Raw genomic sequence first — 143,447 nt, forward strand, 5'->3', positions numbered from 1 at the left:
GCTGAGTAGTTTGTCTGCCTGCTTCTTGATATACGGGATGTGTATGCCCGATGTGGACACCTCGGTTTCGTCGCTCCGGTGGTGCTCTGCGAACGCGTAGCCTAGCAACCGTAAGGCAATGTGGGCATTGAGATGCACAATGAGCATAATGATCTTGGGGGCCACAACAGCGTCGGCGTAGAGGGCTAGTACGAAGCCGAAGTAATTACAAAGGAACATGGTCCGTGCGTAAGGTCACATCAAGCAAGCGTGTCCAATCAAATGAGTAGTAGTATAGCATGAGGGAGAGCCACCAAACGATGAGACGTGGATGGCCAAGTGAGCACCACACCATGATTCGCATATCCACCATGAGCAGCAAAGAGAGAAGGACGATCGTGTTACGACTGGCCCTCTTTGGGTCAAATGACTCACTGCCACATAGGCCCCTCTTGTCTTTGGTGGTCTTGGGTTTGTGGATGTTCTTTTCCTTGTCCTCTTCCTGGTCTATCTTGGTACCCTTGTTCTTGATCTTGGTGTGGCTCCTGTTCTAGATCTTGATGGCACTGTGTTTGGGGTGTCCTTGTCCTTGGTGGTTAGAGAGGTCATTGAGGTAGCTCTTGGAGGTGGTGATGGGCACATAGTACCTACTTTGATATAAGTTAAAGTTTTGCAATCCTAGGGCTACATGCAATAATTCAATTTCTAGAAATGTGAATAGCAAGAATGAAAATTACTCAAATATAAATTGAGCTTAAGAGATACACACAAATGAGGCAACAATTTTTTCCCGTGGTATCGATGACTTGCCGGTCACCCGTAATCCACATTGAGATGGGTTGAAGTCTCTAACTGCTCCTATACCAAGCCACTGATTCTCACAAAGAGATGGACTTGATCTTTGAGCCGAATTAGTAAAATGAACCACTCAACACCTCGTCTTCCTCTCACAATCACAACCGAGGCACTTCATAAGCTTCTTGAAGGGCTCACCGATTCCACCACCTCTAAGTTATCTAGAAGGTGATAACCTCCAAGAGTAATAAGTCGATGACGCTTGCTTGAAAGATCACTAGTCTAACAAATATCAAACTCTTGAATCAAAGCAATAGAATGCTCTCACTCGCACAAAGAATACACAAATAAGCAATGAGAGAGACAAAGGGACTTAAGGTTATCAAGTATGCAATCCAAATGGTCAACAGAGACCTCTTGCACTTGGTTATGGACTATTTATAGGCTACACCTTGAAAAGCAGCCGTTGCGCAAAGATTCACGACCCCTTGTGTTCCTGGGGATCAAACCGTCACTAAGCACAATAGCTCGTAAGTGCATTAAATGCACTTGTTTTTAAACATTGCACATGATAACAGTCAAACTGTGAGCCAGTCCAGAGACCATCCTTGCTATGGATTTATTGACGGTCAGATCAGCACCTTTGACGATTAGACCACTAGACTTTTCAACTGAAGAAAACATCATGCTCAAGCTTTAGGAGTCAGACCGCCCACTTTGATAGTGAGGCCGCCCATGGATCCAGTGACCTTCTACCTTTGTGCACGTGTGGTGGTTAGATTGGTCACCTTGGTGGTCAGACTGCCCATTGGTCTAGAGATCCTTTGCCCTTCTATATATGAGCACTGTTTGATAGAGCTTCAGCTTTTAGCTTCATATTGGATTTTAATATTGTAGACTAAAATAAAATAATTTAAGTATATGTTTTTAATCTAAAATAGGAACATGATGGCTCAACACAATATCCTCAATGTACTCACAACTACAGCTTTACGAATTTAAAACTGGAGCTCTGCCAAACGTGTCCTATATTGTAGTCAAACCGCCAAGCGCTAACAACTTAAGTTTTTTCTAAAGACAGACTTTTTACTCTCTTAAACTAATGTTTCATCTAGAATGCAATGCAAGTTTGAAAAAGTCAACTTAAGAATCATGGACATTCTTTCACTCTCTCAAATAAAAATACAGGAGAAGTCAACTTAAGAAGCATGGAGTTTTTTTTTCACTCTCCTAAATAAATACACGGGGAGTCAACTAAAGAAGTACGGAAACTTTGTCAGGGCATAATCCTATTTCGAGCTGCATACATTTATTTAACCTCATTTCACAAAAGTATTGAAAAAGTCAACTTATTAAGCTTGGTTTTTATTTTTATTTTTATTTTCTTTTGTCAATGCATTGTCCAGCGCCGAAAGGGTTTTCTTCCCCCTTTTCCCCAACGCCGTATGCAATCAACCCAATTCTTCTTCTTCTTTTCTTTTCTGTCCGCTCCTCCGAGGCCCCCCTGCCTCTCCTGCATCCACCGTCTCGTCTCAAATCAAACCACCTCTCGCTCGGATCCTCCCTTCCGTCCTCCCCCAATCCGTCCTCAACCCTACCTCTCGGCGGCGACGGCGGCGGGGGCATGAGGCGGTGACCGTGCACGCGGCCTCATCTGTCTGCGCGCGGGCGGCGAGCATTGCGGCCGGAGGCGATCGCGAGGGGGGCGCGGAGCATGGCGTCCGCAGCGTCGGGCGGCGGGGCGGGCGGTCTGAAGACCCACTTCAAGACCCCCGAGGGGCGGCACAAGCTGCAGTACGAGAAGACGCACTCCCCCGCCGTGGTGCACTACAGCCACGGCGGAAAGACCGTCTCCCAGGTATCGGCGCCGTGGGGTTTCCGGTTGGGGTAGTAGCGAGGGGGGATGACGCGCCGGCTGGGGATCTCGATGGGTCATTGTGTGCTGGATGGGGAATTGGGATGGGTGTTGACTGGTTTGGGTGGGTCATTGTAGATGTGCTGGGATTTGGATTGGTTACGCGCAGGCTATTCTCTGTAGTCTGCTGATGTTTTAGTGTCTGTGATGTTTCATGTTTGGATGGTACTTGCGTACATTACGAGCCATTCTGGAAACCTTCAATATTAATGGCATACGGGGTTCTGTTTGGGAATTCCAATAGTGTAGATAAAATATTTGGTTAACTGCTTGCAGAGCTTTGTGATGACCGGTTTTATCATGTTAAGTTTATTATACTTCCTTTATGCAAAATTAAGATCGACGATTGGTTGTGATGGTGGCAGATGACGGTGGCATATTTGAAGGAGAAGCCGGCCGGTCAGGGCTCCACGCCTTCAACACCAAGTGCCGGCAGTGGGATGCGATCTGCAGCTGCAAGGCTGTTAGGTACTGGGAATGGGAGCCGGGCGCTTAGCTTTGGGAACAATGGTGCCAGCAGGGCTGTCTCAGGAAGCAGCCGCATGGGTGGAGGCATTGGCGCATCAACCAGTGCAAGTGAATCACAAGGCATGGTGAATTATGATGGCAAAGGCACATACATCATATTCAATACTGCTGATACGCTCTTCGTCAGCGATCTCAACTCACATGACAAGGTATTTCCTTTTTCTCTTGCTGAATGCATTGCTATTGCTAAGTTACTTACAAGTTTGTCATTGTGTGGTTCTCTGATCAACTTATTAATTTTATCAGGATCCAATAAAGTCCGTCCACTTCAGCAGCTCGAACCCGCTTTGCCATGCATTTGACTCGGAAGCCAAGGATGGGCATGACCTGCTCGTTGGCGTGTTTTCAGGAGATGGTCTGTTGAATGCTTCTTATTTGGAATACTTTGGCCCTACAAGTTATAACTGGCTGAATTAAGTAGATATAATGTATTTTTGTTCATTGCGCAGTCTATTCAATGTCATTGAGGCAGCAGTTGCAAGATCCTGGAAAGAAGCCCGTTGCATATCAGCATTTCATTAATAAAGACAAAGACAAAGATAAAGATACAACTGCAGGTGGCGCCACCAGCAGGCATGCTTTTCATTTTGACTATTTACTTGAAATATGGAGGTGTCAAATTTGACTATAATGATCTCGGCAAATTTGTCTCGGCATTACCTCTCGAGTATTCCAAATTGCTTGATTTTTTTTCTTGATATGATAATTGTCCTCCAAGTTATACTAGTTGGTGAAAACTTAATCCGGGTAACATCGATATAATATACTCTCTCCTGTCATAAATACTTGTCGTTTTTGACTTTTCATGGTCTTCGATGTGTAACTTTGACCATTATTTTTTATTAGAATATAGTTATAATATCTAATAAAAATATAATATTATGAAAGTATTTTTCAAGACAAATCTATGCATATGATTTTTATGTTTCCAAACTAAGTATTTTGGAAGCTATTGACGGTCAAAGTTTTAAAAGTTTGACCGGATCTCAGTCAAAACAAAAAGTATTTATGATCGGAGAGAGTATATGATGAGGTATGACTGACATGCAATACACTTTAATCCAATACAATTTGAAGAAATACTGGGAAAGTAATGATGGCCTCTATGTACAGAAGATACTAATGTCTTTTCTCAACTTATAACTCACAAGTAACCACATGAACGAAGACAGACATAAACATGCTAGCAGCGTGTGACAAGTTCACGGTATTTTTGTCTAGTTCCATACCATCACAAGATGATACCAGCACATTGTCAGATCCTAACTTGATAAAAATTTCAACCTGGCCAATCAATGTTGTAGAAAAATATATGACATAATTCAGAAAGGCGTTTTTTAAACCAGTGGCGATGATTCACTTCTATGCGTAAGGGTGCTGTGGTGGTATGATACTTGGCCGGGCATGCTGCCATCGCATGTAAAATCTTTGTTTTTTTCTTGTGAAATCTTATCCCAGAAAGCTACAAAATTGATTGCTGAACCGTCCATTGTCATAGAACATGACCTATAGAAGTGGAATGCCGAGCATGTGTGCATACAGTGCAATGTGTCAGTAGCCTCAGCTTACTGGTTATGATTTTCCCTTCCGCTAAAGTGAAAAACAGCAAGCCATCACATTCGGTCATAATCTTGTTTCATGGCACTATGATTGGTTTGAACCAGTCATTTTTGTTTGTGCTATCTTTAGTTGTAAGATACTGTGGCTATTATTACTTTATTAGTGGATAAGGAAAAAATATTTGCAACTCTATTTAGCCAGCTCATTTTTATGAAACCTCAATGAGTAACAGCGGCTGTTTTTCCTTGACATCTATGTAAATACTACTAATATGCCTGTAAGTGGCCTTCACATTGCGTGAATTTTCACGCTGCTTGCTTCCAATTGGCAAGGGAAAGCTGCGTCTCAGGATATCCCTATTCCTTTCATCGATTTTGGCAATGTTCCAAAAGTTGCTAAGCACTAGGTGGGTGGCAGGACGGCACCTAATCGCCGATTAGTCACTAGCAGGAGGGTGGCACTTACCGCCTAGGCACTGCCTAGATGGGTTATGCAGCCACCTTTTGAAACAGTGATAGGGATGTCCTTTCACACTACCATGAGGGATTGGGGGTTCCAACTGTTGATCCTATTCGCGTCAACCCTGGATTTGCTGACAAGCTTTTAGAACATCAGGTTACCACCCTATGGTTCAGTAAGTAGTCTTGATGTTTTGTCATTTCTCTGGATAGCTATTTTTTTTTTATTGCACGAAGAGCTGAAGCTGCAAAGTGTTAGTCCTTCCTTGCCTAGTTAAGATCTAAAGTGACGCATTTTAGTTAGCATGCATGTTTATGGCCTGCTTAATGTGAAACATCTATGGAAACTGAACTCCTGAAGGATAATGTCAAATAGGTTAATGTGCTGGGCCTTCTGGATACCGGGATACTTCATTGGGTTTTTGTAAATAAGCCTTTTTTTAAGAGAATTTGATTGAACTCATTTCCTTAGCTTTGAGGTTGTGCAGCTTAGAACATAAGATTTACTATTCCTGTGGTGTCTATGGATGCATATCTTTTTACACCTTTTCTTCTTCTTTTGAGATGATATCTTTGCACAGTTACTAAATTATAATTTATTTTTTGATTTTCGGATTCCAATCTATTGCAGCCGGTGCACTTGTGTTGCATGGGTGCCAGAGCGTGACGGCATTTTTGTTGTTAGCCACGCTGATGGAAATTTGTATGTGTATGACAAAGTGAGTCCTCATTGCTCATATAAATTTATCATGAAGATACTCATACTATATTAAGCTGAGTTCGAGCTGATAAATTTCCTTTTATACTCTCAGTCCAAGGATGGAAACACTGATTGGACATTTCCAACTGTGAAGGATCAAAGTCAGCTGATGATTTCACATGCAAAGTCGAGTAAGGTATCTTAAGCCACATGATATATTTTACTGAAAAATTGCTTGGCTTATGTTGGATGTTTCAATATGTGGTATTAGTAAAATGTTTGTTCTAGGATTTTATTAATCAAAGAACTAGTGCCTGGACACTCGTTTCATCGGACACTCCATATGGATTCCAGGCAATTATACCCTGCAAGCATAATGTGAATTGCTTGCATGTTAAGCCTAACATAGTTTACCCTTCTCCATTTCCAAGTTTACAAAGGAAAGCATGTTCTCCACTAGAAGACATCTCTGCTACGAACTATGGATAACCAATGTTTATTCTAATATTATGTATCTTGGGACTCCAGTTATAGCAGATTGCCAAACTACTCTAGAAGAGGGCGTAACCAGTGCCAAACTATTTTGACACAAGTGCACGACCCGTATGTGCTGGTGTGGCTTCTTTCTTGCCTCTTGGTAGTTGACAATAGAGCAGAAACTGTGTGTCTGCTTGTGTTGCCTTTATCTGTCACTGGTTTTTACTTCTATGACATCATCATATGCCAACTGCCATGTAATAGTTCCACTGTTCCATCAGTTCATTCTGGAACCAGTACAATGAACCGGGAAAACAGTTCTCGTTGTTGATTTATTACAATAGTGCAAATTATTAATTCAAGGAATGCTTATAAAAATGCCTTGAAGATGATGAGTTTTGAAACTGTATCTGCTTTGATTGATTATGGGATTATAATAACACTGCAGGGCAATCCAGTTGCAAGATGGCACATCTGTCAAGGTGCAATCAATGCCATATCGTTTTCCCCGGATGGAGCTTACTTGGCAACTGTTGGGCGAGATGGTAATTTTCTGTCTAAGAATGAGAATTGACAGTTCTACCTACTAAAGCTTTATATGCTGGAGAAGTTGTATATTGAACTAAAATTATTCAATCATATGCAGGTTATTTAAGAGTATTTGACTTTGCGAAAGAACAGCTAATCTTTGGTGGAAAAAGTTACTATGGTGCACTGTTGTGTTGCTCTTGGAGGTAAGCTGCCAATGGCATGTTTTGCTTCTGGCATATGGGCTATGGCACCTATTTTATCACACCTATTTCCAGAATTTGAACATTTGCCATGTCCAACTACATTTGTAAAAAAAAAGAACCTTATGGTTCCATTATATTTCTGCACAATTGCATCAATTCTGCTAGTATCCACTTTCTTTTGATATTGTTTATGGGTTTAATCCCTGTAGTCCTATTGATTAATCTGTGAATCAAACAAACCCATTTCAATATAGTAAATGACCTCTTTCACCTTGTGAAACTTTATGGTTTTAAGGTTTATGTCAAAACTCTTACTCTTAGCTAATTTTAATATATATGGAATAGCGGAAGCATAGTGCATGGCAAAGTGATTTTGTAATGAATTGAGTATATCAGATTAGCAGCAAGACAGTAGCTACAGGACCACAACTGCTGTTGCAGCTGATCTGCAATGGCCATGGCCCGTGCCTGTCAATCTATGGCTTGTGCTGCTTGGCTGTGACCCCAGCTCTTGAAATGTTATGCAATCAACCATTAAAGAACTTGTCGTTCATTTATACATTACTCCAGTGTTCCAATAAGTGGCCCAAGCTACTGCCTAGGCGCTCCAAGGTGCCCGACTGCTGCAGTTGGGGCATGGGAGGAGATCTAGATGGTTAGCCCTAAACGGTCAGATGAGGGCTACACGGTCAAATGCAAACCTCAGCGCGGCAGACATGGAGGTGGGCTGGCAGCCGCCAAATCTACCTCCTCCCTGTCCACCCCACCATTTCCAGGCCGAATCTCATGGTGGGAGGCTTTGGTGTGTGGTCGAGTGTAGGGGGAAGGGGCTGTGGGGTGGGTTAGGAGGCATGGAGATGGGATGGGATCGAGGGGGAGGATGGAGTGGTGCCTGGGTTCTGGGTGCAGAATACAGTTACTTTTTATGTTTGGGCCATTCGAGCAGTAGGCTACTGCACCAGTTTCTTAATCTGTAGGAGAAATTCCTTGTATATCACTGATTTTTTTTTTCAAAATTCTCGTTGTGTCATTAACAAGGTGGGTCCGGACCCACATGTCAATGGCAATGTATAGTATACAAGGGATAGGGCAAATATTTAATAGCATGTAAGGAATTATTATAAAAAACTATAGGCTCTAGCAGCCCTCATGCCTCTTGGCCTGATATCACTTGTCACTTCTCTATTTTAAGGATCAAAAGCAAATTTGACCAGTTCTGTGTAATATTCAATGTAGTCATAACATAGCTTAGTGCGGAATGTAGAATTTTCCTACACAGCATGGTTATGCGATTTGACAACATTTGCTATATATCCTATAACAACATGCTCATTTGTTCAGCGAGTTACATACTCAGACCTGTCCTGCTGTGATCTAAGATTTCTGGTGGATGGACTTATTTATGAATATAACCATTGCATCTTCAATTTTTGCCTTGCGTGCATTTTTTCTTTTGCCAAATAAATCCTGGAAGATGTTAATTAATTTGATTATGTTGTCCTTTACAGTGCGGATGGCAAATATTTGTTATCAGGTGGTGAAGATGATCTTGTGCAAGTATGGAGCATGGATTACAGAAAGATAGTTGCGTGGGGCGAGGGGCATAATTCATGGGTGATATTATCATTACAGTTATCTTTGTTTAGCATCATATTGACGTTTTTTTTGTTAAAACATGCATTTTGAGGCAGATCACTTTACTGGCTTGCAGGTTAGTGCAGTTGCTTTTGATCCGTATTGGTCCCCACCAAATTCTGATGAAACAGGAGAAAATGTCATGTATCGCTTTGGTTCTGTTGGTCAGGTACCAAGGAGTTTATATATGATATAAATATTTGTTAATCTGGAGTAATAATGAGGTTCTTGTGGGTTATACTATACTTGATTTTCTTTCATGAAGTTCTGATTTCTGAAGATTCTAAAAGCTACTGATTTTTTAAATTCTTATTGGTTGCTCGCTACGGCAGCAACAGGAGTGCCTCTGCAGTCCATTGCTTTTGTCCTTGAGTCCATGATTCATAGGTCTCAGTCTCACTAGCTTTTAACGATTTGTTACAGTGTGTGCCACTAAGAGCATGCTTATGCTGTTCCTTTTGTCCTCTACTGTTCATTCCTACTTTATGTCTGTGTGTTGATGTTGGGTGTCATACTTTTTCTTGGCCAAGTAATTTTTGGTATATCTTGAATTCTTGATATTTTGTGATTATTTCTTGTAGGATGTGTTTCCTGCACGTGATGTATGCTTTGCCTACCATTTGGCACTGCTTGTCCTACATGTTTAATGCTGGCAATAATACGTTTTCACTTTGCATGCTTTTAGGACACCCAACTGCTTCTCTGGGATCTGGCATTGGACGAGATTGCTGTCCCTCTGCGCCATCCTTCTGGTGGCTCACCTACATTCAGCAGTGGAAGCCCTTCTACACACTGGGATAATGCATGCACTCCAACAGGTGTTCTTCAGCCTTCTCCACGGATGCGAGACGTACCAAAGCTCTCACCCCTTATTGCACACCGGGTACATGTAGATCCCCTCTCTGGCCTGGAATTCACCAGTGAATCAATCCTCACCATATGCCGTGAGGGGCTAATCAAAATCTGGGCCAGACCCAGCAATAGTGAGAACCAGCAGCCGGATTCTTCCGAGAAGGTCGTAGGCAGCACTTCGAAGGATAAGATGATAACATCGTCAAACAAAGCAGGCTCCTCCAGCTCCAGCTTCAAGCAACCATCATCGGTTGTTTTCACATGATTGAAGGCTTTGCTAGCATTTTTATCATGCTCGCATCTTTTGTCACTAAGGTGGGGATTAATGGAGCGGGAGTAGCTTGGGAGGCTGCCAGCAAAGGAGGCCTTTTTTTTTTCCTGCTTTGTCGAGGGTTACAGAAGTGTCATTATTGCCATCTATGTGGCGAAAGAAAATAACGGAACTTGCTCCTGTACATATACAGATATTGTCGTAAGATGAATATTACCAGCTTGCTGGTTATGTTTGATATTATTTGATTGTTCTTTTGTAACATTTCGGTAGACTAGAGTGTGTTCCCATTTTTTTGTGTAGTCATGTTGCTCTTAAGGCTGCAGATCATGGTGCTCAATGGATTCCATTGGCCTGATGATAATTTTTCCTCCCTAAAAACAATCTTTGGTTTTCCATAGGGAACATTGTAAACTGCTGTAAGCGCTACTTTTATACAGCACTTGTGAACACGGTTCACATTTTTTTCTTGAGAGAGAATGTGGTTCACATTGTGTAGGGGTGAAACCCGTGTCTTCTTTCTTCAATTTCTTCATCGTTGCGTGAGTTCTTTTCTTTTTTCCTGTTTACCTCGGGATTAGAACAACTCTAACACTCTTTAAATTTCACTCCCTATTTTTTATACAGAGAACCTCTCCAAAAGATGCCCTCTCTATTTCTTCACACGCTCCAACCGATTTTCTAAATCTCACTCTTTAAATTTCACTCACCTATATTTTATTAGTCCTATAAATAAAAAAATATTTGCAATGGTTATATTTTCAATGGCTAAATTTTGTATATGTTTGAATTCAAATTGAATTAAAAGAAGAATATCACATGAAATGATAAAAATGCATATAAATAGAGTATTATAAAGGAACTCACTTTTTCACCATATAACCTAGGGCTAGAAATAATTTTAGAAATTAGTCCATCACATAAAAAGAATATTAGTAAATTTTTTCATATTTTTTAGAATTTATTTGAGACCCTAACAATTGTTACAAGTTATAAAAGTAGCATTTTTTGAAGAATTTTAATTTAAATTCTACATAGGCTATTCAGGTGAATACAATTAAATGGGTTGCACATGGATTATGGAACACATATAAAAAATTCATGGATTTTGGAGCAATAGAAGTCCAATATTTTGAATAGAGCATATGAGAAGGAATAGTAGAGCCGACGAGTACTGTACACACGGGTCCACAGCTCATCCGCTTAGTTCGAGAGATAGCAAGTCTCTCCTGGCTCCCTAACGGTGGCGAGTGAACCGGGCCAGATAGCGAGCATCAAAATAGCGAGATTCGTTTAGAGAGTCGGTTGGAGGTGGATTTTTTTGCCAACTCGCCAAATGTGACGATGCTGAGCTGGATAGCAACTCGGTTGGAGTTGCTCTTAGGCAATTACCAGGTTGAGAGTGGTTCAAATTGGATACAGGAAAACCCAGAACCCGATCAAATCTTGACGTTTGGAACTGGAAATTTATCTAGACTCTTGAAATGTTCTTCGTGAAATTCTCGTGTTTCAAACTTATGTCAAATTTGCGCCCCCCAATGTTTACTTAAAAAAGTTTGCTACACGCTCCGTAAAAAAATTGTTGAACTTGTAGAGTCCAAATTAGTCGGCACTAACAAAACATTCAAACCATATGTGAACGAATGCGCCGAACCCTAACAAAATATCGAAAGCGAAGAAATGCAATTATTTATTAGAATCCTTACTAATCGAAGCAAATCAAGACAACAAATTCAGCTGAAATTCAGTTTAAAATGTGGCAAGTGAGAAACCCAAAGAGTCCCCAAAATGACACACCTGCCTATAGTATATTTATAAATCCATTGAATTTATGATATTATAAAAGTATTTTTCAAAATAAGTTCTAAATTAAATATTTTAAAAGCTACTGTTAGTCAAAGTTTAAAGTTTTAAAAGTTCAACCGATTTTTTTCCAAAACCACCTGTAAAATGTATTCATGAGCGGAGTGCTAAACGAACACCGCACCCCGGTACAACCGTGAGACATATCCACCGGCACCCCTCGACGGAAATAGCGAGCGCCACCCGCCGCGCCCCGCCGCGCCGCGCTGCCCCTCGCCTCCGCTCCCCACTCCCCGACGCCGGCGCCGCCTGCAGCCGATGCTTCACCGCCCTGCCGCCGGCGACCTCTGCTGAGCATGGCCGCCGCTCCAGCGGGCGCCCAGAACCGCTGCGTCTTCGGTACGCCCCCGCCCCCGCCCCCGCCTCCCCTCACCCTCCTCGATCCTTCTAGGACCTTCCTTGACCGATGCGATCCGGAAGCTCGGAGCTTGTGATTCGATTCGGTGGCCGTCCGGCACGGCTGCACAGGCGAGGGCGGTCCCTTTCCGTTCCGGCGATTTGGTTTCGGTTGCTACCTTGTTCATTGATTCGGCTCGGATTTTCCTTTAGTCAACGCGATTCTCGAGGGACGGAATCTTTGGTTGGCTGTGGTGTTGGATTTGGAGTTCAATTTCGTTCCGTTCGAGTTTTAGTTTGGTTAGGGTTTACCGCTCATACGCTTCAATTGGGCGCGCGATTTTTTGTTGTTTTTTTGTTGCTAAGGTGGTGCGTTTGGGGGTTTACAACTTATGATTATATTCGTCCTTGAATCTTATTGCAGTCGGCAACATACCGTACGATGCGACGGAGGAGCAGCTTGTGCAGATTTGCGAAGAAGTTGGCCCAGTCGTATCCTTCAGGTGTAGTTCTCTCACCCACATAAACAAGATAAAGTTGTGTGTGTGCGGGGTTAGTATGCAGGATGGTTAGCTAAGTTCACATGCTTATGCAAATACAGGAACTGAAATTAGGTATATATATGCCTGTTGGATTGTAGAAAACTAGAAAATCATCGGTTACTGTCAAATTGCTCGGTTGCCTCATTTTAAATGCCACACAACAATAAGAAGACTGACCAAGATAATAACTTACAGAGTTTGATGGCTAAACTGTGCGCTTTTAGCGAATAGTAATACAGAAAACCCTTCACGTTGTGTTCTTGGTTAAGGGCTGAAGTCCGGAAGAACAGGGAAGGCTAGAGAAGAACAGGAGGGGAATAGATATATTCCCCTTTACATTTTATTTGCTCGCCTTCAATTATCGCAATCTCCCTCCTTATGTGGAGGCTCTCTTAATGAGACATGGAAATTAGCCCTAGGAGGATCTCCTAATGAGGCATGGAAATTAACTCTAGGAATCCTAACAATATTGAAAATCAATTTAGAACTAATTGAGCCAACAATATGGAACATGTCAAGCTTCCTTCTAGTTTGCATCATTTCGTCTTGTCATGCACGCCTGACCTCATATGCATAACATTTAGAACTGCAATTTCTTATAAAACTATTTCTGGAGATATTGTCCACTATACATTTAGACTAATGCCTGATCACAGATATTGGAAACCCTAAACTCCTAATCCATAATATGTTTGGTGGCACATACATGATGCTTCTTCTTTACCACCTTTTCTCATATGTGGATTTTTACTGAACCTGGTTTTAATTTGGTAACGCTGATTTGTGTATATTTACTATTGTTAAATTTTTTGACATGTTAACTTGATATTATGCTGCTGACAACTTTGTTGCATACTGACTGGTTCAAATTTCCTGTAGATTGGTTATTGATAAAGAAACTGGAAAACCAAAGGGTTATGGCTTTTGCGAGTACAAGGATGAGGAGACTGCTCTAAGTGCACGCCGCAACCTTCAGGGTTATGAGATTAATGGCCGCCAGTTGCGTGTTGATTTTGCTGAAAATGGGAGGAATACTGACAGAAATAGAGAAAAGGTCGAAGATCCTCTTTTTACTGTAGAAGAACCTTTTCTACCACCTTTAGAGTTCTCTGTTAAGATGAAAAGCTGTATAGTTTTGGTTCCTATGAATGAGAATAGTTGCGCTTTCTCCAACCACCCTGTGTCTCATGTTTCACTTTCTTACATAGCATGTTTGTGGTATGTACAGCTGCCTGACTGTACATACACATGCCTGCTATAACCACCCAATTCCCTTATTGAATTATTGTTTTGGTGTGGTGCACCATGTTTGATATTGCGGTTCCAAAATGTCTCTGTTATCTCAATTTTTTCCCCTTCATGGAAATAGCACGCCAAAGCTGTTGGATTATAGCGTGACAAAGCTGTTGACTTAACGAAAATGTATATTATGATTGGAAGAGCTTCAGAAGTGTGCTGAGTGCTGAATATACGAGGTTTACTTTCTGCAAATAGCATAAGAAGGGCTATAATTTTATGGAAGATGTATAAATGGTCTTTGGATATGCTCAAGCTGTCGAGCAAGAGGATTGCCACTGTTGGTAAATTGATTGCTGAAAAAATATATCCAATCGACCTTTATGTATGTGCATAAGGACTCGCAGTTTTTTCTGGGCTTGCTCTTATGTTAATAGTTGCTCTCTCTGTAGCTTCTACCAACAGGTTTTGTATCTATCTACACCAGTGACTGGCTGATGCTGATACATATTTGCCGGTTTTTGTTGCCAAAATGTCAGAGTGCACACAAGAAAATACTGTCGCAATTTCACAATTAAAGACAGTTGGTTTACACAAGGACACTTTTTTTATGCTAAATTATCTTCGAGACTAGTGCAATAATCTTGCATAATGTAACTGTACACAGAACATTTATTTGACCATCATGATGTATGAACTTTGCATGTTGGAAATTAAGTAGCTTCAGTATGGGAATGGAGTTGGTGCATGTTCATTACATGAATGAAAAAATATAGAATATCTCAACCAACTGAAGTTGATTTAGCTTCAATAAGAGCAACCATTCACTTATGCTGGATACATTTTTGCATTGCAGGGTCGTGGAGGACCAGGAATGGCTTCTACTGTTGGTTGGTCTCATTTTTCTATTTATCATTCAGTTTATGTATATGCTTTCAAATTTCTAATATGCATATTTTATGTTCATGGATGCTAACACTGGTCTCTTGATGGAACGGCACAGATAATCAGAAACAATTAACTGGGACTTCTGTTGTTGGAGATTCAAGCCTTCATCAGCCTGTTGGTCTTCCACCGGCAATACATGCCGCATCTGTGATGGCTGGTGTTCTTGGAGGAGCTCAAACTGCAAATGTTCAAAACGGTTTACCTGTCCAGTATGGACTTGGAAACGACCCTCTTACTCATTATTTGGCCAGAATGTCAAGGCATCAGTTGCATGAAATCATGGCTGAATTGAAGGTTAACTTGTAGGCTTATGCACTTTGATTCCTTGATGTTTACAGATGACACCCAGTGCTGATTGTAGTTTCTTAATGTCTCCCCTTTTTCACCACAGTCCCTAACTACTCAAAATAAGGAACTTTCCAAAAATTTGCTGCAAGGAATTCCACAGCTGCCAAAGGCCCTATTTCAGGTTAGCTTTTGCTAATAGTGATTGTGCTTTAGGTGATTGCTTATTCTTTGTTACTGTCATTGTGTACTTGATTCAACCTTTTATTTTAGAGTACGTAGGTCATAAACTCTCTATGGGTTCTTTGGAATAAATGTTTCGTCTGTTTACAGAATCTATCCACTTCCATTTAGAAATTTAATCAACTCACATGGGTGCTACTAATCTACATTGAGATTTTCTTGTTACAAGACCAAATACTTTGCTTTGTACAACCTGATTCTGGTACATGGAAGTTTGATATCTTCCATGTACTGTCTTGTGATCCTGGAAGGCACCAAAAAAAAAAAATTCCCTTTATCTTATTGAACACTGAACAGTTTAGCTTATGTGTATGTCTGATATAAGAAAATTGACATATTTGCTTGTGGCTCCGTTGTTGAAAAAGATGTGAGTTGACTCCCTATTTATTTATTTTATTTTATGTATGCAGTGAAATAAGCCTGTTTCTTTTTTAAAAAATGTTTATCTTTAAGCCATTGTCTATCATAAGAATTAAAGATTAGAACCTAATGACTTCAATTTCTGCCTTATTGTAATGCAGGTGCAAATAATGCTCGGGATGGTGACGCCACAGATGGTTTGCTTTTCTCTTTTGAGCTTGAGGCACCCATCGTTTTCTTTGGCTTTACATAATGAAACTATACTTTGTACAAATTGCAGATGCAGATGGCAAAGGGCCAACAGCCCTCTAGCTCCTTGGCACAATCTTCATCTCACCTCAATGAACCACAGCCAGATGCTATGATTCCAGTTGTCTCGAGACCGTCGAGTTTGCCAGCTAACATACCACCAAACCCTCTTGTCCTGCAGGAACCAACTGTAACACTACATAATTTTCCTCAGTATCAACATGCATCTCAGCCTCCAGTCAAAATCTTTCGACATGGACATCAGTCTGGGGTGGCCACACATCCTCCAATGCTATCACAGCCCCTCGGCGGTTCTTCCAATGTTCCTACTCAACCCCTTGTGACATCAGTAGGCTTAATTTCACAAATGCAGCCCCCATTTATGCCACAGCAATCTAGACCACCAGTTATGCCGACAAATGTACAACAGCTACAGTTGAGCCACCCTCATCTCCCTCAGGTATCTTTCTTCATTTGTAAAGGAGCTTATTTAGTTCACTAATGCTCTTAATTTTATGTACCAAATCAATGTTCATGATGAGTCATCATGCTGGGTACTGCCGTACTGGCAATGCACTAATGCCCACTGATGAACTGAACTGTTCCTTTTCATTTTCCTAGTCACATAAATCAACTCTGTCCTACTGCAGGTAGCTGCTGCACCTGAGACACTACCAAATGAAATAAGAGTGGTTGATCAATCAAGTCACATGGCGGAGTTTGCTCATCCTTCAAAGTTGAGAAAATTGGAGGATGGAACCTCTGTGCCTGGAATGGTAAACAACAGCCCTCCTGTTTGTACTGCTCCATCGCAAGCAGTGGCTCCTAGTGGACTATCAGGGAGCTATAGTGCTGGTTCTGCTAGCTTTCAGCAACCAGAGAATGAAGTGACACAGGTACTCCCATTTAATTGACTTTACAGGATTTGTTATGTTCTTCTACCTGTTTAGATTTGAATTTTCAAATTTAAGATATTTGACCAATCTGAACATTTGTTCATTTCTGTTGAATTGAATTGAATTGAATTGAATCAGTGTACAAAGTTTCTGAAGAACTATCATAATTTTTCTGCACTCAAATATCTGCTGGCTCTGCTGCAGCTCACACCCGACGTGGAATCAGCTCTTCTGCAGCAAGTATTGCAGCTGACACCTGAGCAGCTGAGTTCATTGCCACTAGAGCAGCAGCAGCAGGTGATTCAGCTCCAGAAGATGCTATCAGCTGGTAGATAGTGCGAACTGAACTGGCATAGCAAAGTTGCCGGTTAAGCTACTTGCACAGCACAACATGGCAACAGGTGGAAACTGGACATGACTGTCGATTTATTTGTCAGCCACAACACCTGTAGCTTGTCAACATTGTTGGCATCTCTACGCCATCAGTTTTGCTGATGATTGTTCATGTGGCATTCTTTCCTCTGATCAGGATAAAAATGTGATGGGAGAAGATAGTGTGAAGAAAGGTGTTCATTATCCATCACTTCTGTATCATTATAGAAAAAAGAATAATCTGTATCCCCAAATGGGTTGTAGCATCAGATGTTTTTTGAACATCAAATTTTCTCAAAAAAAATCAAGGATAGGCAATGGACTTTATGTATGCACGATGAGGTGGAGATTTGTTATTTTATTTCCATAGTAAACTCCTTTAATTGTTTTAGCATGTTTGGAAGCTCTCAGCTCGTACGTTCTTGCGTTACTCTTGTTTCGATCTATTGTGCTTTCACTTATCGCATGTGTACAGTACAGGATATGCTAAGCGCATTACAATCTCAACACGGTTGAATCTTACTACTGAAATAGTTTAACTAGCTATTGAGGTGCAGGATGCTCCGGTTTGCTGTGAACAAATCTACACTCTACAATGGAGAGGATGAAACGTTCATAAGGTTTATTCGTCCAGTCACGCACCTGGCAGTGATCATACAGCCTACCTGGCAAAATTATACAGCTTAGGCGACTGTTATTTTGTAGGGAAAATATGTAACTGGTAGGGGCACCCGTTCCTTCAATACGACCTTATAGATCGTTTGGGAACACAATGTTGTTTCAAGCAATTGAAATGATGCAACACTGCTCATCAGGTCATTGTGGTATTTGAAGCTGATCTTAAAACCGAGACTGGAATGAGAGTTTTTGCATCACTCCCATTGCTCACAACAACATTGCTCCTATCTTGATTTGATGTATACATGATAATAAATACTCCATTTGATTACAAATATAGGTTATTTTAGTCTCATCAACTATTATCTAAATATAAGTTATTCTCGAACTTATATGCACTTTTTTCTCTTTTGTTCTCTTTTTACCTTTGTTTAATAAATGTTATCACTCTCACAAATGAATACGTTATCTTTTTCAATACAGAATAAATAAAGGGCAACAAGGTCATTTGATCTGCTTTCTTAATCTCTGTGCACAAGCCTAAAACGACTTGTATTTGCAATCGGAGGGAGTATTCATCTACCCTAGGGCTACTAGGTTGGAGGCTACGTCCTACTCCTGACAGGGATACATTTCCTTTGCCTTGGATCCAAAATAGCACTAGCATTTGTTTGCTAACGTATGGTACAACTGCTGCTCATTACAGATACAATGAGCTGGCAAACATGATAACCCTACTTAAGCTCTCACTCGCATTTCTAAACTTCTCCTCAAGGTTAGCCTCCCCAACGGCTTCAGCAGCTGCTTTCAACTGAGAACGAGTTCAGAGTTAGTTGGTTTAAATAGGGAACAGAAGGAAATGTGCTTTGGAAAAAGTTGCAAGTAAAAAGTGCGCATCATTTACAAATATCGAATTGATACCATTGAACACAAGTGGAAGGAAATAGGTGGAAAGTTGTTGGAGAGCAGGGGGGAAGCACGGGTGATGGTCTACCTGTTTCAGAAATTCATCCAACCTTCTAGCAAGCCTTACAATGCTTCCTTCGAAAATGTCGGTCATTTCAATCACCTCTCCGAAGGTGGCCCCCTGTATGCAGACAATAAGACAACACTAATGAAATCACAGCTGCCGTACCAATATAGGAGATTAGGCATGATAAGAGCCAAAAAAAAAAAACTGCACTAGATATTATGATACTTCCATGGCTGGCAAATTTCCAAAAGGAAAAAAGAAGAAAATAATTTTGTTTCTAACATCAGGAATTGTATACGGCCTCACTGACCTTTGACCAGAAGTATATGACATCCATCAGGTAGGGTCTGCAGGTTGATTCCACATATGGATGGATAGATGGAAGACCCTCTACCGCTGGAAGTTATCTTAGTATTTTCTTTAAGACATACGGGTCTTTTTATACTGAATCTTATCGTTATGTTATCACTTATGAAGTCACTGCATGTATGAAATTTGATCCTGACATACATGTGGAATGCATTTGATTTGTTCTTTTGGAACCGGGTGTGACACATGTTAAGTCAACAAAGATAAACTAAACCCCCTGTTGTGAACACCTTGACATGCTACTTAAAATACAAACATAATAACAACATATAACTGTGGGACCTTACCTTCTCATCTATCATTATAACACAAATGCCACGTTCATCCTTGCCACGCCGGCCAACTCTTCCACTCATCTAAGAATGCAGTGCATGTGAAATTAAAGTAAGAAGGGCTTGTATGTCCCCACTACAGACTTGTATGAATGTATGGCTGACTTGCATTTCATATATAAAAGATTTACCTGTATATATTCTCCAGAACCAATATAGCGGTTAGTATCACCATCCCATTTTTTGACAGATGTGAAAACGACCGTTTTGCAGGCATATTAAGACCTATGGCAAACTGAGGCAGAAAGATAACAAGATCAAGACTGTTATTGATCAAATGGTGCAACTAAGAGTGGAAGATGTACTCTTACTTAAAGCGTGAAATAGTAATTCTCTTACTTACCAATTTGAAATCTAAAGAAAATTCCATATACATGTGAAGGGGTAAAAACAAGTATAAGGTTAAGTGGAATAATCAGGACAAAGATCATACTGTCTCAGTAGCAAAGAGAGCTTTCACAAGACCTTCTTGAAAGAGCAATTCCACCAGCTCCTTAATTATTGGAAGTAGTCCAGAATGGTGTACTGCAATACCTTGTTTAAGAAGAGGCAACATCAACTCTTTAGGAGGTAAACTTCTATCTTCCACTTTTAAACAACTAATAGCATTACTGAGAACCTGCTCGATGCAATCCTTTTCCTCTTCAGTGTTGAAGTCAAGTTTTGACATAGACATAGCATGGTGTTCGCATTCTCTTCTACTAAAGCTGAAAATTATGACTGGTTGAAACTTGTGCTCCATAATCATTTGAAGATTAACAGTCACCCAAAATTAAGCAAGGATATGAGCTGCCGAGTTTCAAATAAGATATCAACAACTGAACAGTAGTGAGATGCCAACTGTGGCCTAGTCCTTTAACAGAGTAGATTTTAGATTAGGTAATCATCTGAAGATTAGGACTCAAAATTAATCAAGTATATGAGCAGCAGAATTCAAATAATATAGCAACAACTGAACAATACATATCTACAGGTGAGATGTCAACTGTGGCCTATTCCTTTAACACAGCGCATTTTAGATAAGAAAGCTCATTTTAGATAAGAAAAAATCATGCATGCTCAAACTGGTAAATTCAGAACGGGCATTAAGCCAAAGAATAGAGTGCATCTTGCACTAAAATATGGCAGTGGCTGCCTACCTTGACGATTCTGTATATGTCAGAATTCCCAGAAGCACTTCCACCTTTTGCAATTCGAACACTGGCTTTAGGTCCACCTCCCTTCCATCTAGTTGATTATTTAGCTTAGTAAACGTGTCCTGCAGCTTCACAAAGTTATCCTCTCTGAACTGACCATTTTCATCTACTACAAGGTAGAGACCAGAACCACCTATTGGGAACACATAGTGCTACAATGGTGTCGGCCTGAAGTCCGTATACACAACGTGGCAAGGCTGCTTGTGCAGATTGCATATCCACTCAGCAAACTCGGTCGCATTCGACATGGTAGCAGAAAGAAAGACCATCTTGATGGCAGGGGGCAGGAAAATTATACTCTCCTCCCACACGACTCTTCATGTAATGTATCTCGTCGAATATAACCCAGGCAACCTCCTTGAGCACCTCAGAACCCCTGTAGAGCATCGCCCTGGGGATCTCCGTCGTCATGACCAGGCATGTGTCGTTCGGCTGGAGCGTGACGTCGCCGGTCATCAGTCCGAGATCGGAGAACTCCTGGCTGAGCTCCCTGTACTTCTGGTTGCTCAGTGCCTTGATCGTGGATGTGTAGATGACCCTCAGCTTGTCCCTGAACGACATGGCGATAGCGTACTCGGCGATGGCCGTCTTCCCCGCGGAGGTGTGCGCCGACACCAGGACGGACTTGTTCCGCTCCAGGCACCCGAAGAGACTCTCTGGAAGGGGTCGAGCTGGAACGCGTACTCCTTGGCCATCTTCCCGTGGAACACCGGGCTCGCAAGCGTCCCGTGCACGGCCTCGTCCTTGGCGGGCGCGTAGCCGTTCGGGACGGCGACCTCCTGGACGCATGGCCGGGAGAGGTTCCGCCGCTTGGCGGCCGGATCCGCCTCCAGCTGCGCCAGCTCCGGAGCCGTCGACCGCGCTTCCTCCCTCGAGTCCGGCGCCTTGAGCTTGCTGGTGTTCAGAGGTGGGACTTGGGCCGGGTCGGGCCGGCCAGACCCGACCCCTTCGGGCTTTGGGCCTTTTGGGCCATGCTAGGATGACCCGATAAACTGTTCGGGTTGGATCGGGCTGGCCTAATCCACCTTCAGCTAAGTCCAGACCCGACCCGAATGCACGATGGGCCTTATCGGGCTGGGCTGGCACGGATCTAGCACCACCACACTCCACCGTACGTGAGGACGCGAACCCATTTTTTACCGGGCCAGACCGCCCATTGGGCCCCATATCAAGGCCCAGCCCGGCCTATAAATCGGGCCGGGCTGACCCGACCCATCAGTGCTCGGGTCGGGTCGGGCTTAAGCTGCACCGAGCCGTGCTGAGCTCGGACCGGCCCAAAAAATACGGCCCAAAGTCCCAGCTCTAGTGTTCTCCGCCTCTTCCTCCATCCTCTCCGCTCCAAAACTTCGTATTTTATCTTCTGACTTCTGACGGTAATAGAATAAAAACAAAAAACAAACAGAACCTTACTGCTGCACCGAACAACTACCAGAAAACTAAAAGGCCCAATAGCATGTAGGACCAGGGTTGGAGAAGAGAAGGGGGACTGAGAAGTGTGGTTGAAAAGGATTTTGTCTCTACTAGTTGAGTACCCGTGCGTTGCAGCGGAAACAAAAATTACACAAACTGACTTCAAACATATGCAAAAGCTAATACTTATATCTGTACTACTTAAAAGATATGTAAAGCGTCGTCGTTCCGCTCACGGTTACGTTCCACTCCCGGATTTCCTGCACCCACGATTCGCCGCCGCAAACTAATCCCCGCTTTCCGTTCTTCCGTCCCTCTTCACTGCGCTGCCCTGCCTCCCCTCTGCGCCACCTCATCGCGGAGGCGCCGGGTCACGGCCACCGCGTCCACGCCGTTCGTCGGCTTCTAGCTCACGCTCTGGGCCATTGGATCTGAGAGTATTGTGCGCGTCGCCGGCGTGGTGTGGAAGGGGAGGGAAGGGAAAAGGAGGTGGTGGGGGATGGCAGCGGCGACGCTCCGGTGGGTGCTGCAGCGACCCCGGGACGTGCCGCGGGCGGCGCGATTCTACACGGAGGGGCACGACTTCAGCGTCAACGTGTGCACGCTTTGCTGGGCCAAGCTCCCGTCGGGGCCACTCAAGCTCGCGCTCGTGCACACCAACGACAGGTGCGGCTGCTGATACTGCCTTCTCCTTGTCGTGTTCTCTGGTTCGTAGGCCTTCGAGTGGTTGTAGGGGATGCGTATTGAGAGGGGTTTGACGGAATGAGGCGGAGGGGGTTCGGCTGCTTGCTGCCGCGGTGGTGCTCCGTGCTGTGAGGTTCATGTGTTTGATGAAATGCATGTGTGGTGCACTTGTCAGACTCTGAAAACACATTGGTGATGGCATGCCTGACTGCACATTGCTAGATGTTCTGGATAGTACGTTCCTACCGAAATATAGCCAACTTTGGATTCAGTCGTGAAAATCTGGGCTCCAGGAACAGAAAGAACTTAGTCCTGAAATTTTTCCTGTGCATATGAAATGGGTGATGAAAAATCCTTCCTTTTCCAATTTCCTTATTTGCCATGAGCACCTAGCACAGCTTAGATGAGTAGCTGTGCAGGTAAGATGGAGTCACGACTAAGTAATTGTTCTCTTGCACGCTTTACAGCTTACTGGTGGCCTGATGGGCTTCAGGCTTTTGAGCAAAAGGTTCTTTTTTTGATGTGCCTGGTTGGACTTACCATAGGTCGTGTGCCCGACACCAATACATGTCAAACATGCATCGCGGCCATAGCAATGCTCCAACGTATGGTACGGCCGAATGAGTGTTGGATCTGCGAGGTTGCAGATTGCTCATTATTCTTGAGAAAACAATGACCAAGATAAGGGATAACCCTAGATTTAATATTGCATGAAAAATACACTTCATATGTTTTCATGATGCTTCTTGCAAGCTTAGATCAAGAACAGCTGTGGTACTCGGTGTATGAAAATATTTCATCAACTATTGGATTAATTTGTCCTCCTTAGCTTTTGTCACTTGTCAGTTCTTCTCATGGACTCTGAAGATCATCATTATATGAATATAAGATAGTGAAACATCATGTTCGTGTGGAGTATGGGGATAGTTGTATGTTAAGAAAGATATATAAATTTCCAGTTGCAAAATGTATGTTCGTGAGGCATTTTAGCATGTTTTTGCAATGGGCCAACGCATGGAATTGTAAATGTTGTCTATTTCATACATATTTACAGTAATCTTGCATCGCAGAGAGTCTATTCTTCAATGCTGTCCTTCACTATACCAGATATCAACAGTACAGTTTCGAAATTAATGGCGCTGGGAGCTGTGTTGGATGGGTCAATCAAATACGAGATCCATGGAAAAGTATTGTGTCTATATGCACATAATTTCCATACATGATTGTATTCACGAGTCTTTCGGAAACAATTTTATGACATTATTATATTTCTCTAGAATTCCTATTTCTTTCATTGCAGGTTGCAGCCTTACGATGCATCGACATGCTAGGTCTTTACAAGCCAGCTTGAAGAACTCATGGTACAAGAAATGAAAAGCTCCTTTAATTGCTCAGAAATGACTGGTGCATGCTTATACTTCCGGATAAAATAACTTTTAACATAAGTCAACTGGCTGGGACTCTTGTATTTAAAGTGCCAGAGCAGACTACAATTCTTGCTACGATCAGTGATGGGTATGTGGAGATATAGAGTCTAAGCAAGGTTAATTTTTAAGTGCCTTTGTGAGTTACAAAGTATGATGTGCTTGTTTTCTTATTATTTATTTTACTTGTTAATATAAGTATTAGCTTTTGCATATGTTTGAAGTCAGTTTGTGTAATTTTTATTTTCGCTGCAACGCATGGGTACTCAACTAGTTAACAAGTAAAATAAATAATAAGAAAACAAGCACATCATACTTTGTAACTCACAAAGGCACTTAAAAATTAACCTTGCTTAGACTCTATATCTCCACATACCCATCACTGATCGTAGCAAGAATTGTAGTCTGCTCTGGCACTTTAAATACAAGAGTCCCAGCCAGTTGACTTATGTTAAAAGTTATTTTATCCGGAAGTATAAGCATGCACCAGTCATTTCTGAGCAATTAAAGGAGCTTTTCATTTCTTGTACCATGAGTTCTTCAAGCTGGCTTGTAAAGACCTAGCATGTCGATGCATCGTAAGGCTGCAACCTGCAATGAAAGAAATAGGAATTCTAGAGAAATATAATAATGTCATAAAATTGTTTCCGAAAGACTCGTGAATACAATCATGTATGGAAATTATGTGCATATAGACACAATACTTTTCCATGGATCTCGTATTTGATTGACCCATCCAACACAGCTCCCAGCGCCATTAATTTCGAAACTGTACTGTTGATATCTGGTATAGTGAAGGACAGCATTGAAGAATAGACTCTCTGCGATGCAAGATTACTGTAAATATGTATGAAATAGACAACATTTACAATTCCATGCGTTGGCCCATTGCAAAAACATGCTAAAATGCCTCACGAACATACATTTTGCAACTGGAAATTTATATATCTTTCTTAACATACAACTATCCCCATACTCCACACGAACATGATGTTTCACTATCTTATATTCATATAATGATGATCTTCAGAGTCCATGAGAAGAACTGACAAGTGACAAAAGCTAAGGAGGACAAATTAATCCAATAGTTGATGAAATATTTTCATACACCGAGTACCACAGCTGTTCTTGATCTAAGCTTGCAAGAAGCATCATGAAAACATATGAAGTGTATTTTTCATGCAATATTAAATCTAGGGTTATCCCTTATCTTGGTCATTGTTTTCTCAAGAATAATGAGCAATCTGCAACCTCGCAGATCCAACACTCATTCGGCCGTACCATACGTTGGAGCATTGCTATGGCCGCGATGCATGTTTGACATGTATTGGTGTCGGGCACACGACCTATGGTAAGTCCAACCAGGCACATCAAAAAAAGAACCTTTTGCTCAAAAGCCTGAAGCCCATCAGGCCACCAGTAAGCTGTAAAGCGTGCAAGAGAACAATTACTTAGTCGTGACTCCATCTTACCTGCACAGCTACTCATCTAAGCTGTGCTAGGTGCTCATGGCAAATAAGGAAATTGGAAAAGGAAGGATTTTTCATCACCCATTTCATATGCACAGGAAAAATTTCAGGACTAAGTTCTTTCTGTTCCTGGAGCCCAGATTTTCACGACTGAATCCAAAGTTGGCTATATTTCGGTAGGAACGTACTATCCAGAACATCTAGCAATGTGCAGTCAGGCATGCCATCACCAATGTGTTTTCAGAGTCTGACAAGTGCACCACACACGCATTTCATCAAACACATGAACCTCACAGCACGGAGCACCACCGCGGCAGCAAGCAGCCGAACCCCCTCCGCCTCATTCCGTCAAACCCCTCTCAATACGCATCCCCTACAACCACTCGAAGGCCTACGAACCAGAGAACACGACAAGGAGAAGGCAGTATCAACAGCCGCACTTGTCGTTGGTGTGCACGAGCGTGAGCTTGAGTGGCCCTGACGGGAGCTCGGCCCAGCGGAGCGTGCACACGTTGACGCTGAAGTCGTGCCCCTCCGCGTAGAACCGCGCCGCCCGCGGCACGTCCCGGGGTCGCTGCAGCACCCACCGGAGCGTCGCCGCTGCCATCCCCCACCACCTCCTTTTCCCTTCCCTCCCCTTCCACACCACGCCGGCGACGCGCACAATACTCTCAGATCCAATGGCCCAGAGCGTGAGCTAGAAGCCGACGAACGACGTGGACGCGGTGGCCGTGACCCGGCGCCTCCGCGATGAGGTGGCGCAGAGGGGAGGCAGGGCAGCGCGGTGAAGAGGGACGGAAGAACGGAAAGCGGGGATTAGTTTGCAGCGGCGAATCGTGGGTGCAGGAAATCCGGGAGCGGAACGTAACCGTGAGCGGAACGACGACGCTTTACATATCTTTTAAGTAGTACAGATGTGAATGCACCCCATGACCCGCACATAACGCACGTGGATGTTTCAACTTTCTCTAATCACGCGGATGACTATACACATCTGGCAGCTGAAAAATATAATTAGTATTTATAGTTTTATTTTAATATTTTTTTAAAAAATACAAATATATGTTTATTTTAAAAAATTGCAGATCTAGATTTGGTCGAACGGATGAGAAGTTTAGAAATAAAAAATATTGTATTTCAATTCTCTCAAAATATGAAACATTATCAAAATAATCATGATGAAAGAATTCCTTCATGTACAGGTTGCTGTTATATATCTCTCCAAAAATTCTGTGGAGGGGTGTGAGGCTAGATGAGTAATTTTTCAAAATGAACATATATATTTGTAATTCTTTGATTTAAAAAATATTAAAAAATCTAACTTTGAAGCCGGGTGATCTCTGCTGCTCCGAATCGGAGACGAAAATCCGAATTCGTCGCGGCTTCCTCCGTCTCCTGGTCTGCCTACATAAATCAGAAAGCGTTGGGGATCGCATCGATTCAGAGCTCTTTGGAAGCTATTCGACCCGGCCAAGAAACCAAGAAAGGAGAGAAAGATTGGTTCGAACTCGATCCGATCAAGAACCCAAGAAAGGGAAGGTTTTGACGGTGAGCAGAGCAATGGATGCACGGCGGTTCGGCTTCGACGCCTCGTTGCCGCCGGCGTTCAAGTTCAACCCCACCGACGCCGACATCGTGGCCCACTACCTCCTCCCACGCGCCGTCAACTGCCCCAACCCACACGCACACGCCGTCATCGACGACGACACCTGCAGCTGCCCGCCCTGGGAGCTCATGCGTCGCCACGGCCACGCCGACAGCGACCACGCCTTCTTCTTCGGCCCCGCTTGCCCCCCGGGCAAGGAAGCGGGGTTCACGAACCGCACCATCCCCAACGGGGAATACGGCGTCGGCGGCAAATGGCGCGGGCAGAAGGGCGAAGAGCAGGACCTCTTCCTCGTGCGCGGCGGGGCCGGTGGCGCCGAGATCCACCTCAAGTTCAAAAGGTACAACCTGACGTACTATCGCCATGGGCAGGAGGGGAGCACCGGGTGGGTCATGCACGAGTACCATATCACCAAGCCGCCGTGGCTGCTCCCCGGCGCCGTGCTCTCGCGCGTCAGGATCACCGACGCGGCCAAGAAGGAGCGCCAGGAGCAGCAGAACAATGCCGCCGCCGCCCAACAGGTTGTTCCGTGCCAAGAGCAGCAGGCCCCCCCGAGCAACTACCTCATCGATGGCCATGCCGCCGGAAATGCCGTCGCGTCGAGCGATGGCGCAGGAACAAGCGGCGGCGCGCAGTCTAAGGTTGTCCACCAAGGCGGTGACAATGGCGTTGTCATGGGAGAGACGCCCGGCTACTACACTGATTTACTCAACTACGCCGGGAAGGGCGACGGCTACTACGTCGACAACAGCAACGAGCACCTCAACGAGGACATCAACAACTACCTCAACCTGGGCCACGGTGACGGCGGCGGCGGCGACTATTTCACCTTCGCAGACTCCAGTGATTTTGATCACCGTGACGGCGGTAACGGTGATTGAAAAGCAGAGAAGAGAACAGGCAATGCTAGCTACAATAGTGTACACAAGACATGTTTGTTGGTACAAGACATGTTTGTTAAGAAGTAGATTAGTACGGTTGGATAGTGATGGCATCCTTATGGGTTCGCATCCCCGTGAATTCTGCGCCTGATGGGGGCAGGTGCGAGTTCTACTTTGCGCCCCATGGGCGTTGGGAACGAAGGCAAGGTGAGAGACAGATGGAGGAGAAACGACCATGACTAATCGAATGTGCTTGGGTGGTATTTTCAATCGATTGAAACGAAACGTTCGGACGGTTGGTCTCAATAGTCGATGTAATCTTCATACTACGATCGATATCATACCTTCGTGGAGCTCGGTGACAACGTTTCGGATGGAGCCGAGCCGATGGGGTTCGAGCCTCCGTCCTGCACCCCTTAGCTCTCTAATGAAGATCGCGCCGTGGGAAACGCCGTTAAAAACAATCGTACCTTCATTAAAATAGGCGCACTACTTGGGAAATAGTCGTGAAGAACTACAAACCTTTAGAGGCACAATTGGTTGGCTGATCATACTGCTAATTTGGATCAAGAGATCATACTGCTGCTACATGATATGTTAGGCTTCAATGGCACATGAGAGACAGGAGGATCTCGCGTTTCAGTGAAGTTACAGTTGAATCCATTCATTCATCTGCCTGAAACACCCGATGACCTGATCAGTTATCAGGAGATGAGATGATCTCACACACACAAACACTGTCCACATCCAAAGCTACACAACAAGAGAATCAAGAAAAGAAGAAACAAATTCCCCCAAGAAAACAGAATGGCACGACAAGGCAAAAGACCTCAAATTAACCTTGATCCGATGACCTCTAAGCTTAACTAAGCTCTGTTTCTCGTGCCCAATCAGTAACTCCGTTTCTTGCCCTACGTTGTCTCTGCCGATGGCTTTCTTGGAGGCTCGGCCGCCGATTCATGGCACCGCCCTCACCAGCTCCATCTGGTCCTCCAGGTACTTGTGCAGCAGCGCCGCCCGGTACCCCTCACCCTCCGTCTCCAGCGTCGACCGGTGCCCCTCACCCTCCGTCTCCAGCGTCGATCGCTCTCGGCCACCGAGGCAGCACCTCCCCCTCTCCACCACCATCGTCATCCTCCGGTGACGGAGGAAGCGGAGGACGGCGACGGCGACGCAGAGCAGCGGCAGCCAGAGGAGCACCAGCGGCAGGACGACCGGGAGGAGGCACAGCGACAGGCACGCCGACCGCCACGACGGCGCTGCGCGGCAGGCAGACCCCATGCATCTAGCGGAAGGCTCCGGCCGGGCTAGCACGACGGCTCTTGGGGGGAGCCGGCGAGGGCGCCACGGAGACTGAGTTGCGGCCTTGCGGCGGGCAGGTTGCCGTCCGGACAAGTAGACCGTCTCTTTCCCGGCTGCTCTGCTTTAAAAGGAAGCCTTTTTTTTTTCTAATTTACTTTGATGTAAAGAGTCCTCTGCCTCTTGTTTATGATCTCCCCCCTCTGATATTTTCCCTTTCTTATTTACGTGTCGCTTTCTAATGATTTTGTTTTTCTTTTCTGATATCGGAGTTCACTATTTTTTTAAATGAATTAATATAAGAGCTGTCAATTATATTAATAAAGGAAGATGATGCTTCAAATACAAAAGTACAAAACACCTTAAGAGGATGTCGAGAGGAAACAATAGTCTATTATCTCCGAATGAGACGGCCTAAACGTGAAGATTCCGGCCTTGCCTAGTAGGATTTCCCCCCTCTGTTCCTAGCAAGGTATTTAGGCTGTCTGATTCTCAGAGAGTAAGCTTTTGTTTCCTCTCAACATCCTGCTAGGGTGTTCTAAACTTTCGGACGAGGTCAATTTTGGGCCGTTGCCTAAAACTCTATTCTCTCCAAATCAGATGGCCTAAACTCGACTCCCGCTCCCTTATGCAGAGAGGACAACGGTGCTCACTATTTTCTTAAACTCGTTAGATTTTTTTCTAGGAACTCTTCAGATTAGAGCACACAAATTGAGACACGGACACAAATTGAGACTTGGAAATCAAAACAAATGAAAAAAAGAAAATGAGGGAGGGTAGGAATTAGGAATCCTTTGACCCGTGGTTTGGACGGCTTGGATTGATCGTAGTAGGTTGATCACATGCTTTCTACGCTGATCCGACTTGGATTAAGCGTGCAAGGCTGATCACACGTTTTACATGAGTATGATTTCTGAAGAAACATAAACCTCACTAATAGGAGATACTAGGCTCATCAGCGCGCCTACGTGTGTCCGTAGGACTTTAGTACTTGATCAGAGCAGAGGAGATAATATCTAAGCAGTATGTGTACGGTAATGTTGTTTGAAATTAAGTGGATGAGTTATAAAGTAATCAATATAATTTTTCGTAGCTGTTACCGAGTGAAGTAAAAATATATGAGTGGTGCAAAAATAGTATGTGTTAGTATATATTAAAGTAGCACGGGTATCTGGCCAGCTAAGGCATCCACGTCGGCTGAATCCTTTCCCTCCGTCCGATCCAAGATCGTGTGATCCGGCTGCCCTCGGGAAAGATTCTCAAAATATTCCCGCTGTCCATTTCGCTAGCTGGTGCATCCACCACAGTGAAATTTCTGGAAGCAGCTAGTGGATGCTACGTGTACCTTGATGTATAGCTCGGTGAAAAAAAAAATCCCTCCTGAGACCCACGTCGTGCTTGCCTCTGTGCCAAGTGCGCCGGCCAGTCGCCAGCTCATCCTCCTCTACCTCCTCTCCGTCCCGCTTCACCAGCAACCTCGGCGTCCCGTGTAGACCATCCTCATCTACCGCTGCTTTGCCCTGCTTCTCCCTCGCGCCTGAAGCCCCCCACCTCGACGCCGGTCCGCACCATACTTCACCCTCGCTAGTCCGCACAGCCCCGCTGCCTCCACCTCGCATTGCCTCGATGCTAGCCAGGATCCACAACGCGGAGGCTGCAACCCGTCGCCCACAAGCCGTCCCGCCAACGGCGGTGTGTCGTGGTCACACACAATCTGTGTCGCCGTTGCGTCACGTCCGTCCTCCTCGTGCCGTCGTTCTCCTTCCTCCTATTTCTACTGTTGTCACCACTGGCCCGCCCTCTCGGCAACATTCCTCCAACCGCTGCTGCTGCCGCCCCGCCTTCTCTCCCATCGCCACCCCGCCTGGCCACTCCCTCCCCGCGACACCTCGCCTCTCCCGGCCGGCGCTATTCCCCGCCTCCCAAGCTAGCCGCGGCCCTCATTGCCCCTTCATCTCCCCTTCCTCAGATACGGCCAACAGCCCTACCCCACGCCCCTCTCCACCAGATCCGGACGGTGCGGCTAGGAAGGTGACCGAGACTGGGGTGGTGCCCGGCGGTCGCTAAGGCGCGAGGGACAGGTAGAGAGCCGGAGAAGTGCACACAGCGAGGAGGATGGTGAGGAGAGGCCGGGCTGCTGGTGCAGTACAGCCGTGCTTGTGCAGGCGCGGAGTTGGGTCTGAGGCTCCCTTGCTATGTGCCTGCTCCACCGTGTTGATGGGCAAGGCTGAGCTCCTAAGTTGGTGTGACACCCGTTTTCTCTCCGCAGCCCAGCCCAGCGCCATCTGCTTCCAGCCCAGCCCACCCCGTCCGCGCGCCGCTGCCCAGAGGGGCCCGCCCGTCAGCTCTATCGTCTCCGCCGCGCCCCGCAGCCCTGCGTGCCGTATCCGAACCGAACCCGCAGCTGCCGCGCGCCGAATCCGATTTCGCCGCGCCGTCCGCCCTACGCGCTGCGCCCCGCAACAACCCGCGCCTGCCTCGCCTATATAACCCCAGCAGCGCCGCCTTTTCCCCTGCACGCGCACAAGAACACCCGAGAAGCCGAGCGCCATAGCCGCCGTCGCCGAGCCATTCGCCGCGCCAAGTCCTCCCCGCCGCGTCCAAGCTCGCCGACAGCTTCGCAGTAGCGGGAGGAACTCGTTTTGCTGCTCGCCGACGCCTCTCCACCGCCGGACCGAGCTCTCTCCGCTCGCCGGTAAGCGCCGCCGCCCTTCACCGTCGCTAGCAGCGCCCGAAGCTTCCCGCGGCCAACTAACCCCCCCTCCGGCACTGCATGCCCCCCAGGAAGCTTCCCCGCCCGTCGGATTCGCCTCTCCGCCGTCGCAGCCGGATCTCCGTCGACTTCCGAGCACCGCCGCCCGCCATTGTCGTCGCCGACCACCGCCAGAAGCTCCCCGGCCGTCGACAAACTCTCGGTGAGATTCCCCGTGCGCTCCCCGTCCGTTTGCGCCTTTCCCCGTAGAGTTTGGTAGCCCGTAGCGTAGTTTAGCGTGTCTCCGGTGATCCTCCGGCGAGATCCGAGGCGGCGCCGCCGTGTTCCGATCGCCGCCGGTCTGTTTTTCCCCCAATCAATCTCAGCCGTCGGATCCCCTTTGAACGCTCCTGATTAGATCGCAAGATACCCCTTCGCTAGCCGTCCAGATTGCGCCACGTGTCCTCTTTAATCCAGTCAGCAGTCAAGACACCTCAGCGCGCCACGTGGATGTCCCTGTCCTACGTGGCAGAGCCCAGTCAGCAGTGGATGCCCAGTCAGCAGCCCAGTCAGCCTGTGACGTCAGCATTGCGCATTAATTAGGATTTTCAGTATAAAAAGAATTCCACCCATTCTCGGAAAATAGGGAGATTTGCAAGGAGACCCTAGGCTTCACTGTTTTTGCATTTAGGCCCTTAGATAGTTCTGGATAATTGCAATTAGGCCCCTGGATTTTAGGGTAATTATGTTTAGGTCCCTGAACTTTGCACTTAAGCCCCTAGAACTATCTGTTTTACAATTTAGACCCTGCAAACTTTCAGAAAAGCCCCTGTAGAGTAGAATTAGTGTAACTTTTCCATACGACCTCCGATTTAGGTGATTTTCGCGCTCCCGAGATCGTAGCAGCGTGTACTTTCCGTTCTTAGCCTTTTTAGAGTTAGTTTCTCCTGTTTAGTGTGTTGTACTTAGCTGTTTTGTTATTTCTTTCCGGTGTGTTCTTCGGCTTAGGAGGAGAGCAGAGTGCCAGCTTTCAAGACCAAGTTTTCGAAGATTCTGAGCAGCCAACTTACGAAGGCAAGTGTCCTTGATCACCTTGATTTAACCATAGATCATTATAGTTTACTTTTCCTTAGTTGCATGCTTGTCTAATTTTGAATCCCATGAATAGGGTTTACTAGAATTTGTATGGCCATTCCTTGTAGCCTTTTTGGGGTTTTGGGTCTTGTAAAAGGGTAGTCATGCTAGTGCAGTCATGGATTAGAATCATTATGAACTTTGATTAATAACTATGGAACAAGTTCTTGGGAGAATTGATAATCTTGTAGTAACTTGAATTTAGGGATCCCAACTGGATGGCTAGTATGTGGTGGAGCTTTACAGCAGGGTTTGTGTATGTTCTTGTGTGGGATCCTAAGGACCGGTTCTTGGAGCCTGTAACCTGGCAAAACAGCACAACCACGAGGCCTATATGGGTACGGCCTGGCTAAGTAATTAGTGTTCTTCGCATTCTGTACGCACCAATGGTTGGTTCGGTGGCACAAGAGGGGGCCTCTGCAGTGGATGGGATCCCTGTTAGCGGTGGAACCTTAGTGGGTGCTTATAGATGTGGAGATACTTTGTAACAGCCTTGTAGTGAGACCCCGGCCATACACCCCGGAAGTGTAAGGCAAAAAGGGAATCACGACTCGTGGGTAAAGTGTGCAAACTCTGCAGAGTAAATAACTGATCGATCAGCCGTGCTCACGGTCAAGAGCGGCTTGGACTTCTTCAGGATTAGATGGGAACTGTACGGGTTGGTTTGGGTAGTCGGGAGGTGGTACTCCCGATGAGTCGGTAGCCGGATATGGGATATCTGGTGAGTCTGGTAGTCGGATGGAATCCGATGAGTTATGTTCTTATATTGTTGAAATAAAATCTAGTAAATAGGATTGCTAGGTTGTTTGAGTCTGTTTTAGCTGAGCATAGTCGCAGTAAATCCTCAAGTTGAACTTTCCTTGTCAATAGCCTGCATGTCATATATTTTTTTTCCTCCACTTGCTGAGTACTTTATGTACTCACGCTTGCCTTTTTCCTACCCTCGGATGCTGCTCAGAAGGTGAAGTCTTCGAGGAAGTCCCGGGCGAGGACGCTGATTTCTAGAAGGAAGAAGGCGTTGATTGAAGACCATGTCCTAGGCTGGTGTTTCCCCCGGACAACGCCTGTGGATGGATGGGTGTTCCGCTGCCAATTGAAGATTTATTAGTATTTTCTTTCAGACCTACGGGTCCTTTTGTAAGGATTGTTTACGTTATTTAAGACACAGTTTATGTTATCACTAATGACGTCGCTGCATGTATGTAAACTTGATCCTGGCATACATGTGGAATACATCTGGTTGTTTCCTTTTAAAACCGGGTGTGACAGCTGGAGGGGAGACACAAGTGGGGATATCCACCACAGTGACGCAGCGGAGTGCCACATCTTGAGCAGAGGAGGAAAGGGAGCAATGGGGCTGGGAACTTGGAAGTTATAAAGTGTTTTATGCTTCTTTTAGATTGTGATTTGTATCAGTTGATGCACTGCTCCAACAATACTCTCGCCATATATGCATTTTCTATTCGAGTTCTTTCATTCATTGTTTCCACGTGATGCAAGCCTTGTTTCAGGCTTTGTTTGATGGCCCGCAAGCTCTCATGATTCAACCGTCAGCTCCCATGGATACTTACATAGATTTAGAAAGTCACACCTAGAAGAATATCAGTTCATGCATCACAATGTTTGCTTTGTTATTGCAGGTGGATGTGAACTCTTGCTACACCCAAATGACGTCCTTAGTTATAATCGGCCTGGCTTCACATCTTTCACCTTGGCGCTAATTTATTAGTCTAAATGATTAGGTTGTTTTGTTTCTTCCTCTCATTCAGATGTTTCCTCGCGAACTGTTTCCTTGACCTTGATGTGGGGGGTGCACCAGCGAGCGACGTGGACCATGGGGGTGTTTATTTTTATAAGGTGTTGTCTATTTTTTTTCTTGCACTCTTTAATTACGCCAGATTTAATGTGTACCTATGCTATCCTATATCCTCATTGATGATTCTAATTGCATGGTATTATAATGCTAAACAGAGCCCACCATCGGTTTTATGATTCTATAGGCAGAATCATCACAGTAATTAATTGAAAGTTTCGCCAACTTTTGTTAATGAGCTTCTCTTTGCTAATTTTCAATACTTCAGCAATTTCTCCAGATTACAACTTAAGGTATTATACTAAGAACCAGAAACTTATTGTTGTTACGTTACGGTCTTAGTCCAAGGAAAAAGATATGTTACTTGACTGGATGATCGTGCACAATGCACATGAGCAACACGGTGTAGAAATGACTAGATGATCCTTTACTTAGGGCTGGGCATTCGGTTTTTTCGGTTTTAGAAAATGCGAACCGAAGTTTGTATCAAAATTAGGAAAACCGACTATTTCGGTTTCGGTTTTCGCCGATCGGTTTTCGGTGTTCGCCGTTCGGTTTCGGGCCTTATCCCCTCCCCTCGCAGCACTCGCTCCCTCTCTCCCTCACTCTTTCCTCAGACCACATCGCATCCAAATCCACCCTAAATCCTGCTGCCTCCTAGAGTCCCAGCACAAATCCGGGCGCTGCCAAGCGATGCGCCCTCCGGCGAGCTCCCTCCGCCCCTCCGGCGGTCCTTCTCCCCTGTTTGCAGCGGCGCGCCGCAGCCGTAGCAGGACGCGAGGCCGGAGGGAGAGGTACAGGGAGTGGAGCGAGGACGCGTTGGAGAGCGCGGCGGGGATGGCCTCGGCGAGGTGGTTCCCGTGGAGGTTGAGCTGGCGGAGGAAGAGCAGGGACCCCAGCTCCGAGGGGATGTACCCGGAGATGTTCTTGCCCGCCACGGCCACGCCGACCACGCGTAGCGCTGCTCCGGGAGACGACGTTCATTCACGCAGGACACCCCCGGCCACCGGCACGGGTCGGCGTCGGACCACCTCGAGAGCACCGAGTAGGGGTCGTCGGTCACCGCCGCCTTGAACGCCAGCAGCACCAGGCCCTCGGCGGTGAGCGCCAGCGCGGCGCAGGTCCTCCTCCGACGCGAGCGCGGAAGCTCAGCGCGGAGCCGCCGCCGCCTGAGTCCTGACCGTGTGTGGTGGGTAGGGTTTGTTTGTTGTGGGATCCTGGGATGGGGGATTTTATTGCTGCGCGAGTGGGCTAGGGTGCACGAGTGTGTGCACGAGTGGGCCGCTTGCTGGCTTGGCTGGACGAGGTTGTTCGGTGCTTTGGTTTGTTCGGTTTATCCAACCTGAAAACCGACCCGAAGACCGAACCCCGAATAGTGCAAAATCAACAACCGAACCGAACACCAAAATAATCGCAAAATTTGGTTTTTTTCGGTTCGGTTCGGTGTTTGGTGTTCGGTTCGGTGTTTTTTTGCCCAGGCCTATCCTTTACGGAGATGGATGATGAAGCACCTGATCACTTCAGTGCATCATGCTCTACAGGAAGGAAAATAGGACAGTGTCACCTCTAGGAACGTGCTACTCTCATAAATCAGTTCTCGAAGGCACCATTGGCTGGCGATGTTGAAGTTTGCAGCAAGCCATGTCACCCTCATAGCCAAACGTCGGCTGATGTGCACATGATCACTACTTGGCATGGGCTGTTGCACTCATGACCTCTAGTTGCCAGATGGTACCAGCTTAGTATATGCAAGAAGTGGTCCCTCCATACCTCACCTTGCATCATGTTGGTTTGAAGTGAACATAATTAGAGGTGTTGGGATGAACTAACTGTGACTACGAGTATTCCAAAATTTCAACGGAAGGTAATCATAGACTATGATTTCAAGTAAATAGCTTCTGTTTGCTATATTGCATAGCTTGTTGTCCTCAACTCTTGGTACATTTCAAATCCTGTGGAGCATAATACTAACTGTCCTCTTTTGGGTGGTCGGTGATGGTACCTCCCTGTTGGATGGACACACAATATGTGGCCACAAAATGTAGATGTTGCAGCTTAGTAAAGAACAATCAATGTTTCCATCATTTTTGTTTTGTTCTTTAATCTTTTGAAGCGTGTGAATATTCTCTTTGGGTAATATCTTACCTCACAACATTCATCTGTCTGAAGCAAATACTATACCAATGAAAGACTACACGACACCTCATAACATAGCTATGTTTGTCAATGGATATGCATGAGGCTGCAAGGAAGTGTTGTATTCTTGGTCTAAAACTCTGGTAGTTCACTGATTATGCGCGATTATGTATAGACATCATCACAATTGAGTTACTACAAACATTGATCCTTTTTTTTCCATTTATGCAATATGAACAATCTAATGTTCTTTGACGACCGGAACACACAAATACACACAAAAGTAACAATCATGTTAGTAGATTCATAATACAACCTTTGACCACTAATACATACAAAAGTATCGACATTGAAATTATATTAGTAGATTCATAATAGAAAATACTTTTAAGTTATTACATTTTCATTAACTTTTGATAGCAAATACTTAAAAAACAAATGTCAAAGGTATACATTGGATATCGTGTCCTAAACGACAAGTAACAAAAGAATAGAGGTAGTAGCATTAAGCTTTGATGTGAAGGCCCATTATACGAGGAATCTATTGTAACAATCATGTTGCAGCGCACTAATCAAACAAGAACAATAAACGAGAAGTACACAGGAGACACAAATATGTAGTGTAGCACTTCTCAACTTATTGATCAACAATGTTGTATGTACGGTTGTGGCCCTTTGCCTCCACTCAAATAGGGGCTTTGGGTGGGTCCTTACTTGAGAGGCTAGTTGCCTTGGAGATAGATCTGGACTAAAACTATTTCTTCCTTTAGGCAATTGCCTTTTCATTTAGGCAACCGTCCACATATATGGAGAATCATCCCCATATTACAACACTCATTGGGCACTTGACAACGTTATTCTCATGCCTCATTAGTATCTTCTTCCGAAAACCCAGTGAGAAAAAGGGCAAGAAGAAAAGAGTACATAGATCATGTGTCTCACAATTGCACGTATTGCTCATTATGAACCTTATGTTGAGAAAACCTAATGGGACAAAACTTAATCAAAGGAAAAGGAATACAACACTTGACTTCATTCTAAGAATGAATTAGTTTGATGAAGACCTCAAGTCTCCCCCTGACGCAAGCAAGTCTCCAAGCTTTCTCATCCTAGTACCTCGGATATGCTTCTCGAATAGGAGAGCAAGTAATCACTTTGTAAAAAGAAGAACTGCAAGGTTCTCACTTGACTTGATCCTTTCTATTTCTATCTCCTTCACTTCCTGTGGCTCAAGAGGATAGAAATATTCGGCAGCATATGCTTTATCATGTTACTTTTGACATGCACATTCGTCATCTGTGCAATGCAAGCATAATTATCCTAATAAAATATAATTGGGATTCCGAGATATGATGTATCAACCTTCTTAGCCAAACACATGCCTTCATAGTCTCGTACAGGAGTAAGATCGCATAATGATTTGGCTAGGAAGTGACAAATGTTTGCTTAACAGATCTCTACGAGATAGTTGCTTGCAACTGAGAAACATATCCATTTGACATGATATTATCATATTATGGGGGTCAGATAGATAGCCAGCATCCGAGTAACCTGACAACATTATATCTTATCTATTGGGATAATAGAAACCAAGATCAGTTCTCCCATTGAGTTACCTTAGTTCCAATGTTTCTTAGTAGCATGTGAATTATGTATCGCCAAACAACTAAATGCAAAAGTAAAATCAAGCCTGATGTAGTGATGTTGTTTGCGAGGTACAAGCAAGGTTAACGATACCGTTTTAGCAACAAAAACCGCTCGCCGGCGGTTACCGACCAAACCATGGTTATCGCGATAACCGGAGAATATTCGGTGAGAGTTCGCTTAAAATTCACTCGGCAAAATTTGAAATTCGGCGAGAATTCGAAAACGGTAACCGCTCGGTTTTGGTTGGTTACCGAGCAGTTTTGGTCGGTTACCGAGAGATTTTCTCGCATTTTTTGAATTGTCGGTAACCGCTCTGTTTTCTCGATTTATCGAGCGGTTTTCTCGAATTTCAGCGAAGTTCAACAAAAAAAACCAAAAAAGGGCTCAACCTTGTAAAATTAATAACTAATTCATCTGAGCTTCAAATCAAGTAAAACACATTTTGTTGGTTTCCTTGTAACATTATCTACATGATAAAAGTATTTATATTCATAAAAAAGTTGAATATTTTCTGTGAGAAAATGTATTTGCTAAACCAAGTTAAATGCATAGTTTACTCTTTGCTAATCCAAAAATCATGAAACCAATTTTGTTAGTCTTTTTACATGATCCTATATCTTTTAAAAATACATGAACTCATGAATTAGTTATTGTAACATGCGTGATTGTGTAAATGTGTTGCAAATAGATTAATTCATAACTAACCCATGACACCTCCAAAATTAGTGAAACCACTTTTATTAGTTTACTTATACTATGCTTTATGTAGGAAAAATAATGGTAGACATGAAAAAGTTTATTACAGTGTTGTTTCTAACATATTCATTTTATGCTTGTGAACTTTGTAAAAATCATGGAGAAATTAATAAAACTCTAAATGAAGTGAAACTAATTTTAAAGATCCTCTTAAGATACGCCCTACACAAGAAAAATATGTGTTTGCATGTTAAGCTTTTTCTTAATGTGGGTTAATAACTGAGCGGCACGCTTCAACTTTATCATTAAAAAAAAAAACTTTCTCCCTATAGAATATAATGTAAATGATATTTTTTTTTAAAAAAATTCATAGAAGGTCTTGTCTCTAGTTTTTTTAGGAATATTTTTGAATTTGTTGAATTTAAATTCGAAACCGTTTGGTTTCTGAAACCGAACCGTAGCGGTAAGGTAGGTAACCGCGATTATCAAGTCGGTTACCGTGTATTTGTGAACCCTGGGTACAAGTGAGCTCCAATAGCACCCTAGTATGGAGTTTCGGGGCCAATACATCCTCGTTATCTTTTCGGTCTAAAGGGATCGGGACGTACTCGTGATGGCTCCTTGCGTCGCCTCCTGTGCATGTATTGGCTTGTACACTTGTATATGCATCTGCACACATCTTATGTAAAGGTAAAAAGGTCGATATAGTATTCTGCTAATTGTACGTTTCCGTGTTGTATAACCATTATTTAGAGAAAGAGGTTTGTTGTATGTCAACTATCTAAGCATTGAAGCATGAGATCTGGTGCTCAATTAAGCATTACGGAGACTATCATGTTTGGAATAAACAAAGCTACAATCACATCTCAGATTCAAAATGGCTCCCATGGCTCACGTGTCTCATATATTCTCGAAATATTCTCAAAATTTATATTTAGAGATAAAATCTTATTGCAAATTTCATGGTCTTATCAATAACCATTTGCTCAGGATAATTGTTCTTATATTCCTAAAAATCATGATGTGCGGTTCTCAAACTTTCGATCCCCGTTGCTAGTTTACGCTATCGATCAGATACTATCAAGTTAATGGAAAAAGCTTGCACCCAGTTCGGAAAGGAAAGCTCGAACACACAATCACAGGGTTAACATATATAACAGACAGTGCAAATGTCACCATGGCAACTGTCGGTGTATCAAGAACCGGGGGTCTCTGAGTCCCAAGGCCAGGCCAGCCATCCGCCACATGACGTCATCCCGCGAGGTCCCTCCTGCTGGGTGAGGAAAGTTCAAGTCCCGGGAGAAGGTATAGTCCGTGGTTCCCAGGCACCCCCCGTTCCCCAATGATCCGCGGAGTTTAAGTACCGGGAAGAAAGTGCTCGGGGAGGTGCCCGGTCACCCCCGAGCGCCCTAGCCCCCCGACAATCAGAAGAGCCAAGTTCTGGGAGAGAGTGCTCGAGACTGCGTGTGGTAGCTCCCGAGCGCTCCGTTCCCCGAGGATCCGCGTAAGAGTGCTCGGGGCTGCACGTGGCAGCCCCCGAGCACGCAGTTCCCCGAAGGGCCGGGCAAGAGTGCTCGGGAGAGAGTGCTCAGGGTTGCACGTGGCAGCCCCCGAGCACTCGGTTCCCCGAAGGTTAGTGCAAGAGTGCTCGGGAGAGAGTGCTCGGGGAGGTGAATAGTACCCCCGAGCACTCGGTACCCCGAGGACAAGGATAGGCATTCTCGGGAGAGAGTGCTCATGGAGGTGAACAGTACCCCCGAGCACTCGGTGCCCTGACGACCCAGAAAGACCCCCAAGGCACCCGCCGATGAGGTGTCAATCAGTCAGAGGTCCGAAGCCGCATTTAATGAACGTGCGTGGCCTGACATCCCCAACTGCCCCCGCCGCAGTGTCAGTTCCTGCCATGTTTTGGCAGAGAGGCGTGGGGCTATTAATTGCACGGGTCCCGTCCCGTATTATCCGGCGTGTCTCGGGATAACATCGTCAGGATCAAGGCGTTCCGTCTGCCACCCTACTGTGGGAGAGGAACAAGACAGGGCGGGCACGCCGTGTTGCTCTGAGGCTGCCCGGTGGGTCCTCTCTACGGCGCCCGTTGCCAGGGCGTTTATGGTGACAGGTGACCAGGCGTGCGCCGCGTTTTTCACCCCCCGGTCACTTCACCCAGAAGGAATGATGACGCCTTTCCCAGTTATGGCATCTTGGAACTTGTGCCCCCCTCCTTCCCGTTCGGGGTATGTCACAGCCGGCGAGTGCATAAAAGAGTCGGCACACAGAAGATAGGAGGGAGACGGAGGGAAAAAGAGAACCCAACCTAATCCGAAGGTCCAGAGATCGATAGGGAGTTCGAGCAAGCCAACAATCCAAGCATCGACACAGAAGCACCAAGAACCGAACCATAGACCAACCCAAGGCACAGTCCCTGCCCAAGAACAAGGAGCCTCAAGCTCTTAGTTAGACAAATATTCTTGTAACCAGCAACATTCTTGAGGGACTTCCTCAGGACAGTTATTACATCCATACAGGAGTAGGGTATTACGCCCCCGTGCGGCCCGAACCTGTCTAAATTCCGGTGCATTTACTTCTCTTTGCACCAGATCATCACCCCCCCCACCGGCCGTTGCATTTACTCTCATTCATTCCTCCGACGAACTTATTCAGGATCATTCCCCCGACCGAATCTCTAAAAAGGGGTCTCTCGGGATCCCTGCGTCAGGAGTTAATCCTCCAACAGCAACCCCTTAACATAATACGTGACTACTAACTAAGTGCAATACTACATAGGGCAGGTAATTAGTTTATGAGGTCATTTAACTTATCTAACCGACACTCAACACGGGTTAAAGAGGATCGCATCTCCCCCCAGACACACACACGCTTGGTGCTGGCCAGCAAGCCCGTCGAGTAGCAGGGGCAAACTGGGCTGTTGCACAGGGCCTCCAAATAAATGGGGCCCCAAATCTTAATTAAGTATTGAGTATACACTTAAGCAATAATCATTGGAGAAAAGAAAAGCCCAGCAAGAGTATCCGGTGCATGTGCACGTCTGCTTCCTGTGGCCTGTTCGACTCCCAGTTGAGGGCTGTTCCGATCGTGTTTGCTGGGTGCTAGCCTATTCGTCTCTCCGTCGAGGGCTTGTGGTTCTGGGTGCCGAGTGCCGACGCCCGACGGCCGACGCCGACCGGCCAATGCGACACGTGAGTATGCGACGTAGTATGCACACGCATGTCGTAGCCGCTGGGGCCTGGGCGCTGGCAATTGCATCATTAGGTTAGGTATTCAGTTCAGCCGTTCAGATCGACTCGACGACGCCACATGCCAGGACGATTGACGGGAATCGATTCACAGGAATCACAATTCACAGGCAGTTAGACACCACACAATCGTCAATCGATCACTTGGCAATTGGTATGCATCAATGCATGTTTAAAAAAAATTAGATCTTGACTGTGATGTGAGCTTACGTACGCGTGCAATGACGATCGTTCAGTGCAGGTGGTGTCCGTCGCCGTCGAGAACGGCATCGACCACCTCGGTGCGCCGGCGGACGAACTAGTGTTGGGCGACACGTTCCACGCAGGTTCGATCTTCTTCTCTTTTGATCTTTTTCTTATCTTTCTAAGCTTAGAATTTATGTACTATTTAAATCATTAGTGTTATTTGATTTATAAAATAGGAAGATGTTTATTTCCTTAATCGTCATCATGTCTTCTAGAAATAGTAAGTATGATTCTGGTTATGAAAAGCGTAAGAAGAAACAAAGACTAGAAGCAGCAGCTCATACTCAAAAGGGTGCTCTTGATAGATTTGTTGTCAAAAAATCTCACTTTAATTCTGAATATCAAACTCCAGCTGATAATATTGATGAGGGTCATAGTGATGATGCTAAAATTGCAGTAGAAGTTGAGGTGCACGCTGTAGAAATTGTTCAAGGTGATGATGCTAATATTGCCGATGAAGTTAGTGAACATACTGATGAAGTTGATCCCAGCTTGGATAGATCACCAAGTACTGAAAGTAACAATAACATCAATACTTCTTTTCAGCCTGATTTATTTGATCCAAGAATTTGGAATGCACTTGATCCTAAAATGATTGATATTTTGGTGCAAAAAGGTCCTAAAAGAGATTTGTCTATTGAGAAACGTCCTAAAGACAAATTCTTTAGAAGGTTTTCTGCAGTATCATACACTAGAGTTCTCTCAAATGGAGAAAAGTGTGATAGAGAATGGCTTGTATACATCAAAGAGCTTGACAGAGTATTTTGTTTTTGTTGCAAATTATTGAGAAAGGGGTATGGGAAAGGTCAGCTAGGAAATGAGGGTTTCAATGACTGGCATCATCTTGGCACTAGACTTAAAGAGCATGAAACTAGTGCAGAACATGTTATGAATATGGCTACTTGGTATGACTTGCGTCTCAGGTTGCAAAAGATTCAAACAATTGATAAAGTTGCTCAGCGAGAACTTCAAAAAGAAAGGGACCATTGGAGGAAAGTTTTGTTTAGAATTATCTTGATTGTAAATTTTTTTGCAGAACATAATCTAGCATTTCGTGGCACTAATAGCAGGTTGTACCAAGACAACAATGGTAATTTCTTAGGATTGGTTCAAATGTTAGCTGAATTTGATCCAGTTATCCAACAGCATGTTCAACGCATCACGAATGATGAAATTCATATTCATTATCTTGGTCCTGGCATCCAGAATGAGTTAATAAATTTGATTGCTGCTACAATCAGGTCTAAAATCATTGGAAAGGTAAATGAAGTAAAGTACTTCTCAGTTATCCTTGATTGTACTCCTGATGCAAGCCACCAAGAACAGATGTCTTTGATTATAAGGTATGTTGATGCATCTTCAGATTCTGTTTGCATTGAAGAATCCTTTTTAGATTTTTTAGATGTAAATGATACAACTGAGCAAGGATTGTTTGATGTTTTACAAAATGAATTGAAGAATCTTGACATTGATGTAGACAATGTGAGAGGACAGGGATATGATAATGGGTCAAATATGAAAGGAAAATATCAAGGGGTACAAAAGAAACTATTGGATATAAATCCTAGAGCTTTTTATTCAGTTTGTGGTTGTCATAGTCTGAATTTAACACTATGTGATATGGCAAAGTCTTGTGGTAAAGCAAAAGATTTTTTGAAGTTATACAACGTATCTATGCAATATTTGCTAATTCTACTAAGAAATGGAAAATTCTTAAAGATAACATAACAGGATTGACTCTCAAGTCATTGTCATCTACTCGTTGGGAGAATCGTGTTGATAGTGTTAAGGCTATAAGGTTTCAGATTCAGGAAATAAGGGAGACTTTACTACAAGTGGCTGAAAGTGACAATGATCCATTGATAAGTAGTGAAGCTAAATCCTTGGCGGATAATGAACTCGGTGGCTTTGAATTTTTAGTGGCAATAATCATCTGGTATGAAATATTATCTGCTATTAATTTGGTCAGCAAGCAATTACAAGCAAAGGATATGCTTATTGATATTGCAATTGAGAAAGTACAGAGGCTGATTTCCTTTTTCAATAAATATAGAGAAACCTGCTTTTTAAATGCATTAGAAGCTGCAAAAAAAAATTACACTTGAGATGGATATTGCTTCAGAATTCTGCACCAAGCGTAAAATCAAAAGAAAACGACAATTCGATGAGAGCACTGATGATGCATCTATTGCTTCACAATCTGCACATGAGTTATTTAGGGTCAATTATTTTATAGCTGTTGTTGATCAAGCTATAACCTCACTTACTAGGCTATTTGAACAATATCAGGGGTAAAAAATACTTTTGGTTTCTTATTTAATTCAGATAAGCTACGCTCCTTGAATGATAAGAATTTATTTTCTTCTTCTGTTAATCTTAAGACTACACTTAAGAGTAGAGAACATTCAGATATTGATGGAAAAGAATTGTATGTGGAGTTAAAGTTCATCTAGGATCTTATTAAGGAATCTATAGGCCCTCTTGATATTCTGAAGTATTTGAAACATCTATGCTGTTTCCCTAATGCCATTATTGCATACAAAAATTTGTTAACCATTCCCGTAACTGTTGCATCTGTGGAAAGAAGCTTTTCTAAACTCAAGTTGTTAAAATCCTACTTACGTTCTATTATAACCAAAGAAAGACTTAATGGATTGACGACAATAACACTTGAAAATGATATTTTGGAGAAAATTAAGTATGAAGATATAATTGAAGATTTCATTTCAAGAAATACTAAAAGAATGATGCTTTTTAGTAGAACATGAGATCAGTTTATTGCCCGAGTACTACTTTACTCTTTTACCATTAATATTTGATATATTCCTAAATATTGTAAGAAATAATATGTATTGAAGTTATATAATTAAGTAAAAGTATGTTTTAGTTATATAAATTTTTCAATTTTAGAGCCTCATTTTGTATTTCGCACCAGGTCCTCAAATTCATAGAGACGGCCCTGCTGGCCAGTGGCACAGCTTCTGCAATCTTCGTCTTTCAATCGGACTCCTGCGGCAGTCCACCCTTGTTTGTGGGAGGTGAAGCTGTAGCTGATGATGGCGTCGATGCCGGGGGCGAAATCTCGGTGCCGTGATCGTTTTTCTCCAGCAGCAATCTTCGGGCCAACTCCTCTTGGCTTTCAACCTGCTTCACTGGCAGCTCCTCTAGCTTCTGGTGCGACTCCTTGCTTTCATCCGGCTTCACTGGCAGCTCCTCTAGCTTCTGGGTCGACTCCTTGCTGTCATCCGGTTTCACTGGCAGCTGCTCTAGCTTCACCCTGTGGATAGCAAGAAGAGCAGACCAAAATCATATATAAGTTGTGGTTTGTGACAGAAAAGGCAACAAGCAATTCTAAATTTGGAGCAACCTAAGATGAAGGATCTACAGGATTCATCTTAATTTACTAACCAGGTTACTTGAAAGAACAGTTTGAGCGGTCATAAGATACAACTATCACTAATGCAGGGTGTACATGACTACATGAAACTATCACTTGGTTTGCACGGCGTTGTTATTTAATTTTGGCAAACCATAAAACCCCTATGACTACTATGTATGCAAGACCAGACAAACTAGTGCAATTAAACAGAAATGGCAAGCCACACCTTGGTGCGTACCTCAGCTTGAATGAAGCATATATTCACAGACAGTAACCAAAGAACCCAGAGAGGCCGAGAGTAGCAAGCCAGGCGATTATCATCGCCCAGATGTCCCCAAGCGTCACAGAGGTCAATGCGAAGAGCAAAACGGTGAAAAACAGGTATATGATCAGTAATATGTGCTCTGTCTCCGCCATGAGTGCACCCTGCAGCAACATCGAGGCCACGAAGGGAATCCAGAACAGGAGCAAGCCGGAGAGTGGGAAGAAGACGTGCATCACGAGTTGCTCTGTAGGGTAGTCGGCCATGTGGCACAGCACCCACGCCACGTAAGCCGCGACCCCCAGCGTGAGCAGAACGTGGTAGGCGCCACCGAGCATCTGGAGGTGGAGCAGTCTCTCCGCCTGCTCGTCGGACAGGATGGGGACGGCGGCGGCGGACACCTCGGTGCCGTCACGCTGCCGGCGCTCGGCGAGTGCGTAGCCCATCATGCCCACGGCGATGTGAGAGTTGAGATACGCGATGAGCATCCCGATCCTGGGGTCCTTCGCGGCGTCGGCGTATAGGGCCAGCACGAAGCCAAAGGAGGAGCAGAAGAACACGGTCCGCGCGCGCATGTTGACATCAAGCAAGCGGGTCCAGATGGAAAAGCAGAAGCATACCAGGAGGGAGAGCCGCCAAACAAGGAGCAGCGGCTGGCCGAGTGAACGCCACGCCACGACCGGCATGGCCACCACGAGCAACACGGAGAGGAGGAGGAGGGCGTTGCGATTGGCCCTCTCCGGGTCAAACGGCTCGCGGACACGGTTGTCCTTGAGGTCATCCGGGGATCTCTCAGAGGCGATGGCGACCCCATCGTCTGTCATTTGGATCTTACCCTCCACGACCTCATCCCGGACGTTGCTACCGCTGCCCTTGACTTGGCCGGCGGTAGCGGGGGAGGAGCTCCTGGATTTGGCGACGGCGACCTTAGGGTTTTCCATCACCTTGGCGTGGCTCTCGTCTTGGATCTTGACGGTGGGGTGGGCGTGGGAGCTTCTGGAGTGGTCGCGCATGGGCTTGACGATGCCTCCAGGGATCCGGCCCCCTCCGACGCCGTCTCCACAGATCAGGACCCCTTCAGCGCCGTCTCCATGGATCCCGGCCGTGGAGGAGCTCCCCGCCATGGATCCGGCGCGGGAGGGGAAGAGAAGGGCAGAGTAGGACGAACGAGAGAGAGATAGAGAGAGAGGAACCGGGTTTTAGGAGCTCCTCGCCATGGATCCGGCGCGGGAGGGGAAGAGAAGGGCAGAGTAGGACGGACGCGAGAGAGAGGGGATCCGTCTGATCGGGATTTATATATTTGGGGGAATAGCTCACGTACCACACCGCTGGTCCCATATGTCATAGATACAGCACGTGCTATTTTAGCAAAGTGCTACAGCACCATGCTATGTGAGCAATTAATCCTAGATATTTTAGGAGGAACCGGGTTGGTTCACTCCCAATTCTCGAAAGAACCTGTCATAAGGAACCGCGTTGTTTTTTCCAAGAACCTGCCGGTTCATGCCTAAGAGAGGACTATCATTATCGGGTTTTTTCTGTGAATCGGAAGTTATGTATTATTATTGTCAGTTTTAAATAAATCGGTAGTGATACATGGATAAAGATGAGGTATTATGTAGTAGTGTCACCTTCTAGTCTTGGACACACTAATAAGTTCTCCATATGATCAGGTTCTTAGCAATTTTGATATGTTTTTTTAAAGAAACACACCTTAAGGACACTTCATTCAAACACAAGAAATTTTACAAAATTTAGCCCAAGAAGACCATGTACAAAGTGCACTTGTTAAAGGACAACCATTCAAATGGTTGATATTATAACATAAAACAACTTGATTGCTAGTTCTAACATGTATAGCACTCCTAGCTAAAGCATCAGTAATATAATTGTCATTCCTAGGAAATATATTTGTCATTCCTAGAAATGTGCAGGAACTTCATATCGATGGAAGATCTATTGTCAACAATCTCTTTGATTATTTGCCTAATTCTTCAATCCTAAATAGAATTAAGCTCTTGTAGTCCATCAAGAAATCACATTCTTTAAGCTGCAGTTTATCAACAACCTAGAATCCAAGAGCAAGACTTAGTGCCTCAACCATTAATGGGGACTCTGCTCTTTCTGTTTTAGCTTGAGCAAAGCCCATGGAGAACAGACTCCCTGCTGAGTGATGAAGACTCCAAACCCTGCATCTTCCCCTGCAATAAAAGAGGCATATGACCTGCAACAGACACAAGAGCTTGACGAAAATTGTAGACCCAGCTGGTCTACTTTTGAAGGTTGCAAACTATGCCCATCTGAAAATTGCTCAACCTCAAAAGCTTCATATTGTGCCATTTGAGCGGCTTTAGCCTGGAAAATAGTAGAGTGTACAGTAACATCTTTTTTTTTCTTCTGAAATCTATGAGAGTTTCTTGCCTTCCATATGAACCAGAGGATATAACAGATTAGATCAAAGTCTTTTGAGTCTTGAAGGCAAGAAAAAACATAAGAAATCATAACCGGGCAAGAACCAGAGAGGTTATCTGTCTTTATAGCAAAAGGTGAAGCAAACCAAACCGCTCTGGCATAGGGGCAATGAAAAAAGATGTGTTCCTCATTTTCTGTCTGCAAATAATGAGTGCAATAAGGAGAGATATCTTTGATTCTTCTGTGAACTTGTTGAGCACTTGCAATATTTTTGGTCATGAGTCTCCATATGAATATTTGAACCCTTGGAAGAATTTTCTTATTCTTCCAATTTAGATTGATAATATAGTTGACTTGACTAGATCTATTCAGCTTACCTACCATTTTCTCAATATTTTCTTGATGAAGAAACTTGTAAGCACTTTGAGCTGTCCAAACACCTCTTCTATTTGGCTTCCAAATCAACAAATCTTAACCATCAGCCTGTGATAAAGGTACCTGCATAATTTGATCAACAAAATCTGAAACAAAAATGTGAGGAACCGTCCAAACGGTATTCTAATTAATTATTAAGTCGATCATTTACATAATTATGACTTCAACGATTAACCAGAATACCGCTCCAGTAGTCCCGGCACGTATTTTGTGCCTAAGATCGGAACACATGCCTTTCCAACATAACACATCACAACATAGCTTAATAAAGAGCGAGTAATTAAAGTTATATTACAAGTCTTTAGTTATGCAACCAATTACATCAATTTACAACAAAAGATAACAACAACTACGCAGCGGAAGATTAAAACCTAACAACAACAAGAACTAGGTGAAGCCATATGCCCTTAGGCTTCACCCATAACCTCGCCACACGAGAAGACGACGCTACTCTTGCCCGCTGCTGGTATCGGCGGACGTGAAGTAGCTGAAAGCTAAACCATCCTCGCCTGCAAATCTGAAAGAGCAGCGTGAGTACGAAGGTACTCGCAAGATTTAATTCATATAGAGCATATATAAATAGCTCGACTCCAAGGACTATACATTGAGCCATTAGCAAGGAATAAGTCACAAGGTTAAGTACAACATATGCGGTAAGCAACCTAGACACATATGTGTTAGCAACTAAACTTAACCAAACTACAGTAGCAACCTGCAAACCCCACATGAACAAGTATGTATTGGAACCATAGTAAACATAACTGTAAAGAGGACCATCTCAACCAACCCCAACATACCCAAACCACCATCCACAACTCGTGACTCTACAACCGATACAGATGGACAGAAGCTTGCTCGATAACCGAGAGCACGACAATTTGAATTGATTTTACACCCTGTAGGGGAGTACTCCTGGACCCACACGACACGAGACCACCGCCCACACGACCTGTCAGTCGCGAGTGATGATTCACGTATCAACCGTTCACGTACCCACCTCGAACTTTTGTGCCCCGGTCGAGTTAATGTGGAGGCCACCTAGATCCCGTGCGTATGACGACTTACCAGCACAATCTCAGGCACCCCTAACAGCATTCTCGCTCACACCTCGACCACGGAGTCAAATGAATGCGGCAACTTACGGTACTAGTCTTATCGTTCCCATATGCGACATGTGGTGAGTACGGAAAAGTGATAAAGCCAACAACACCGATGGACGGTGCTTAAACGATGCAAGCGGTCTACGGCATCCGAGCTCCTCTCCCGAACTACACCGAGGAACTCCTCCGGTGCAGAAGATACCCCTAGCACCGCCCATATCTTGTCTTATTCTCACATATCAACCATCTTGATATCAACATTGTATTTGTAATAATAATAAAACCCTAAGCTCGTGAACAACGGTAGCACAGTCGCTCGACTTCTACCGATGACCTAGGCATTGCTAAGCATATCGAATAGACTTGTAATTAGACATCAACAACATACTCAAGTGACAAGAATGAGAATTAACATCAACTCAAGGTAGGGGATATGCAATTCAACATAGGTTCTACCCGATTAAGCCCAACATCGACTCGTTAAACATGCAAACATACATAAGCACAGCTTATCAATTTTAGACCTCATTCAATTCACATCAAAGGGGTTCAATATGCTTAGATGCTTGCCTTGCTGCTCCAGGTGCTTCGCTCATGTTCAGAACTAGTTCGGCGTCAACCTCAACCACGAAGAACGGTGACGCAACACTCTCTAAACAAAAAAAAAAAAAACGAATGCAATGCATAAATAAGCGAGCAATGGAAAAGTAGTGCAAATGAGGCACGCTCAAGTAGTAATAGAGTGCCGAGACTCGAAAACATTTGTTACGGAACACTAATGGGTTAGGGTTTCGAAGTTTGAAACTCCGGATGACTTAACCTGAGTTTACCCTAGCTTTCACAGGTAGGCGGTCAGACCGACCGTGAAGTGGCGGTCAGACCGCCAGACCTTACCTGCAGCGCGGTTGCCGGCGAGGACTCCAGCGACACCTTCGGCAATGAAGGGCGCCAATGTACTCCTAAGACCTAAGTGAATGTTTTATGTGGACGTTCGGACGCCATTCACGGCCCAAACACATAAAATCCTAAAAGGAGATCTAGATCTCTAGGGGGTTAGGGTTTCACGGCAAAAATCGAAACGGTGACCTCCACGACCTAGGAAATGATAGAAGAAGGGTACTGGGAGGTTCACCTTGGCGTGGGTGAACTTTGTATTGGACAGGTTCGCCTCGGGAATGCCTCAATCTTCGAATTTGGCTTCTGGAAGGTGAACGTGCTCTCGGAGGAAGAAACGACTGAGATCCACTTTCCGATGAGGGGAAAGGGGAAAATCTCGGTGAAACCCTTCGGGAACCTCGGGGAAGTCCCCATCTCCGATCTCCAGCCTTCGATCACAACGAACGGGGCTCTCCTCGAATTCTAGGGTTTGAGAGCAGAGGGAGTGAGAGAGAGCTAAAGAGAGAAGAGAGTGAGGGAGAGAGGGGCGATCTCCCCTTGAGTGCCTCTGCTGGGAACTGGCGATCAGACCGCCGAAGGGGTCGGTCAGACAGCCGGAGCCCATGTGGCAAAACCCACGTGGCTGGACACCTGGCCGTCAGGCCGCGGGTTGCCCTGGTCAGACCGCGGTTAGGGTTTCATGCTGAAACCCTTCTAAGTGTCCCCCTTTGCGTACTTCACCACCTCTGAGGCGCCTAGGGTTTTCCGAGAGGACTCTAGACCACTTCTAAGTATTTTTGGAATGCATTTCCACTAGGTTTAACAAACGACCACACATAAACACATGCAATGACGTGACAAAAAATAGATGAAAGGAGAGGTTGATTCCATCTCCTAGGATTAGTTAACCACAACTCATTAACTTTAACAGGAAGATTAAAACTTAAAGCCTCATCATTTATATACTCATGGATAGTTTCCCAATTTGGACACCAAGGCTGATTCCAGATTGATATATTACCATCAAAAAGTTGCAAATGGATAGCCTTTATTAAGATATTCCTTACCTTTAGAATAGAATCCCAGGTCCAAGATTTTGAACCATAATTGCCTGCCTTCCAATACGAGGTATTAGGAAAATACTTACCTTTTAAGATTCTTGCCCAAAGAGCATCAGGAGTAGAAAGCATTCTCCAGGCTAAACCAGTTATAAGAGCTATATTTAAAATAGAAAGATCTCTAAAACCAAGCCCACCTGCACCTTTAGGAATGCAGAACTCATCCCAAGCTGTCAAACAGAGAGGTTTCTTATTATGATTAGGATTATTTCCTCTTCGCCAAAAATGTCTAATAATAGAAGTAAGCTCATGTGTTAAGGATTTAGGAAAGAGAACATGAGATATCGTATATGCTTTCCAGTCACTAAATTTAGATTTGAATTTATTTCTTAGGAAAGCATAAACCTTAGATCTGGGAATGTGTGCTGTAAAAAGAGGGTGCCCAAGGTGAGTGGAGTTTTGATGCATCTCTGTGACCTGAAAAAGACTTTTGATAGTTTCCTACATATCATAAGGTGTGTTAGCACTGAAAAGGATGGAGGATTTATTCCAATTCAGAGTTTGACCTGATTCTGCACAAAAGGGTTCTAAAATATTTTTAATGTATTGAGCTTCATGCAAGTTAGCCTGACCACATATAATGACATCATCTGCAAACAACAAAGAGTGGATAGGAGGCGCATTGTCACGTCCCAAATTCCATAATCGCATGATTAAGCTTAATCATGCATCATTAGCATCATAATTAATTTTGAGGTAAATTATTTTGGCGTACTAGAGCACTTCGTTTGAAAACAATTGAATGAGAGAAAGAAATTCGGGAGAGAAAAGAATTGAATTCGCAGTTAAAACGGACTCTTTCTCTAACACGTGGGCCCCATCGGAGTGGGCCAACCACCCCACTCTCTCTCCCTCTAGAGTGGCAGCTCACTCTCTCTCCTCCTCACTCTCCCCCATGCCACCCCACCGTGCTCCCCTTCCCTCTCTCTCTCTCTCTCTCTCTCTCTCTCTCTCACTTCCTCTCTGTTTTCTTCCAAAATTCGAGCTCAAGAGAGGGATTTGAGGTGAGTATGTAGTACCATTGCGATCACAAGCTCATGAGCTATCCATCCCCCCCAATTCATTTTCGTTTTCCCGGAGGATTTGTGTGAGGAACCGTCCAAATAGTATTCTAATTAATCATCAGGAGTATCATTATTCATAATCACAACCTCGACGATTAACCAAAATACCATTCCGGTAGTCCCGGCACGTGTTTTGTGCCCAGGATCGGAACACATGCCTTCCAACTCAAATATCACAACACAGTTTAATAGAGAGCAAATAATTAAACTGGATTACAATTATTAAACATGCAACTGCTTCCACAATTTACAACAAAAGAGGAACAACAACAACTATGCAGCGGAAGAAAAACCTATACAACAAAAGAGTATGGAGCCGTATGCCCTTAGGCTCCATACCAAAAGCGCCGGAGTTTGGAGTAGAAGGTGATACTCCTGCCCGCCACCCTGATCGGCAGGCACAAAGTAGCCGAACACAGCCTCTTCCTCGCCAACCTGAGAACCTGAAAATAACTTAAGGGCAGCACCCCTTAGTACGAAGGTACTAGCAAGTCTTACACAGTATGAGTATATATATTCTCGACTCCAAGGATCATGCATTTAAAGCTGTAGCAAGGATTAAGACACGTTTAAGTTCATTAAGCGGTAAGCAACCTAGACGCTAGGTGTAAGCAACTGACTTAACCAACCACCCACTCAAACCTTGCCAACCAACTGATCAGAACAGATATATAAACAACAAGTGTATAAAAGTAAACCATTACCACCAAACCACCGACCACATACCGACCAAACCACCCAAACCAACCATGCCACAACCCACATCGAAACTCTACGACCAAAACATGGTCGCTCGGTGGAGATAAGCGATAGCGATGCTCATGACCGAGAGCGCGGCAGTTCGAACTGATTATACACCCTGTAGGGGTATACTCCTGGACCCACACGACACAGGGACCATACGGCTTGTGTCACCCGCTAAGATGCACACAAGGGGGTACCCGTGACAACCTTTCCCAACCAGGCCCAACCATGTGGATCAACCATAGCTCGGCACGGCGGTATTAGAACTACTCCCCGAGCAAACTAATACTGCTAAAAGCCCGGACTCAAACTGGACTCACACCGTCTATGACGAGGCCCACATGACCACGTCTGCGAAGGTAATCGGCTCGCCTACCATTATATCAGCATGTGGTGAGTAAGGTAAGTGCTAAAGCCGACTACACCGACGATCGGTGCTTAACCGGAGTAAGCGGTCTACGGTGTCCGGGTTCCCTTCCCGAACTGCCTGAGGACTCCTTGTGAGCAGATGACACCCCTAACACCGCCCACACCTCGTCTCAACTCACCACTCAACAACCGACACATCATCAACATAACCACAAATGTGAACAGGTAAAAAGCCCTAGGCTCGCGACAACGGTGGACGCCATCGCCGACTTCTACCGGAAAGCCTAAGTACCACTAAGCATAGCGAACTAAAATTAGACCGCGACGACACCACTAGGCTCCAATGGAATAACACATGACACGTGACCGAAATGGAAGAATGCATAGGCATAGGTTCTACCCAACTCGGAACCCGATACATGCAATGTATACATAAGCGTAGATAACATATTAGATTTTCAAGTAAACACGGTGCAATATGATAGATGCTTGCCTTGCTACCCTAGCTGCTGCTCACAGCTACCCGAGTCACGATCACCACTGCGGGAGCCTCCGGGGACAGACTCGTTCGCCTCGCTCGCCGGGTCGAAGTTCCCTGAAAGAATAACGCGTGCAATGCAATGAATGTTATGCAAAGAATGACGTTTCATAGTCTGTGACAACAGTGTAAAGCGCCGTGGTACGAGTTTAACGCACTAACGATTTCCTAATTGAGATTAGGGTTAACCATTCAATTATCCTCGGATTAATTAAAGCATAACTAAGGCTTAAATCAATCTAGAATGCTAACTGCACTAAAAAAAGAAGGTACATATTTTTATTAAACAGGGAATAAACCAACAAGATTTATAGAATTGATTTCATCAATTTTGGAGTTACCAATATTTAGTTATGAATTAATGAGGCTTTAAGCACATTACACTAACTAAGGAAATTCCAGCACATATTTCATGGTCACTAACAATTTTAACATGTAGAGCATGAGCATATAAAGTTAACAAAATTTGCTTTACAATTTTTGGAGCCATATTCCATTTCTTATGCATTTTACAATGTTTCAGCCGATTTATTAGTTCAACAAATACCCAATTTCACATTTTCCGATTTTTCCGAATACTTAAATATCCTAAACCTTTTTCCACTCGGGTTCGGCCAGCCGCTGTGACTGACAGTGGGGCCGGCGTATTTTGACCCGAGTCAAAATCGACCCGCGCCCAGTACACAGCGCTCCGGCGGCTCGGGCGACGTCGCCGGCGGCGAACGGCAGCCTGAATGTCCCGGCCGAGGGTGGCAACAGCACTTGCACGAGCACGTGGTTACGGCGGGGGCACACGTCGACGCCGGCGATGGCCGGAGCACGGCGATCGGCGGCGAGGGGCAAAACTAGCACGGTGGCGGCACGGTTTAGACCACTGGCGGCTAGACGGCGGTGCAATACGCTCGGCCGAGCACACCTACACGTTCTATGCGAGCGTGTGGACCAAATGGCGCGGCCCAACGCCGAGGAGCTTGGCGGTGGCTCGGCCGACGGCGTGCGCCATAGGCAACGGCGCACGACTGCACGGCGGAAGGCGCGCCGGCGACGGGCTAAATGGAATCCAGCGCGCGCACAAGACTCAAAAGGGGAACGGAAAGCTCACCGAGCGCTTCAATGGGCCGAAGAAGCAGCAACGAGGCAGCTCGACGGTGAGGTGCGGAAGGAGGCCACCGGCGCCGAGGAAGACGGCATGAGCTCGCCAAATCCGACCGAGAGGGGAGGGGATTCGTGCGGGAATTAGTTGGAGAGGCTTCGACGATCCTCCTTAGCACTTCTCGCGGCTCGAGCTCGAGAGAGCTTGCCGGTGGCGCGTCGGATTTGGCCGGCGGCGCGGCGCAACGCTGCTCTGCTCTGTGGTGTGCTGGGCGACAGGGAGAGCAAGCGAGGGAGAGAGAGGAGAGGCACCACGAGAGAGCGTCCAGGGGGGGGGGGGGGGTTAAGGCCGACGACGCTTCCACTCGAAGGCTCGGCCGGTGACTCGACGGCGTGCTGGGTTTGCCGGCCGCGGAAGTCAACAAAGTCGGCGCCGCCCTCTGGAAGCAGCGCGGCTGAGTGAGGAGGGAGGATGACGAGTGGGTCCCGCATGAACAGTAACCGCCAGGCAAAATATCTCCACCACTTTAGCCATCCATTTGAACGCCTTCCCAAAGTCCAAAATTGGTAAAACGAATTTTGTTTGAAACTAAAATTCACAAGGAACCCATTTGAACTTGTTTGACCCAGAATGCTTGAGCCAATTGTGAATAAAAATTTCTCAAAGATGCTATCCTTTCCAACTTGTGATAATTTTTATGCCTTCTAAATATTTCCCAAAAATTTGGGAAAATTCATTTATATTCTTGTCTTGGCATCTACTAATTTCTAAAATTATCACCAGCCCTAGGTTCCATAGATGTTTTAGGAGATGCTTCACAACGCATCAGTTAAACCCAGTTCAACTAAATTCGGTTTAATCCACACTGCAAGTCTATATGGCTCAAAACGAAAACAAATGATGCTAATGATGCTCATTAGCACTTAATTACGTGTTTAGAAACTCTGGGCCGTGACAATTTGAGCTGGATTTGGTGTCTTTTGGTGTTTAGGGTTGAAATGTGAAGAACACCAGATTTCTTCGCCTCCTGAACTTTTCCCTCCGTTTCCTCCTTCAATCGGCAGTCCACAACCTCGGTAAAGGCCTTTGGGTGAGTCCCCTAAACTCCCATGGCAAGAATCTGCCTTTTGGATGGTTGGATTTCGAATTTTGAGCTAGGGGTTTGAAGTTCATGAGTTCTTGATGAATTAGGAGCAATAGCCGAGTTTTGGTCGATTTCGGCGTATAAATGTTATCCTACGTGGTAGAGGAAGTTAATATGATGCTCTAGGTCCAAGTCCCCACTCCAAATGTCGCCGAAATCGTCGCCGGTGAGCTCCCAAAGTGCCTCCAGCGACTCCCAGCGGTCTGACCGTCACCCCAAGGTCGGTCAGACCGCCAGGGGCCAAAACCCTCTGCATGGGGGTGGTCTAACCGTGTTTTTGGCGGTCTGATCGTGACTCTTGGCAGTCTGACCATCAGTATACCTACGGTCTGACCGTTGTATACCTAGACAACACAGTTACTGCTTGCTGAAACTTGTAAAATTCATAATAAATTCTCTGTAGCTCCAAAAATTATGAAACAATTTTTCTTGGTTTCATAATAACCTACTCTACCTATTAAAAATATCCTCAGACATGAAATAATGAATTAAATTTCTGAGGTTAATTAATTAGGGTAAAGCTTCATTAATTCACCGTTAATTCATCATAAGTCCAAAATTGATTAATCTAATTTTGCTAATTTTCTTATGACTTGTTCTATCTAGGAAAAGTGTTTTCATCCATTATATGCATATTTTGGTATATATTTTCACTTCATTCATACTCATCGTATTGCACGCGTTGATCCTTCTTCGAGAACGCCGATCCGTCGATCCCAGAGGGCAAAGGCGATCCCGTCGCGCCGTATCTTTTTTTCCAGGGCTGCAAGGCAAGCATCTATCATATTGCACCGGGTTAACTTGAAATATAAAATGTTAAATATGCTTATGTATGTATGCATGTGTCGTCGGGTACCTTGGGTAGAACCTAAGCCGTTGCATTCTTCTACCTTGGTCACCTATTCATGTATATTCCTTGTAGCCTAGAGATGCTGTTGTAGCTAGGTGTAAGCTCGACTTATATGCTTAGCAATGCATTAGGTCATCGGTAGAAGACAAACGGTGGCGTACTCCGTTGTTCGCCAGCTTAGGGTTGCTCCTATCTTACAGTTATGTTTATGGTTACAAATACTTGATGTCAAGGTGGTTGAGATATGGTGGTTGGTTGAGTGGTGAGTATGAGGCGAGGTGTGAGCGGTACTAGGAGGGTGTTTAGCCTGCCCGGATGTGGAGTTCCCCTGGGTAGGACGGTAAAGGAAAACTGGGCACCGTAGACCGCTTTCACTGGTTAAGCACCGATCATCGGTGTAGTCCGCTTTCGCACTTACCTTACTCACCACATGCTGATCTAATGGTAAGACGAGCTGAATACCTTCGCAGCTGTGGCTTTGTGGGGCCTGAACAATGACGGTGTGAGCGGGCGAGCTTGCAAGCGGTACTAGTTTGCTCCGGGAGTAGTTCTGGTACCGCCACGCCGAGCGTTGCATGTCGCGCACGGTTGGGGCTGGTTGGGAAAGGTTGTCACGGGTACCCCCTTGTGTGCACTTTAGCGGGTGGCACAAGTCATATAGTCCTCATGTTGTGTGGGTCCAGGAGTATCCCCCTGCAGGGTGTAAAAACAGTTCGAACTACCGCGCTCTCGGTTATGAGCATGTCTATCGCTTAGCTGCACCAGTCGTAGAGTTCTCGTTGTGGTTTGTGGATGATGGCATGAGGTTGATGGTTGGGCATGTGATTTTGGTCTGGGTATGGAGGTTGGTGGTTGGTGGTTCGAGTTGGCACTTGTTCACATTGATATACTGGTTGTTACTTTTACATATGCTCAATTGTTGGTTATGGCAGGGTAGTTTCATATAAGTTGGTTAAGTTAGTTGCTCACAACTAGGTCTAGGATGTTTACCGCTTAATTAACCTAACCATGTTTAATTCTTGCTACCAGCTTAATGCATGATCCTTGGAGTCGGGAATATATATACCCATACTGTGTAAGACTTGCGAGTACCTTCGTACTCAGGGTGCTGCCCTTAAGTTGTTGCAGGTTCGCAGGTTGGTGAGGAAGAGGTGCTGTTTGGCTACTTTGTGCCTGCCGATCAGGTTGGCGGGCAGGAGTAGCACACTCTACTCCGAACTTGGTGCTCTTGGTATGGAGCCTAAGGGCATGTGGCTCCATATCCTTTTGCTGTTTAGTTTATTTTCTTCCGCTGCGTAGATCTTTTGTTGGTTAGGAGTTGAGGGGTTTTGTCTCCTCCTAGCTCGCCTTTGTTGTAAATTGTTGAAATTATTTGCATGCTTAATACTTGTAATATAAATATTTATTACTCGCTCTTTATTAAGCTATGTTGTGATGTACATGTTGGAAGGCATGTGTTCCGATCCTTGGGCACAAAACACGTGCCGGGACTGCCGGAGCGGTATTTTGATTAATCGTCGAGGTTGTGATTATGTTAATGATCTGCCTGATGATTAATTCGAATACTGTTTGGTCGGGTCCTCACACGCATCAGGAGCTAGACTAACTCCATGAATTCTATTATGCAAAACCGCATCTTGTAACCTGCAAGTCAATTCATTAATAGCAGCTATGAAAAGATAAGAAGAATGTCACGTCATAAAAATCATAATCTAGTCATTATGCAAGCATAAGCATCATGGCATCTTAAAATCAGGTTTTAAGTGTTCAAAAATGTTTCAAAAATGTATGTCTTTAGTTTATGCGCGTTTCCACCATATTTACTTTGGGTGGAAATAGTTTCGCGGTGGCTAGGAAGACCCAAAACCCTTTAGGAAGAAACCGGGAAAAAAGCCCCCCTTGGCGGTCCAACCGCGCCCCTGTCGATCTGACGACCAGAGGCGTGTAGAACCCATAGAGTCTCTGTTCCCGGGGCGGTCAGATAAGCCTTCTCGCGGTCTGACTGCCAAAGCCCAGAGCATCCACTTAAGCCATCGACCAACTCCCTCAACCACCCCTTAGTTCATTCTTCCCCAACTCGAGTGAGAGAGAGAGAGGGAGAGAGAGAGGAAAAGAGAGGGAAGGAAAAGAGAGAAAATCCCTCACCTCGAGCTCAACGAAGGCTGAAGATCGAAGGAGGAGATCGTCCACGAGTCCCTCACATCATCCCCGAGATCGCCCCCAAGTTTTCCCCTCACCGAAGCAAGACCCAAGCCGGAGAAGAGAGAGAAGAGCTCCACCTCGACTACCACGACGACCGGAGATCGATGAAGACGGCTTCCCCGAGATTCCCAAAGGCTTCCACGAGTTTGTCGGTGTATCCGGAACCAGGGGTCCCTGAGTCCCGTGGCCAGGCCAGCTGTCCGCCACGTGACACCATCCCGCGAGGTTCCCCCCACGAGGTGAGGAAAGTCTAAGTTCCAGGAGACGGTGCCCGGGGCCACAGTCCTTGGCCCCCGAGCACCCCAGTCCCCCGACGACCCGTAAAGTCTAAGTACCGGGAAGAAGGTGCTCGGGGAAGCACCCGGTTGCCCCCAAGCACCCTAGTCCCCCGACGATCAGAAGAGCTAAGTCCCGGGAGAGAGTGCTCGGGGGCTGTGCGTAGCAGTCCCCGGGCGCACGGTTCCCCGAAGGTCAGTATAAAAGTGCTTGGGAGAGGGTGCTCGGAGTTGCGCGTGGCAGCCCACGGGCTCTCGGTTCCCCGAAGGTCTGTACAAGAGTGCTCGGGAGAAAGCGCTCGGGGAGGTAAATGGTACCCCCGAGTACCCGGTGCCCCGAGGACGAGGATAAGCATTCTCGGGAGAGAGTGCTCGGGGAGGTCAACGGTACCCCCGAGCACTCGGTTCCCCGACGACCCAGAGAGGCCCCCAAGGGGCCTACCGGTGAGGTGTCTGCCCATCAGAGGTCCAAGACCGCATTAAATAAGCACGCATGGCCTGACATATCCAACTGCTCCCGCCGCAGCGTCAGTTCTTGCCATGCTTTGGCAGAGGGGCGAGGGGATATTAATTGCACGGGTCCCGTCCCGTATCACCCGGTGCGTCTCGGGATAACATTGCCAGGATCAAGGCGTTCCGCCTGCCGCCCTGCCGTGGCAGAGGAACAAGACAGGGCGGGCACGCCGGGTGCCTCTGTGGCTGCCCGGTGGGCCCTCTCAACGTCGCCCGTCGCCAGGGCGTCCACAGTGACGAGTGACCGAACGCGCGCCGCGTTTTTCCACCGCCCCAGTCATTTCACCCAGAGGAAATGATGACGCCTTTTTCAGTCATGGCGTCTTGGAACTTGTACCCCTTCCTTCCCGTTCGGGGTATGTCGTGGCCGGCGAGTGCATAAAAGAGTCGGCACACCGGAGGAACAAAAAAAAACCTAGACAAAGAAGACGAACCTCACAACGAACCAAGCCAACAGACGAAGACATTGCAAGAAGGCCTGAGCAGAGCTCCTGCCGAAGAACAAGGAGCCTCAAGCTCTTAGTTAGACACTATATTCTTGTAACCAGATACATCCTCAGGGGACATCCCTCAAGACAGTTGTTGCATCCATACAGGAGTAGGGTATTACGCCCCCGTGCGGCCCGAACCTGTCTAAACCCCGGTGCATTTATTTCTCTTTGCACTAGGTCAATCATCCCCTACCACCGGCTGTCGCATTTACGTTCACTTTCATTTATTTCTCCGACGAAATTATTCAGGATCATCCCCCCAGCCGAATCTCTAAAAAGGGGTCTCTCAGGATCCCTGCGATAGGAGTTAATCCTCCGACAGAGTTCAACCCCGTTATCTTCCCATCGGAGGAGCTTCCCCGTGACTTCTTCCACCTTTTGGCTTGTCGGAGCACTCCAGAGCCCATCTCCAAATCGGAGCTTTCCCGGAGCCGGCCAACCCTCAAAGAAGTTTCCCCACACCAAGGTGAAGCTCCCCAATCCCTTTCTCCTTGTTTCCCCCGAGTTTTCCCCGCTCTCCGTAGCTTTGTTACCAAGCAAAACCCTAGCTTAGATCCCTTCCACGGGGTTTTGCGAGTTTGACCCCGTACAAGCCACCCAAACCTTTCTAGAAATGTTCCCCCAGTCTCCTAGAGTGTCTTGGTACCCTTCGTGTTTGAAGGCGTCGTCAGAGCCTTCTCCGGCGGCCTCTCGGAGGTGCTGCCGGCCAAGCCCAGCGGTCTGACCACCACTTGGCCGGTCTGACCACCAGCCATGGTCTGACCGCCAACCCTCCCGGTCTGACCGCCATAACCACTCAGTGTGGTTTTTCCTCTTTGTCCGCTCGCGGTCTGACCACCACCTCTTCCTCGGTCTGACCGCCAGCCACCCAGATCAAAGTAACCTTATGTTGTCCTATCCGATGTTTCAACCTCTTCTAGCCCAATCGTCTGAGCGTTCTTTTACAAAAAATTTCGTAATCATGCATCATGGAAATTCCTTTATAGCATTTCGATGCATTTTCCTTCTTTTAGTGATCGTCGAGCTGGTGAGTAACGGGTTTTCGTGAAGGGGTTTGGCGTTTGATCTCGAATTGAAGCAGACCAGCAAGGCAAGCATCTAACATATTCCACCTATTACTTTGGATCATGTGTTGTCTAATTTGATAAATTATTCTTTACGTATGTTATGCATGTTAGCAAGTCAGTGTCGGGTTTTTGTGGGTAGAACCTATGTTGATGCATTAATTCTCCTGCCTTGAATTATTGATGATCCGTATCCTTGTCACCTGGGTTCAACATGATGTTGTCTAACCTGAATGATATCCGAAATGCTTAGCAATGCATAGGTTATCGGTAGAAGTCGAGCGGTGGGGTGTTCCATCGTTCGCGAGTATAGGATTTAATTACTTCCACAATGAAAACAATGATGGGATGTATGAGTTGTGAGGATGTGGTGAGACGTGGGCGGTGCTAGGGGTAGGTCGGGAGAGAAACCCGGATGCCATAGACCGCTTGCATCGGTTAAGCACCGACCATTGTTACAGTTGGCTTTAGCACTTTTCCGTACTTACCATATACCCGGATATGGGACGGATAAGCCAAGTACGTAAGTCGCTGCGTTCATTTGACTCATGCGCCCGGGGTGTGAGCAAGGGCTTGTAGAGACACCGAGAAGCGCCGGTAAGTCTAGTACGCTCAGGGTCTCGGTGGCCTCCACATACATCAGGCATGGGGACAAAGGTTCGGGGTGGGTACGTGAATGGTTGACACATGAATCATCGCTTGCAACCGACGGGTTGTATGGAGGGTGGTCTCGTGTCGTGTGGGTAAAGATGTACCCACTGCAGGGCGTAAGAACAATTCGAATTGCTACGCTCTCGGTCATGGGCATTCTTATGTCCATTTGCAGCAGTCGTAGAGTACCGATGTGGGACGATGGTATGGTTTGTTGGGAAATGGTTGGCGATGGTCATTGATGAGATGAGATGGTTCTTTTACAAATATGTTTATAATATTGATCTCAGGATAGAAGGGTATATGCGGTTAAGTGTAGATGCTCACACATTTATATCAAAATTGCTTTCGCATATGAATTTACTTAACCTCATGGCCGATTCCTTGCTAATTTATCCAAATGCATGATCCTTGGGGTCAGATTATTATATGTACCCATTATGGACTAAGTCTTGCGAGTACCTTCATACTCACGCTACTTATTTTCTTTTCAGGTGAAGTTAGGTGTCGGCTACTTATATCCCACCGAGAGCGGTGTGGTGACGAGTGGTTGCTATACTACTACTCTAACCCTGGTTGGTTGCCTTGTGGGCAAATGGCGCCGCCAGATATGTTTCTTTAGATGTTTTCCGCTGCAATTTATGTATATTTATGCTAGATAATGCCTTTGTCTTTAGTCTAATTAATCAACTTGTAATCCTTTGAAACTTAGTCTTATCGTGATGTTGTGATATTCATGTTGGTAAAGGTATGTGTGGATAACAGCTTTCCTGGGAGTTATCGAAGCACACATACCAGGAGTGCCGGAATTGGATTTGGGTTAATCATTGGCGGTTAAGATTGTTGTGATGAGAGGTGGGTTAGCACGCGGCGCATCGAGAGACAAGCGTGTGCTAGCTCTCGTCTTATCAAATGATCACCCTAATGATTAATTCGAATACAATATGGACGAATCCTGATAGAGAAAGAGGGCAACCTTGACGAATACCTCTGGAACCTTTAAAAGAGCCATAGGATTGGCCATTAATAACCACAGAAAAGATAGGCCATTCAAAATACGCTGCAACTAACTTTATAAAATGATCATTGAAACCAAGATGTCGCAAGGCCATCTTGATAAAACTCCACTCTAACCGGTCAAAGGGTTTAGCCAAATCTAATTTAAGCATAAAAGCATTAGAAACCCATTTGTTTTGCTGAAAAGAGTGAAATTATCCCATGGGCTATGATGATGTTCTCTGAGATTTTGTGCCCCTTAACAAAAGCATACTGAGAATTATTAATACAAGTGGGAAGGTAAGGCTACATTTTTAGCGCCAAAGATTTGGCTATAATCTTATAAATAACATTACAAAGACTAATAGGTCTATAGTCCAAACGGGTAGAGCAGACATGCTTTTTAGGAATGAGCACAATATTAGTCTTTTTAATACTTTCTAGTAACCATTTATTCACATAAAACGATCTTACCATGTTGTATAAGTCATCTCCTATCTAGCTCCAGGTTGCTCTGTAAAAAGTAACATTAAACCCATCAGGCCTAGGAGCAGCATTACCTGTCATACTTCTTATAATGTTCAGAATTTCTTCTTTACTAGGAGCTTCTGTAAGAGATTCATCCTGAATTCCTCCTTCAAAAGAATTATTTTAAGTGTCAATACTTCCCTGCAAAGAAGAGAAGAGATCTACAAAATAGTTAATAAAAGAGTCAGCTATATCCTCATTTTTGTTCACAGTCTGTCCATCTAAATTGATAATTGAACTAATCATGTTCTTCCTTCTTCTCTTGACATTACTACAAAAAGTGCCTTCACTGTCGGCTCTAAAGTGGCCTTCACTGCCAGTTTTGGAGCTGGTAGTGGGCAACGAGCAGTGATAGTCCCCGATTATCACTGCCAGCCCAGGGACCGGCAGTGAAAGGGTTATCCCTGTCGGCTGAAGGCTTCCACCGACGATGATAGTTCGTCCCTGAATCAGAATTTTTTGGCCCGAAAAAAGCGAAAAAAATTATTTTTGCACCCGATGATCTCACGCGGCCGCGTCGTCGCAAGTATTTTTCGCACGAAATACACACGCGTGCAGTTCGTGGGACATGAACCTGGAACCTCTCAGCTCGCGCGATACGTCCTTACCATTCCACCACAGATGTACTAGTGATTACAATAGCATATGCAATCTTTTTGATCTCTTCTGTCTGAAACTTCAAATAATTATTTGGACACCTAAATGACTTCAAATGCAAAAGTTTTCAACTACAAAGTTGTAGATCTAGTTAACGGCTATAATAGAAAGTTTGTCCCCATCTGACTTCGTATGAAAAACTTATGAATTTTTAAGATAAGCTGTCATCCATTACGAACTTACAGTGATACTATCACTGCCGGTTCGTGGTTAGAATCGGTAGTGATAGTCAAATTTCACTGCCGGTTCGTAACACGAACTGACAGTGATACTTGACGAACTATCACTGCCGGTTCGTGGCTAGAATCGGCAGTGATAGTCCAAGTATCACTGCCAGTCGGTGCCCTGACCCGGCAGTGAAGCTACAGCAGGCTATCACTGCCGGCTAAAGCCATCGGACGACAGTGATGCCCTTCATCACTGCCGGTTCATAAGCCACATTGGCTGATTCTTCCCACGCGGCTTATGAACCGGCAGTGATGCCCCATCACTACCGGCCCATTACGTACTGGCAGTGATAGGCCGGCATATATGGCAGGTTTTGCAGTAGTGTGATGGCATCCTTATGGAAGAAAGAGGTATTCCTATCGCCTTAAGTGACCCACCTTTTCTTACATCTCTGCCTGTAATATTCCAAAGTCTTGTTTTGAATGATAGCATGCTTCCTGAACATGGCATCTTCCAAAGCATGATTTTGGTGAGAAGGAGGGAGAGCATGAATGTTAGCAATATAAGATTCAACCTGATTAAGCTGAACTCTTAAGAGAGTTTTTATTCTTTTTAACCCAAATAATAAGATTATGGCTTAACTGCTTAACTCTTCTATGAAAAGATAAATGCGCAAATCTATGCCAAATATCCTTACTTACCTTCTGGAAGTCTTCTTAAAAAAGCCACTAATTCTCAAAATTGAAATGTCTCTTTCTCCCTGGCTTATTGGAAATAGAGATAGCTAAAATAGGGGCATGATCACCATAGATGAGAGGGAGATGGTAAACATTAGTATTAGGAAATAAGCTGCACCATTTAGCATTAGCAATGCATCTATCTAACCTCTGAAAGGTAGGATTAGAAGAAAATCTCCTGTTAGTCCAAGTGTAGGCAGGACCATTATAACCTAAATCTATGAGACCACAATTATTAATAAGATTTCTAAAAGAAGAAATATAATATGATTATAATTAGATAACACAGAACTAAACTTTTCATTAGCATAAAGGAGTTCGTGGAGATCTCCCATACAGAAAAGGGGTCTGTTGTTAGCATTAACAAAATCCATCACATCAGCCCAAATGTCATTAGTTCTTACATGATAGGGATCACCATAAATACAAATAAGTCTAAACCTAGCATTGGTCGGACTAAAGCTAACATTAGCTAAGATGTAGTTTGGGCTGACAAATTCTACTTCAACTTCATCTTTCCACAAAAACCAAAGACCACCAGAAATACCTTTAGCAGGAACAATGAAACTATCATGAACAGAAAAAATATTTATAAGATCATTAGAGGAACACTTATTAGTTTTAGTCTCTGAAATGAAGATTACCTTAGCCATAGTAGAGGAGATTAACCTTTGAAGATGGCACATGCTAGAACTACGGAGGGAGCCACCCACCCCTCTGCAGTTCCATGATAAAAGGTTCATGGAGCCCGTGGCGCCTTAAGGGCAGCAAATTTGATATGGTTGGTTGCTTGCCTGCCATATATGCTGATAACTAATTTGCGAAGGCTACCTTCAATTATAGTGCTGACGTAGTTTGGGTAGAGAAGCACATGATAAGCTTCAGTTTAATCAAGTGTAATTGATTTTTTTAGCATAGATCGGTATCTTGTTTGCACTGTAGTTTCCGTTTTTGGGTAAGTAATTGATAATTGTTTCTGTAACTGATCGGGTGCCATTGTTCAAAAAAGAAAAACGACGCCCATTGTGTAAATGATTGTTGGTTGTTATAATTTCTAAATTTTCTTTACATGTCATGTATTGCTACAACACTCTTACCACTTGCGAGTGTTATCCGTTGCATCTCCACGAAATTTGCTTGAGATCTGTGCTACTACGGGCCTATTTGTTTCCACTTCAGATTATGGAAAGCAGATTTTATAAGTCGAAGTGGAAACAAACATACAGCTTATGAAATCAGCTTTTAACAATCCATCATTCAGATGTAATAATCCCACAATCCATTGTTAGCCAGCTTCCCTCAGCTTTTGATTTGCAAAAAAAACCAAACTGCCCTTCAAGATTGGTGTGGAATTACCCACCCGAAGCCGTCTCCACCCACACGCTCCTGGACCCAAACAGCTCTCGCTCCCACGTGTGAAACCCTAATACTGCCGCCATGGATGAGTTCAGCGCCGTGCCACCGACGAGTTCAACACCGCTCTCTCCTACCAGGACGGCCTGGCTGGTGCCTCTCCTTCGCCCGCAGCATCTCACGGCGCTGCGACAGCCTTGTTCCGAGGCGTGATGCCATCCTCGTTCCCCGGCGACGGTGCGGGCTGCTTCACAGGCAGCGCGGCTGCGTACATGGCGCCTCGGCCCTCCCGCGCGGCGGCCGGATCTGGTCCCCTCTAAGGTGCAGTGGCTAGCGCTGCTCCCCTCCCAGGCACGGTGGCCAACGCAGCTCCCCTCCTAGGCGCGGTAAGATCAGACCCGAAGTGCTGTGCTGAGCATTTGTTCTGTGCGCATGTGTTGGTATATGCTGCTCTGCTTGTGTATGTACACATGCTGAACAATGGTGTGATTAGCTTTCAAATCTTCAGAAGCAATAACGACCTGCATTTTCATCTCAAGGGAACGGTGACAATAGTAAATTAGGAGATAAAAAGGGAGATATGAATATCTTCCATAATAAACTTGCTAATGCTTTGTTTGTTATTAGAGAGTCGATTGTTTATGGGAGAATATTTGTATGGATAAAATTTCAAGTTTGTATGAATAATGTATATTTTGCTATTTAATTATGTATTTTTGTATTTTAGAAATATGCTATAAGTTCAATCGAATAAGAAACTTGTCACAACATGGTAAACAGTGCACCCAAGACAGTTGAGGGCATTACAAACTTTTAAGATACATAAACAACGATCCAACCCACTCAAAATCCAGATAAACAAACAACCATCAGCTTTTGGATTCTCAACTTTTTACCATTCAGCTTTCTATAATCCAAAATCTGCAAGCTGCTTTTCAGAATTTACAACGAAAACAAAAATACCCTGTATATGCTACCAGCTAACAACTGTCTTTTCGTAGGAATGCGTATGGACATCATACCTGCTGATTTGTCCTTCTTTTTAATCCTGACCCATACTTATTAATTTTTGTGTTTCCTTCTATGCTGGATTGGTGGATATGTATATTGTGGAGCTCATTTCTGATTTTTTTTTTTACTTTCCCAGGCCTGCTATTATCGTGTAACGATACGTACCAGTTATATGGGTCAAGACGTCAAGTGGTTAGGTAAGTTCTTAACTGCTCTGTGCTTTCATACGCAATCTACGTGTTCACTGCAGTTCAGGACTTTAAAGGAACCAATAATAGAGTGTTTGATTGCCCGTATAATTGAGACATATTGAATTAGAATAGGTTGAGTTGAGACAGGTTAGGGAGATGCAATATGATCTGTTTGGTTAGCTGCATGTGTTCAGTTTGACTGAGAAAAGGTTATATTTGATTGCCCGTATGAGTATATGTTGTATTACAAATGAACTCACTTTTTACCAAATAATCAGGGTTGGAAATATTTTTATAAATTAGTACATCACGTGATAAGAATATTAGCGATTTTTTTTTCTGATTTTTGGAGAATTTAATCAAATATTGGATTAGCTTTTTGGATCAAACCAATTAAAATGGGTTGCTAGTGAGCTCTGATTTACTTATAAAAATGTTTAGAACTTTTAGACCACTCTAGTAACTCCAAATAAAATCGAGAGTTAAATAAAAAAAATTCACGAGTACCCTCCCGCGCACCCAAGAGAGCCAGGCTCGCCTGAAACGCGATCGAAATCCGTTTCCCACGAGCCTAGCTGGTGCAGGGAAATTACATGGCGCGGGGCTAGCCGTCGCGAACTAAGGCAACTAAACACACGCCCCTCTTGCGGGTGCACGCACGGAGCCTGGCCGAGCCACTCGGCTAGGCATCCAAACAGGCCCTAAGATAACGGAGCGCAACAAGCTCAGCACTATTTTTCCAGCTACCTTCCATTAATACCAGTTTTGTACCTGATCACCCGATACCGGTTGTCGTTCCATCGACCTCAGCTCACTAGTTAGCATTGTTCTAATTTTGGTAGAAAGACATCTCACTAAGTTGATTTGCACATTTACACTGTTGTTTTTTTAGAACTGTTGCTACCGTGCGTAGTCCAACGATTCCCGAGAGTGATTGCAAAAGAGGAAAATGTTGTCTATTCTTTATTGATATTTGTGTTATAATGAGGAGTTTCCCCGTACATAAAGAACCAAAAACCCCTAAGAGATAGACTTAAATTCTACTAGGATTCGAGACGGGCCCACTTCTATTCGTAACCTTCTAGGTTTCCTAACACTCCCCCTTGGATACTTCTCGCGAAATGTATATGTCTCATCAAAACTCTCCAAAAATCCAGTGGGAAAAATTGGGAGAAAGAGTACATAGCTCGCGACATAGACACACGAATTGCTTCATTAAAAACCTTGCCATGAGAAACTTTAGGAAAACTCATTTAAGGGAAAAATAATACAATTCACCCAAATGCTTCTAGTAATCTTCATGATTAACTTTGGGTACTTAATCTTCTTGCCTAAGATTTAATTCTTCTTATCGGTATTATGTGAAATTTCTCCCCCTGAACTGTGCAACTCTCTAAGCCTCATCATTCCAATGCCACGAACACATCTTTCAAAAGTAGATGCAGGGAGAGACTTATTGAACAAATCTGCAAGACTTTCACATGACTTGGTATGCATTACCTTTATTTCGTTCATCTTATACAATTCATGAGCATAAAAGAACTTGGGGTTGATATGCTTCATTAAGTTGCTTTTTACATATCCCGTTTGCACTTGTGCGACACATGCAATATTATCTTCATAGATAATGGTAGGGGTGTTAGTAGTGTTCAAACTACATGGCTGCTGGATGTGATTGATCACTCTTTTAAGCCATGCGCATTCTCATGTGGCTTCATATAGAGCTATTATTTCCGAGTGGTTCGTCAAAGTCAATACAAGACTTTTCTTTGACGATTTTCAGGAAATTGCAGTTCCACTACATAGGAAAACATAGCTAGTCTGTGATTTCGCTGTATGCGGGTCTGACAGGTACCCAGCATCTGCGTATCCAACCAGACTTAGGTCCTGATTCTTTTTGTAGAACATGCCCATATCTTTGCTACCTTGCAAGTAGCACATAATATACTTCAAGCCCTTCCAATGCCTTTTAGTGGGCTCTGCACTGTACCATGTAAGTAGGTTTATTGCAAACGCTATGAATGGCCTAGTGCTATTAGCCAGATACATTAGCGCACCTATTACACTTAAGTATGGGTATTCCAGTCCCAATACTTCCTCCCCCTCTTCTCTAGGTCTATAAGAATCTTGATCTGCTTGCAATGATCTCCTGACCATGGGGGGTTTTAGCGGGGAATGATTTATCAAAACCAAACCGCTCTAACACCTTTTGAGTGTAGTTTGACTGATGTACAAAGATTCCATCTGCCATATGCTCTAGCTGCAAGCCCAAGCAAGATTTGGTTTTACCCAAATCTTTCATTTCAAATTCAGACTTCAGGTATAAACTTGCTTCTTCAATATCTTCTTCTGTACCGATGATATTCAGATCATCTACATATATAGATATTATTCAAAATCTATTATGGGACCTTCTTATGAATACATAGGGACAATCTGTGCTATTTGTGTAGCCTTGTTTTTCAAGAAATTAACTTAAACGATTGTACCACATCCTACCCGACTGTTTCAACCCATATAGTGACTTCTTCAACTGTACACTATACAGGTGTCTATTTTCTCTATCCTGATTCGGCAGTGGTATTCCTTCAGGTACCTTCATATAAATGTCCGAATCTAGACTCCTATAAAGATATACGGTCACAACATCCATCAACTTCATTTTCAAGTCTAGGTTGACTGCCATTGAGATTAAATATCTAAAGGTAATTCCACCCATCACCAGGGAATAGGTTTCTTCATAATCAACACCTGGTCGTTGAGTGAAACCTTACGCCACTAGTCGTGCTTTGTACCTCACAATTTCATTCCTTTCATTTCTCTTACGAACAAAAACCCATTTGTATCCAACTAGTTTGATGTGGGGAGGTGTGCAGCATACTGGCTCAAAAACTCTCTTTTGTTCAAGGACAATAGTTCAGCTGTTATTGCCTTCTGCCAGTCTTCCCAATCTGACCTCATTCAACATTCAGTGAGCGATGCAGGCTCAGGATCATGATCTATGACAATGGTAATTTTGTTTGCGAAGTATGTGTCGACTATCATGGTTGCTCTATTCCAGGATTTCCCTGAATTCACATAGTTTATTGCTATTTCATCATGGGCTATACTTTCAGGTGCTTCTTTATCTTGCTCTTCATGATTTGGAGCAAGGGCCTTTAGTTTACCAGCGTCGATTTCAGCGCGCGCATTTTTGCTGGTTTCTTCCTGCGTGGGAAGATTCAAATCTGGTATGCTTACTTTCTGAGGTTCCATACCATCGCCAAGTCTCAACTGGCTCCCCTTCTTTTTCCTTTGGGACACTTTTGTGATCGGATGTGGTAAGCTCTCATTTCCCACTTTCTCTAGACGTCTCCGGCTATTTGGGACTTGAGTAACCGGATTCTTATCCTTTTATTATTTTTCGGAGCTCCTAGGACAAGATGAGGGGTACCTTCCTTTGGTATTTCCACCCTCTCCGGTGCATTGCGTGCAGGCACATGCGACTCAGTCACGCTCTTCAAATCACAAAAATGATCAGGCAGATTATTTGCTAATTTCTGTAAGTCGATGATTTTATGTACGTCATCATTTGCTTCACTAGTGCGAGGATCATGTGCCGCAATTCCTTTAGCCTGCCATATAATTTCCTGGCATTTCTCATCCAAGGGTTTATTTCCTCCCCCTAATGATGGAAAATTATTTTCATCAAAAATGCAGTCAGCGAAGCGGGCCGTATGCAGATTTCCAGTTGTTGGTTCTAAATATCGGATTTTGGATGCAGTCTTATAACCGACATATATTCCAACTTTCCGCAAAGGTCCTATAGCGGTCCGCTGTGGCGGCAGTATCGGTACATAAACCATACATCCAAATTTGCATAAATGGGAAATCTTCGGGATCACCCCTTGCACTAGTTGCATAGGTGAATGGATGTTGTAGGAGGAGGGCCTGTAATTAATGAGTGTTGTTGCTTGTAAGACTGCGTGTCCCCAACATGTAGCAGGAAAATTACAGTGTTGCAACAAAGCTCTAGCAATGAACTTTATTCTCTTGATCAGTGCTTCGGCTAGTCCATTCTGAGTGTGGACATGCGGTACAAAATGATCAACTTTAATCCCCATGCCAGTGCAATAATCATCGATGATCCGGAAAGTTATTCCTGATTTGTATGATCTGCGAGATCAACTTTGCAAAGGCGTGGTTACGTGTAGATAATAGACATACATGCGACCACTTCGAGGACGCGTCTATTAACACCATAAAGTACCAAAATGAGCCAGAAAGCGGCTGAATAGGACCACAGATATCCCTCTGGATTCTGTCCAGGATTGCAGGGATTTCATCCTGTACCTTCAAGGTAGATGGTCTCACTATTAATTTCCTGGTAGCACATGCAAAGCATACAAAATCTTCAGGATTCGGGAAGTTCTTCACACTTATGCCATGACCTTGTGAGTTAGTAATTATGTTCCTCATCATTCTAAGACTAGGGTGACCTAATCTATCATGCCATAGAGAGAATAATTCTGCACTACGAAATACAGTCTTTAAGGTAGTGAACACTTTAGGTGCCCTAATGCGAGTGTAGTACAAGCCACTGCACATGGAGGAAAGTTTTTCTAATATTCTTTCTTCACTATCACGCTTAGTGATGTATAGGTACTCCCTACCATCTTCTTCACCAGTTTCTACATGGAAACCGTTAGCGTGAATGTCTTTAAAACTTAAGATATTCCTTGTAGATTCAGGGTACAAAAATATTTCTTCAATGTGCAAAGTAGTTCCCACAGGTAGTGTGACTGTGGCTCTTTCAGAACCAACTATACATTTATCACTACCAATGACAGTCATCACTTTTTCAGAGCTATTTCTGATAGACTGGAAATACTCCTTTTCTCTTAAGATTATATTTGTGGTTCCACTATCCACAATACACACTTCCTCCATGTGGGCGCCACATATATTCTATAAATAAAGCATTCAATCATTCACATGCAAGAAAGTAGCACAAAGACTAAATACTTTATATACTATCAAAAAATTATTTGCAGTTAAGATCCGCTCTTCTAGAGCTTACATTTATTCAATCCTCCTAAATTTAGCAACTAACTAAATAAATGGCTAACTATTATAAATCTAGATAGAGTCTGTGAAATATCTAGTCACTTCATCTTCAATGGCTTTGTTTTTCGCTTCATCCATTTCGGCATCTACTATAGCAGTGGAAGAGGGTAAAGTGGAGGCCTCTGCATCATCCTTTAAGAGGTCTTTCACTGCCAGTGCTGAAGCATCAACTTCCATGAGAGATGCATCCTCTTCAGTGACTGGTGCTTCATCCACTTCCATCCCCACTGCTATGGTGAGGTGTGTTTCTGGCTGCTCCTTCTTCTTCTTCCAGTATGCTTCCACCACATGCTTAGGTGCTTTGCAGATTCGGGACCAATGGCCCCAAACACCGCACTTATAGCATGTCTGGTCCTGCTCACCATATGACTTGACTTCTTTCTTTGTCTTCCCATTGTCATCACTAGGCTTGACTTTGTCTTCACCACTTTCTTTCCTCCCTTCCCCCGCTTCTTATTGCGGATCTTGCTCGCCACGCTCGACTGCCGCCCATACAGTCGCAATGTCCTTGGTCGCACAACTTAGTGAATATAAGATAGTCAAAAAGCTCATCACATTTCCCAGATAGCAACATCAACTCCAATTTGACATTTATTTAACCCATTATAAATCAATATTAATCGGTAATGTTGTGACTTGAGCGAAAAATTTTCACAAGATAAAATAGTTTATTAGGTGAACAGAATTGTATAAAATTGTGTTGGTAAAAGTAGATCTTGACAGTGATACATTCCAACACTACTACAGAATACCCTATCACTGCTGGCTCTAAAACCCCATTCACTGCCAGTTTTGGAGCCGGAGTAGGTTACGGGCGGTGATAGTCCTCGACTATCACTGTCGCCTCTAGGACCAGCAGTGAAGGGGTTATCACTGTCGGCTGAAGGCTTCAGCCGGCAGTGATAGTTGGTTATCCTGCCGGCTGAAGGTATCAGCCGGCAGTGATAGGTCGGTCCCCGATTCAAGTTTTTGAGGTCGAAAAAAGCAAAAAATAATTTTTTTCGTGATCGACCAGCCACTGCTCACCCGCCCTCGACCAGAAGCTCGACTACCAGTCACTGCTCAATCGCTATTTTATTCTTGCGAGTTTCAGGACTTGAACTCACAATCTCGAGTCAGAAGCTCCGCGCGTGGCCCCTCTAACTATCTCAGCTCTCGTTCGTTCATAAGTATAACAGCAAAATCAATCCTTTTGACATCTTCTCATCGAATATTTGAACGACTATTTAGACATCTAAATGATTTTAAATGAAAAAATTATCAACTACAAAGTTGTACATTTCGTCGAGTTCTACAATGTTCATATAAAGTTGGGATTTTTATCTCTGGGACACAGAAAAAGCTTGGTTTGGTCCACATCACACCGCACTCGTCGTTTTTGTCCCAGTCGCACCGTGAAAATATGGCTTGGTCTACAGCACACCGCTTGTATTAAAATAATGTTTTTTATCCGGAGAGGAGAGAGAGGGGTGGTGAAATGACTTTGCTACCCTTGTGCCGAAATGGTTGAACCCGGCTCAGAACTGGAAAGCGTCGGTGGCGACGGGCTGCAGCGGGAACGGCGGCTGCCATGGGCGGAGCAGTGGGTTAGGGATCTTCGAGATGTCCACGAGGGTGCCGACCATCTTGAGCACCTCCAGTACGCTGCCCAGCACCTCTAGCCACCCCGCCAGCTCGCCGTGGCGGGCGCGCAGCACGGCGTTCTTGCTGTCCACCTTGCTCAGCTCATGGTTGAAGGCAGTGATCCGGGACTGCACATGCGCGTTCTCGACCTGGAGGCGGGTCACCTCGACAACTAGCTCCTCCAGCCGCTGCTGCTTTCGCGCACGGGACTAACACGCGGACTCCCTGTTCGACAGCATCCTCTTACACTTGCGCTCGTCGACGGTGAACTCATCGCGCCAAGGACTACTGTCGCTGTTGATTGAGGAGGCTGGCGTGCACAGATGGGGGCGGAGGAGAAGAGAAGGAGGGGGGGGGGGGGACATGCCGATGCTTGCTCCATTGGGATCTCGCCACCACCGCCGATTGAAGCCTCCTCGCCGTCATTGTCGAGGGAGACCGATCGAGGACGCCCATGGAGGAGGAGCAGGAACGGACCGGCGTGCTGCTGGCCACCACCCAAGTGTCCATCGATGCCCTGTGGCCGTCGAGCGCCAAATACTACGCTGAATCTCGTGCGCCGCCGTCTTCTTCCCCGAGTCCGGTGACCCTCTCCGTCCCTCACCGTCATGCCCACGTGGGAGAGAGGAAAACTGAGCTCCCTATCCTCTCCCCTCCCCTCTGCTCCCTCTCCCTCCCCCAATCTCCCCTCCATTCTCCCAGCGCTGAGCTCCCCTTTCTCCTCCTCTGCCCAGAGCGCCGCCGCCGGCGCACTTGGTCTCGTTGAAGAAAGACAGGACGGAGGTGGATGAAAGGGAGACTAGGGAAGAGGCTGACATGTGGGACCCGCTTGGGTAATGAAACAAGGAGAAGAAAGACAAGGGCAGCAAAGTCATTTCACCACCCATCTCTCTCCTCTCAGGCTAGAAAACATTATTTTAATATATGCGGTGTGTTGTAGATCAAACCACATTTTCACTGTGCAACTGGGATAAAAATGACGAGTGCGGTGTGGCGTGGATCAAACAAAGCTTATTTTGTGTCTCAGAGACAAAAAATCCCTATAAATTTTGTCTCCATCCGACTCCGTACGAAAGAGTTTATGTTTAATCCGTGCAGTGTTCAGTAAAATAGCTATAACTTTTATATACGGAGTTTGATTTCGACGTTCAACCTCTACTTTCGAAGCTAATAACGAGGCATATCTTAAAAAAAGTAAGGTCTTGACCTGTACCTTTCTTGGACAAAAAAGGCTCAGAAGACCATTGACAGGACCTCTGGAGTTTTTGTCAAAAATTAACCTTCTCTGATTTGCCTGAAATTTTTTGAGACATAGCGCTACATCTGAAAGGTAGTGCTGTGTAGATGTTTTATCAATTCGATTGACCAAACTCACGATAAAAATCTTTGAATTTGTAGTTTTCAACTTGGTGACCCTGTGTGCGGCTTTCTCAGTGATTCCTACGAGTGCTTTACACTATATCCAGCAAATAGTTTGTGATCAAGTGTGTGGTTTCCTTCTACAAATTTTAGATATTTATTTGTGTATCTATATGGTTTCAAATAAAAAAGTGATCAACTACAAAGTTGCAGATCTTGTCAAGGGCTATAATTTTCATGTAAAGATTGACCCCATCCGAGTTCATATAAAAACATTATGAATTTTTTAAGATAACCTATCATCGACCATGCTGGTCGGCTGAAACTTTATTATAATTATTTGAGTTTTTAAATGATCACAAATTAAAAATAATTTAACTGTAAAGTTGTAGATCTTGTCAAGGGCTATAATTTTTATATAAAGTTTTTTCCCATCAGACTTCGTATGAAAAAGTTATGATTTTTTTAAGATAAGCTATCATCGACCATGGTGGTCGGCTAAAACTTTGTTATGATTATTTGGGTATTTAATGACCTAAAATTAAAAAGTTTTTAACTACAAAATTATAGATTTCGTCGAGGGTTATAATTTTCATATAAAGTTTGTCCTCATCCGACTTCATATAAAAAAATTATGAATTTTTTAATATAAACTGTCACCCGTTATCACTGTCGGCTCGTGTTATAAGCTGGCAGTGATACCCATTATCACTGCTGGTTCATAACATGAGCCGACAGTAATACTTGACAAACTATCACTGCCGGTTCGTGGTTAGAGCCGGCAGTGATAATCAAGGTTTCACTGCTGGCTCGTAATATGAATCGACAGTGATAGTATCACTGTCGGTTCGTTGCTAGAGCCGGCAGTGATAGTCAAGTTTCACTGCCGATTTTTTTCGAATGGATTTTTAGTGACAGTTTTTTTTTATGAACCGGCAATGATAATTCATCACTGCCGTCTGGTAAGAAGCCGACAGTGATAGGCCGGTATATAAGCCTATTTTTATAGTAGTGCAAATACCCATATGGCATCCTATCGATTTAATAATACTAACATTTGTAAGAAATTTATGTGTTCCTTGATTCATTCGGGACAAAGGTTCAGAATATATATGCCTTCAAAGCAAACATCACAATTTCCCAAATAGTAAGCATGCACATGGAACCCACATGATAAGAAACAGTTAAAAAGGATATTTTTTTATATCTCTCAGATATATAACAAGTATACATAAATCACTAAATAAAACTAATTAAAAAAGAAAATGACGTAGTAGCATAACAATTTATTTGGACATATATAACAGCATTTGTACATCTCATATCAATACTATTGATACAAAACTTTTTGGTTCATAAGTTCAGACATGTGACCTGGGGCTTCTACGTCAATCAATGCAGCAAATATTTTTGCCTTGCTCAAAAGCGGGATTGCTTCAGTGTTTTCTCAATCCTTTAACAAACTTTGGCTGCCATCGTTGAAGGCAATCTAATATTCCCTTGACTATCTCTAGTAAAACCACTATTATACAGGTATCAAGGATAAAGCAGATCATGGTGCCTATAGATTCTTGCTAAATATCATAAAATTCTAAAGGGCAAATTTATTTCGGCCTACTAAAAAGAAATTCTACATTTACCTGAAAGATTAATAGTGCTCGGAATTTGAGTTCAACCGAAATTGAATAATCTTATGTCTACATGAAACTGATAAAGCTGAGTAATAAGAAAATTAAATCATTTGTTTCAGATTTCTTGACATGTCATCTGAACAAAGCAAAATTGATGGTTGCTCAACTATCATGAAGCGAATACAAATGATCAAACAAATTTGATAAAGGAAAGTAAGGTATGGACACAATTGTTTTGCCGTTACTCTGAATAATCCTTACAAAATAAATTAATGACTAATGTACCTTACACATAAGAATGATTCGCTTACACAAATCAACCACTCTTTCAGCAAAATATCTTTTGACAGAATTTTGTTAGAATTCAGGCAATAAAGCAAACAAACTGTTAGTATTCAGGCAATAAAGCAAACGACTTTCATCGTATACAAACTACAAACTAAAAGGTATGAAGATGTTGATGTTAATACATTGATGTACATATGTTCTTGCCCTTGTCATCTCCTTCATGGTCTTTTTCAAGCAACAACTTAGAAAAGAAATGTACAATGTCCTCTGAAAAGAAATTAATTGAAGTTATAAAATTAAATCTATTTGAAATACGATGAGAACAGTTTGTAAATATCAATAAATATGTATGTCGATCAGGGTTCAATAACAAAACCTTATGGCCAGAGCCAAAACCTTTGGCATCAATCAATGACATCTCTCATCAAATAAAAAAAATCAATGGCATCTCACAATAATAATTTATGCATTTCATCATGGAATAAAGTCAATAGGGTTTCTAGGCAATTTAGGATTCGCCATGTGCATTTGAAATATAGAGTTGACAGAGGAATTATCATGAGTGAATGGAAGAAACAAATATATGGGCACAAATCTTAGTTACAATAGGTGCAGTGCAGTCATCAGAATTTTAAGCAAGTACCTGAGATGTTTTATATGATGAAATTGCAAGACATGCTTGTTTGTGATTTCATCATTTGACACTGATTTCATATTGTGCTAGGACATTATCAAGCAAGATTTAATGGCAGTGATTCATGCTTTCCACAACCAACACAACAATAATCTCAACATGCTCAATTATGCAAATATCGTCCTTGTCCCAAGAAAGAAGGAGCCGACAGAGTTTTTCTGACTACAAGCCCATTAGTCTCATCCATGGAGTGGCGAAGCTCATCACCAAAATCCTTGCACTACGGCTGCAACCTCTCATGAACTCCCTAGTTTCCAACAACCAAAGTGCTTTCATCAAAAAGAGAGCCGTCCACGATAACTACATGTACGTCCGGAATTTGGCACGCCGGTTCTATAAATCTCGGACCCTAGCACTACTCCTCAAGCTTGACATTGTAAAGGCTTTCGATTCTATACGATGAGACTACTTGCTAGATCTCCTCCAACAGAGAGGTTTTCCACAAAGATGGAGAAATTGGCTGACCGCACTTTTCACAACCTCCTCCTCGAAAGTTTTGCTAAATGGAGCGCCAAGCACTAGAATTCAACACGGGAGAGGTTTACGCTAAGGCGACCCACTCTCCCCACTCCTCTTTGTCCTGGCCATCGACCCTCTAAAACGACTACTCGACCAAGCAACTGATGGTGGGATTCTAACGAAGTTGAAGTGCAACCATACCAGTTTGTGTCTATCTCTGTATGCTAATGATGCTGTCATCTTTCTAGCACCCACGGCTCGGGACATTAATGCAATCGCCGAACTCCTGAACCGTTTTGGTAGAGTAATAGTATTAAACACCAATCTACATAAGAGCATGGTGGCTCCCATCAGATGCCGAGACATCGATCTTGACTCCATCTTGGGGAATCTTCCGGCAATTCGCACTTTTTTCCCGATTAAATACTTGGGCTTACCAATCACCTTAATGCGCATCAGGAAAGTGGACTTTTAGCCAACCATTGATAAAGCGAGTGGCCGACTAGCAAATTGGCAAGGACGGCATCTAAACCCAGCAGGGCGCAAGGCCTTAGTCAAATCGGTGCTCACCTCACAACCAATTTACTTCTTGACTATGTTGAAGGTCCCGACAAGCATCCTTGAGGAAATAGACTGAGAGATGCACTTTCCTGTGGTCAGGCACATATACGGTTGTGGAGGGAAACTGCAAAACTGGGGGGACTCGGCATCCTGAACCTGAGAAAATTCGCAAGAGCTCTCCGACTTCGTTGGCTGTGGTATGAATGGACAGCGGACAATAAACCATGGGTTGGGATGCCTACACCTTGCACTAACATGGACCAGTCACTCTTTGCGGCGGCTACCACGATCTTCATCGAAAATGGGGAAAAGGCAAGTTTCTGGCACTCGGCATGGCTCCAAGGGGAATCACCGAAGATGATAGCGCTGAACATCTTCACGATTTCCAAAAGGACAAAACGGAAGGTGAGGGAGGCTATGCACAACAACAATTGGATGCGACAAATCAATTTTAATGCCATTTCATCCGCCATGCCATTAGTAGAACTTGTCCTCCTATGGACACGCCTTCAGCATGTCCAGTTAAATGAAAATTTCCCTGATGCTATCACCTGGAACCTCACCTCCCATGGAGAGTATACAGCAGCCTCAGCCTACCAAGCATAGTTCCTAGGATTGACATCCTCGTATATGGAGTGACTAATCTGGAAAGTATGGGTGCCACAGAAGTGCAAGTTCTTCTCGTGACTTGCGTTCCAGAATCAAATTTGGACTGTGGACAAACTCATAAAGAGGGGGTGACCGAACCAGAAGACTTGTCCACTATGTAGAACCATAGATGAGTCGGCGATCCATATTTTTGCACACTGCAGATTCTCTAAGCGTGTATGGGAGACCATCTACACTTGGTGTACCGGGAGAACAACCTGCACAACAGCATGGGATGCCTTTGACACAGTCAAGAAATGGTGGGCTGCTATCAGTTCCATGCAAGGAGTGTCGCCTAGGGCTAGATCCCTCATCATCCTTATAGTATGGGAGCTATGGAAGGAAAGGAATGGGAGAATTTTCCAACACCGTGAGAATACGATGTTCGCCCTGGTGGTGAAAATCAAGGAGGAGGCTAGGGTATGGTGTATTGCAGGAGCAAAGAGTCTAGCGTCTTTTCTTCCGCAGCCCTAGTTTGGGTTCTTTTTCTTGTTTTTGTCTCCTAAAGACTTTGTATTTTCTCCTGCTCTATCAATATAAAATTGGTAGATCACCTGCCAGTTTCCTTTTCAAAAAAATAATAATTTGGCACTTATTCCAGCGTTCTATGTTCATCATAATGATTCAAACGAAGTCCAAGTGCTACACCTTCCTCTGGAATGCTGAAAAGAAGGGAGAAAACCGAAGAACCAAAAGAGCACTTTAAGTAAACTAGAAACAACACGCGACATTGCCGTGGTTCTTTTTTTTTTTTTGCCCCATGGTTATACCAGTTTGTTCTGATGGTACAGGGAAATCATTTGATTTGTATAGTATATAAATAGTAACTGGGATATAAGATACATAAAGCAGTTTGTATCGCTTGAATATCCATCACGTTCATTATCAAATTGATACATCTGTTTGTCTGAACTTGGAGTGCGAGCGAAATAGGGTTTTTTTTTCCTGTTTTGAAATATATTGGATATTTTAGCAATTCTTCGGTACCACCTTCTGATATGAAAGTAGATTGTAGGCAACAGTAAGCTGCTTTGTTTCGTAGATTGTTTCACAGGTAGTGCTACACAGAAGTCTATTGATCGTATTTGGAACTGAGCAACACTGGTATTGGACACATCTATGGAAGAAACTTGGGGTCTAGTGCAGATTGAAGAAGCTTATTTTCCTGCTAAACCCTAAACGGTGCCAAAATTCTAGTGACGAAGCTTGTCTTGAATTTATAATAATGGGCTAATACGAGGTTTAAATTACAAATATACCAAGGATATATAATTGTGACACTAATTCTGACTTTCCCAAGTGTTTGCTTGTTAAATTACACTGTCCATGCTATTTCCAGAAAATATAAGGCTATATATTAAAAAATATATAAGGTCTCCTTGTATTGTTTAGATTAAGAAAGGACCCGGATGTAAACAATATAGATTGTGGGTTTGCCTTTATATAATTTTCAAAAATTCAGGGGCTCCTCAACAAAATTTCAGATTTTTATTTGCTAAATTATATACTCCACGCAATTTTTAGAAAGAATAAGATCTAATATGCAAAAAAAAATAGGGATCTATTTGCAAATATAGGGATGGTTCTCAATTTCAAGAAATTTTAATATGTTTCCAGCAGAAATACAGTGCTTAAATAGAATTTTAAAAATTTCAGTAGAAATACAGTACTGGAAAGTTTTTTGATCGTTCTATTTTCTCTATTTAGCAGCCGGCACGGAGGGACTACGGCGTTACTCCGATACCATGCCGTGACTGCAACACTCGAATTTTAGAACTCCTAGTTATTTATCGTTCATCTCGAGTCCCGCATAGCTAGAGCACGGTGTACCCAGTCCTGATAAGTAGCTAGAGCTGGTAGCCGGTGAGTCCTGATAAGGAGCTAGAGCTGGTAGCCGGTGAGTCCTGATTTGCTGTATGGCAAGAGCGTTTTTGGACAGTTGGTAACTCTATGGCGGGATGTGAATGACTGAAATGCCCTTGTCCACTGCAAATTTTGTTTAAGTATTGTTTGCGCCGATTTAAGTGTAAAAGACATGTGTAAGAGCTATTGTAAGCGTAAATAACATTTTTAATAGCCGATTTAGCACGAATTACATGTTATTAATCAGATTTAACTGGAATTGCATGATTTGATTGAAATAGCTGAGTGGCTAACATATTTCACTACACGTCTTGCGGTGTTCAACCTTTAGCGAGCTTACATGGTGCAGTAGAAATTTATGCACATTACCATCTCGGAAGAGGATCCTCTGACTACCATCTCAGATGTCCAAATTGACATTAACACTTTCTTACAAGAAAAGTATGTATGCTGTAGAATTACATCTCTTGTGTGACAGAAATGATGGAGGTCAAAAAGATCAAACAAGATAAAACGATCAGAATCATCTAGGAATCCGGTAAGACTTAAACCCCAAAAGAAATGCCATTCTAAACAAATTTTCAGCAAGTAAAGATCATAACGCCTCATGTATTACAGATTTGCAGCTCACGCACTATCACACAATCTGATAAGGGGAGCATACAATGAACTACTACAAAATCTTCAGATATCTCAAAAGCAGATATCATAATTGTAGTCTAGATTCAGGATTTCAGATGATCAAGTGATATTGCATGAAATACCTGCCAGTGGCATCATGGGTAGCAATCTTCGAGGTTTAACCATAATGTTCACCTAAAATCCTAAATCATTATCTAGGATCAAAACATAAACCGAAGATAACACAAATTATCTACTAGTGGCATCATGGATATTAATCTTCTTCAAAATGAAACCTCAAATGCAGCCTCACAATGGTGACTGACGCTCCTAGATGCATGTCGCCGAGCAGACGCTCCAGGCGTGGGGCGTTGTCCACGGTGAGCTCCTCGATAGAAGCGGCACTCGTAGAGGGTGGGGAGGCGAGGAGCGGGTCGGCGAGCATGCGGTGGCACCACTCAGGCGGGCAGACGAGGGTGACTTCACGGGCGTGGAGGTTGTCCGTGGTGAGGTCGCGGAACCAGGACTCTACGATGGGGATGCGCGAGCGGATGGAGGTGCGGGCTAGGCAGAACCGTGCAATGGGGCAGGGGTGGGAGGTGAGAGTGCGGGTCACGGTGTTGGCGCGTGCCGCCTAGGGGGCCGCCGTGGCGGGGGTGTGGGTGGGTGTCGCGGATTTGGTCACTGGGGCGGGGGAGGACGTCGCCGGTTGTGGAAGACAACGGGGGAGGGAGGAGGTCGCTGGGGGATGGAGGAGGCTGGGCCTAGGGAAGTCACCGGAAAGGGAGGAGGCAGGGCCGGGACATCTCGGCGGCCCTGACATCTCGGTGGGCCTAGGACGAAACAAAGATTGGAGGCCCCATAAAGAAAATAATATTTATATTTCAATTAAAAATCAAATATCTGGTACATTTAGAAGTTTACCACAAAGACAACGTTCTGTCGTGATAATGGCAATGATTTCACAGTTAAATTTGGAACATGATGAAGCAAAACTTTCCATCTTTTTGTAGAACTTGAAAATAATGTGTGTATTCATTGCCCAATTTTAAAAAATAAAACAACTTTACTACAATATTTAATCATATCACAAAGACTAAGATTAAGACTATGGCAAGCACATGGCATATACAAAAGCCCTTGGATTCATATCAAGTAACCTTTTTTTACTCCTGGTGTTTTATACAAGAAGTAGCACCTTGTATGCAGTAGCCAATTGATGGATTATGGAGTAGAGCCATTGCATATCGAAGTAATTGAACCCGTGTAGGTTGGGAATCCATGAAATCGAAATCTTCTCCTCCATTAATTACGGCGACATAAGGTGTAGAATGTGAGGCGATTGTTGTGCCTTTCAATTTTGGGGAAGAGAGAAGAGGAATTTAGATGGGATTGGGACATGTCCGCACGGGCTACCCGTCGTCTTGTTCATTGGTTATGATGTCATGACAAGCGAAGAGAACAAGCAAGGGCATGACTCTTGCTAGGGGCTTGAATTGGGCCATAATCTCTCTTTACGTAGTTATTTTTGGGGGGCAAATTGCATCCATACCATCACTTTGGAGCCCATTTTCATCCATACCATCACCCGTGTCCATGACAAACGGGCCTGGGCCCATGTGTTAATGGCACGGGGCGGTGGTATGGATGAAAATTGCTTGCAAAGTGATGGTATAGATGCAATTTTCGGATTTTTGGGACTATACATATATTGAGCTATGTACTACATACATACCTGGGTCGGGGCCCTAACTTTCGGGGGCCCTAGGCCATCGCCCCTGCTGCCCTTGCCCAGGGTCGGCCCTAGGAGGAGGTCACCGGGGAGGAAGGAGAACGAGATCTGTTCCTAGCACCACCTCTCAGATTGGAGCGACATGCGGGCTCAGGTGCTGGGTGGGGAGAGGAGGTGGAGAGAGGCAAAAAAATGAAACAATTTTCGTTTATTGTCGGACTATTGGGTAAGGGGTTCCTTGGCTAACGGACCCCACGATGGATATGGCAGCTAGCAGTGGATTTTTCCTGAACCATGGCCCATCGCGCGACCAGGGCGAGGCTTGCACGACTAGCCTCCTTGCGATATTGTGCGACCTCGCGACCAGCCCTTGGCTCGTAGCGGGGCTGGTCCTTACCTAACCCGTCTAATCGCATTTATTGCTATCTACTCAAGTGCTTTTCCTTCCCCAGGTTATCCTCTTTCAACGAGCGAAGTTATGGCCGGTGCAGTGGGCAAAGACCCATCCCGTAGCATTTAATGCTATGGGATAGCTTCGCACGCAAGCATGCGAGGCGCCGGGACGAGATGACTTGGCTGACAAGTTTGCGGTGCACGGTGATGGGATAGGCCGGGCTGTAGGGGGAAGGCATGTGTGGAGGCGTTCCACGGATGGGACGGGCCTGTAGAACTCCCAGAGCAAGTTGAGCGCATAAGTATTCCGTAATGATGATCTAAGAAAAGAATATCTAGCTAGGCATGGGTCTACTTAACTGGGTCCACTTGTAAGGTCTCCATCTCTCTAGTATATAAAGAGAGGGGGACCCGGTTTGTAAACACACAGGACAACGAGTCTAGAAAACTCAAGCTGTAACACTTCCATCAGAATCATACCAAATACACAGGACGTAGGGCTGTCATCCTCAGGGAGGCCTGAACCTGGATAACCCCTTGTGTTCTTGAGTTCCGACACACACACACACACACACCCATCTGATATGTCGATCACGCGCCCGTTGTTCGGTACACCCTGGAATCATTGTCTGAGATTAACCCTCGACAGTTGGCGCGCCAGGTAGGGGTGCATTTTCGCGTTTCGGTAAGTGTTGATAACTTGTTTGGGCTACCCATGGCCGGATCCACAGCAACCGCTGAGTCCCGTTTCGAGCACCCCAGTCGCCGCGAGGTGTTCGTCATGGGGTACGACTCAGATGAGCCCGGCGTACCTAACATGAGCGATTCGGCAGATTTGGATTCCTTTTCTATATATCCACCCAAGCGTCGGACACTGAATCAGAGTCCGAGGGCTCTGAGACCCAATGTGAAGTTTGCATGGCAGACCATGCAACAGGCGGCAACGGAGGCTCTCGCATCCCGATTACCAGTGGTGAACCCTGGGATTCACCCAGAGGGAAACCAGGCCAGCACCGGATAGGCGAATGCTCAGAAACAGCCCTAGCAACTACAGCGCCGCCCAGAGGAGATCCCACCTAGGGTGCAGTCTACGGTGGCATCATCACCTAGGCCGTCAAGCCGCACGAACGCCGGGGGCTCCCCCCTCGCGATATGTCGGCACTCCACGCCCAGCAGCTCAACTATGAGGCCATGACGCCCGCACAGAATCTACAGACTATGCGAATGCTTCTCAGCCACCCGCCGGTGAAAGTACCGGAGAGTTCGTCGGTAGCGCCATGGTTGTGCGACCTCGCTCTCCTGGTAGAGACCGCCCGACGACAAACCGTGGCGACACACACCATGTCCATCACAACGACTCGCAAGGGTTGCGATCGACCAGAATCGCTGTAGGCTCCACGGTAGGAAAGATCCCGTGCCCCATCAGCAATAGAAAGTGCTCGGGGACCCCCACCGTGTCGGGACAACCAACCCACCGACCCGCGCGACTCACTCCGCACCTGCGACCTCCACGGTGTAATTTGGAGTCAGAGGGCCGACTGGAAGGAAGCACTTTGTGAGAAGATCGACAAGCTCCTGGAAGCAGGCTTCATCCGGGAGGTACAGTACCCAAAATGGATGGCCAATCCAGTCATGGTCAGAAAGCCTAATGGTAAGTGGAGGATGTACATTAACTTCACCGACCTCAACAAGGCGTGCCCCAAAGATCTCTTCCCATTACCCTGGATCGACCAGCTTGTTGACTTAACCGCCGGCAGCGATCTGCTAAGCTTCTTAGATGCTCGTTCGGGATACCATCAAATTAGTATGTATAGGGGAGATGAGGAGAAGACGGCTTTTGTAACACCCTTCGGGGTCTTTTGCTATGTAAAAATGCTGTTTGGATTGAAAAGCGTCAGAGTCACTTACCAGCGATGTATCCAGCTCATCCTCCAACCACAACTCGGTAGAAACGTTGAGGCTTATGTGGATGATGTGGTCTTCAAGAGCAGAACTAAAGATGACCTAGTCGTGGATTTCTAGGAAACGTTCGACAACCTTCGGAAGTACCGCATGAAGCTAAACCCGGAGAAGCTCACGTTTGGGGTCCCATCAGGGAAGTTGCTTGGGTTTCTCATGTCTAGTCAAGGAATAGAGGTGAACCCTGACAAGATCAGAGCCATCGACCAGATGAGATCCCCGACCAGGTTAAAGGAAGTCCAAAAGCTAACAGGATATATTGTTGCATTGAGCAGGTTCATCTCGAGGCTGGGGGAGAAGGGACTACCGCTCTTCAAGCTCCTGAAGAAAAAAGACCACTTTCTGTGGACACCAGAAGCAGAAGTAGCCTTCCAAGAGCTCAAAAGATACCTCTCCTCCCCTCCCATACTGACCGCGCCTCGACCAGATGAGGAACTCTTGCTCTATGTTGCAGCTACACCACAGGTAATGAGCGCGGTCGTAGTCATCGAGCGAGAAGGTTTTCAACAACCAGTATACTACGTTAGTGAGGTCCTACACAACGCCAAAGCTCAGTATCCCCAGGCTCAGAAGCTGCTATACGCCATGCTGATGGCGTCTCGTAAGCTCAGACACTACTTCCAGGCCCACAAAATCAAGGTAATCTCCTCGCTCCCGATCAAGGAAATCCTCCACAACAGGGATGCGACAGGAAGAACGACAAAGTGGGCGATAGAGCTCGGAGAGTTCGATATTCAGTTCGTCCCCCGAACGGCTATCAAATCCCAAGCGCTGGTCAATTTTGTGGCCGAGTGGTCGTCCTTTGAGCTCAAGTAGGAACAGTGGCCAGAGGCGGGCGAGCACTGGACCATGCACTTCGATGGATCATTCACGCTGAAGGGAGTGAGAGCTGGAGTGGTCCTGACCTCACCAACTAGCGACATCCTCAGGTACGTAGTTCAATTATGTTTTCCAGCCACTAACAATATTGCGGAATACGAGGGCCTGTTGTCCGGAATGCGAGCAGCTTCCGCGCTTGGGATAAAATGCTTGTTAGTGATAGGGGACTCACTACTGGTCGTAAACCAAGTGCAAAAGGAATTTCAGTGCTCTGATCCGACAATGATGGCATACCACGTCAAAGTGAGAACACTGGAGCGATGTTTTTTCGGTTTCGAAGTCAAGCACGTCCCTCGCAAGGACAACTTCCTAGCTGATGAGCTGGCCCATCTAGCTTCTTCTCGCGAACCTGTCCTGATCGGAGTCTTTGAAGAAAGACTCACACGACCATCCACTACGGTCTCGGGCCAAGCTGAAGGGGATGCTCCGCTTGGAAATGGAGCACCAGAGGCAACACCTTTGGAGGCAACGCCTCCTTCGGTGCCGTTGACCTCGGGTGGCCATCATGTGGTCGCCATGCTCGATTCAAGTATGACCTGGATGAATCAGATCTTGGACTATCTTCAGAATCGATCAGTCCCTGACGATGATGCGTCAGCAGAAAAGGTCTCGCGGCAAACCCGCAGATACTCCCTGGTAGAGGGACACCTTTACTGCCGAGGGAGCAACAGTCTTTTACTGAAGTGCATCACTTAGAAAGAGGGGATCACAGTGCTCTCTGATATCCACGGAGGTGTATGTGGTAGCCAAGCTTCGTACCGCACCCTGGTTGGAAAAGCGTTCCGGCAAGGATTTTATTGGCCCACGACCCTCCAGAATGCTAGCGAGCTGGTGAAACAGTGCAAGTCATGTCAGTACCATAGCCGACATACCAACATACCAGCCCAAGCACTGCAAACCATACCACTCTCTTAGCCTTTTGCTGTCTGGGAGCTTGACATCGTAGGACCGCTCCCCAAGGCCCCAGGCGGTTTTGAATTCATGTTCGCGGCAATCGAAAAATTCACCAAGTGGATCGAAGCCGAGCCCATTAGAAAGATCACCGCCGCAACAGCGATCAAGTTCATACATGGGCTGGTAGTGTGGTTTGGCAGTAAAATCGCATAATTACGGACAACAGGACTCAGTTCGCCAGTAATGCTTTCCGAGACTACTGCGAAGAGATCAGGACCAAAGTTTGCTATGCATCGGTGGCACACCCCCAGAGCAACGGACATGTCGAAAGGGCAAATGGGATGATACTACAAGGGATCAAAACCTGGGTCTTTGATCGGCTAAAAAGCTATTCAAGACACTGGGTGGACAAACTACCCACAGTACTCTGGTCGCTATGAACGACTCCCAGCAGTGCTACGGCCGAAACCCCCTTCTTCCTGGTCTTTGGCACAGAGGCAATGCTTCCCTCAGAGATCACCCTTCAATCGCCTCGAGTGACCAGCTACTCAGACGACGACCAGGTGGCGCGACGAGAGGATGACATAAACCTGATCGAAGAGTTCCACGACTGTGCTCTAATTCGAGCAGCCCGATATCAGCAAAGCCTCAGATGCTACCACAACCAAAAGGTGCAGGAACGGACACTGGCCGTAGGTGACCTTGTCCTTAGGCAGATCCAGAATAAGGCAGGTCGGAATAAGCTCTCCCCCAAGTGGGAGGGGCCCTACAAGGTGGTCGATGTCACTCGACCTGGTGCGGTCAAGATAGCCATGGAGGATGGCCGTGAATTACACAACTCCTGGAACATCGCTCAGTTGTGCAAGTTCTATGTGTAGGGTTACTCGAAGATGAGCCTGTTTCTCTATTTTGCAGGATCTTTCGGACAAGCGTGGAACATAACTTGTAAGTTTTTCCAATTCAAAAACCAGGCGCTCTGTTTTTCAAAAAATTTCCAGGACGAGAACGACCTCCCGACAGATTGACCCTCTGACCACCATCCACCACCAGCACGCTACAACGCTCAAAGGCCATTACGGAATCTAGCGACCATGGAGTTCAACGACCAGGCGGCCGAGAGCTCTTGAATAGTGTAAAATCACTGCTCGTATGGTATCAGAGGTACGAGCGGCTGGGAGCAACGATCACGAGGCCATAAGTCCTCGCTCGGGTCGAGCGCTGGCCGCCACCGAGGGACTTGTCGTGCTAAGGTCCGCTCTACACACTGAGAACCTAACTAGTGAGCAGGATGGAACAATCAAAGCCTACTCACCACATCAACACTGGGAAATTTTTCCGAACACTCCAAGCAGTAGTTCAAGCTAGACGGTCTAAAAACCGCAGGACTCCTGAGTGGTCTTCCAGCCATTGGCGAAGCCTTCAGAAAGGGACAGAACAAGGGTGGATGTCGTAAGACCCCTAACATTTTCATTTGTGGAAAAGATAAATTACAGGCAGGTCGATTACATTCGATCGGATTAACTGTCCTATTACATACTTTTTCTTTCCCTCTTGACTCATGTGGCTAGCACAAAGTTGACAGAAAGGATCTGCCTAACTCTTGCAAATAGTGAAGATCCACCACCTCCAAGTGGTCAGAAGTATGTGGACCCCTACTTGCCCATGAACGAGTCGAGGAACCTCTTATACTCTTCCTTGGGGTGGCAGCTGATCACTCCGAGAATCGAACGCTGGCTTGCGTAGGGGACAGGGAAGGTGGCCGATGTGAAGACCCTGCTGGAGTTGCTGACCGGCGTCGACAAACCCGATGGACCCTCCGAGGATCGTGGAGGCGATCCGGTGGTTGTCGACGGAGAAGACGACCGCACTTTCTTCACCACCGGGGACTCGGGGGCTTCGTCGCCAAATGCTTCATCAGCGGCCAGGTCAAGGATACCGTCAAGGCCATCACCATGCTCTTCCGCCTCCCATGCTGCCTGTGTTTCTTGCTCCCACACCGCTTGCTCCGCGGCATCGGTGTCGAGGAAGCGCTGAAGGTGTTGAGTGAAGGGTCGATGGCCCCTGGTGGATTTCCTACGCCTTTGTCTCTTAGGCTTCTCACTCGACTCCTCGTCGGAGGAGATGATGACGATTCCTGGCGGAACCATAGCTAGAGGTTCGGGGGAAGGGGATACTACTCCTACGACTTCATGGTTTGGCTTGGAGGTTGATGGTGGAGTGGAGGCCATGATCTCAAGGCCTACCGGCACTATGGAGCAATGCGCAAGGGATGGAGACGAAAGAACTCTAAGCACCAAAGGCTTGAAGGTAAGGAAGGCGGTGAGTGGATGTGTGGAGGACCATCAGGCACTCTAATTTAAAGGGCCACTGCGGCATCTCAACCGCCGCGAAATCCAGTCCGCTCGAAAGTCAAAAAACTGCGCATGGCGATCTAAAATTCCCTCGGGTCCGGTGACAATCAATATTTCTCCCTCCACATCCTCCTCTCTCTCTCTCTCTCTCTCTCTCTCTCTCTCTCTCCCTCCCAGGACGCTTTTAACCTCTCCACGTGACATGATGTCAGAGTCAAACTCTGAAAACTGACGGCGTCGATGACCACTCCCGGGGTGGACTATGTTCACCTAGGGCCCAAGTGGTGCGACCAGGCTCAACCACGACCACGGGGAAGCTTGGGGCTACTTTCGGAGTATTGAGTATGGGGGTGCCCTGGCTAACGGGCCCCACGATGGATATGGCACCCAGCAGTGGATTTTTCCTGAACCATGGCCCATCGCGTGACTAGGGCAAGGCTTGCACGACCAGTCTCCTTGCGATATTGTGCGACCCCGTGACCAGCCCTTGGCTGGTCGCGGGGCTAGTCCTTACCTAACCCGTCTAATTGTATTTATTGCTATCTACTCAAGTGCTTTCCCTTCCCCAGGTTATCCTCTTTCGGTGAGCGAAGTCATGGCCGACGCAGTGGGCAGAGACCCATCCTGTAGCATTTAATGCTACGGGATAGCTTTGCACGCAAGCATGTGGGGCGCTGAGACGGGACGGTTTGGCTAACAAGTTTGTGACGTGCGGCGATGGGACAGGCCGGGCGGGGGGAAGGCAAGTGCGGAGGCGTTCCACGGATGGGATGGGCCTGCGGAACTCCCAGAGCAAGTTGAGCACATAAGTAATCTGTAATGATGATCTAAGAAAAGAATATCTAGATAGGCATGGGTCTACTTAACTGGGCCCACTTGTAAGGTCTCCATCTCTCTAGTATATAAAGAGAGGGGGACCCGGTTTGTAAGCACACAGAACAACGAGTCTAGAAAACTCAAGTTGTAACACTTCCATCAGAATCATACCAAATACACAGGACATAGGGCTGTTAACCTCAGGGAGGCCTGAACCTGGATAACCCCTTGTGTTCTTGAGTTCCGACACACACACACACACATCCGAGACGTTGATCATGCGCCTGTCGTCCGGTACACCCCGGAATCATTTTCTGGGATTAAACCTCGACATTTATATAGTCTATGGTATTTTTTTGGTAATTTTGACGAAGTTTGAGGGCAATGTGGTAACTAGGGGTGCAGGAAGCCGTGGAGCGCTGCGGGAAGCACCCTCGGGGGAGCTTTTCGCCGGCAGTACAATTTTTGTCAAGCGCTTCCCATGAAGAGGTGTTTGTTTGGGCTTATGCTTCTACATACCAAAAGCCGTATAAGCAGCTGGTTGGAGCCCAAACAAACACACCTTCGATTTGGAATGGACCTTGTCATCTTGCAATCATCCAAAAATCCAAAAATAAAAGAAAACTAAAAGAAAAGGGTTCTGACCATCTTGGACTGGCAGGGCACAAGCGCGGAGGTGGTGCCGTGTGTCCCAAACCTTGTGGTGGCCGGAGGCGAAGTAGAAGGCGGCGGAGGGCTCGTCGGCCCGCTGTGTGTGAAGAAGGCCGGTGGATCTTGCTAGATCCGTTGGTCTAGGGTTTGGATCTTGACGGATCTAGGACGGATTCGTTGAGATCGAAGGCGGATCTTGTCGGATCTCATCGGATCCATCGAGATCCCATGTTCTGTGGCGCGGGCCTTCGTGCCGTGCGCGTGCGTGTCGTCCTGGGAGCCGGTGGTTGATAGCATTTTGGATAGCCATGTTGAAGGAGCAAGGCTGGGGAGCTCGCCATCCGGTGGTGGCTCCCCCAGGTCTTTTTTCCCCTCTGTGTGCTTGTTTGGCAGCCTGCGAGCCGCATGCTTATGAATATGGAGTCGCCGTCGGTGTGGTCAAGGAGTCATCGCTGGTGTTGTCTCTGGTTGTGGTCTCTGTTCCTTTTTTTTCAAGTCAAGATCCACCGTCGGTTTTCAATCCAACAGTTGTAATGATTTTTTTGATGACGTGGCTCAACGTGAGTCCAGAGAATGCACGTTGTTTAGATATGCAAAGATACGCTGATAACAAGTCTCCAAGAAAAGAAGGTACTTAATTCAGTTAAAATGTTAGGATGTCGCTTCCAATACCTTTTTCGGATATTGCTTGCACCTTGTTGTCTGACAAAAAAAATCTGATAAGAACATTTTTCCAAGACCATTTTGATATCGAATCGACATAACGTATGACAAAAGGACCATTTTTTAGAAGCTGAAAAGAATGGGTGCATAAATTCTATTCTTCCTTTTCATTTCATAACCTTAACACAAGGAAGGAGTCAGATGAATGAATTATTACCTTAGGTCCTACTGCAGATTCATCATGGCATAGTCAGCTAGGCGAAGAACCATCACAGCTTGGCATAGGTCGAGTTTGGATATTGACCTGTGTCATTATTTGAGATGGTAAACTCAGGTGAGGTATGTACAACAATTATGGAAACATTTTAGCCTAGAAGGTAACTGAAACCAAATTGAAACAAATACTATTAGCGTTGGACCTTATAAGTAACTTTTCACTTTTAGGTTTCACAATCAAAAAGCAAATGAAGTAATGTGTAAGAAATCATTTTTACTCCCTATATTGCTCACATACAAACATACTGGGAAGCACGTAACTAAACAGAGGTGGAGCCAGGCCAGTATGCGGCGATGAGAGGGCGACGTCGGCTCACCTTGGAGCCGGTTGCCCGGCCGGTGCCAGGCTGCTAGGTTGCCGGTGGCTGTGGCCGCTGATGCTGTTGAGGAAGATGAGTCAAGGAGAGCGCGTGGATCTCAGGAGTTGTGGAAGATGCTCGACTTTGTGGCGGCGACGCCGTCGACATCACCGGCACCTGAGAAGCTATCGGGAAAATCTGTTGCCTCCCTTCCCACTGGAATTGTGGAGGAGGACGGGTGGACACCGGTGGAAATTCATCGCGCGGCCAGAAACAAAGCCGATCCCTTGTTTGAACTTCGTGCTGCAGGATCTGGGTCACGGTTTTGGCCTATTGCGGATGAAGAGATCTCAGAGTGCGAAGAGGATCCGCCGTCTATCTCTTCGTCGAGTTTCTTCAGGTCGGCGGTAGAGGAAGGTTTTACGGTGAACGAGGTTATGCTGCGGAAGCAATGTTGGAAAGCCCTACAGTGACAACTCCGGCGAGCATCCAACCTAAGAGCTCTCTGGCTAGAAGAATCGTCTCTGCAGTCATCGGTCATCCGACGTCGGACTCGGCATGGTCCTCCGCCACGAGCTAGGCTTCCAAGTTCCAACGCCGATTACGATCGGCGATGTGGCCGTCAAAGATCGACGCTCGTCCAGTGCGGTACGTCCGGGACAACGTTAAGGGACACGGGGCGAGTTCATGAAGATGCCAGGGCTGCCATGGCGGATCCGGAGGTTGACGAAGCAGTTCAATTTTTGAATTCAACCGATGCTCTTGATCCGAAATTTTCGGCGATCATCAAAGCCGGACCCACACCTTCGGTGTTGGTTCACGATGGGCCCACGCCGGTGTTTTTTTTTTTTTTTGCTGTAGCGCTGCCCTGGCTCGGTTGTTCTCTCGCAAGGGCGTTTTGCCTGGGGTTAACCAGGAACAGGTGGCTGCAAGGCGCGTTGCCCTCCTGAATCAGCCCGGGGCGCGTGCCGCGAATCGACCCAAGTAGCGGAGATCGTCCGGTACGTCATGGTGTCGGGAGGTAACCGTGGCGGGGCTGGTGGGCACGGTGGTGATAGAGGCGCTTTTGGTGGCCGCCATGGCGGTGGCCGTGGTGACCACGGTGGATTCTATGGCTTCAACCAGGGAGATTACAACCAGGAAGGCTTTGACGACTACGTATATGGCTTCTCCGTGCTGCTTGTGCTAGCCATGTTGGTCGTGGTGTGGGGCTCACTTGGTTAGCCGCTGCTCGTCGTTTGGCGTCTCTCGCTCCTGCTATGCTGTTGCACATCTGTCTGGACCCATCTGCTGGATGTGTTCCTGCGCGGGCGGACGGTGTTTTTTCTACAGCTCCTTCGGCTTCTTGGTGGCCTTTTACGCCGACGCTGCTCTGGCCCTCAAGATGGGGATGCTCCTCACGCATCTCAACGCCCACATCGCCGTGGGCTTGCTAGGCTATGCGCTCGTTGAGCACCGCCAGCGTGATGGCACTGAGGTGTCCATCTCGGGCGTACACATCCCTTCCGATGAGGAGGCGGATAGGCTGCTCAGCCTTCAGATGATGGGTGGCATCTACTTTAGTGTGGTCACCCTGGCGATCGCAGCTTATTTGGCGTGGCTGGTGTACCACATGGCCGACTACCCCACAGAGCACCTCATGTTGCACGTGTTCCTTCCGCTCTCTGGCGTGGTCATGTTCTAGGTGTCTTTTGTGAATGTGATGTTGCTGCTGGGCGCACTTATCGCGGAGACTGGGTTTTCAGTCATGATCATGTTATTCGCACTTATCATTATTCTCTACGTATGGGTCTCAGTCACGCTCAGCAACATCATTGCAATGATATTCACCTGCTTGCTCTTCTCGTCATCTCTGGATTCTTTGGGTATTCCCTCAGCGTCTATGATTCATTCAAACTTAGGTACGCACTAAGACTACATTCTTATTGAATTGCATTGCAAGGCCATATGCATTGTACCATGAAAGTTTGGGCTTGCCAAAATTAAATCACACTGCTATCTTCATTGATCTACAGGTTGAAGGTGGTTGGTCAGCTGCCAAAAAAACCAGATGAAAGTGTCAAGCAGTTGTCCCCAAGATCCTTGCTGGAGGATCCTGATGTAAGCATCCGGCAGTCGACCCCGAGATCAGCTCCGTCTTCGCCTTCACCATAGTCCTAAACCGGACTGCTGATGGGGCATGGGGAAATTGAAAATTGATTTTCCCGGAAGCTCTGCCCCCAGCACCAAGCATACGTGTGCCTGGGGGGCGATACTACTCATTCAGTTCCAGCTATCAGCAGAGGGTTACCGTTGATAATGTCAGAGCCACATGCCGTTCTAGTGATCTTGCTTGTTGTGACTCTCTGGAAGAGATGAGCAGTACTCTGCCGTCCTACGAATCTATTTAGGACTTTTAATGTTCGGTTATGTGTAACTCCGCCTATGTTGTCTCGACATAGCCGGTCCCAAGCCCGGGTAAAGGAGGAGGGTTGTGATAGGCTTGGCGAGCCAACATAAAAAACTCAGCCACTCTTATGGAGATGAAACCCGAAAGAAAATCGTTGGGGCGTAACCCTCTTAGTGACGCGCCACATTGGAACCCGGATGTGGTGTTAAATGAGCAAGGGCCGGGCCGTCACCCCCTTGGTGGCGCGCCGTATCTTGATCTGGATACGGTGATAAGTGGGCAAGGATCGGGTCGTCGCATCCTTAGTGGCGCGCTACATCGGCGCCTGGGTGTAGTGAAAAATGAGCAAGGGTCTTCGCATTTGACTCGACGAGTGCGAAGGGTAAGGAAGCTAGCCGAGCCAAATAGGATCCGCTTAGGTAGCTGGAACGTAGGGTCCCTGACGGGTAAGCTACGGGAGTTAGTTGATACAGCGGTGAGGAGACGGGTTAATATCATATGCGTCCAAGAAACCAAATGGAAAGGACAGAAGGCGAAGGAGGTGGAGGATACCGGCTTCAAGCTATGGTACACGGGGACAACTACAAATAAAAATAGAGTAGGCATCTTGATCGACAAGAGCCTCAAGTATGGAGTGGTAGACGTCAAGAGGCAAGGGGACCGGATTATCCTGGTCAAGCTAGTCGTTGGGGACTTAGTTCTCAATGTTATCAGCGCGTATGCCCCTCAAGTAGGCCACAATGAGAGCACCAAGAGGGAGTTCTGGGAAGGCCTGGAGGACATAGTTAGAAGTGTACCTATTGGCGAGAAGCTCTTCATAGGAGGAGACCTCAATGGCCACGTGGGTACATCTAACACAGGTTTCGAGGGGTGCATGGGGGCTTTGGTTATGGAAGCAGGAATCAAGAAGGAGAGGATGTCTTAAGCTTTGCTCTAGCCTACGACATGATCGTAGCTAACACCCTCTTTAAAAAAAGGGAATCCCATCTAGTGACCTTTAGTAGTGGTCAACACTCTAGCCATGACTAGACTTGCAAGATCTTATGGGTTTCATCTCTAGCCTAACTCAACTTGTTTGGGACTGAAAGGTTTTGTTGTTGTTGTTGTTGTAATGTTCGGTTATCTGTAGCTGGTAATAGTATTAGTTATCGAACTCTGTCTGGTTGGTGTGACCTATCGTGCGAGGACTATGGTCGGTTTATGAAATCTGCTATGCCGCCGTGTTTGTGGACCTAAGTGCCGTGTCGTTGGTTTATTCTGTTTTTATGCTCAGAGATAGCTTTGTGCCTCTATAATCTTGTAACTGGTGTCCTGTGATAGAATCCAGGTGTCTACAAAATATGTTTGATATAGATAAGTGAGCATGCTCTACGTAGCAGGTTCATTGATAGCTGCAGCACTTAGCCTTAAAGATTGCTTACAGAACAAAATATAAGGTAGGCTTGCAACACACAATGTCTGGTAACAGGATTTTATACTAATAGGAAATACATTATTATTTGTGCCTGTCCTGCGTCTCCTCACTTTGTTTTCAGGGTGCTAAAGACATCTGACGAGACATTCAGCAAGCTTGTGCGCTTATCAGGAATGCTGGTGCTGCCTTTCCTAATCGGAGTGGTGCTGACAAATGTACAACAGCTACAGTTGAACCACCCTCATCTCCCTCAGGTATCTTTCTTCATTTGTAAAGGAGCTTATTTAGTTCACTAATGCTGTCTTAATTTTATGTACCAAATCAATGTTCATGATGAGTCATCTTGCTGGGTACTGGCAACGCACCAATGCCCACAGATTAACTGAACTGTTCCTTTTCATTTTCCTAGTCACATAAATCAACTCAATGTCCTACTGCAGGTAGCTGCTGCACCTGAGACACTACTAAATGAAATAAGAGTGGTTGATCAATCAAGTCACTTGGCGGAGTTTGCTCATCCTTCAAAGTTGAGAAAATTGGAGGATGGAACATCTGTGCCTGGAATGGTTAACAACAGCACTACTGTTTATACTGCTCTATCGCAAGCAGTGGCTCCTAGTGGACCATCAGGGAGCTATAGTGCTGGTTCTGCTAGCTTTCAGCAACCAGAGAATGAAGTGACACAGGTACTCCCATTTAATTGACTTTACAGGATTTGTTATGTTCTTCTACCCCGGTTAGATTTGAATTTTCAAATTTAAGATATTTGACCAATCTGGACATTTGTTCATTTCTGTTGAGTTGAATTGAATCAGTGTACAAAGTTTCTGAAGAACTATCATAATTTTTCTGCACTCACATATACTGCTGGCTCTGCTGCAGCTCACACCCAACGTGGAATCAGCTCTTCTGCAGCAAGTATTGCAGCTGACACCTGAGCAGCTGAGTTCATTGCCACTAGAGCAGCAGCAGCAGCAGCAGGTGATTCAGCTCCAGAAGATGCTATCAGCTGGTTAATAGTGCCAACTGAACCGGCATAGCAAAGTTGCCGGTTAAGCTACTTGCACAGCACATGGGAACAAGTGGAAACTGGACATGACTGTCGATTTATTTGTCAGCCACAACACCTGTAGCTTGTCAACATTGTTGGCATCTCTACGCCATCAGTTTTGCTCATGATTGTTCATGTGGCGTTCTTTCACCTGATCGGGATAAAAATGTGATGGGAGAAGATAGTGTGAAGAAAGGTGTTCATTATCCATCACTTCCGTATCATTATAGAAAAAGAATAATCTGTATCCCCAAATGGGTTGTAGCATCAGATGTTTTTTGAACGTAAAATTTTCTCAAAACAAATCGCGGATAGGCAACGAACTTTATGTATCCAGAGGTGGAGATTTGTTATTTTATTTCCGTAGTATACTCCTTTAATTGTTTTAGCATGTTTGGAAGCTCTCAGCTCGTACGTTCTTGCGTTACACTTGTTTCGATCTATTGTGCTTTCATTTATCGTGATTTGCAATTCTTTCAGCTCATTTATCGTCACGCATGTGTATAGTACAGGAGATGCTAAGTGCATTGCAGTCTCAACACGGTTGAATCTTACGACTGCAATAGTTTAACTAGCTATTGAGGTGCAGGAAGCTCCGGTCTGCTGTGAACATGTCTGCATTCTACAATGGAGAGGATAAAACGTTCATAAGGTTTATTCATCGAATCGCACACCTGGCAGTGATCATACAGCCTACCTGGCAAAATTATACAGCTTAGGCAACTGTTATTTTGTAGGGAAAATATGTAACTGGTAAGGGCACCCGTTCCTTCAATACGGCCTTATAGATCGTTTGGGAACACAATGCTGTTTCAAGCAATCGAAATGATGCAACATTGCTCCTATCATTTACATGACAACAACTATTTCATTTGCCGATGAGGCTCGTCAGGTCATTGCCGTATTTGAAGCTGATCTTAAAACCGAGACTGGAATGAGAGTTTTTGCATCACTTCCATCGCTTAAAACAGCATTGCTCCTATCTTGATCTGATGTATACATGACAACAAATATTCATTTACCCTAGGGGCTACTAGGTTGGAGGCTACGTCCTACTCTCCTGACGGATACATTTCCTTTGCCTTGGGTCCAAAATTGCACTAGCATTTGTTTGCTAACATATGGTACAACTGCTGCTCATTACAGATACAATGAGTTGGCAAACATGATACCCCTATTTAAGCTCTCACTCGCATTTCTAAACTTCTCCTCAAGGTTAGCCTCCCCAAAGGCTTCAGCAGCTGCTTTCAACTGAGAACAAGTTCAGAGTTAGTTGGTTTAAATAGGGAACAGAAGGACATGCGCTTTGGAAAAAGTTGCGAGTAAAAAGTGCGCATCATTTACAAATATTGAATGGATACCATTGAACACAAGTGGAAGGAAATAGGTGGAAAGTTGTTGGAGAGCAGGGGGGAAGTACGGGTGATGGTCTACCTGTTTCAGAAATTCATCCAGTCTTCTAGCAAGCCTTATGATGCTTCCTTCGAAAATGTCGGTCATTTCAATCACCTCTCCGAAGGTGGCTGTATGCAGACAATAAGATAACACTAATGAAATGACAGCTGCCGTACCAATATAAGTGATTAGGCATGATAAGAGCCAAAAAAACTGAACTGGATATTATGATACGTCCATGGCTGGCAAATTTCCAAAAGGAAAAAAAAGAAAAGAATTTTTTTCTAACATCAGGAATTGTATACGGCCTCACTGACCTTTGACCAGCAGTATATGACATCCATCAGGTAGGGTCTGCAGATTGATTCAACATATTCCTCCACATTTACTTCCAGTTTGCATTCTCGTAGTACCTAAAACAGCAATGAGAAATCAGATATCTCAATCAAGTACAGGGAGATAACAAAATATAAATGAGACAACAAATATGTACTTCGCTCTCACTGGACCTAAAACAAGAATGAGAAATTTACATCTGAATCAAGTTCAGGGAGATATCAAAATAGGAAATGAGACAAGTATGCACCTCAGCTATTTTTCTCGCAGCCTCCTGAAGTTGCATCATCAGCTTAGAAAGTTCACTTCTCAGGCGTATTTGCTCACTTGACTTTTCACAAGGTACAAAGCAGCTAGCAAGGGAAGCAACTTGATGATCAATATCATTGAATGTACCTAGACAGAGAGAACATATTAAAGCAATAATGGAATTAAAATTACATGGAAAAACTAGACACAGAGAACCATATTGAATGGATACCATTGAACATAAGTTCAGTGATAAGCAGCTCATCCCCTGTGTCTATTAAACAGGCAGCACGTCCCTTTACCTGGAGAACACCATCAGCGTCAATATGACCAAGTATCTTCAGAACGCGTGACCGGTTCTTAAGTTCATCTCTAAATTTTTGTAGCTGAATGGAGTAGAAAGTAAGAACTCATTTATAGCTGTTAAAAAGGGACCAAGGTACAATGACTCGACCAACCTGTGAATCCCGCGTCTTTGACTTCAGTTGCTGAATTTCATGATTCAACTCCGCTTTTCTGTGGTAGCATGATAGCTCCTGCTCACTTTGACCAGACTAAGACACAAAAAACAGCACAAAATAAGTCAGTCAAAAATTGAAAAATGACTCCAGACATTTCTTGATTCAAAGGTGACAGCGTTATATACCTTATGAAGTGGGTGAGAGCATTGTTTCTGCTCAAGGTTCTCAAGTTTATGAACCAAGTCAACTAATTCAGGTTCTTGAATACCCATGTCCTGTTAGTGGTATTAGACAATCAAAATGAATACATCATACTTTCAAGAATTTTTTCTTTAGAATGCCGGAGCATTTATTTTAAGATGCTCAGACAAACTGGACTAACTCGACTGGTAGAATTGCCAACAGAGGGTAGAGCAAGAGGGCATCAGAAATCTGTGAATATGTCAGGCAAAAAATGAGCAGCTGAAGATCGTGTTAATATTTTACAGTGACATTTGTTCTCAGCAGATATATTACGAGTGGATAATGCATTGAAGACCATGATATAAAAATCCCTACTCCATATATTTGCATGTGTTAACTACACAAGGCACCTAAAAAGCAGCTACACTGTATCAGAGAAGGAATAACATCACAATTCACAAGTAGGTAAACGATCTGGAGTGTTGTGCGCATGTTCAACTAATCCTGATGCAATATATTTCAGTTTGTAAATTTTCTGGAACTTTAAGCCACAACAAAAATGGCACTTTAGGTGCAAAAATAAAAAAGATTAGAAAGTAAATTTATTTAAGAAGAAAAAATACCATACTTTGATTGGATGTAGCTTCGAAAGCCCTTGGGGGTAGCGCTTTCCTAGTTCTTGCACTGCAAAAAGTATATTTTGTCTTGCTTCAGGTGGCCGTAGATCAGGAGGAATGTTGATTCTAACGCTGCTAAGACCAGATACTAAAGGTAATGGTACAGGCACCTGCAAATACCTCAAGATTAATCGGAAGTAATATTTGGTCACCCTTAAATGACCATCTAATGATAGTCTGACACAACAAAACCCTTTGTCATTGAGCTTCAACTCACCACATGCCTGCAGAGCAGCGATGTGATCAAGCCACAGTAAGAAATCCTAGACAGGGAGGCAATAAAATTGGGCAAGAAGAGAAGGAAAACAATGGTAGAGAGAGGAGAGCTAACCAAGGATTGACGCGGGGGGGGGGGGCATCGGACCTCCATTGAGGCCGCCATAGGATGTCGAGAGGCAGCCGTAGGTGAGGGCATGTGGCGGTCGAGCCCTAGGACGGATGGAACCCAGGGTGGAGAGCCGATGTAAGGTGATGCCGTCTGGTCTGCGCCACACCGGCAGCGGAGACGCATGACAACAACGTCGCCTGACAGTCAGAGCAGGGCGGCGGCGAGGGAGAGCTAGCGAGGAGTGAGCACGGGCGTTGGGACTAGAGGTGCGCAGCGAGCATGCGGCGGTGCCGGGGAAAGGGATGGCGGAGGCTATAGTGGTGGGCCGAGGGGGGCAGCGGATGAGGTGGTGCCAGAGTCGTGTCAGAGAATTGCCATTTGAGGATCGGTGCTTCGAGAGGGCTCAAGGGCTGGAAGGATCCAAAGGAGCAACCAAAAGGAAGGGCTGATTTTCCTCATGTGTCAGATCTGGTGGCCATAACAGCGTGGTGACGTGGCTCGCTGAGGGCTCAAAATTGGTATACAAAAACAAAGATAATGGTAGATACTGCAAATAAAATAGCATACCTCTCCAGAAGAATCAAGCAAGGTAGCTTCATTCTCCAACCTCGTAATCTTTTGAACTATTTCTGGCAATGCCTGAAAAGCGAGGGTACCTAATTTTTAACATTGGCTAGTATAGGACAGTAGATGCATCTATAAGAGGTCCTGAAACAAACCTTCCCATATTGAAACTGATGGAATGAATTCCTAATCACATGCTCAGCGGTAAATTGGCCCTCCACACGGCTCATTAAATTCAGAATAGTGTAATAGCTCAGCCGGAAAGTACTGACGAGAGGTGCCGGTTTGCCTAACACCATTTCCTTGATAACACTCATTTCCATCTGCAGAGTTCAGGCCTTGTTTGGAACGCAGGAATTTCACATGAATTTTACAGGAATTTCACAGGAATCAGTTCAATTCCCGCAGGAATGGAGAGGAAAAACTCCGTTCCAAACAGGGCCTCACTCACGTTAAATCTGATGGACGAAAGTCAAGCTAAAGGAAATAAGTGAGAACAAAATGTTAAAGTGCACTAAGATAGTGGCAACACACAAATCAATTGGAATAATTCGCATAAGAAACCACGAAAAGCTAAATAATTCTTCATACGACAAGCAAAATTGAAGCATGAGTTTGGAACAAAACCATAAGTTTTAGGGGGAAATTTCAACAACACAAAACGAATATTTAAGCACAACTACCCAGAACTGGACAACTGTCTTTCAACTGTGAAGGTTCAAGGTTCAATGCAGTCTGAAAACATGTCTTCGATCATATTGACCTAAGTTATTAGTCATACATGTAAATATTCATTTGCATACCAACACACGTTGAAATTGGTAAAAGAATGAAAGATCAAAACCAATAAACATCTAGTACAATCAGAATTATAACTGCAATTGAAATAGCAACGACATTAGATTAAAAAAGAAACCAGTTATCACATCAGATTGACAACTGGATACAGAAAGACAACTGCAGAATCAGGATGCACTAGAACAAGTTATTGTATTTTTCCCGAAAGAGCCCTATTTTTCAAAGAATAGCATGACGTGAACACCTTGACATGCTATATGAATTGTACTTAAAAAAACAAAGATAATAACAACATATAACTGTGGGACCTTACCTTCTCGTCTATCATTATAACACAAATGCCACGTTCATCCTTGCCACGCCGGCCAGCTCTTCCACTCATCTAAGAATGCAGTGCATGTGAAATTAAAGTAAGAAGGGCTTGTATCTGTCCCCACTCTTGTATGAATGTATGGCTGACTTGCATTTCATATATAAAAGATTTACCTGTATATATTCTCCAGAACCAATATAGCGGTTAGTATCACCATCCCATTTTTTGACAGATGTGAAAACAACCGTTTTTGCAGGCATATTAAGACCCATGGCAAACTGAGGCAGAAAGATAACAAGGTCAAGACTGTTATCGATCAAATGGTGCAACGAAGAGTGGAAGATGCACTATTTACATAACGCGTGAAACGGTAGTTCTCTTACTTACCAATTTGAAAACTAAAGAAAATTCCATATAAATGGACCTCTAGATTATACTACATGTGAAGGGGTAAAAACAAGTATAAGGTTAAGTGGAATAATCAGGATAAAGATCATACTGTCTCAGTAGCAAAGAGAGCTTTCACAAGACCTTGGAAGAGCAATTCCACCAGCTCCTTAATTATTGGTAGTAGTCCAGAATGGTGTACTGCAATACCTTGTTTAAGAAGAGGCAACATCAACTCTAGGAGGTAAACTTCTATCTTCCTCTTCTAAACAACTAATAGCGTTACTGAAAATCTGCTCGATGCAATCCTTTTCCTCCAGTGTTGAAGTCAAGTTTTGACATAGACATAGCATGATGCTCACATTCTCTTCTACTAAAGCTGAAAATTATGACTGGTTGAAACTTGCGCTCCATAATCATCTGAAGATTAACAGTCACCCAAAATTAAGCAAGGATATGAGTGGCCGAGTTTCAAATAAGATATCAACAACTGAACAGTTAATATCTACAAGTGAGATGTCAACTGTGGCCTAGTCCTTTAACATAGTATATATCAGCAGAATTCAAATAATATATCAACAACTGAACAGTACATATCTACAGGTGAGATGTCAACTGTGGCCTATTCCTTTAACACAGCGCATTTTAGATTAGAAAAAATCATGCATGCTCAAACTGGTAAATTCAGAAAGCGCATTAAGCCAAAGAATAGAGTGCATCTTGCACTAAAGTATGACAGTGGCTGCCTACCATGACGATTCTGTATATGTCAGAATTCCCAGAAGCACTTCCACCTTTCGCAATTCGACCACTGGCTTTAGGTCCACCCCCCTTCCTTCCATCAAGTTGATTATTTGGCTTAATAAACGTGTCCTGCAGCTTCACAAAGATATCCTCTCTGAACTGACCATTTTCATCTACTACAAGGTAGAGACCAGAACCGCCTATTGGGAACACATAGTGCTGCAATGGTGTCGGCCTGAAGTCCGTATACACAACGTGGCAAGGCTGCTCGTGCAGATTGCATATCCACTCAGCAAACTCGGTCGCGTTCGACATGGTAGCAGAAAGAAAGACCATCTTGATGGCAGGGGGCAGGAAAATTATACTCTCCTCCCACACGACTCCTCTCTCACGATCCTCGTGTAATGTATCTCGTCGAATATAACCCAGGCAACCTCCTTGAGCACCTCGGAACCCCTGTAGAGCATCGCCCTTAGGATCTCCGTCGTCATGACCAGGCATGTGGCGTTCGGCTGGAGCGTGACGTCGCCGGTCATCAATTCGACATCGGAGAACTCCTGGCTGAGCTCCCTGTACTTCTGGTTGCTCAGTGCCTTGAGCGGGGATGTGTCGATGACCATCAAAACCTTCCTTTTCTTGGGTTCTTGATCAGATCGAGTTCGAACCAACATTTCTCTCCTTTTTTTCTTGGTTTCTTAGCCGAATTGAATAATTTCTGACGAGCTTTAAATCCATGCGATCCCCAGCGCTTCCTGATTTCCTGATTTATGTAGGCAGACCAGGAGAGGGAGGAGGCCGCGACGAATTCGAATTTTTGTCTCCGATTCGGAGCAACAATGCCTCTACTGCTCTGAATCGAAAACTTAGAGGCACTACTCCGAATCAGAGACGAAAATCCGAATTCATCGCGGACTCCTCGCTCTCCTGCCCTGCCTACATAAATCAGGAAGCGTGAGGATCGCATCGATTCACATCTCGTCGGAAGCTATTCTATCTGGCCAAGAAATCAAGAAAAAAGGAAAGAATGATTGGTTGGAACTCGATCCGATGAAGAACTCAAGAAAGGAGAGGTTTTGACAGCGAGCAAAGCAATGGAGGCGCGGCGGTTCGGCTTGGACGCCTCGCTGCCGCTGACGTTCAAGTTCCACCCCACCGACACCGACATCGTGGCCCGCTACCTCATCCCGCGCGCCGAGCTAGGGTAGGGGTTCCTTATAGACGGGACGGCGGGGAGAGGCTGCTCTTCTCCGACAGGAGGGTAGCGGCGGCGGCGAGCGGAACCCTAGCGCTGCGGTGGCTGCTGCCTCTTCGGCCACGAGTATTCGACCCAATTACTCGCTCTGCTCTAAATGGGCCGCGTGTACTAACTGTGAGAATTTTTTATTTTAAAACTTTTTTAAATCAAAAAATTGCAAATATATACCTTTTAATAAAAAAATCTTGAATCTGAGTATTCCTAGCTCTAGAAATTCGTAGAGCTGGAGTTATGAGTACACTAAGGGTCTATTTGGTTGGACGAATGACCCCAACCTGTATGAGCAGATGCGTATAATCTCATAAAGAAGCGTGTTTGGTTGTTTGTATCTGCTGTTCACGCCTACATTCACTCATGCAAATGCATAGTTTCATCCTGGCTGAGGAGTGAAGCTCTGCATCCGCTCATGTAAACGAGCCCACTTGTCAGTGTCACAAAATCATTTTTTTGTGAGTAACCAATCACAATCTCAACTCTTGCATCCACTCATGCGACCTCAAATTCAGTCAACCAAACAGAAAATCAGCTTATTGCATCCGCTCATGCGGCCTCAGATACAACCAACCGAACACTCTTCTTTTCAACACATGACTTCGCTCAGCCTGCTTCCCCTCATCCAGAATATACGATACAGCTCTACAAAACCCCGTTTGAGCAACCAAACACACCCTGAGGGTATTTGAGTGAGCTATCTTGTTCTTATCTCTACTACTATAATACAACTATTTGAATTTTGGTTTGACATCTTATAAATAGTATTCCCGCCAAATCCAATGTGGCAGCGAATCCAAAAAACCTGGACCGTTCATCATCCTCCATTGGACGGTCCAACACTCAGGGACTCGCTCGAGTCCTATCGCTTCTCGAGCCTATGAGACGCCAACATTCGCGAACCATCCCACCCCGCTTCCATCTCCAATACGGGATTTTGCTTCCTCGTTCCATTTGTCACCTTCGGATCACAAAGCCAATAAAAGAATGGTGATCCTTAACCAGGCTCTGATACCAACTGAAGGACCGGAACGACGACTAAAGGAGGGTGAATAGGAGCCTTTAAAAATTCTTTCCAAAAAGAACAAGACCTAAGAACGAATCACAAGTGAGCACAGCACACAACACAGCGGAAACAACTCGAAACTGTGCTCACAACGAATCACAAGTGAGCACAGCACACAACACAGCGAAAACAACTCGAAACTGTGCTCACAGCAAACTCCAAGACTTCTCTGATCAGATGAACAGCAACCCGAGCACTATGAACAGTACCCCGAAACCACAGGGTGAACAGTGAAACCAGCCAGGGTGTTTGGGTGAACAGTAAAGTCAGCCCGAGTGCTCGGTGAACGGTAAATGAGCTCGAGTGAACGGTAAATGAGCTCGAGTGAACAGTAAAATCGGCCTCAAAAGTACTTCAAACGAACAGAAAACCAGCCTCGAATGAACAGTAAAATCTTAAAAAGATCTGGTTCTAAAACATTGTTCACGAATGTTCATCAGAAGTTACGAACTGGTTGCAGTACTGAAAAACTGTAACTCAGAACTCAAAATCCACAAAGGAAAATTAAGCAAACGTGGTCCAAATCCAACGAAATTTTTACCACAGCTTCTCACGAACGCTGTGAATCTTTATCTAAAAGATCTCCTCAAAGAGATCAAGATTTCAACCTCTATTTTATGGATTCGACCTAAAGCACACAGAGATAGATGTAACAGGGAAAAACAACTAAAAGGTGCTCATATGAGGAAATAAATTTGGAATCACCTTAGATGTTCTCACACATGTCCTGGCAATCTTTTGCCCCAACAAAACACAAGAACTTGCTGTCAAATGCGAGGAGTGAAAAATCAACTCAATCTTCAAGAACAAGAGATTAAAAGGAGGGAGATCAAAAGTATCACAGAATTTCTAAACAACAGATGAAAAGAAATATGCACTAAGCAAGATTCATAGATACATAACTTGGAAACCACCCTTCATCCTCCCACTCTTGAAGAGAAAAAGGAAAAGATTTAAAACCCTAACCCCTCTCTCTCTTGAAGCCCTAACCAAGCTAATGAAGTAGCAAAAATGAATATTAGTCTTGAAAAGAGGTTGACATGCTCTGGTTTTGCACTCAGAGAGTTCTCTGCACCAGCCCTCTCTCTCATATATATATATATATATATAGGCAAATGGACAATTCCCAAAATGCCCCTAAGACTAATATATAGATATTATCCCCGAAGGGCAAAATGGTCCAAAACTTTAGTTGTCCATCGGACGGACCCAGCTCCTTCACCACTCTGCTTTGTCTCCAAGCAAGCTCCATGAAGATGCCACGCATCCTCCGACTCTGTCCCCAGTTTTGAGGAAAAACAGGCAAACCGTCCTCCATGCTTCTTCAAACATGAATCCTCCATGAAGATGCGTGTCCAACCTCCGCCATGACCTTCGACGCCTTCAAGCATTCACGCACCCGCCACCGGGCCGCCTCTCGCTTGCCATCGCCATTCCGCCTTGACTTGGTCGACGCCATCTCCATTTCCTTCTCTTCCAACATGGTTTCTTGCACTCTCCATGTGAGCGATGCGGATCGCCCACAGCTCCACCCGGCTTAGCACGGTCCATCGGCCACACACCTCCACGCGCCCTTCACCGCCTTTGCCATCGACCGCCGTGTCCATCCGTGCACCTACACATCATGAGCCAAGAAACACATCTCTCCACATATCATCTGTTTTCACCCACGGTTAGCCATAAACATAATCAAACCAATTGAAACATGCTACGCAAACCGAAAGCTCTCAATCACCAACATGTCAATCACTCATCATCAAATAACACATTTCCATTTGTGCTCTCACAATCAAACTAATGTCAAGCAACTGGAGAAGCAAGAGGCCGAGGTGGTGCACGGACAATGGCTGCCCCTGCATATACACTCAAAGGAACAAGTGTCTCCTTGTAGAAGTAGGATTGCGTCTCATAGAATCTGTAGGCTCCTATGTCTAAAAGCTTCACCTCCTCTCTGTGCTCAATCTGCACGTTCTTGCCATGCAAATCATGGTACCACACATTACCGTCCCGATCCTGTAGTATGATCCTCTCCCAGTGGATGAAGCATGGCTGAGGTACATACCGGTGTACAGATGGTGTTTGGATGCTATATTTTAGGAACCACTTGTGCTCAGTCTGACTTTCAAGAGCCCAAATATCCATCCCGCCAGAAAGCTCTGTGTTGTAGCGGCGCCACCTTGGTATATGGCTTTGGTATGGTATAGTCACGATACATACCTTCTCGTCTATCTTAGTTATATAGCAAGCAATTTTGGGGGTGGCACAAGAGGCTGTCTCTTTCATCTCAAATGGTGGAAGTTGAATCGATGCAAATGTTTCTTCCCTGAGATCAAATGACGCAACTGCCATCCACGGTAACAACTCCAAGATTCACCATGCAGCATGGTCTCAGAGCTCTGATATCTCTCCATTTGTCTTCGCCAATGGTGTACCCTTGAATGGTGTCGAAATGGAAAGGCTGTCCTGATTTATAGCGCTGGGGCTCACGGAGAAAGTGCACAAGCTTGTATTCTCTACTCGTCGGGTGAAATCCAAAGCTGTATAGATAGTGGAAGTCGTGCAACATTATCCCGTCAGGTTTCAAGAGATGCAAGCATTGAACTATTGCAGGATTGGCTATCTTCAGTGTGTGTATCTTGTAGAAGCAAAGCAGACCATTGCATGATGCAAAGAGGTGACCGTCCGAGTCCATATGCAATGCTGCCCATGTCCATGGAGACCATTTCTCATCAATGATCGTTGCATGGCATGGTTTGAGAGTCTTGGAATGGAGGGATGCCGATAAATCCACTTTAGGCAAGTAAAGGAGGAGGTGTTTAGGTGCACGATAGGCATGTTCCATGATGAAGCGGGGGTCACTGATCATGTTGCACCATTGCTTGCAGACTCTGCGCAGTTTAAGAAGAGAGCTTATGGGAAGCCTGAGAAGTATCTCCTCAATGACATCTGGTGGGATCCTTGTGTCAGGCTTCTCCACAGAATGCACCGTTGTGTGTTCTTCGCTTGCCATTACAAACACATTTCCACCAAAAACAAGCCTGCAAATCCCTGCAGAAAGATAAGGATTACAATGCGAAAGTGATAGACCATAAAAATAGATGTTCAGGGAGATATAAGCACCAACTATCAATGGAGTCATTCTACAGAAACATGGAATCACTTTGGACTCTTAACAAAAGGAAGAAGGAAGTCATTTCTCTCTGAAGAAGTGAATATAGATTGACAGATGGTTACTTGTAGTTAACCCCCCACCTCCACCAACTAAAAAGAAGACAAGCATATTACATTATCAAACATTGGTCATTCCACTGAATAAGTGTTTGGAGTTTTCATGGACTGCTGTTCACAGTAAATGTACTTCAGCCTTCAAAATTCCTTTCAAGGGAACTACTACCTCAATTCTCTTTCACATGTCTTTTTGGGCACGACACAGTCTCCAACACATGCCTTTGCCTATTACTTTTTCAGCTACTGGTAAATGGTAGTAAAAGTTGTAACACCGTAGCAATATGGATGGACTTTTGATGATAAATCAATTAGCATCATTTTATGTGAATAAAAAAATTCTGTATATTTAGTCAAAGTTCTGAAAGTCTGAGTACACACATTTCTGAACGACATCTACAGGAGAATGGAAGGAATAATTTTGGTGACTGCAAATACATGCCTGGTGTTTAGCAAATAGCCCAGAGTTTCTAACAATTTACAATTTTAGTGAGTTAGTAGTTAGTATAACTGTGCAAGTTCTACAGGTAAAACCATTAGGGAATGCCGAGTATTCCACAAAGCACAGCCTGTAGGTGCAATGAATGTCTGGCAGATTTGCCAGAATCTCTAGTAGATACAGCAGCAACTGAAACAAACCACATAAAACTCTAATAGTATGACTAAGAAGCGGATGAGGTGTCCTGGCATCATCTAAGTTCTTTTATACTGCATTTGGATCAAGTTCTGGCTGTGGCTTTCTCATCATATGCAAACTTTCAATAACAACTGTTCTGAATATGTCTGTCAAATGAAAACATTTTGTTGAATCTATTTAAGGACTTGAGCCTTCAATTATGCCATAGATGACCTCAAGACGAATGTGCGCATGTTCAATTAAGAATTCATAAGTTCTAGACATAACCCTCGGGCCTGAAATTTCTGCAGCACATCTAACAAATCAACTGATTCAAATATTTTCTCAATGCAATAGAACTTGATTATCTGTTTCTCCAAGGGAAACTGGTTGTATGTACAAGTAAAATATCAAAGAGTAAAGTTCTAGGACAACAAGATCGAAAATTCCAAATTGAATAAGATTAGTTGGAATATACTGCGATCTTAACTGATAAATGTATATTTTTTTATAGGCAACAAACCACACCATTTCCTTTCTCCTTGTTGGGCTCATTCTTAGTATATGCCTTGTTTGAAGCATAGAATACCACATAACACATCTTCTAGCAAAAGTCAATACTGAATAGAACTAATATGTGAACTACAAGATAAAAGGAGGAAGGAAAGCCGCTGAAAACTGGTAGGGAACAAGATACTCACTGAATTCCACTGCATGATAGGCATACGAAGGTCCAGAAATTAGTGCATACATATTGTGGTCCCTGAAATGAAACAAAAGGCACTTGTGTGATTCGAGTAAAGTCAAGGGAATGATATCTAACATCACTTGGACAGGGAACTGAAACAAAAATGTGGCACTGATTATATTTTGAGCAGCACAGCAAAGGTAGGGTTTCAACAACAGATACATATTGGAAAACCAATTCTACTCCCTCAATAAATGGCATAAAACTGATGAAAGCAACACGGAGTGCACTTACTGACATGCAAATTACTAAAAGTTCAACAGTTCAGTCAATAACAAATTCATGGTAAAAAAATACAAACAACAGCTATAGATAAAGGTAATGAAATCAGTAAGGAGCTCTAAATGAATCAACGGACCAATTCAGCAATAGTAACGGCAGCAACATTTAGGAGTTTCCCAATCTAAAGTAACCTAGGGACTACCCCCCCCCCCCCCCTAATGATCAAACCACCGGGGATCAAAGGTATTTAACAGACAACTGCAGCTTAACTTCAGTTGTCTTTGCCTTTCTTAAAGGCTTTGTACAGTTTTTTTTTTTCTTTCTTCCTTCGTATAATAAATTTACCACAGTAGGGGTTTCCCCGACTGTTTTCCCCTCAAAAACAACTGCAGCGTAAACACACGGACCAACGAGCCAAAGTTCACAACAAACTCAATAAACTGTTGCAAATCTGAGCTAATTGCCCAACATTCCAATCAATAGACCAATTCCACTGCCTCCCATGCAACGATCCACGAAGAGAAACAGAACAGACGCACCAATCAGCTTAGCGACGAAGCAAACATGCGACAGAGGTTACTACACTGTTGCAATTGATGCACTTGCGGTTGGGCGGCAGCTTCATGAGGCCACGGATGATCTTCTCGTTCCTCTCCTCCTCCCTCCGGCTCCCCATCCCCACCGGAGAAAGCAAAAATCCCCCTCAAAAAATTGGAAGGATTCACCCGAAAAGCAAAAATCCCGCCCGAAATTCTAACAGGCTCGGTCCGAAATTGGCGAGCCCTAGCTCGATTGGGGCCGCTATTCGGGTGCTGATGGGGGATTGGAGGGGTCGGCGGCTAGGGTTTAGCGGAGGGGGAGGAGGCTAATGGGAATGACGGCGATGGCGAGCTCCTTCGAGAGAGGGAGAGATGGAAATGGGAGAAGGGAAGGTGAAGCGAGAAAAAAAGGCTTTGGATCGGTCGACGCCTCTCATCTCAGTGAAGATTGCAAATACCGCGAGGCCGTCCTCATCCCCGTCGGGCACTCGGAGCGACGCCGACGCCGACGCCGCCAGGACCTCCGGCCGCCGCTCCGGATCAGAGGTTGGTGCCCCCTCGTCGTCGCCCTCCGTGGACGGCGAGTGCGGGGAAGCGGGGAGGAGGGGGTCGGCGTGAGCGGTGCGCGCCGCGGCGAGCCCGCCGGCGACCCGTGAAGGAGATGGCAGGAGGCAAGGGGCAGGAGGTCGGCCGCGCGGGGGCCGGTCACACCGGGTGCGGAGGCCAGGCTCACCGACCGCGTAGGCCGTGTGCTCCGAGAGCGAAGGCGGGCGCGCCGCGGGCCGAGGACGCCGGGGCCGGAGGCGGGCGCACTGGGGCTGGAGGCGGTGGATGCCGGGGGCAGGGCGCGCGCAGAGGCAGGCGGGCGGCGGAGATGGAGACCGAGGCCGCAAGGAGGAGCGGCGGACCATGGGTACAGGCGGGCGGGTAGAAAGGGTGCCGGTGCGCGTATGGGGGTGAAGGAGGGCCAAACGCGAGGTTCTCGCGTGAGAAACCGGGGCGTGGACGGCGTGGACGTGTGGGAGGTGCGTGGACGTGTGGGACCGCTATTTATGCATGCTGTTAGATGGAAATTGTGTAACAGATCTAACGCTGTCAAATTGATTTGAGTAGATATGTGTTAGGTGAGAAACAATTAAGCGAAAACTCGTGCTCTATAGTAGTGTATATATATATAGATTATGGAATAGGACTTCTATGTTCGTCTATTTTACTATAGCTCAACACAATGATGGCTGCAAATTAGACTCTACATGATTTTTTTTTTTACTACCTCCGTTTTCAAATAATTGACACTAATATTGTTCACTGTTGTAACTTTGACCAATAATAATTTTTAAAATATTTAAGCAAGTAAAATAAAAATAGTATTGTTAGATTTGTCATCAACAGTAGTTTAAGGATGTTGTATACTTAGAATGATTTACGTGTGCATTTATGAAAAAATGACGGTTAAATATTGATGTGTGAAGTTAACAATAATAATTATTTGAAAACGGAGGTAGTAAATGAATTGGTTTGAAGATGTTTACCAAGTCTTCACGTGCAAGGCAGGTGCAACTTACTAGTTTTAAATTAAAAATAATAACTTCAATTTCTTTATTATAGTCTATAACTTTAAAATCTGATATGGAGCTATAAGCTAAAACTCTGCCAAACAGAATCTTAGACTCGTTCGAAAGGGTGACATGTTTAAAATTTTAAAATATGGCGTTTCAATTCTCTTAAAATTTAAAACACTATCGGAGTAGTCATGGAAAATTCTGAAAAATTCCGTGACGTAGAGGCTGCTTTAGCTCTCAAAAATGAAAAAATTACGTGGTACGGCGACAGGCTAGATCTGAGATTTTTTCCAAATGGAGGTATGTATTTGCAATTTTTTATTTTAAAAATATTAAAATAAAAGATCGTAACTTTGAAGCCGGGTGACCTGTGCTCTCAGCTCCGAATCGGAGACGGCCTCCTCCCTCTCCTGTTGGTCCCTACATAAATCAGGAAGCTAGATCGCATCGATTCACATCTCGCTATTCGATCCTACGAAGAACCCAGGAGAGGTTTTGACGGCGAGCAGATCAATGGAGGCGCGGCGGTTCGGCTTCGACGCCTCGCTGCCGCCGGCGTTCAAGTTCCACCCCACCGACGCCGACATCGTGGCCCACTACCTCCTCCCGCGCGCCGTCAACTACCCCAACCCGCACGCACACGCCGTCATCGACGACGACGCCTGCAGCTGCCCGCCCTGGGAGCTCATGCGCCGCCACGGCCACGCCGACAGCGACCACGCCTTCTTCTTCGGCCCCGCTTGCCCCCCGGGCAAGGAAGCGGGGTTCACGAACCGCACCATCCCCAACGGGGAATACGGCGTCGGCGGCAAATGGCGCGGGCAGAAGGGCGAAGAGCAGGACCTCTTCCTCGTGCGCGGCGGGGCCGGTGGCGCCGAGATCCACCTCAAGTTCAAAAGGTACAACCTGACGTACTATCGCCATGGGCAGGAGGGGAGCACCGGGTGGGTCATGCACGAGTACCATATCACCAAGCCGCCGTCGCTGCTCCCCGGCGCCGTGCTCTCGCGCGTCAAGATCACCGACGCGGCCAAGAAGGAGCGCCAGGAGCAGCGGAACAATGCCGCCGCTGCCGCCGCCCAGCAGGTTGTTCCGTGCCAAGAGCAGCAGGGCCCCCCGAGCAACTACCTCGTCGATGGCCATGCCGCTGGAAATACCGTCGCGTTGAGCTATGGTGCAGGAACAAGCGGCGGCGCGCAGTCTGATGTTGCCCACCAAGGCGGTGACAATGGCGTTGTCATGGGAGGCTACTACACTGATTTACTCAACAACGCCGAGGAGGGCGACGGCTACTACGTCGACAGCAACAACGACCACCTCAACGAGGACATCAACAACTACCTCGATCTGGGCCAGGGCGACGGCGACGGCAGCGACTATTTCACCTTCGCAGACTACAGTAATTTTGATCACCCTGACGGCGGCAACGGTGATTGAAAAGCAGAGAAGAAGAAGCAATGCTAGCTACAATAGTGTACACAAGTAGTCCCACCCATGCGTTGTTACTACGGGTACAAGACATGTTTGTTAAGAAGTAGACGTTTTTTTTTTTGAAGTATCCATCACTGAAATTACTTGAATTATATAATTTAGGTGTTTTATGCAAGTAACAGAAGAAGTTCTTCGAAAATGTGAACTAAAAGCTATCTCAAATTCACCTCTCGTATAAAAGAAGTATTTATTTTTCGATTCTTGAGTAGTACGGCTGAATAGGTATGGCAATCCCTATGGCTTCGGGTCCTCACAAGTTCTACACTCGGTGGGGGCGGACGCGGGTTCCGGTTTGCGCCCACGGCTGCGGCGACAGCTATCGGCGTTGGGAACGAAGGCAAGGTGAGAGAGAGATGGAGGAGAAACAGGACTAGTCGAGTGTGCTTGGGTAGTATTTTCAGTCGATTGAAACCAAACGTTCGGACGGTTGGCCTCAATAGTCGATGTAATCTTCATACCGGGATCGATATCGTACCTTGTGCACTATTATACCTTTAGAGGCATAATCGGTTGGTTGATCATACTGCTAATTTGGATCAAGAGATCATACTGCTGCTACATGATATGTTAGGCTTCAATGGCACATGAGAGAGAGAGGATCTCGCGTTTCAGTCAAGTTACAGTTGAATCCATTCATTCAGCTGCCTGAAACACCTGATGACATGATCAGTTATCAGGAGAAGAGATGGTTTCAGTGTTATCTGGACACCTATGTCCAAATTTTCTTTGCCGAATCAGATACCCGAATCCTGAATTCGAGTCAGATTCCAACACCCGTGTCATGTCCAGGTATCACTAGATGGTTTCGTCCCAGCACATCTCACACACACAAACACTGTTCACATATGAAGCTACACAACAATAGAATCAAGAAAAGAAGAAACACATTCCTCCAAGAAAACAAAATGGAACTGAGAAGGCAAAATACCTCAAATTAACCTTGACCTAATGACATCTAAGATTAACTAAGCTCTGTTTCTCGTGCCCAATCAGTAGCTCTATTTCTTGCCCTACGCTATCTCTGCCCATGGCTTTCTTGAAGGCTCGCCCGTCGATTCATGGCGCTACCCCCACCAGCTCCATCTGGTCCTCCAGGTACTTGTGCAGCAGCGCCGCCTGGTGCCCCTCGCCCTCTGTCTCCAGCGTCGACCGCTCTCGACCGCCGAGGTGCACCTCCCCCTCTCCACCACCACCGTCATCCTCCGGCGACGGTGAAAGCGGAGGATGGCGACGCAGAGCACCGGCAGCCAGAGGAGCACCAGCGGCAACATGATCGGGAGGAGGCACAACAACAGGCAGGCCGACCGCCACGCCGGTGCTGCGCAGCGGGCGGACCCCATGTGCATCTAGCGGAAGGCCCCAGCCGGGCTAGCACGATGTCTCTTTGGGGAGGGGGGGAGGGGGGAGCCGGTGAGCCGCCACGGAGACGGAGTTGCGGCGGGCGGGTTGTCGTCTGGACAAGTAGACCGTCTCTTTCCCGGCTGCTCTGCTTTAAAAGGAAGTTTTTTTTTTCTAATTTACTTTGATGTAAAGAGTCCTCTGCCTCTTGTTTTATGATCTCCCCCTGATATTTTCCCTTTCTTCTTTACGTGTCGTTTTCTAATGATTTTGTTTTTCTTTTCTCATGTGATGAGATATCAGAGCTCACTATTTTCTTTGTTGAAACGAACGGATACGAGAGCTGTCAATTATATTAATAGGAGATGGTGCCCGAGGGGCAAAAGTACAAAACACCCTAGCACGGTGTTGAGAGGAAACAAAAGTCTATTCTCTCTGAATCAGATAGCCTAAACACCCTGCTAGGGAACGGAGAAAAAAAAGCCCTGCTAGGCAACACCAGAAACTTCACGTTAAGGCTGTCTGATTTGAACAGATTAAACTTTTGTTTCCTCTCAACACCCTGCTAGGGTGTTTTGTACTTTCGGACGAGGTCAATGTTTGGTCGGTTGCCTAAAAGTCTAGTCTCTCCTAATCAGACGGCCTAGACTCCCGCTCCCTTCTGCAGAGAGGACAGCGTAGCTCACTATTTTCTTACACTCGTTAGGTTTTTTCTAGGAACTCTTCAGATTAGAGCACACAAATTAAGACACGGACACAAACTGAGACTTGAAAATTAAAACAAATGAAAAAAGAAAATGAGGGAGGGTAGGAATTAGGAATTCTTTGACCCGTGGCTTGGACGGCTTGGATTGATTGTAGTAGGTTGAGCATATGTTTTCCTCGCTGATCCGACTCGGATTAAGCGTGCAAGGCTGGTCACACGTTTTACAAGCGGAGAGAGACCGGCACGGTGGGGACGCCACGTATTTAGGACGTGTTTTGGTTGAAGTCCCTTATGTGCCAAGGTGCCAAGTCAAAATTTGGTCTAGCTCAACTTTTGGCTGATTTGGTTGAAAGCCAAATTTTGGCTGACCGAAAGAAAATTTTGGCATGCCAAATTTTTGCTTCACACAGCCAGGGCCTTTCCCGGGCGAGCAAATTGGCTGCCCAGCTGGCCAAAGTCAACCCCTGTGTGACGTGGCAGCATCTAATAGGTCACACATGTTCTAAAATTTTAGGATCAATAAATTTCAAACCATTTTATCTTCTAAACTGTATATCAAATTTATGATATTTTTGCACCATAATATTCCTTATAATTAGATCTACAAAATAAGATATTATAGGACTATATTTTGATGAATTTGTTTTTGATAAATGGGACTCACATGTCATACCAAAAGTTTTATTAGACTTTGGCATGGTTACAATCTAAACACCATTTTTTCCTCTAATTTTGGTACATATCTCAAATTTGACTTGATCACGAATTAAACATTATCTTTTTGACCCTAATTTAATATGACTCTTATTTTGACCATACCCAATATTTGAACAGGCTTTTTAAGATATACAACCAAACATGCCCTAGTCGTTGTGCATTGATTGATGGCAACATATGTGATTAAAATATTCACGAGGAACATGGAGGAGTGCGTGATTGAAATATTTTTTATATTTAATTTTTTTGCCAAGATGATGCTTTGGATTTGACTTTAGTTATCATACTCTCTGTCCCTCAGTCCATCTATGTAACACATATTTTAGAAAGAAAAAGTCTTCAAAAACAGAATTTGATATTTAGTTTCTTTTCAATATATTTGTTTACGCGAAAAGATGTCACGTCAAACACTGAGCACTTTGTGTACAAACCGAACCGAAACTCCCTGGAAAGACAAGAAGTTCCAGTCTCCCCGATCGGAAGTTCCGATCTGCGTACTCAGCGAGCAGAACTGTCGCCATGGCACTGCGCCGTTGAGCCTTCGTCGTCACCTACGCTCGGGAGGGACCCCTCAGCCGGAATATGCGACTTTCCCCAACCACCGGCCTTTCGGCTTGACCGAAAATAATTAATCGGATATTCCGGTTTTAACATCGGAAGTTCCGATATGGCCGGAAAGTATGATTTGTTCCAAATGTAGATCTCTCGGGTTGGACAAAATATTTAACCGGAAGTTCCAACCGAAATACCGGATATTCCGATAAAAACTCTGGTGAGAACAAATTTTTAAACTCCGGACCATCCGGTGTTCACAAAAACTGGAAGTTCCGACCCAAATATCGGATGTTCCGACGTGTCAAATTTTCCAGCTCTGAAATCCTTCACACTATGTCAATTTTGGTCATCAACACATATCCCCCGGTTTTTTTGGTAAAGCTTGCATGCCAAAAAACATACCATCTCCCCTTATACCTTACTTAGGGCAATGATCAATACATTGGCCATGAATATTCCTTAGGACGATGGTAGCCCATACATCGATCATATTTTTTTATGCATCTTGCCACACACTAGGATAAAATTTCTTCAAGTATCGTCCATTAATAGCTCTAGACAATTTCTTCCCTTGCAAACTTTCTAGCAAATAAGAATTTCCAGGGACGATACTTATAACTTTATACGGACCTTCCCAACTCGAAAACGACTTGCCAAACTTGTTGTCCTTGGACCCTATAGGCAAAATAATCTTCCATACAAGATCATTAATCTGAAATGACTTAACTTTTACCTTCTTGTTGTAAGCTTTGGCTACCCTTAATTTGTCCTTTTCGATCTCCCTCAAAGCCTTCAACCGTTCATCCGTCACTCCATCAATCATGTTCATCATTAGATCATAATAGTCCACAGTCGATAGATTATTTTGCTTGGCCAACCTCAAAGCATTAAGATTTACTTCAACAGGTAAAACAACCTCTTGTCCATAAATAATTTCATACGGCGTTACTTTAGTGGCACCATGTCACGTCCTAAATTCTGTAATCATGTAGTCAATCATAATTATGCATCATAAGTATCGTATTTAATTTTTGAGCAATTTTATTTTGGAGCACTAGAGTAACTCGTTTTGGGTCAATGAAAAGAGAGAAAAGAATTCGGGAGAGAATGAATAGAATTTTTGCAGCTGAAATGGACTTTCTCTCTAACATGTGGGCCCACTTGGTCGGCCCCCACCTCACCCTCTCCTTTCTTACAGCAGCACCCCCATCCCCATGTCTCTCTCACTCTCACCCACTCCCTCACTCCCACCATGCTCCCTCTCTCCCTCATTTCCCCAATTGGCCACAAGAGAGGAGGAGAGGAGGAGCAAGGGAGGCCAGGAGGAGGTCTCTGGTGAGATCCCCCACCGCAGCCCGCCGAAGGTTGTCCTCCCCGTCGATCTCGAGCTCCCTGGCCGCGTCTTCTTCCTCCTCAAGCCTGCCACCACCTTCCCGATGGTGTTTTCGAGCTCCGACCTTTCCCTGACCTCCACGGCTGAGCCACAAGCTTGCTAGGGCGTGATGAGCACTCCCAACCCCCTCCCGTTTCATTTCCATGGCCGGATTTACCGGCGTTGAGCTCAAAAGAGCTCAACAATGGCCGCCGTCACCATGGGAGGCAATAGGCGAGTTTCGGTCATTTTCGGCTTATGCATGTTATCCTACGCGGTAGAGGAGGTCAAGGTGATTGTCTAGATCCAAAATCCCCACCCTAAAAACCATCAGAATAATCGTCGGAGAGGTCCCCGATGAAGATCGAAACTTCCGACCCTAATACCGAAGTTCCGATTAAATAAAATCAGCAACCGAGAACCTCGTGATCGTGATACACCGGATGTTCTGACCTGAAGATCGGAACTTCCGAAGTTACTGTTCACCCAGCATTTTTCCCTTTCTGTTACTTTGTTGATAGCTTGTATATTTCATAATTAATTCATACGAACTCTAAAAATTATGAAACTAGTTGCATTAGCTTCGTATAAGTATGAAATACATGTTAAAAATGTTGGAACTCAAGAAAATACTTTTGATAATTAATTAAACGAATTTCATCTTAATTAAATCACAGTTAATTAATGCAATGTCCAAAAATTATGAAACCACTTTTGTTAGCTTTATATTGTCATGCTACACTGTATAAAAAAATGCTAACACTCATGTAATGTGTAACTTAATTGCTGTGGTTACTTAATTGGGCTGCAAATTGTTTAATTCACCATAAACTCATGCCATGTCCAAAATTGGTGAAACCAAATTTGTTAATCTTAAAAAAAAGGGAAAATTACACAAACCCCCCCAAAAGTCACCCTGTTTTTGAGATTCCCCCATAAGCCATTTCGTTGCAAAAACCCCCCAACAGTAATTTTCATTTGCAAAAACCCCCCAGCGATTGTTTAATCCAGAAAATAGGTTTTCTTTAATATAAAAAAATATATAAATTCTTTAACAATTTAGATAAAGGTTTTAAAAATGATTTCTTTTATGAAATAAATAAAATAAAATGTTTTTAATTCTATTAATCTTTTATATATGTTTTTCAATGATAAAATAAATGTTTTAATTATGAAAATAATTTATAAAATCTAGAATAATGTTTTAATAGGTTTTCTATGTTTTTAATTATGGAAAAATGGTAAATAATTAGAAAATAAGTTTTCTTTAGTAAAATAATTTGGAACAATCTGTTTTAATTCTTTTTAATGTTTCTTTAATTTCTAAAATTTGCTATAAAATTCTAGAAAATTCCATAACCCTCCAGAAAATCCTAGAAAAATTCATACGCTCTTCTTTCACCCTCTCGGAGGGTTGGGCATCGTTACTGTCGGCCTATGGCCGAGCACCCCGTAGGGGTGTCATCAGTTGGGTCTTTAGCACTTTTCTTGGCTTTTGGTGTTTATTGTCTTGTTTTATTTTACGATTAGACGCCGACGTCCAGGAGCAAGAGTTTGCTGGTCTCATGGACGTCCAAACTCTAATCGATTTTTTGTGAAATATCGACGATGAGAGTTTTTTTATCGTCTGGCACCAAACTCCCCGCTTGGCCCCGATCACCCCCCGTCGACCGCCGAGTAGCATCCATCACCTGCACACCATGAGACAAGCAAGCATGTATCTCCAGAACCATATGCAATCATTACATGTTAGCCCAAATCAAAATCCAATTGAAAAGAGCAGTCGCAACCAAAAATATGAACACTGAATGGTCCGGCGTTCACACAAGTACAACATCGGACCATTCGGTGAGTACAAGCCCTCTGAACCTTAGTCTGCGACCCTCTCTGGAAAATATGTTCCGGTGAGAAGCTCCGACGCTCATATTTGCAACACCGGACCTTCTGATGCCTTCACCTTGGCCGCACTCCCTTCTGCAGCCCTCTGTATAAAATGTTCCAGCGATGCTCCGGTGTTCACAAGTACCATCACCGGACCATCCGGCATGTAGAAAGCCCGAGACTTCCACTCTGCATGCTCTCTGTATAAAATGCTCTGGTGATCATCTGGCGTTCATACTCTGCATCACCGGACCATCCGACGTGTGATTTTGAATCTGGCGCCAAGTTTTCTTCTATGCAAGAATTGCTTTGGCGCTCTTTGCCCAAACACCGGACCTTCATGTGCACATAACTTCCTTAGGCCACCGAAACACTGCTCTCTGGAAATAATGCTCCAGCGTGCATGATCCTTCATCATCAGAACTTCCGGTGATTACAAATTCCCTGGACTCGAAGCAAAACTACCACTTCTAATTTTGGTTAGCTCCAAACTCAAAAACCAACTCAACACAAATGTCAATCACTCATCACACATCAAACCAAGGCACATCTCAACTTGATTTCTTAATCTCCCCCTTGATGAGTGCATTGACAATACAAGAAAGCACAAAGATTTGGGTTTGAGACAGAGCACGAGAAGATCATCCAAGTGACCAAAAAACTCGAGAAAGAGTAGAACATGTCACTTGGCATAAGAAATTCACAAAAGCCTGAAGAGAAGAGAGGCAAGACAAAAACTCAAAAGGAAACTCAAATGCATATGCTCCCCCTTGATGAATTCACCTTTACTAGGATGAAAAGAACAATGCAATGCAAATGAAATGTAAACCTACAAAGCTTCACATATAGATCACAAAGCACTTGCAAGAACTAGAGATGTCAAAACACTACTAGGAGTAAACAATACAACTCATCGGCGCACAAAGTCCCCAAGTGATTCCATGTCGTAAGCACCGAGAGTGTAGCAAGTTTTGATCATGTTGTTCAATTATTCAAAAGATGTCACCACAAAAGCATCTACAATTTCATGATCAGTGCAAACATTAGGGAAACTAGGGCTATGTCAAGTTCAAACGAGGCAACTGAGTTTAATCCAACAGGCTATGCAAACGCCTACATATCAAACCAAGCCTTAGTTTGGCAAAATGAAAACTAGCATGCTGCACAGTTTAACTATCTTATTTGATCACTTTGGCATTTTTCTCATTGTGGTCCTCAAGTCGTTTCTTATCCAGGCAAAGTGTCACCGAGTGGTTACGGCAAGCACCTTGAGGCTTCAAGACGACCGTATTGGATTATCCACAAGTTGCCTCTTGTCCAAGCAAAGTGTCACCGAGTGGTTACGGCAAGCACCTTGAGGCTTCAAGACAATCATATTGGATCATCCTCAAGTTGTCTCTTATCCAAGAAAAGTGTCACCGAGTGGTTACGACAAGCACCTTGAGGCTTCAAGACAACCATATTGGATCAAATTTTAAGCACAAGAACCTTCAAGTTTTCAAGACATACAATGTTTCACAAAGCCAAAACAAGTTATGCGTATGTGACATAAAAGAGCACATGCTCTTCCAAGGTTTAATCATAGGTTAAACATTTACATAGACAAGGAACAAAGTGCAATGTTCACCATTCCGTTGAACTGAACAAAGCGGCCTAGCACAAGCTTTTCACAGAACTAGCCATAATATAAGCAATGATCAAGCTAAAGCAAACATTCAAGGGTGACATGTGATTAGATTCATAGGTCAAGTTCATTTTAGAAAAGTACAAGCTTGCTCAATAGATTTCATGCCATGTTTTAGAAAGAGCCTAAGCTTGCACAAATTGTCATACATCTACTCCACTTAGCACAAATCCATAACTAGTACAAGAAAGTGCAATGGACATATAAAAGAAGCTCAACTAACAGGATTATCTTAGAAGAAGATATGCAATGCGAATGCAGCAAAAGTAAGATAGAATATGTACAAAGAATAGCTCCTTCTCACACAATGCCATAGGGATGGCACACACCAAGCTCTCCTCTCAAATAGACAAATCTTGTGGCATCGAGAGGCTTGGTGAATATGTTGTCTAACTGGTGTTGGGTATCAATATAGCTCAACTCAATGTCTCCCTTCTCATTGTGGTCTCTCAGAAAGTGATATCTCACATCTATATGTTTGGTTCTGGAGTGTTGAACTGGGTTGTTGCTAGGCTTATGGCACTGGTGTTGTCACACAGAAGTGGCACACTCTTGAAATCCAACCAAAAACCCCTCAAGGTAGCAACCATCCAAAAAATCTGTGAGCAGCAGCTACATATTCAGCTTCAGCAGTAGACTGCGCAATGCTAGACTGTTTACTAGAAGATCAACACACAAGAGAGGAACCCAAGAAATGACAGGTATCAGAGGTACTCTTCCTGTCAATTCTACAACTAGCAAAATCCGCATCGGAAAAGCCTCGAAGAGAAAGAGAGGAGGAGGCAGAAAACCAAAGCCCAAACTCGAGAGTGTGCTTGAGGTACCTCAGAATGCGTTTCACCGCTTGGCAATGAGACATCCTTGGAGAAGCCTGGAAGCGAGCACACGAGCATATGGCGAAGTGAATGTTCGGTTTTGTTGCCGTCAGGTACAGGAGGGAGCCGATCATGCTCCTAAACTCCTTCTGGTCCACCTCCTCGCTATCTTCATCCGGATCAAGCACAGTCGATGTGGCCATTAGGGTCGCCAACGGTTTCGCATCACTCATGTCGAACTTCTTCAGCAAATCCTTGGTGTACTTCGTCTGGTGGACGAAGGTACCTTGCTTGTATTGCTTGATTTGCAAACCGAGGAAGAAGGTGAGCTCTCCCATCATCGACATATCGAACTCCCTGCTCATAGTTTCTGCAAACTTGGCCACAAGTGCATGAGAAGAGGCACCAAAGATGATATCATCCACATAAATCTGAACAAGCAAGAAATCTTTGCCATGCCTGAGAGTGAACAAGGTTTTGTCTACCGATCCCATCTCATACCCATGCTCTAGCAAGAAGGACCTAAGCCTATCACACCAAGCTCTAAGTGCCTGCTTAAGCCCATATAAAGCTTTGTGAAGCTTGTATACTCTATTGGGGTACTTGGGGTACTCAAAGCCTGGGGGTTGCTTGACAAAGACCTCTTCCTGTATGAAATTATTTAGGAAAGTACTTTTTACATCCATTTGATATAGCTTGAAACCCCGGAATGCTGCAAATGCTAGGAGGATCCTAATGGCTTATAGCCTAGCTACGGGTGCAAAGGTCTCTCCAAAGTCTATTCCCTCAACCTAAGTAAAGCCCTGAGCCACAAGTCTAATCTTGTTTCTCACTGCTGACCCATCCTCCCCCTGTTTGTTCTTGAAAACCCACTTGGTGCCTATGGTGTGAACATTGGGAGGTGGTTCTACAAGGACCCAAACTTGGTTTCTCTCAAAATTTTCAAGCTCTTCATGCATGGCATTGATCCAACTCGAATAAGATAAAGCATGTCTAACATCATAGGGCTCAAAAGAAGCAACAAATACAGAATCAGTAAAATAAGCATGAGAGGCGGTCTTGGACCTCGTTACCCTCTCATCAAGATCTCCAATCATCATGTGTGGAGGGTGACGCCGCTGAATGTGTTGAGGGGCCTCACGCCGTGAGAGAACCTCCCCCTCAAACACAGTTGGTGCAGGCTCGGGACCAGCTGAACTAGATGTAGAAGCTCCAGGACCCTCTGCAGGGGTAGAAGAAGCAGGAACCAGCTCAGGAGTGAGTGTGGTAGTTGGAAGTAGTGGATCATTCTCGTCCTCCCCAAGAGCTGGAAGGTCTCCATCCAAGAATATGCTTTCACCAATCTCCTGGTCACCTGCATACTCAAAAGAGACACTAGCACAAGGGGTTGTCTCATCAAAGGTCACGTCACATGACTCTATGATGATGTTAGTGTCAAGATTAAAGACTCTGTAAGAATGACCATGAGGAGAATACCCCAAGAAAATGCCATCCAAAGAGTGCGACTCGAACTTGTCAAGATTGCCACGCTTTAGAATGAAGCACCGGCAACCAAAGACCCTCAAGTGCGAAACATTGGGCTTCCTCCCAAAACGCAGCTCATAAGAAGTCAAATTCAAGATCAAGGCAAGAAGATTCAGTTAGAGATGTAGCACGCTGTGCTTATGACCTCAACCCAAAATTTCGTAGGAGACCTATGCTCATTGAGCATCGTCCTAGCCATCTCAACCAAAGTCCGGTTCTTCCTCTCAACCACGCCATTCTGCCGAGGAACACGTGGGGTAGAAAATTGATGCTCAGTGCCATGCTCAAAATAGAAAGTATCAAAGAGATAGTTCTTGAACTCGGTGCCATTATCACTGTGAATTGCTTTCAATGCACCAGGGAGTTCCTTGAACAATCTTAAAGCCAAGCTCCGAAAGTGTGAGAACACTTCATCCTTGCTCACAAGAAAGAAGACCCAAGAGTATCGAGAGAAATCATCAACAATGACAAGAACATACCACTTCCCACCCGCCGAACGAACTCGGGAAGGACCAACAGTGTCCATATGAAGAAGTTCCCTCGGTCGTTCAGTCATCACCAGATTAACTGGTGGGTGAGGTGCGGCAACCATCTTGCCATGCCGACAAGGAGCACAAACAAGGTTCTTCTCAAGCTTTAGCTTGGGCAATCCTCGGATCAAGCCTAGGGCACTCAAACAAGTAAGCAAATCAAAGCTCATATGCCTTAGTCTCCTATGCCACATCTAAAGCTCAGAAGAAGGTTGAGCAAACAAACAAGAAGAAGAACCAAGAGACTCAGAAAAATCAGCTCCAAAAACTCTTCCAACTCTGGAAATCTTGCAAATCAAAGCGCAAGAAGAATCAAGAACTCGAGAAGTATCGCGTTTGAAACGCACTTCCAAGTCCTCATCAAGCAACTGAGATACAGAGAGAAGATTGTATCCCAGATGCTCCACCAAAACCACATCTTTAAGAGTAAAACTCTCATTTACCTTTACCGTTCCTTTGGCCTTCACTCTTCCTTTCCGATCATCCCCGAAAGTGATGTACTCATGACGTTTCGTCGGGGTGAGGTTGGAGAACTATGATGAATCTCCGGTCATATGACGCGAACAACCGGATTTAATAAGCCGCTTGTTCTCCAGGCCTCCGCCTGCCACCTACATCATGTAAGACATGCTCGAGTGCTCAGTGCTGGGGTGAGTAAGAAACTTCCTGGGAATTCAGCACCGAGACACTCGAGGAGCAGAGGTAAAAGCAGATGTATGCAAATCAACATTAGCGCGCTGGGGGCATGAACCATGATGAGGAAAATGTGGTCCGCCAAAGCGCTGGGACTCAAAGCCTCTTACACGCAGATCAAAACCATATGAGTCATGGTAAAATCCACGTCGGGCACCGCCTCTAGAAGGAAACTGGGAAGTGTCAAAGACTCATGGGTGGGGGTGAGAAAAAGGCTCATGTACACCAACAGATGGGCGGTACATGTCCCGGGTACTCCACTCCCACTCATGCCACTCATCCCTCCTACGGCGAAAGCAAAACCCAACCAAGTGACCCTCCCTTTGACAATAGGTGCAATGGTAGAGCCTCTCGGGAGCTCGACTGCTGGTCACTCGGTGCTCTCTCACATGCTCTCTCATCTTTGGCTGTGGAGCTCTCTTGGGTTGTGGTGCTGGCTTCTTCTTGGTGGGTTGAGGAGTTGGTTTATTTGTGGGTTGAGGCGGTGTGTCAATCTTGGATTTCTCAGCCTCAAGGGTAGTAGGTGTGGTGAAGACTGTCTTACCCTCCCCATTGTAAGCAACTCTCTCCAAACCCAGACCCAAAGCCAAACCCGCCTTATCGGCACACATCTTAGTCTTGGCCAAGATCAAATTCATTTTTTCCTTGCCTTCTGAGCACTTCTCCACAAGAGAAAAGATGTACTCATTCTCAAACAAAAGCTTTTGAACTTGCCATCTACCTAGCTGAGCTTGTCCTGAAGGACTATGCAGGTGGAACAGTTTGGCTGCACATCCTTCGAACACCCAGCACTCTCCAATCAAGATTCTAGCTCCTTAAGGTGCTTGTCTTTCAGTTCAACATCCTTTACAAGCAAAGGGCAATTCTTGCAAGCACCTAAAAGAGTAGACCTAAACTCCTCCTCAAGAAGCTTCTTCTCGGCACTCTCAAGCCAACTGGCAACTTGAGCATGCACGTTATGAAGCTCGGCAAGTTCAACCATGACCAAAGAGCAACTCTCACACTCATCCTCCACAGACATAGACCTAAGCAAAATAAGTTCAGTAGAGATAGACTCATACTTAGGACTAAGTTCCTTCAACTCACGCACCACTTTCTTGAGTAACATATCCTGGCTAACGAGAGCATCATTCAAGGTATCTACTTGGATAGAAAGCTGGTCGTAGGAAGGGGTTACCTCGGAGGGATCAAGGTCGGTCTCGCTGTCGTTGTTGTCATCCGCCATGAAACAGAGGCCGGTGAGGTCCTTGGCCTTCTTCTTGTTCTTCACTTGCGGTTCGTCCTCCTCCGAGCTCTCCTCCTCGCTAGATGAGGTGTCGATGTCGCTTAGAGCCGCCACGAATGCCCTGGAAGCCGCCTTGGCCGCCTTCTTAGCCATCTTGTCGCGGTTCTTCCTTGAAGAAGGGATTCTTGTCTTTCTTCTTGTACTTGGTGTGGTCGTGGTCGCGGTCTTCCTTCTTCTTGAGCTTGGGTCAGTCCGTCTTGAAGTGGGTGGCACGGGAACTGCCCCTCCTCCGGTCTCGGCAGTTGTTGTAGAAGCGAGTGAACTTCTTCATGATGAGAGCAAGATCCTCATCATCCAAAGTATCCACTTGCTCCTCTGTGATAAAGACCAAAGAAGATAAAGCAAAACCACCCAAAGAAGCATTAGCGCAAGAAAGGCTAGCTCCAGCCTGATTGCCACCACTAGTTCCCGAAACCAACGCCATGTTCTGAGACAGGGGGTTTCCTAGGCCTAGACGAGATGCCTTGGCGATCTCAGTGGACTTGAGCTTACTGAAGAGTTCATCGCAAGTCAATGTGTCATAACTTGGTGACTCTTCAATGCTCGAAATCTTCACCTCCCATATGCTATGATCCAAAGCATAGAGAAGTTTGATTGCTGTCTCATGATCAGAATAGACAAGAACACCAGTGGATCGAAGATTGCTAACGATCCCATCAAAGCGAGCAAACATAGCATCCAAAGTCTCTCCGGGGCCTTGCACAAATATTTGATACTCTTGATTGTATGTGCTTTGGCGTCTGGCCTTAAACTGATTAGTGCCTTCATGAAAGACACTCAGAGTAGACCAGATCTTCCGGGCAGTACGGAGGTGCTAAACTCTGTCAAACTCATTGCGGCTCAAGCTCGTGAACAGAATGTTCCTAGCCTTGCCATTGGCTTCATATTGATCAATTTGAGCTTGAGTGACGCGAGCGACAGGGATCTCATACCGGGAGTCAACGATCTCCCATATAGCACTTCCTTGGCTTAGCAGATAAGCCTCCATGCGCACCTTCCAGTACAAAAAATCACGCCCATCAAAGAGAGGAATTTTCCCATGTCTCTCCATTTCGCATACGGATCACAAAACCGGTTAAGGTCAACTAGTGATCTAACCGACTCTGATACCAATTGTAGAACCGAAAACGGTGACTAGAAAGGGGGAGGAATAGGCGCCTCAATAATTTCTTACGAAAAGATGGCCTACTCCTTTCACCCAACGCACCCCTTAGGAAAACTCGCGGAACAAAACAAAGAGAACTGAAAAGAACCAGGAAGAACTCGAAGAGAAAATGACTCTAGTGTATGTGAAGATGAACCTCAGGTTCCATTATGCACAAAAACACTAGTCATCGTCATAAACCAAGAAACTAGCAAAGAAACCAAAGAAGAGGAACCTCCAGGCAAGAAACTCTTCAAGTTGATGAATAAGAAGCAAGGGAATGCAACACCCAAATTTGTACTATTGTACGTGTATTTTATGCCCCTAGCAACTTGAAGAATCACTCAACAAGCGTTCAAAAACTGCAGCCCAAAAACAGAGACAAAAACACAAGGAAAACACCAAACAACAAGCAACCAAGCGAATGATTCAATAGCAGGAAACTAGAAGGAGAGGAGCACAAACGAATGCAAGAAAATCTTCTTCATTACGCATAGAGGTCAGCCCTATTTTAGACGGATTACAAGATTTTCTTACACAAAAGCTCTAACCTATTACAAGCATAAGCATATCCTCTCCTCTAAAACCTATCACAAGGCTCTCAAAATGATGACTTAAGGGACATCTCCCCAACCAGCCATTCCCCTCTATTTGTAGTCTAGAAAACTTGGCTCTCAAGTTTCCTAGCCTGTTCCCAAAATACCCCTAGCTGCCCATAGTCTCCTACCTACCACCGGGGGCATTTTGTCCAGATTTTTCTCTGTCCATCGGATGGCCACGGCTTCTTCATGACTTTGCTTCACCTCGATGCAAGTTTCGCGCCACGTGACCCCTTTGGCCTCCCACGGTTTTGCGGCCAAACCGTGAAACCCTGGCACGCTTCTCAAAGCATGACTAGTCACCACTTGGCTCCACCTGAAGCAAGCTCTTCGATGTTGACACGTGTCCTCCGTCTTACGATCTTGACCGCCGGCAAGTCTCTCCCGCTCCCAATCCCTCAGGCCGCCTTGTCACTTGCACCGGCATCCCCTTCGCTTGACTTTGTCAACACACCGTCTTCATCAACCTTCATCCCATGACTTGCTTGATCTCCATGTGTACCTCTAGAATCATCCTCGACTCCTCCCGGCCTCCTTGATTGTCCGGCACCAAGCTCCCCGCTTGGCCCCGATCACCCGCCATCGACCGCCGAGTAGTATCCATCACCTGCACACCATGAGACAAGCAAACATATATCTCCAGAACCATATGCAATCATTACATGTTAGCCCAAATCAAAATCCAATTGAAAAGAGCAGTCGCAACACCAGACCTTCCGGTGCCTTCACCTTGGCCGGACTCCCTTCTGCAGCCTCTCTGTATAAAATGTTCCGGCGATGCTCCAGTGTTCACAAGTACCATCACCGGACCATCCGCCGTGTAGAAAGCCCGAGACTTCCACTCTGCATGCTCTCTGTGTAAAATGCTCCAGTGATCATCCGGCGTTCATACTCTGCATCACCGGACCATCCGGCGTGTGATTTTGAATCTGGCGCCAAGTTTTCTTCTCTGCAAGAATTGCTCCGGCGCTTTTTGCCCAAACACCGGATGCTTTTTGCCCAAACACCGGACCTTCCGGTGCACATAACTTCCTCAGGCCACCGAAACACTGCTCTCTGGAAATAATGCTCCGGTGTGCATGATCCTTCATCACCGGAACTTCCGGTGATTACAAATTCCTTGGACTCGAAGCAAAACTACCACTTCCAATTTTGGTTAGCTCCAAACTCAAAAACCAACTCAACACAAATGCCAATCACTCATCACACATCAAACCAAGTCACATCTCAACTTGGTTTCTCACTTTACATATTTTGCATTATTATTACAACATTACCATGATGATTTTTAATTTACTTATAGAAAATTAATCAAATATATGGTTTAAATCCATGTAGGTCAAGGTGATCATAAAAGAGTTCGATGAACTCGCACTCGATGGTCACAACTACCCAACATGGGCAATGGATGTCACGGCCAGTCTTGTGTCCGGTAGAATAGTAGCGGCACTCCAACCTCCCCAAGAGGGAGATCCACCGCTACCGGATCAAGTTAAATATGGTGTATTATACATAATATGGCACCATATCCATCCGGATTTCAAATCTGGGTATCAGATGGAAGAAAATCCGAGCACATTGTGGCTAGCTCTCAAAACAAGATATGAACAACAGAAGACAGTCATTCTGCATGATGCAAGTCATGAATGGACACATCTACGACTCCAGGATTTCAAATCCGTCGGGGATTACAATCATGTTGTTCATAAAATATGTTCAATATTGCGTTTTTGCAAAAAAGAACCTACAGATGTGGAAAATATAGAGAAAACTTTATCTACCATACTTCTCGCTGATAGGATCTTACAGCAACAATATCGTGCAAAAGAATACCAAGTTTATTATGACTTATTACATGTATTACTTCAGACCAAATAGCATGATAAACTCCTTCTAAGGAATCATCATTAGCGCCCAATAGACGCTGCTCCTTTACCTGAAATACATCATAATGTTCAGAATAACAATAAGTTCGATGACTTTATTAAACGTGATCCAAATAACTTCAATGGTAAACACAAACGCAACAAGAAGTAGAAGTCATATACACCGGATCAGGGTCAAGGCATTTCCAAACTTGACAAATCTAATATTTATCGCAAGTGTGGATGCTACAAGCACTTCACAAAGAAATGTCGTACCTCGAGATATTTAATTGATATGTATTTACAATCCGTGGGATGTAACTGACCTGCTCAAGAGTAAAGATTTGAAGCACACTTCAATCTTCAAACTAACTCCACTAATGAGGCTAGTTGTTCACAACAAGTTCTACAAAATCAAGTAACAATCAGACTCTTCTTCAACCAAAAGATCCCATGAGCACGAAAAATATGTTTGTCAAATTTGCTTCGCACGACATGTTTGGAGGCCATATTTAGTCTCCCATTTCCTTAGATACCAAGTTATCTACGTCCTATTAAGTGTTGTAATATAATATGTTGACATCAATTTACTAAATTGTATGTCACAATATTGTATCAGCACTATGATACTACATAAAATTTGTATGTATTCTATATATCTGATAAAGAATTCTATATATAGATTTTAAATGGGCTTTGGTTGTAGTCTATGGAACGGCTCAACCCGAGTTTAAAGACATTTTATTAACGGAACTAGTTCATGTGTGCAGGAATGAATCCTTTCCTATTTTAATAGGAGGAGATTTCAATATTTTGAGAGGTCTACATGAAAAGAACAATGACAATTTTGATCATAGATGGCCTTTCTTGTTTAATGTCATTATTAGTGGACTAGATCTAAGAGAATTGCAAATGTCAGGAAGGCAATACACATGGGCTAATTCGCTAGATGTTTCGACTTTTAAAAACTGGATATAATTCTAATGAGCACAGAATGAGAGCAGAAATTTCTGCTCTCAACTGTTCAAGCTCTGACAAGGAAAATTTCTGATCATACGTCTTTGCTACTAAACACAGGGGATACATCAATAGCTAATAATCAACCTATGTTCAAATTTAAACTAGGTTGATTACTACGGGATGGTTTTTTTTTTATATGGTAGCTGAAGTATGGAAAATGAAATGAGTGGTAACACTACTATGGAGAGATGGCATGCAAAAATTCAAAGATTGCGACAGCATCTAAGAGGTTGGGCAAAAAATGTGAGTGGGATGTATAAGAAAGAGAAGAAGAAACTTTTGGACATGCTGGATGAGCTTGATAAAAAATCAGAAAGAACTTTGTTGTCTCCTAATGAAGTTAATCTTAAGCATTGTCTCAATGAAAGGTTAGCCCAGCTTTTGAGAGAAGAAGAGATTAAATGGTACCAACGTGTAAAGGTCAAAGAGTTACTTCAAGGTGACTCTAATACCAAATATTTTCACTTGGTAGCAAACGGGAAACATACAAAACAATGAATTTTTCAGCTAGAAAAAGATGAGGTAATAATTCGAGGGGACGAGAATCTAAAGAAACACATCACATCTTATTATAAGGGTTTGTTTGGCCACCCAAATAATAATCATTTTTCAATGGATAAGACATGACGAGATGACATTCCCCACGTTTCGAGCGTGGAAAATGAAATGTTAACATCGGTATTTAACATCGGTGGATAAGATCTTTTGTTCAAGGAGGAAATGTTGGGATAAAAGTGAATGATAAGGTAGGAAAGATTTTTTAGACTAAAAAAGGCCTTAGACAAGGAGATCTTTTATCTCCAATCTTGTTTAATTTAGTAGTCGATATGCTAGCTATTCTGATCAATAGAGCAAAGATTAATGGTCAATTCACTGGGGTTGTACCACATTTAATTGATGGAGGTCTGTCCATCTTACAGTATGCGGATGATACAATCATCTTTATGGACCATAATTTAAAACAGGCCAAAAATATGAAGTTATTGTTTTGCGCTTTTGAACAATTATCTGTCTTGAAAATAAATTTCAACAAGAGTGAGCTTTTTTGTTATGGGCTAGCCAGGGAATGTGAGGAACAATATTCTCAGTTGTTTGGTTGTCGCATGGGTACCTATCCTTTTAGATATTTAGGTATTCCAATGCATCATAAGAGGTTATTCAATAGGGATTGGATGATCATTGAGGATAAGTTTGAGAAAAAGTTGAGCAGTTAGAAAAGTAAGCATATGTTATTTGGGGTAAGACTGGTTTTAATCAACTCAGTTTGAACTAGCTTGGCAATGTTTATGCTATCTTTTTTGAGGTCCCTAGGGGTGTCCTACAAAAATTGGAGTATTATAGATCAAGGTTCTTTTGGTAAAGTGATGGCCATAAAAAGTATAGGTTAGCTAGATGAGATATCCTTTGTCAACCAGAAGATCAAGGAGGGTTGGGTATCCAAAACATTGATTTACAGAACCAATGTTTAATAAGCAAGTGGTTGTTCAAGTTAATCAATGAAGATGGATTATGGCAGGACCTCCTGAGAAATAAATATCTAAAATTCCAAACAATTGCTCAAGTGGAGAAAAAACCTGGTGATTTGCAATTTTGGTCAGGACTAATGAATGTCAAAGACAAATTCCTAAACCTGGGCAAGTTCCAACTTAATGATGGAAACCAAATCCGGTTCTAGGAGGATAAATGGCTGAGCAACTTCACTCTTAGTGAGCAATAGCCATCGCTATATAACATTGTTCGTAGGAAGAATACATCTGTTGCTACAGTGTTTAACAGGGTTTCACTAAATATTTCTTTTCGAAGATCTTTAGTTGGTAGTAATCTAATGCAATGGCATGAGTTGGTAGCTCGCATTGGGCATGTTCAACTGAATGATCATAATGATATGTTTCGGTGGAATCTACATGAGAATGGACTTTTCTCAGTACATTCTATGTACAAGGCTCTTGTAAACAATAGCAATGTAAATGCGAATAGAGTGGTTTGGAATTTAAAGGCCCCTCTAAAAATAAAAATATTTTTGTGGTACCTAAAGAAAGGTGTTATTCTAGCCAAAGATAATTTAGCTAGACGAAATTGGAATGAGAGTAAAAAATGTTGCTTTTGTAGTAACAATGAAACGGTTCAGCACTTGTATTTTTACTGTCATTTTGCTAAGTTTCTGTTGCGTACAGTTCAGATTGCCTTTAATATCACAATACCATCTAGTATGGATAATTTATTTGAAGACTGGCTTACTGGCCGGGGAACTAAGTATAAAAGGGAATTATTAACTGGGGCATATGCATTATGTTGGGCGTTATGGCTTAGCAGGAATGATATAGTGTTTGACAAATCACCATCTAAAAATTATATGCAGGTATTATTCAGAGGGACATACTTGCTCCGCTTCTGAACACAACTACAAAGGTGTGATGAAGACAAGGACAATATTCGACTTGCATGCCGTGCTCTTGAGACTACGGTGATGCAATTTTTCGCCAATCATGGATGGAGTTTTAGTAATAGGATTACTGCTTAATAAATTCTCGATATCAAAACTATGTTGGCTTTTATTGGTTTAAGTTATTCCACCATCACGATGTGTGATGTAGCAGCCTGAGTGCTGCAACTTTGTAATAATTACTGTGGCCGGACGCTCTCATGTTGAAGGCCGGGATATTCTATTCCATTATCTAAAAAATATGTCATAGTCTGATTGTGAATTTTATATCTTTAGTTATAGAGATCCGATCGACTTGATTCTTATGGGAATAGTTTTGATGATTGTCTTGTTTATACAGTAAAAATTTTAGGGCAATCCAATGGTTTTTTTATACATCGCTTTTAGAGACGTGATAGATGTCTGTTCCGAACTGAATTTTGTGAATAAATCGAATATTTGATTAGGGTGTTTTAAATTTTAAATTTAGCTTCCGCAATCATTCACCCCCTTCTGATTGGGTAATTTGCACATATTCAATCTTACAAGTGGTATCAGAGCCAGATACCTATCTAATTGATCTTAACCGGTAATTAGCAATATGGCATCGGATAGGTATTCGACAAAACCGGGTGTTTTCGATGGTGTTGATTTTCAGTTCTGGAAGACGAAGATGGAGGTGTACATCCAAGCACATGGTTTTACAATTTGGGAGAAAGTCTACAAGCCGTACATGGTTCTAGAGAATAATGAAGTGACGGCGCAGAACATGCTACATGTCGAGGCGAACAGCAAAGCGAGGAACTTGATCATACAAGGCTTATGAAGGAACGACTTTGATCGAGTTGTACATCTCAAATCGGCGCACGAGGTATGAAAATCACTTTGCGACTACCATGAGGGTTCAACTACTATTAAAGAGGTACGCCAAGATTTATATAAGAAAGATTACATGAAATTTGAGATGAAGCCTGATGAGTCGCTTGATGATTTCTTTGCTCACTTTAATAAAATTATTAGCAATTTACGTTATGTTAATGTTACATATATGGATGTTGAGAATGCACGTTAATTGCTAGGAACTTTAGATATGTCAATATGAGAGATGAAAGTGACATCTATTAGAGAATCTACTGTCATGAGTACACTTACATTAGATGTTCTTTATTCTAAATTGAAAACTCATGAGTTAGATGTCTTTGCTAGAAAGTATCCAAATAAATCAATTACTTTGATTTTCCAACGTAACATGTCTACTTTTGATTCTTCTTCATCAAGCTCTGTTTTATCTTTTTATCATTACTAACTGATGAATAGCTTGAGGAAATTTTTGAAGGTGATTTAGCGTTACTCTCTTCTTCATCTAATTGAAGTGGGGGGAGGGGGAAGCTACTTGACAGACCGAGAGACGAAGGGGGTGGTCCTTTTATATATTTGGTCAGAGGGAGGGAGGGAGAGCAAGCGAAGTAGGGCACACTTCCATGTCTGCTTTTGGGAGGACCACACCAACAACGCTCCCTCCATGGTCTTTGATAGTCCAATCCATGTAAGAATTTAGGGGCGTTCGGTTCCCAGGCTAGCTTGCCTCGCCTTGCTATGCCAGGCGAGCGAATCCTAGCTGGGATAGCCGAGCGAAATTCGCTCTCCCGCAGAAGCAATGAAAAACCTTGCCAACGCAGGCTCCAAAGCAAGCTAGCCACCCATCCAAATGCTTGCTTTTCTCCGTATCTTCGCTCGACAAGGTGAGGCCAGCTTTGCCGAAGGATCCAAACACGCCTTTTGTTTTACATATCTGTCCTTCAGGCAAATGACCTCAAGCAAATGACCTTCAAACTGGCTCAGCTTAAAATTTGATGGTCTCTCTCCCACGCACTGTTGAAGCCTAAAGTGACCGATGATATGGATAATTAGCAAGTAAAAAAAGTGCACTTGTCTGAAGCTGTAGCTCGGTTTACAAATAAACACAGCTTTCAATTTTATCATATCCTATATTGCTTCATGGCTCATCCAACATTCGCACGCTAACTTTTTCTTGTAAAAAAATGCAATAATTCCTGAGTACATACTACTAGACTTCATGATGGTGCCAACTTCCATGCACACAACCACACTTTGTTCGAAAACAAAAATAAGCACAACCACACGTCCCCACGCCACCTCCCAAATCCAATCCCAAGCACTCACGTGTAAAGGTCAATCAAAGATACTCCGTGCTCACCCATCAAAAGATCGGAATGAACCAGAGGCCCAGCGCGGCAAAAGGCTAGCCGTTCCTTCTGTGTACCATTTTTTCCTTCGCAATGGGACAGTGGTGGATGTGAGCCTTGCATGAATCCTCTTGCGACACGAAAAAAATGCCACAACCCACAACCTAATTCTAAAAAGAACTAACACTAATTTTTTTTAAGTAAGTTGTACTACATTTTAGTTCGTGCCTACATATTTATTTACTCCTCGGTTGTGTAGTTGACACAGTGTTCCTCTTCCTCTACACTGGAGAGACAAGTCACATAGGTCAATCAAAGGTCACCGTCCCATCCCTATGAGCTATTCTCAGCCGAGCTGCCTGTGGCAGCAGGCCAGGCTGCCAGACTCCTTCTCGTTTTCTTCACACCGGCTCGGCCACAACTGTCCTCTCCCGGGCCACCGTACTGGCAAACTCTGAACCCCATGAAAGGCTGCCTCCTACTCCTGCTGCTGTTCGGGCTCCGGGCATAGGTTCAGGAGTAGTAGCATGTGCTTGTGCTTAGAGATGAAAACAGACGAGAATAGGTGGGAAAATATCTTGATCGCTTTCATTTTTACATTTTCTCAACTGGATTGAGATGAAAACGAAAACGGCAAAGCCAAAAACAAAAACGATTATGGAATTACCGGTTATACGAAACGAATAAATCCGAACAAAAATATGTCAGTACCGAACGAAAACCGATGATTAAAATCTGGAAGGTAGAAGTTAGAACAAGGGATGAACCTTTGTAGTTAGAGGTGGAGAAGGTCTGTTAGCCTCTACCCAAGGACTGCTCCATATAATAGCATATGGTTTTCAGGCAGAAGATTGAACAGACTCGAGCCCTGAATTCAAAAACAACCACAGAAACAAGAGCTGCTCCTTATGACAGCATAACCTTCCAATTGTTTGTCCAAAAAGCCTTACACGGCAAGTTGACAACCTTCTCAAAGACAAGAAACCAACACTGAAAGTCATTAATTTTTCAGGAAATGGAAACGACATATGGTCCACATAATTTCAGTTTCATGTAGCTATGTACTAGAACTAATTCCAAAGGTTACAAGAGTTAGCTTGAGAACTGATCTTCAGCTATGCCAGAAAATAACAGAATACTTTCTAAAGAAAATCTTAAGCAAGGTAATAGGATAATACTAGATCAACAGATTTGTACGCAAATTTAGCAACTCCGCGAATGCATGGTCCTTAACAAGTCAAATTTCAGAACTTAAATTAGGTTCCATTTTCCAATGCCATATATTCAGTTTTCTCTAGCACACACAAATTGTCTTTGTATGCATATTTAGCAATTCCACCAATGCATGGTCCTTAGTCCATACAAGTCAAATCTAAGAACCCAAAGGTCTGATTTTTCAATGCCATATATTCAGTTTGCTCCAGCAGACACAAATTGTCTTTGGCAATATCTATATGTGAATATAACAAACATTACTTGCATTACAACTAATTGTTCACAAACGAACCAACTAGCTAAGCAAACATATGGAAGCTGTAAAATGCAGGACAACAGATAAGCATGGGCTAATACGATACCAGGAGTGTAGAAGCTCACGAAGATGACATCCACAATTCCACACCCTCTGCGAAACCAACCACATATGCTCCGTCACTGGGATTGGCCATAGGCATCGTTGTCTCCAGCAGGGAAAGAAATTTCGGTGAAATTTCGTGAATTTCGCTAATTTCGGTCCAGACCGAAATTTTCCAATTTCGGTTAAAAAATTTCTGTCTAGTTTAAATGAACCCGGTCCCAATCGATAGAGCAGCTCAAGCATATTCTAAATCTACCCCTACATCCTCCAAATGTGGAACCGACTTTCATAAAATTTAAATTTTTCTTCACCTTATCATCTTGCCTCATTCGAGTTACCGAGTCTCTTATATGACTACGTCCTCTTGCGGCTGTCTCCCATCCATCGTCCCTTCCCACATGAACGGCGGCGACAACAATAGTGCCCGTGAGGGCCACCCCACCAATGTCCTTGTCTCTGATCCCGCGCCCGCCGATCCCGCTAAAGCCATTGTCCTTCAGAGGTTCTGGGATGCCAGCGTTACCCTCGTCAAGGTCAACACTTAGCCGCCCACCTTACCAATATTCTTTTCCCCCTTTTGTTGACACTGGTGAAATGGCAAAATCACGCCAGTGCTGATGAATTCAGAGTGCCTAAATACCAAAGTGAAATGCGGTTTGATTATGAGCGCTTATCTGGCACCTGAATATGCTCGGAGTGGGCAAATAATTGAGAAGACTAATGTTGCTCATTTGGGTTGTATTATCCTAACATGTTACTGGACACCAGGCTCAGAGTGGGCAATCAACTAAGTTGAAACTAATTGTTATTTCTTTATGAGTAAATCTCATAAAACTACAACTATTTGCACTTAACTATCACAAGACTATAACTTTTACAACGAGTTTCACAAAATTACAAGTACTTACGCCCCTAGTAACATAAAACTATATTTTTTATATTTCACAAAATTACAACTATTTTGCACACAATAGTTGTAGTCTTGTGAAAAAATTGTAGTTTTGTGATAGTTATGTGCAAATAGTTATAGTTTTGTGATAATTACTCAAAATAGTTGTAGTTTTGTGATAATTACTCAAAATAGTTGTAGTTTTGTGATAGTTAGGTGCAAATAGTTATAGTTTTGTGAAATTTACTCTTTCTTTATTTGTTCACCAGCCAAATCGGTGCAAACTAAAAGCAGAATAGCCTTACTGTTTGTGATCCATCTGTGCAAACTGAAAGATCAATAACCTGTGATAATTAATGAAATATGAGTGATGCTTATGGATATTCTTTGTTTGCAAGTTTAGTTAGATTGATTGTGACATATATCATAATTATTTGCCTTTTTTGTCAAAATATGTTGTCAGTCTGGCGAAATTTCGGCCGAAATTTTGGTGATTTCGGTCAAATTTTGGCCGAAAAATATGAATTTTGATTGGGTCACTTTGTCCGAAATTTTCGAAATTTCATCCGAATTTCACGAAATTCTTCGATTTCACCTGTGGACGAAAAAAAAATGCCTAGCGAAATTTTGAACCCTGGTCTCCAGCTCGATGACTCTGCGTTGTACCCATTCTGCAGCTCCCTCTGTATTCACCTTCCTCGACCAAAGATAGAGGCTGGAATCCTCAATGCCAGCAAGCCCCAGCGAACTGTCCTCCATCGCCATGAGGGCAACCCAGGCGTTGTACGTTGCTGCTCGCCCATATGATATTCACTGCGTGGTTGCTACCCACGAAGACCACACGAAAGGGGCCGTCGTGACAGTCGAGGTGGTCGCAGCCGTCCACGGCGCAGAGCACCGCGGCGGAGTAGGCCATCCAATCGATGTTTACCTCCGGGACTCGCTGCCGCCGGTCGCCCGTGACAGGATCCCAGACAATGAAATTCCAAGCATTGCCCAGCACGACGTGGAAAAGGACACGGCCATGGCTGCAGTCGAGGTCCCGCGAAGGGCCGCAGTCGGACCCCGGATGGAGGAAGTGGTGCACCGCTATCGTGGGGGAGAAGAGGGGGCGGGGTATTCATCGAGGACTTGGAGCCTGTGGAGGAGGCCAAGAAGGGGCGGCGCCCCGTGGAAAGCGCGATAGCGGCGGAGGAAGGCGGGGTCGGAGAGGACGCGGAGCCATGGCTTGCAGATGAGGGCATCGCGGAAGAGGTGCTCGGGCTCGTGCGGTGGGAGGCGGAGGAGGATCTCGGTGGAGACGCGCGCGGCGGGGAGGCGGAGGTAGGGGGAGTGGTCGGCGGTGCGGGGCACCGGCGAGGCGTGGCGGAGGAAGCGGCTGAGCGAGTGGGAGGCGGCGGGGGCGGAGCTCGAGTAGTCGTGCACGGGCGCATGGTGGGCCGTGGGCTGGGCATTGGCCTGCATCGACGTGTGCCCGCAAGACTACAAAATGGGTTAAAAACGGGTAAATCCTGAATAAAAACG

At 44.7% G+C, this 143,447-nt stretch overlaps 9 protein-coding genes and 4 pseudogenes across 10 annotated transcripts; 6 read left to right on the forward strand and 7 right to left on the reverse strand.

Moving 5' to 3' along the window:
* The first annotated feature begins 2,219 nt into the window (after nucleotides 1-2,219).
* LOC133886799 (uncharacterized) lies at nucleotides 2,220-10,147 on the forward strand. The gene is made up of 11 exons (XM_062326639.1): nucleotides 2,220-2,632; nucleotides 3,055-3,366; nucleotides 3,464-3,572; nucleotides 3,667-3,790; nucleotides 5,867-5,954; nucleotides 6,048-6,131; nucleotides 6,861-6,957; nucleotides 7,059-7,146; nucleotides 8,655-8,760; nucleotides 8,858-8,950; nucleotides 9,467-10,147. Exons 1-11 carry the CDS (start codon nucleotides 2,489-2,491, stop codon nucleotides 9,896-9,898), a joined length of 1,677 nt encoding a protein of 558 aa, XP_062182623.1. The 5' UTR covers nucleotides 2,220-2,488; the 3' UTR covers nucleotides 9,899-10,147.
* A 1,720-nt stretch (nucleotides 10,148-11,867) lies between these two features.
* LOC133886859 (cleavage stimulating factor 64) lies at nucleotides 11,868-17,652 on the forward strand. The gene is made up of 10 exons (XM_062326747.1): nucleotides 11,868-12,106; nucleotides 12,528-12,606; nucleotides 13,525-13,699; nucleotides 14,738-14,771; nucleotides 14,885-15,123; nucleotides 15,221-15,298; nucleotides 15,879-15,914; nucleotides 15,998-16,426; nucleotides 16,617-16,862; nucleotides 17,067-17,652. The coding sequence occupies exons 1-10, from the start codon at nucleotides 12,064-12,066 to the stop codon at nucleotides 17,196-17,198; spliced, it is 1,491 nt and encodes a 496-aa protein (XP_062182731.1). The 5' UTR covers nucleotides 11,868-12,063; the 3' UTR covers nucleotides 17,199-17,652.
* Nucleotides 17,653-18,307: 655 nt separating this feature from the next.
* LOC133886249 (DExH-box ATP-dependent RNA helicase DExH10-like) lies at nucleotides 18,308-107,237 on the reverse strand (annotated as a pseudogene).
* On the reverse strand, nucleotides 20,095-21,621 carry LOC133886251 (DExH-box ATP-dependent RNA helicase DExH10-like; annotated as a pseudogene).
* LOC133886149 (uncharacterized) lies at nucleotides 22,555-24,167 on the forward strand. Its single transcript, XM_062325886.1, has 3 exons — nucleotides 22,555-22,798; nucleotides 23,871-24,003; nucleotides 24,117-24,167. The coding sequence occupies exons 1-3, from the start codon at nucleotides 22,632-22,634 to the stop codon at nucleotides 24,165-24,167; spliced, it is 351 nt and encodes a 116-aa protein (XP_062181870.1). The 5' UTR covers nucleotides 22,555-22,631.
* LOC133886066 (uncharacterized) lies at nucleotides 24,781-26,316 on the reverse strand. The gene is made up of 3 exons (XM_062325798.1): nucleotides 26,150-26,316; nucleotides 24,945-25,077; nucleotides 24,781-24,831 (listed from the first exon to the last, which is right to left on the reverse strand). Exons 1-3 carry the CDS (start codon nucleotides 26,314-26,316, stop codon nucleotides 24,781-24,783), a joined length of 351 nt encoding a protein of 116 aa, XP_062181782.1.
* On the reverse strand, nucleotides 28,829-29,897 carry LOC133887506 (uncharacterized). Of its 2 annotated transcripts, XM_062327487.1 has the most exons (2): nucleotides 29,247-29,897; nucleotides 28,829-29,213 (listed from the first exon to the last, which is right to left on the reverse strand). In XM_062327487.1, exons 1-2 carry the CDS (start codon nucleotides 29,475-29,477, stop codon nucleotides 29,154-29,156), a joined length of 291 nt encoding a protein of 96 aa, XP_062183471.1. In that variant the 5' UTR covers nucleotides 29,478-29,897; the 3' UTR covers nucleotides 28,829-29,153. The 2 variants fall into 2 exon arrangements, with proteins under 2 accessions (XP_062183471.1, XP_062183470.1); XM_062327486.1 differs by having other exon boundaries at nucleotides 28,829-29,882.
* Nucleotides 45,654-48,035, reverse strand: LOC133887099 (uncharacterized). The gene is made up of 2 exons (XM_062327016.1): nucleotides 46,728-48,035; nucleotides 45,654-46,387 (listed from the first exon to the last, which is right to left on the reverse strand). The coding sequence occupies exon 1, from the start codon at nucleotides 47,873-47,875 to the stop codon at nucleotides 46,751-46,753; it is 1,125 nt and encodes a 374-aa protein (XP_062183000.1). The 5' UTR covers nucleotides 47,876-48,035; the 3' UTR covers nucleotides 45,654-46,387; nucleotides 46,728-46,750.
* On the reverse strand, nucleotides 75,955-76,425 carry LOC133886685 (bZIP transcription factor 53-like; annotated as a pseudogene).
* LOC133887210 (uncharacterized) lies at nucleotides 96,049-97,506 on the forward strand (annotated as a pseudogene).
* On the forward strand, nucleotides 98,599-99,917 carry LOC133887492 (cleavage stimulating factor 64-like). The gene is made up of 3 exons (XM_062327467.1): nucleotides 98,599-99,154; nucleotides 99,341-99,586; nucleotides 99,783-99,917. The coding sequence occupies exons 1-3, from the start codon at nucleotides 99,074-99,076 to the stop codon at nucleotides 99,915-99,917; spliced, it is 462 nt and encodes a 153-aa protein (XP_062183451.1). The 5' UTR covers nucleotides 98,599-99,073.
* Nucleotides 107,238-108,966: 1,729 nt separating the features above from the next.
* Nucleotides 108,967-115,080, reverse strand: LOC133886250 (putative F-box protein At1g50870). Its single transcript, XM_062325998.1, is given in 4 exon segments — nucleotides 108,967-111,042; nucleotides 111,044-111,746; nucleotides 113,241-113,302; nucleotides 114,507-115,080. Coding segments are annotated over 4 exon segments (1,326 nt in total). The 5' UTR covers nucleotides 114,524-115,080; the 3' UTR covers nucleotides 108,967-110,498.
* Nucleotides 115,081-116,123: 1,043 nt separating this feature from the next.
* LOC133886281 (NAC transcription factor NAM-2-like) lies at nucleotides 116,124-117,047 on the forward strand. Its single transcript, XM_062326033.1, has one exon. It carries the CDS (start codon nucleotides 116,124-116,126, stop codon nucleotides 117,045-117,047), a length of 924 nt encoding a protein of 307 aa, XP_062182017.1.
* The last annotated feature ends 26,400 nt before the right edge of the window (nucleotides 117,048-143,447 follow it).

The sequence above is a fragment of the Phragmites australis genome, chromosome 12, assembly GCF_958298935.1.
Source record: "Phragmites australis chromosome 12, lpPhrAust1.1, whole genome shotgun sequence".
NCBI lineage: Eukaryota > Viridiplantae > Streptophyta > Magnoliopsida > Poales > Poaceae > Phragmites > Phragmites australis.

What these genes read in the sequence shown, in the direction of transcription:
- LOC133886799 (XM_062326639.1), top strand. Translation starts at nt 2,489, where the DNA reads ATGGCGTCCGCAGCGTCGGGCGGCGGGGCGGGCGGTCTGAAGACCCAC. An exon ending in ATTTGTATGTGTATGACAAA is followed by an intron (nt 5,955 to 6,047) that starts GTGAGTCCTCAT and finishes TTATACTCTCAG; the next exon opens with TCCAAGGATGGAAACACTGA. An exon ending in CTGTTGTGTTGCTCTTGGAG is followed by an intron (nt 7,147 to 8,654) that starts GTAAGCTGCCAA and finishes TGTCCTTTACAG; the next exon opens with TGCGGATGGCAAATATTTGT.
- LOC133886859 (XM_062326747.1), top strand. Translation starts at nt 12,064, where the DNA reads ATGGCCGCCGCTCCAGCGGGCGCCCAGAACCGCTGCGTCTTCG. An exon ending in AGGAATGGCTTCTACTGTTG is followed by an intron (nt 14,772 to 14,884) that starts GTTGGTCTCATT and finishes GGAACGGCACAG; the next exon opens with ATAATCAGAAACAATTAACT. An exon ending in TGCCAAAGGCCCTATTTCAG is followed by an intron (nt 15,299 to 15,878) that starts GTTAGCTTTTGC and finishes ATTGTAATGCAG; the next exon opens with GTGCAAATAATGCTCGGGAT.
- LOC133886149 (XM_062325886.1), top strand. Translation starts at nt 22,632, where the DNA reads ATGGCAGCGGCGACGCTCCGGTGGGTGCTGCAGCGACCCCGGGACGTG. An exon ending in CTCGTGCACACCAACGACAG is followed by an intron (nt 22,799 to 23,870) that starts GTGCGGCTGCTG and finishes ACATATTTACAG; the next exon opens with TAATCTTGCATCGCAGAGAG. An exon ending in AATACGAGATCCATGGAAAA is followed by an intron (nt 24,004 to 24,116) that starts GTATTGTGTCTA and finishes CTTTCATTGCAG; the next exon opens with GTTGCAGCCTTACGATGCAT.
- LOC133886066 (XM_062325798.1), bottom strand. Translation starts at nt 26,316, where the DNA reads ATGGCAGCGGCGACGCTCCGGTGGGTGCTGCAGCGACCCCGGGACGTG. An exon ending in CTCGTGCACACCAACGACAA is followed by an intron (nt 25,078 to 26,149) that starts GTGCGGCTGTTG and finishes ACATATTTACAG; the next exon opens with TAATCTTGCATCGCAGAGAG. An exon ending in AATACGAGATCCATGGAAAA is followed by an intron (nt 24,832 to 24,944) that starts GTATTGTGTCTA and finishes CTTTCATTGCAG; the next exon opens with GTTGCAGCCTTACGATGCAT.
- LOC133887506 (XM_062327486.1), bottom strand. Translation starts at nt 29,477, where the DNA reads ATGGGGTCTGCCTGCCGCGCAGCGCCGTCGTGGCGGTCGGCGTGCCTG.
- LOC133887099 (XM_062327016.1), bottom strand. Translation starts at nt 47,875, where the DNA reads ATGGCGGGGAGCTCCTCCACGGCCGGGATCCATGGAGACGGCGCTGAA.
- LOC133887492 (XM_062327467.1), top strand. Translation starts at nt 99,074, where the DNA reads ATGCTGGTGCTGCCTTTCCTAATCGGAGTGGTGCTGACAAATGTACAA. An exon ending in ACCACCCTCATCTCCCTCAG is followed by an intron (nt 99,155 to 99,340) that starts GTATCTTTCTTC and finishes GTCCTACTGCAG; the next exon opens with GTAGCTGCTGCACCTGAGAC. An exon ending in CAGAGAATGAAGTGACACAG is followed by an intron (nt 99,587 to 99,782) that starts GTACTCCCATTT and finishes GCTCTGCTGCAG; the next exon opens with CTCACACCCAACGTGGAATC.
- LOC133886281 (XM_062326033.1), top strand. Translation starts at nt 116,124, where the DNA reads ATGGAGGCGCGGCGGTTCGGCTTCGACGCCTCGCTGCCGCCGGCGTTC.